This window comes from Setaria viridis, chromosome 8 (assembly GCF_005286985.2).
Source record: "Setaria viridis chromosome 8, Setaria_viridis_v4.0, whole genome shotgun sequence".
NCBI classification, from domain to species: domain Eukaryota; kingdom Viridiplantae; phylum Streptophyta; class Magnoliopsida; order Poales; family Poaceae; genus Setaria; species Setaria viridis.
In genome coordinates this window covers 6,106,903-6,249,549 of record NC_048270.2, presented here as the reverse complement: position 1 = coordinate 6,249,549, position 142,647 = coordinate 6,106,903, and the positions used below count along the sequence as shown (strand labels likewise).

The window sequence follows — 142,647 nt, the reverse complement described above, 5'->3', positions numbered from 1 at the left end:
CATATCAGACTACAGGAAAACACAATATTTTATTGGCACATCCATCTAATGTGGATAAATTGGAGAACAAGAAGATTTTTTTTTTTCAAAACCATTGTTGGACGCTTCAAATCAAAGAAACACCGTAAATCAATGACAATGTCGACGTAAACCTTTGAAACTCCAAAAACAAAACTTCTCACACGCTAGTCGTCCTTACTATTGATCTTTTCCTAAAGATATGTTATCCTCTATTCGAACAAATCTAGCAGCATCGCACATGTTCAGATCGATGAGATTCGTTCGATTCGATCAGCTCCGTTTCGGTAGGATAGATCGGGGGTAGGGACGTACTCGGAAAATACACTTCATGGCCTTCGAGGCCGCCTTTCCAATCTTCACGTGCTGGGCATCAGCTCTGGTGGCCTCCGTCATGGCGTCCGCCGTCACTGTTGGCGCCACGGCCATGTGGTCCTGGCCACGACTCTTTTCGAGGTCAAGCCACGGCACCTCCAGCTCCTCCCTGACCTCACCGCCTGCGCTGCCGCCGCAAGCGCAGCCGCACGCGCCGCGCTGCATGGCTGGTTCGATCGGGACTCGGGAGCGACGGCGACGGCGATGAAGAAGATTGTTCGGTGGTTTGGAAGCAGTCCGTGGGACGCGCCTCCCTTTTCTTTTCTTTTCGAGTGGGCTGTGGGCTGTGGGCTGAGTGCTCTTGGCCCATTACAATTTTTCGCCTCTAACTGAAAACATATTTTTGTTCCCTCAAACGAACTTGCCGTTCCAGCTGCATGCATCAGCGATGAACCTTGCGCCGACCATGATGAATCGCGAAACAATCTGGATGGCTAGTGTTTGTGTGGATTACTTAATTTGGATGGCCTTTTAGAACATGATCAGCCTGGGTGTTGATGCCCATCTTCTTTGGCATTGCTGTGGCGTCTGTGGCGTGCGCATGTTTGAGCATGAGGGGCAGGAGGTCGACGTGGTTGATCGTGAACTGACGATATCTGCTCACCACCGGTCGCTGGACCACTTTGCAAGGCTTGCTGTCATGTGATGGTCATGCGTGCTCTTACGTGATGATATAATGGCCGATTATCCACTGTATTCAGTAATACCATATCCGGGCTGAAAAGTTGAGACAGAGAAAAGGTGAATTTTTTGTTGGTTCTCATCGTATGCGATCGAGGCCCACCCACATGTTGGACCGAACCAAAAATTTAGAAATAAGAAGACGGCCCACGGCCCACGGCCCACTCAAAGTTCCGCTAACATAGTTTCCTTGTCGATGCGCGCCGCAGACAGACAGACCAGCGGATCGGATCGACTCATTAGAGGATACAGGAAGAAGAAGGATCGCCGGCGTCGTCCCTCCACATCGGATCATCGATGCCGTGCGGAGCGTGCCGGTGCTGTTGCAGCGCTGGCGGCGAGGCCGCCAGGGAGCCTCTGCTAGGCGCGTCGGCTGACCTCGAGAACGGACGGCGTACGGAGACGACGATGACGATGACGACGACGACGACAGCGGAGAGCAACGACCCTGTGAAGGAGATCGCGTTTATGACCGACAATCGGATCACCAAGTTCATCATCCGGGTACGTGCGACACACTTAAGATCCATCATCCCTTCCAACCCTCTCGCGCCATCCATCTGAATGGTTTGTTAAATCGAATGTCCGAATCACGCAATCGCAATGAATTGAATTTGGGCAGGATCGATCTTGCTGCCGGGTTTAGGGTCCGGCCAGGGAGGTTAAGTTTTGGGGTTCAGGTCGTCATGCAAATTTACAAATTTATATATACATACATACAAATATCATGCAATAAATTGGAGGGGCAATGTACTAGATTGTGTATGATGGAAGTTACTTTGATCCAAATAAAATGAGTTCCATTGTTGCATAGATAGATCCAAAAGTCGACACTGGACTTGAATAGCAGTTCGACAATACATAACACGATCGGAAGAAACCTAAGATCAGCTCTCTGCATAAATAAAATGTACAATCAGTTAACCAAATTATTTGATTCCTTTTCATTTGACACATAATGTTGATCTTAGGCACTTATTCACATAGCTGATCAGTAAACAAATCAAAGGAAACCCATGAAGACTCAGATAACGAAACCATGCATTTTTTTTTCCTCTCTAGTCTTGTACAGTCGTTCTTAGAGCGCAGATTTTTTTCCAACTTCAGGAACATAGAAAAGTATTTGACAGAAGAAGAAAAAATTAACTGCAGCCTACGATGGTGATATCATACTGATTCTGGGAGCAACTGAGACAGCACAGCATCGAAGCAATAATAATCAATTGTAATGCTAGACACAACATAACAAAAACTGGTCCTTTATTTTCAAATAAGGAGATCCCAGGTCTAAAACTGGCCACAACAAAGAAGTTTTCTTGTCCTCAGTCCCAAAAAAGAGCACTACCAGCTTCCAATTCTTAATGTCCAGTAAACAGTTGAAGAATAATCTAATAAGCTCACACAGCTCCATTACGTATCAACAAAATCCTCAATTTCTTCAATGTGCACACTATATATTTAACACATCAGATTGGGTAAATCACTCATGAAGCACCTGCAAAATGGCCAAACTGACAAAGGCTGCATAGAGGTGGTTGTCCTGGAACAAATGAACAGGTCCTTTGGGGGAAGAAGGAAGAGGATGAGGCATCAGTGACGTAGGGGAGTCAAAGCGTGGGAGATGAACACATAGACCATGGGGCCTTCGTCAATGATTGGAAGGAGGAAGTGATTTGAAGGGTCAGGAGGGTGGAGGCGTAGGCGGAAATAAACTGATGTCATGTGGTTAGGCAAACAGAAATGGGGCAGGGAGCAGCAAAAGTGTACAGGAGGCAGCAGCCAGCAGTTGTGAGCTATGAATTGGGAGACTATGGCAGAGGGCCAGGATTGAGATGGACCGAAAACTGGGATTCGATTGAATAGAAATTTTCATGGGATTTAATTTAGGCGCTGTCATTCAATTTATTGGCTTGGCTGATGACAACCTGGACTGATTTAGACAAATTGGTTCCTATACAAATTCTATTCTTTTCCTTAGATACTAAAAGATGGTAGATGCAATATAGTAGTGAAAACCAAACGATTTCATGCCAAATTTGAAACATGAAAAACATATGAATTAGACATTCGCAAAAAAACATATGAAATTAGACAAGCCTTTGTTCTTTATTCGATATTGATATAATTTTGCCTTTTAAATTTTTACTTGTTGCTTTATTGGTGTTTTGGAGGGCCCGATGGTTTCAGCTGGGGGTTAATTTTTTGTTTGCACGTGTAGCAATTGTCTTCATTTACTGTTAATCTCACTATCACTATATATATCCACCAATAATTACTGCAACTACCTACTTATACAGAAACTATCCCTTTGACTTGCTCCTGCTTTGGACACAGCACGCAAGCATGGCATGCACATGAACCTGGACATGGTGACACAAACTTCTGCATGATGAAGAAAATCAAGGAAGAGTGAAACTATAACCTAAAAGAGAGCATAAGATTATTCATAACTCGAAACAATAATTTTAAACCATTCTGGCACATTCTATGCTTCTTAACTTATATTTTACTTTGTGTCCACAGTATTCATTCCTCTGTTCCTTTTGTTATCATGTTCTTTTATCGGGGTCGGTCATGTGCACTAACTGAAAGTTTGTGTGGTTCAGGGATTGTTGATCTTACTATGGGTGTATTTGTACAATTCCATGAGAAGATATGCAATCAGCTACATTGGCGAAGATACATGGTTTAGTACGTTTGTTGTGATTCTTATTTCCGTACCTGTAGTTGAATTCTTATGCGTTTTTCACCACGTCGCGACTATCTCACCACCAAGTTCTTTTGAGTTGTAGCCCAGGCTGTTCCCACGGTGAAAATAATTTCATGTTGAACTAGGAACATGGTCAAGCTAAGTATTTGTACCTATCAAACTTGTCGTGTTTGAAGCTTTAATTTTGAGCATGATCCCTACTGCCAATTACTGCTTGTGCACAAATTTCAGTAGTTGCTTCTAGAAATTTGAATGAGAAAGAAAGAAGTTTGATCTATATTGGATAGGGGTTTATTTGCTGATTCCATTGTGTTACTAATGATACGTGAGACTGGAAGCGGGGCAGCAGACAAGCACGGAGAGTATTATGCACGCCATACTCTGGCAAGCAAGCAGGCGGGCCTGAATTACGACGTTCTGCTCATTACAACCGTTGGGAATGGACAGAGTCCATGAGCACCTCCTACCACCACTGTTTTTGCCTTTCTCTTCCATATTTTCTTTAGTTAGAATTGTCATGTGTAATGAAAAACCACAGTGAATGTCTAAGATAAAACTTGTGTAGGATTGTATATATAGATTTGGGCATAAGATTTTAAGAAACCTAATTCAACCCTTGTTAGTTCGCCACTAATTTAAAGGCAGAGGTTGCTTTGTTTTGCTACTCTGTTTTCTTCAAAAACAGAGCAAGTTTCTGTGTCCTTTGTTTGCTAGATGCAGAGCAGGTTTTGACGCGCAAAAGTTAAAAGGGTCATCCGCTAGGGTGGCGCCAATTCTTATATGGGCCGACACCCTGCCACGGCCCACGATGGTGTACTTAAATTCAGTAAATGTTCCATTAACACTTTCAGGAATTTAAACTTTAGAAATACAACCAATCATGGGGAAAACATCCAGTTCTAAATTTGTAGGGTACCATCACAATTAAAAGTTATTGGGATCAAACTCGGCTTGGCATCCACAACATCCAAATTGGTGACTGACTAATGTATATCATAGGAAACGGACAAACAAAATGCAACTAACAAAGTCTTCTAGAAGAGTTGACGAACCAAGAATTCATAAGCAAACGAAAAATGCACCAGATCATGTCATCAGGTCATCGTGCAATGATGAACTATAACATCCACAAAAAGTCAAAAAACAATGTTTGCAAGCCAGCTTCAAGAACAAAGCCATACAGTTCCAGCTTCAAACAATCATCACATCGCATATTTCAGGAGCAAACATGGCTTGAAATATATTGACATCAATCAAAACTCAAATGAACTAGCACCATATATCTCTTTCTACTTTCTAATTCATACAGGGTTGTCAGATCCACCACCACATCTCCGGCAATAGGGAACATAGGTATTCCTAGTTGTGCATGTTGCCCGGTTCCGGTAATCACCTTTGATTGGAACTGTAAGGTAGAGCATAAAGCACATTAGCATTTGCTTTATCTTACTATCATATTCTTGCTCTGTACACAGAATTCTAATAACAGTCCAAACCTCAACTGTCAACTCACCTATGATTTCACATAATGAAATGACTGTTGTGTTCACGCCAAACCATCTCCTCTGAGTTGCCATTTCCAGAAATAAGAACATCTGGAATGATGTAGTCTCCAACTTATTTCTTTACGCTTGAACGAAGGCATCGAGTGCGTTATATTGAAATTATATATGGTACCTGTAAGTGGAAAATCACCAGCAGGGTTTTGCTGGAATGAAGTTCTCCTCCCAAACAAATTCATCACCATTGCAGCAAGGTACCTGATGATCATTCAAATACAAGATATATACTCAATACATGACTACCTAATTCTATCAATGAGCATGGTCATGAAAAAGACAGGATGCAAGTTTGGTAGTACTGTATTTGGTATCAGATATCGACTGGAAAAGCCATATGATATAATGCATACCTTCCAATGGCCATGAAACAGCAGCATACCATATGGAGGATCTTCAGCAGGAACTTTGCCACCATAAGAATAATCTGCAAGCCAGAGTTAGTTTTGGTCGCGACTCTTAACAGTGAAGTAGAAGTAAAGCCAACACAGAAGCCACTAACCTCCAAGTCTCGTGCGCAGAAATACCAGTACACTATGAATGTCGCTGAGAACAGCACAAAGGAAATAACTAGCAGTGCGATTGGTATGAACTCTAGCATTTCCAAATGGCAAGTCATTATGACAAATAGTACAGACCAAAGCGCTCCATGACCAGCAATGGCCATTGGAAAGGGCGCTGACCTTGAAAATGTTGCTGCAGCCAGTCCTGGCACTATTGCAAACATTGCCGTAAAGAAAAACATACAAGCCATTGCAGAAAATACAGAGTTCACTCCATCCAGCTTCTTGGTAAGGGAGGTGTCTTTTCATAGCATGCTGGTGCCACCACATACACACATCGCCTTGTATTCACCAAGTCTCTTGTTCATTTCGTCCTTCACCTGCAAACATTCAACTCACAAGATTAGTCCTAGCTTATCAATTCCCAAAATGAAATGAACCAAGCAAGTCAGTACTACCTACTCTGCAAACATGCTCTTTACAGTTGCTTCATAATCCCTCTTATTTTTCACAAGGGCAGTGAAAATTTTCTGGACATTGTCCTTAGCTAACTCGAGCGCTATCTGAAAGTGAAAGCAATTAAGATTATCAGTGACCTGTCAAACCCCAGCTCATTGCCCAATCCCCCTATTGTTCAATGCATATCTGCTTCCATGACACCGTTTGCTTACTCTCTTGCTCAATACCCACCTAATTCAGGCAACCAAGCTTTACACAAGATATAGCTGAACCTGACTCCTCCCAGCCCCAAGACCGCAACCATGGCCAAGCTGCAGTGATCAGTGGTCATGGGCCACCGCATGGCCACCCGCAGTGGCCCATATGGGCACCAAGCACCGTTATGCAGACTGCACTCTGCTGCACCTCTACTCCACACCCTGATCGCCTGATGAGCGCAGCAAAAATCTGATGCCAATCGTGTCCCGTTCCCGTACCTAGCGCTTCAGGTTCAGGGTTCTGGCTCCCAGTGAGTGGTGCAAAGTGCCTACCACAACAGCAAAACTATCCTTCTCTCCAGCCGCGCCCCCAGCACACTGCTCAGCGTGGCACTGGTGGCGACCACCACCAGCCACCGGAAGCCACTCCCACTGCTTATCATCTCAACCTCGCCATGCGCTGAAGCGCGACTACGACACGACCACGTCTTAACTGCAGATTCCCTACCTATGGCACCTCGATGCTCGCACGCGCAGCACCCTCCTACACGCGCGTTGTGGTGCGACGCGAGCACGTTGACGGTCATCCGCAGCGCGCGTCCGGCCAAGTCAGGGACGTTGACGAGTGGCGCTCGATGGTCCCCCTTAACTCACCCCAACTCGCCAACACACCTAACGGATGACCTCCGTGCTCTTTCCCAGTCGCCCCCCGCCCTTGCCGAACTTGAATGGCAACGCACGGCCGCCGCCGTGCCATGCTGCGCCTCCACGCATACCGGTCACACGTGTGCTAACACCTGGGCGCGCGCCGCCGTCGCGACCATCCTCCATAGTCGCGCCGCCCCGGGATCTCTACTGAACCAGAACTCAAACACGTGCCAGTCATCTCTTCAACCCACCTCCGACACCGACCACCACTAGCAACAAAAGCCATCCCGCCGCCCCACCCCGCGCATCCAACCGTAGCGTCGTTCCGCTCTGGCTCGCCGGACCACCTTGCAGCTCCGCCACCGTCCCTGCGACTCAACTAGTAGCAATCGCCACAGCTTCCCCGAGCCGTGTTCCAAAACCCCACGCCCAAAACCTCAAGGAGGTGAGGAGGTGCGCTCGAGTCGATGACCTGGACCCACGTGAAGGAGGACTCAGCGAGGTTGTCAGAGCGGTGCACCCAGAGAGATCGTCCGGGAGGCGGCGCGCCCGGTGAGGTCGGTCGAGGCGGAGGGGTGCAGCCTCCGCGCCAAGACGAAGTGGAGAGGAGGAGACCAGCATGAGAAGAGAGGCGAGGCCAGAACGCGAGACCAGAAATTGGGGACGGTTCAGTTTGTGTGCGTGGGCCTCCTTCGCTGACGTCAGGTGGACCGCTGGGCCAGCCAGGAACGGGCCTGCTTCAATTCAAGAGTATTCAACTGAATACCCATTATTTTTATCAAAACATTTACATACATAGCTCTATACAATATACACGTATTCAAAAGATATAAAAAATGACACCTCTTCTTCAGGCCTTGAAGTATTCGGTCCAAATCTGCTTATAGCGCGCACCTCTCCCTTGCCCTACTCCTAACCCAACGGCCCAACATCTCCACCAGCCCAATTCTCTCTATCCCTTTGCGTGAGTAATCACAGAGATACGAGAATTTGCCGAGGAACGAGGAGGATTTCCTCTTCCAGAGTTTACTTTCTAATAGATTGAATTCATGTCTTCCTTCACTACAAACGCTGACTTATAAGCCATACACGCCACCCTTGGCCTCAGGCCCACATGACAGGTTAATTGAATCAACATTACAGACACAACGAAAACGTAAAGTATCTCCTTCTGAATACGTCTTCATGTCTTGATAGCAGTCATGACATAGTGACAAACAAAACAAACAGCTCGTATGCTCTATTGTTACGTTGAGATGGTATGGCACTGGCCGGACTTCAATTGGGGATGAAAACAATCCAGAAAAGAACAAGAAGAAAAGAAATATGTAGCACGTTGAAAATGAGGAATCCAATCAGAATCATTAAGAACAGATAATTTGACACTGAGAAGACCAAACAACATAACCTTGACTTCAAACATTCGACTCAAGGTGACATGCAATCATGTAAACCATGATACCTTGAAAATCCATAAGACTGCATGGCGTAAATAAGTTTAACGACTCAAAAACCTAAAGACTGTTGGGCATGAGTGGCGCACTCCATGTGTGCCATAGGAAGCACCGCTCATATTTCCAGTACTAAATCAAACTTTTTTAAATTTTAACTATGAATATCTAATTATTTTTATGGATTTGACCAAAGTCAACGGGGGAAGCCCAACCTATTTTTTATGTAATTTTTTTATTTACTTAATTCGGTCACACAGGGAGTCGAACTTAGGTCTGCTGGATGCTACTCATGTGCTCTAACCACTAGGCTAGAGGCTCTTTCACACTTTTTTTATAATATATTGTTGGCACTACTAGATTTATTATGAAAAATATTTTCATAAAAATGTATAACTCTTTCTTTCTATTTAAGATGACATATTTTTATAGATATCACCAATCAAAATGCCACCTTACAATTAAACTCATGCTGAGATTTGAGATAAGTTAAAACCTTCTTTCATGTAGAGTGGCATAGGGAGGAAAGAGGAAGAAAATAGACCAAAAATAGAGGGAGGTGGCATGATTAGGATTCAAACGCGACACATTGGATTCAGAAGCGAGGAAATAGACCACCAGGCTGCAATTATATTTGTGCTCAAGGTTAATAACTTGTTATATTTGAAACGGCAGCTCAAACTATGAGTATTGATTTTCTTATGCATATTGTGGACTTATGTTGGCTTATGCCCATGCAATAATGTAGGTTAATCTAGATTTAATATATCAATAAATGCTATTGTTGATTTGGATGCGCTATCTCTTCTATATGATGGGATATGGGATTGTACGTGATAATAGACATGCTAAAGTCTCCTGTAGTGTCCTGCTGCACCTAGGATAGCAAGCTTTCACATTCACAGATGTGCAGAGGCTAGAATATCAATTTGGATTCTGGTTCTTTCAGCGGCGGCTAGAATCTCAATTTGGATTCTGGTTCTTTCAGCCCGCCGCTGAGGCTAGTGCCACCACACTTCGTGGCACGGGGACTGGCCAACTGGAGCCAGTGCTTAGTGTCCCCGTTAGCTTGGGGTCGAGGATGACACGCACGGGCACGGCAGCCTTTCCTCCGCCCCCCTGGGAGAGACAAATGTGGTAAGGACTTCATAAGGTGAAACACCTCTTTAAATGGGGGGGTATGCATAATGTGCAAAAAATGTTCACAGGATCCTGATCTGGAAAGATGCTTGGGTAAATGATATTCCATTTAAGATACAAATCCCTTCACTTGAGAAGGGGTTTATTAAATCTCCATCTGAAGTTTTGATTCTTGGGAGATTTCATTCCTACAGAAATGGCGACGGCTCCTCAAGCAAAATGACCAAAAGAATGTGGATGGAGTTGTCAAGAAAATTTCAGACTGGCTGGGTAAATCTTCCAACAAGTGCCAACATGACCTCGGACATTGTTGAAATTTAGATGCTTGTATTTTCTTATGTTCTGTTCTAGTACCCTTTTGATGACTCCTGTAATGTTTAGCCGGTATCCCCAGCAGTTAAACTATGTACCTGTGTTATGTGCGTTCAATAAAAACAGAGACTTTCTCCTTTTTTTAAAAAAAAGAATGTGCGAACGGGAGGAGAAATAATCCATTGCGTCGTTGGTCGCACCGGGCATCATCGTCCCTGGTGGCGCCGCCGCCGCCGCCTCGAGGTCCGGCAGCGACTCCCACACCAGCATGGTCTCCTCTTCCCGCGGCGGCGCCGGCGCCGGCGCCCATCCGACGTCGAGGGCGTGGCGAAGCCAACACCAGGCGCAGTACGTCGGCGGCATCGTCAGGGTTATTACTCACACAAGGGGACAGCTACCCGACAACAATGCCTGTCAGGATTGGTGTGGTGATCGACCGGGTATGTGGCTACACGCACGATCCCGCCATGATCGTGGGTTTATAGGCACATGCTCGATTATTATCCGCGACGGAGCCGGAAAATAAACGAAACGAATAACGGAGGACTTTCTGTTCGTTATCGGAACGGCAAGAAAGAGACGATCGAGTATAAAACTTGCCAAAAAAGCTCCCGTGTTCCGTCCGAAACAAAACGACCCGCTGGACGAGCGAGCCGTCGAGTATTTTTATCCGCGGAGTGGGCTGGGCCTTGGGCTTCCGCGGGCCAAACTTTTTCGAAACACTGGGCCCAAATAATCTTCCCTGATCGATCGCCTCGTATCTTTGCTTACGAGTCTACGAGAAGAAAAAAAAATTCAAGGCAAAGTGCGCATATTCTGAGAGTGACAAGTTGAGTCGTTGAGAGCAATTCACGTGTAGGCTTGTTCAGTCAGTGCAATTCATTTGTTGCGTGTAGGTTTGTACGGAGGAGTCAAGGTTAACCTTGGACAGTTGGGTCCTTGGGTGCATTGCATGCACGAAACAAGGTCAAATTAAACAAGATTCAAATTAAGAGTGCACCTCACAAAATGGTGGAGTAGCTAGACCTAACCATGGATGGAACAGTTGCCACATCAACAGGAAACAACAACATTTCATGGGGCGCACAATGAGTTTGGACATGGTCGCGTAGAAGAGGATAGAATAGCCTGGAAAAATGATAAAGAGTAAATTGTATCAACATGTATACTTGTATCATTTTAGTCAAACAAGTAGCAAAACATGCAAATTGATGCGCGAATTTGTCAAATGTGTGCATATACAGTCACATGTACACCATATTGGACAAAATCGTGCTTTTTTTTATCATAGATGTATATGCACATATTTGACAAGTTCGCGCATCAATTTGCATGTTTTGCTACTTGTTGGACTAAAATGATACAAGCATACAAGTTATTGTATGGTGGGTGTAATTTCCTCAATGATAAATTATTGGTCAGATTAGGTAGGGAAAAAGCCCCCACTCCCTCTTGCAATTCGTATGTCAATACTTTTAATATATATATATATATATATATATATAATTAATCAATTTTGTGTAAAAAAATCTGTCATCTAGGCATTGAGCCAACAAAAGAAGCCTTCACATTCGTTCTGAGGCCTTGTAAGCCGCTGGTGAAACGACCCCAAATTCCATTTCTGAGATTTCAAGCCTCAGCACCTTAGTGAAAGTTCCAGGAAGTGGCTATCACGTGCATACCCTGTCTCAATCGATTCAAATCCATACAAGACAGAAATAAATGTAGCAACATTATAATTATTACATAAATATCTGGTACATCATCTTGGCACGTGCTGGTACAAGTCCAACATGATTGAATCAAGCAAAGGAAAACATCCTATGAAGTGAAACATGCGGAAGTAGTGAGACTCCAAGTTCTCAAGCCAACTCGAGCAAAAGGCAAGTGCCTAGTCTTCAAAGTCGTGGTTGAGCAAGTCATAGTCCGGTTCCTCCCCTGAAAAGCCACCATCTATCCAAGAAGCGGGTAGGTCATGTCAACTCCCAATAGCAGCAAGACAAGGAAACGAGGGAATAATTTTACATACATGGATAAACCTACATCTGGGTGTGGAAGTTTATGCAGTGCAATAGTATTTCAAGGAATAGAAAGCAGTAACCATCTAGGGGTCATCACCCCCCAACCAAGTAACCATCTCTAGGAGTCAACACTCCCATCAAGGAAGTCATCTCAAAAATACTAGATCATCAACCAAGATCTAGTCCCACTCTCGTCTGTCGATGTGAGGACTCCTTCCCCACATCTCAACGGCCTCAGCCGGGCTCACTCATAAAAAGGGGAGAGAAGCAGTACAAGATAAGTCTAGTCAGAAGTAGCGGTAGTATGCAGTACTGTCCATAACCAGTGGACACAGACTATAGCTATAGCTTTATAACTCTGCAGAGGTTGTACATCTGTACCCATCCTGGTGAAGCCAGTCATGAACTAACTCCACCTACAGTCGGAGCCTTAGTGTGTGGCTAAAGCTTTCCTGCTTCTCCGAGTCAGGGAATGTCTTCAACTAGCACGCTGTCACCGGTCTTCAGACCTCGAAGCTGTGAGGACCACCCTCGGCCAAATGCGATACAGGCCTATCCGGAGCGAGCAAAGCAACAACCTCTATACAAGATCACTATCTGCCTGCACGCTAAGCTAGATCCACACACTAGTCTTGGACCATACCCGTACCCACTTAGGTGCATGGTATGTACTCAAATAGATACTGCAACTGGTGGTAAATCTAACTCGGTCCTAAATTGCAGAGAGCAGGCACTCTCCCTCAAACAAATGGTGCCAAGCACCGCGCCGAAGCACCTGCAACATACCCATTATAGGTATGGCACCAACTCCTCAAAACAAAGTCTCAAACATGTGCCCACCATAGGCAACAGTGCGGGGTGGTCCCTCGAGCCACACCCTCGGTAAGGTACGTGAACAGTACCATCTGGCCCACTCCCGCAAAAATCCATCAACTTACCCAAAACTCACACCAAGAGTTATAAAGGATTCCATCACCAAACCATGGCATCAACAAGCCCAATCATAACACAAAGAGTGGTTTATAATAATGCAAAGTGAACTAGCTTTGAGTGGCTAGCTAGTTCACAAATAAGTAACAAGGAAACACATGGTATATAATTATCAAGGCAAAGCTAATAAACAGGGCTAAGCATATCAACCATTCAGCAAGCATCACATGAGAGCGCTAGCATCTAACCATGCATAGGATCTACATGACGGGTTCCTGTACCAGAGGTACCCTGCGAGAGGAACAAATGTCTCCAATAAATAATGAGGCGTAAGGCCCATCAGCTTGACGCACCCCAAAGCAGCCCACGTATTACCACGGCCCATCTCCCAACCTCCCAAGGTCGGTCACGATGGACCACGACTTGCCAAGCCATCCAACCTGGGGGGTGGGACCCACACGGAGCTTGGGGCACTCCACCTAGCTACCTTCTGACCAAAGGTGACCAGCATCACGCCCCCGCGCATTAAATGCGAGTCACGGCACCCCTGACCACACCACACCCGCCTGCGTATGGGGATGTGACCACACCTCTAACCGGGAGGGGGGTCCAAGGGTGAGGCCACACCCTTCGGACTGTACCAGTACGATCTGAAGGAAGAGACCCCACGGCCTGTACGCGCACAAGACGGGGCACCCAGACATCATCATTACCGTCCATAGCGTAATGACCCATTAGGGTCAGGGCAAGGCGGTCACGGCAGACCTGGTACGGGCCTGACAAGCAAGGTGGGACCCAGGACTTGACCTCACGGTGTTGAGAGGCCATGAGGGTGCCCAGCGAGTTGGGAAAAGCCGGGACGAGCGGCACGCCTCATCTAGACAGTTGAGCTGGAGTTTACCCACTCACTCCAGGTACAATCATCAGCAACAGTGCCCGTCCCGTTCTCTGCCACGGGGTTGGTAGACGAGACGGAAGCACACCTTGGAGCGGGCCATATCGCACGTAGGTGCTCCATGCCGCATAGGGGCCACCACGTGGGTTGTACGGGCTAAGAACTGGCAAAGAAGAACAAGACAAGAAGGCCCCGACGATGGGAAGGGCCCCACGCTGCCTACCCGGGCCAAACTCCTCCGACGATCTCATGGCTGCTAACCTCGGAGGTTGGGAGACCCATCCTTTCTTCAAAATTGTCGCCCAGTCCCTAGCCTATATAAAAGGAACTGGGCCTTCTTTCTTCCTCTCTGAACTTTCGACTCACACACTCATACACCACTCAAACGCTTGCTTGCAAGCACCCTGTTGTAAGCCCCCAGGACGCTTGGATTCAAGGAACAACGACTCCTGCCAAAACTGGATGTAGGGATCTTTCCAAACCAGTATAAAACTCCTTTTTCTTTTGTGCAAGCCATCGGGAGTGAGGAAAGTGCGGTGTATAATCACTAGTCAGTGGTACAAAACACCAACAATTAGTGCGTCCGGTAGGGGCAGTCGCGCATTCCTTGCCAGCTTTCGATGGCTTCCTCCAGTCTCAACGCCAGTGGCGGTGTTGTCCCGGGTGACACCATTCGCTTCGGGAGCCTCGAGTTCGCCGTCGTCACTTGGGAGAGCTGCAGCTCATCCCCAGCTTCTTCTCGGCCTAGACCTTCCGATTCGGGAGTCTGAACTTCATCGCTGACCAGCTTGGTCGCCTGCGCCTCCACGAGGAGGGGCACCCCACTCAGCCTGAGATGACGGAGGCGCCACCTGGCGGTGACCCCGCCATACTACCCATTTACTATGGCGACGGGACCCATACGTTAGCAGTGGGCCCTACTGCTGACGTGGCACACCACATGGGTTGATGTAGATGATGTGGCTCTGCCACGTAGGTTGCTAACGCCTACATGGCTGTCCGCGTGGCGCTGGCATAGCATCCACGCGGTGCGTCCCTACTAGCTGGGATCCAGTGTGCCATGTCGGATCCCGTGCGGCCAGGTGTTATGTGGGTGCTATGTGTGCATGTGCGCTACGTGTGGGAGGCGCGACGCGGTGCGGACCGCCAAAGCACGAATGATGGCGGCGGCGATGGCGCGCGCGGGCACGGGTTTGGCCCCACCCATGACGAGACGACGGCGAGGCTTAGCAAGGTGAGCGCGGGATCGAGGTCTAGCCCCGGCCGCGGTTAGGGCAAAGGCAAGGCAGGGGTAGGCGCGGCGGGCTCTGGCGAGCACGCGCGGGCACTCGGTATCCCGAGGCCGCAGCGAGGCTTGGCGTGGCAAGAGCACGCGAGCGCAGGGCAATCCCTGGCCGTGGCAATGCTGTAAGACGACGCACGGCGAGCAGCACCTGCATGACAACTGCCCGGCTCGAAGGCCGGGCCACAGAGAGGACGGCGGCGAACATGGCTCAGTGCGACGATCGGCTCACAGGCGACTGCTTGGCTCACAGCAGCACAGAGATGTAGCACGTGGCTGGCTTGGTGAAGACGCGCGGTACGACGAGCTCCTCCGGGTCAGTGCGGTGGTCGTTGGTGAAGAGCTGCGGCGCTCTGGCGTGACGACGCTCCTCCTCCGGACACGGCTACACCTCCTGCTCCCTCCCTTCTTCTTTCCCACCTCCTCCTCCTCCTCCTCAAGCGGCGAAACTAGCGAAGGGCCTCGAGCCCGGGCAGAATTGGGACGGGAGAAGCAACGACCATGGCGTGGCTTTTATAGCCGTGCCAGCCCCTCCGCGAAATCCACGTGCAGAAGTTCATCGAGGGCTGCGAGCGAGCGGAAGGATAGGCGCGGACGTGTGGCAAGAATCGGACGATGCGGGCGAGGCGGTTGGATGTGGGACCGCGGCTCAGCGTGCACGCCAGCGCGGACGCCGAGGGGCATGGCGGGAAATGGACCCGCGGCGGGGCTTCTAGAAGGGTCTAGATTAGGGTTTGGGGGCTTGACCGCCAAGGCAAGGGTGAGGCGTGCCTTGTCGCGGCGCGAGGTGGCCGGTGAGGTGTAAACGGAGGCGGGCGAGGCAGAGCTAGCGGCCGTGGTGGCGCCCGGCTGGAAATGGGAAAAGCAGGGAGAGGGAGAGGAAAGGGATGGCAGGCGGGACCCGCCCGTCGGTGCGAGAAAGAGTGAAGGGCACGGGCGAGGTGGGCCGCATCGTGCTGGGTTGGCTAGTGGGCCGAGCGAGCTGGGCCGCGCGTGCGGGGAGAGAGGTGAAAGGTGTGCTGGGCCAGCCGGGTTTAGGTTGGGTTTAGGTTTTGGTTTTAGCTTTATTTGTTTTAGGTTTTAGGGTTTAGATTTATTCTTTGGTTTGAATTTTGAAAGGGGTTTTAGGTTTTAGGTAAAGATATTGACATTTGAACCACATTTGACTTACATGGAAAGCTAATAGCTAAATGTACAAAAAAAATGTCTTGAAAAAAATGTACTCAATCTTGGTACGGCACATCATCATGTCCTGTATTGGTACTACAGCCGTCTAAGCATAAGAGCACCATGCTAAAGAATGGACTGGCGCATACGACCAAAAAAAAACCACAGACATGATGAGAAGCCCGTATCATCGCATAGATCATGTACGCGTACAGTACCACCACCAGTCCCAGCAAGACAAGCACGAAAGGTCAGTTAGATACGAACCAAAAACTCTCTACGTCCGGAGAGAGTTTCCATCTAAAGAAATACCGTAGATAAATTCAGGATCGGCTCACCGACCACCATCACACCTATCTCAGCCTTTTCTCGTTTTTCTGATTTCCTCTCCCCGTATCAGATGATCTCTCCCTGATATGGCTTGGTGGTGATGGGACTCTCGGCGAAACAAAAGGAGGGGCCGCAACTGTTTCTAAAGATGTGGAAGAGAATCTCGTCGCTACAGGGGTTGAAGAAGACGAGTTAGTTGATCTATGCCCTTTAGGTTGGTTGTCTTGGATAGAACATTTTTTTTTCTACTGGTTTAGAATATCGTTTTTCCTTTTGGTGGAACACTTTTTTTCTACTGGCTAGAATATTCTGTCTCCTAGTTAGAACATCTTTTCCCCATGGCTGGAATGTCTTTTCTCTTATCAAGTGTTGAGACTTGCAAACATCTAGTGGGCATCGGTAGATTGTTTGTGTGACTTTGGGCCGACCTGGGCACCGTGCGCTGTCAGCTGGGCTGGGCCTTGCGCCCTTGCTCTGAAAAAAAAAAAGAGTGACCTGGGCATTCACCTTTCGCAAGAGCCTGGCCCTCGTATTTTGATGTGGCCGAGTCACATTAAACTCTGGAAAAAAAAGAGAGAGAGAGAGAACGGTGAGTCAAATCATTTCTTCTCTGATCAATCTTTGCCGCTACATATCTTCCTCCGCTTCTAATTTTTCACTTGCCAATCTGTCATTAGCGTCTCGAACTCTCGCTGCCTTGTATTATGTCGTAGTATGAAATTTCAGGGATCAAGGTCAGACAACACAAAAGCTAGCGAAATGGATTTGACTATCCTCTTCCGATCCTGCTGGTGCCTGGTGGCTTAGCTTATTGGCGCCTCTGGAAAGAGCGCAACTCCCAAGCATTCAGTCCAGGAACGACGTCGGCAGCCACGATGGCTCAGGAGACCGTACGCGAGGGCACTCGCTGGATGCAAGCCGTCCGGCCTCAAAGGAGTTGGCGCCAGGGTTAGCGCCCCGTCCCTACTCCCTAGTATGCGTTGGAGCGTCATGACGTGTGCGTCTTCTATATGCTCTTGTGTGTTCTACGGATCGCAACTTATATTGCTAAGGATGTGCTAGTGCTTCAACATACGCCCTGCATTGTTGCAAACTCATCACTTACTCTTAGAGATGCAACATCTGCCTCTTTTGCAACATTGAGGAATCGACTCGAAATTTGGTGAAAATGAACTACTGCAATAGCGATGCCATGTAATTAATTTAGTGAGAAAAGTGAAATAAAATGGTAGGTCAATGTAAATTAATCTGCAGGCCAGAAAACAACACTTGCATCCCTACTCTCCAAATGCAATGATAGGCAGCTCTCCTGAGTTTCATAAAAAAAAGAAGACCCTGGTTAGAGAATGAGCGGTTTACGTACTTATGACTTAGTTACTGGTCACTATGACGTGGCAGTACGTGGTACACATATGACATGAAGAACTGAGCAAATGTCTTGTTTGATCAGTACGATTCATTGCATGTAGCCTTATACGGCAGAAGCAAGGTTAAACCGGGGCATTTCACATTTCTTGAGTGCATGGAACTTCAACAGTCTACTGTTTTTTTTTACACAGATATATAGACGAAATGGTCTGCAGCATTTTTTTTTTCCTAAGTAAATTGAAACTGTCAACTGCTTATGTAAGGTCGTTCAGATTTGACAATAGATGGAGGCACGTCATACTGATAATAAGGGAATGGTGCATGCATGCATTCTTCAGCAGCTGATGACTCGGAGGCATGGTCCAGGACTATAAAAACGCACAATTATCTTGTCCGATTGCATGGTGATCCCCCTTGACATTTCTGCGAATGATGTCAACCTGAACTGTACCTGAATTTTAATCCCTTCGCCCATGTCAACCCGGCATCGTCAGACAGCTGATTAGCACCAGCTGTCAGCTCTTCCGGGCAGACCAAATCATCCGCTCCAGTTTTCAATTCTGGAGTCAACCGCACCAACCATGCCAATTCGTGCCGCAACGAAATTGGAAAGGCTGAAGAGTTCCTGCTCCTTATCTTCTGAATCTCAAGCTGTGGATTGTGTTCGCCTGCGTGAAGCATGGGCAATTTTTTAAACTGAACCCGGTCGTTTTCATCCTTGGTGCTTGCATTGTTTTTGTAATCTGCAAGTCAGAAGGCAGGGAGGTTCAGACTTTTGTTCATAGCTGGATGTTTCTTTCACAGCATATACTATTTAAGCATATCAGAGAGTCAGAGCATGCATGCACCGCCGTTGCTACCTTGGTATTTGGTGTAGGCGACATTCATATGGTTATAATGTGGGTTTGTTTATGGAGTTCTTCCAACGAAAGCGGTCGAAAGGAATACAAAATTTGAACAAAGATGATTGCTGAGTACATAATATTTGGAGTGAGACAGTTAGTTTGCCTACCGTCAAGCTTGTCAAGTCATGTAAGGAAAGTTGAGAACATTTTAGAATTCTACTACTAGTATAATGTTCAGGTCTTCAGGGTTCTGGTAGGTTTAGGCACCCAAGTCAAAACCTATGAAAACAACACTATGGTTACGACTACAGAAAATTGAGCAACATTCCCCATGCTTCAAAAGCACTGCCCCCCACTCCTAACTGCATGAAATACATGTAATTGTGTTGTGTAAATATAGATCAAAGCTTCCCCTTAATGTTCATACTGGACAAACAGCATGATCTTCTGAAAGATAAAGGAATTGTTCGAACAAAAACAAGCAAACTAAACAAGCCGCGCTCTAGAAATCTTGAGGATCTGCCACCCTGTTCATTGCTGTTTGAAATATATATTCTTCACTCAGTTTCTCACTGAAAAATATACTAGCCTTGCCAAGATGTTTGGAGGCAGCAACCGGTAGCTGCAACTGGCACATCAGAGCCAAGACTGCAAGTCTCAATGGATGCTTAAAAGTTTTTTTTCTTGAATCAAGTCACCAAACTACTTTCATAACTGGTATGGATGCTTAGATTTTTTTTTCTGAGATTAACTACTTCACCTCACACGGTGCGAATTGATCGATTAACTACCTGGTTCTTGAGACCTGGACCACAAAACTAATGTGGAGTAATAATGCAAACGACACGGCATGGATCATGGAGAAGTACATTAGCAGTATTGCGCAACTTGCTTGCCGACCCTTGGCATGCTCTAGGAGATAGATGTCTTTGTCTCTGAGTTACCGAGTAGCTGAAAGGCACGGCTAGGAAAGGATAAACAACAATGGATATGATGCGGATCCAGGATTCAGGTTAGTAAGGTTCTGCAGCTTTGTTGACAAGGAACATGCATGCTTGCCTTCATCCCAAGCTAGTACTAATTTGGAACGGTGTTGTGAACAGAGAAATTTAATAGTACAGTGCCCAGCGGTGGAGGATCAGATGGGTACTGTAGCACATACGGCACATGAAGCTTGGTGGGAATATAGTTTACTTGATGACCTGGTAACTATAACTGTTACCTTGGTCGTAATGGCTTTCTTGCTTAATATGCTGCTAAGCATTCAGAGAGGTTGTCATTACAAATAACTAAAATATTAGGATTTGTCACAGCAAAATGAGAATATATTCACAGTCACAAAGGTTATGCTTAGAAAAACTAGTCAAGTTTCTGTTTAGGAGACATGCATACTTATAATTTGAGCGTATTACAAAAAGGAAAAAAACAGAGGTGGAAATCAGTTAATACCATTAGGAATGAGAAATTGATTTGGACACATAGTGGAAAATATTACTATTAAACTTCTTCAATTTACGAGCCCAAATTAATTTCGTTTAATGACATCTGTTCTAGACTATACGAAAAAACAAAGAAAGAACTCGAATGAGCAGCCAAATGGAGGATTAGTGAAGAGCGCTGGTAGAACCCACGTTACCATCAGAGGCATGACGTGCTCACAAGTTACGTGATTGGGTAGTGTGCATGTAGCTAGTGAAAGTACCATTCATTATGAAATGATGAAGAAAAATATCGAAGTCAACATGAAAATAGTACTAACTAAGTACTGCCACCCGGACCCCGGACAAAAACCATTAGACGTGGGCATGTGGCCAGATGGCTCTAACCCCGTACTTTGAGTGGGTTAGATTAGATAAATTCATATGAAATCAGATTGTTCAAACCCTGAAACTTTCTTTCTTGACAAGCACGATCACAAAAACACTGAACTCTTTTTTCTTCTGTACGTAGAAGGAAATAGAAAGGCATAGTTTTCATATCCTAGGCCAGACGCTGGAGACTGTTTGTAATGCAGGAATTTATTAGAAAGTCAGCATTAGTTTTATACAAAACTTTTCAATTCCCATGGGAATTAGAAAACAATTCGTCAATTCAAGTGGAAACTAATTTCAATTCCCATGCCTTTTCAATTTCTCAATTCAACATGATTTGCAAACGTAACATATTACTTCAAGACACACGCAATTCATCATTACCACACCCCAAATTTCTAGCCGATGGCTCTAATTCTTTTTCTCTCTCTAACAAAACCTGGGCTAAATGCATGCCCTGTCACGAGATACGCGGCTATGATTATGGGATCTTATTCCTTGTAACACACTTTCACTCTCTCAAGTCACAGATGAACTAAGTCGTTAACCATATATGTGTTAAATAAAAACGAAGTGGAAAAGGTCATGCTGTAAACAATTTCTTTGACAAATTGCCAGGATCGACAGGAGTTCCATTTGTACCAAATGGCAGGGGCAAGGAAGTAAACAATTTAGCAAGTCAACTGGATCTCCGAAGTCGGCAATGCATGCATGGTTGAAGACTTCAAGCATTATTGATCACTACCACTCATTTGCACATTTGTTAGTTGTGATGACAGATTTTATTGACATACAGATATAGTAGGTCCTTATTATTTTGCTAGATGTACCGGGTTGGACCCGGTTTCCTTGCTCAACGTACTGTTTTGACCAAATCACACATATGAGTTTCATTTGACTCAATCAGCAGGCATGTTCATCGAATGCATAATGCAAAGTAAGATTTAAATTTCCTTTTTTAAAAAAAGAGAAAATATTAGCATGAAAAGCCAAATTAATTAATTTATTACAAATTATTTGATTAGGGAGATTTCTGCAATCGACATATGCGATAAATCAACTGTAATATAAGCTGGACCATTAATGTAATATGCATTGATCACCCAAAACTCGACCAAAAAAAAATCAGCATTACCAAGAAACGCATCTCTTTCGGATGCTTGTGCTGTGACGTGGCGACCTGGAGTCTCAAATGCGTTCTGCCTCAGTTCCAGATGCATGTGTTGTGATGTGGCGACCTGAAGTCTCAAATGCGATCAGCCTCGGTTCCGGTCTGCAGAAAAAATAAAATTAAAACAAGTATATGGAAAATTCAGAAAAATAACTCTGAGCAACAACAAAAAAAATAAGGCCCATCATCTGACTCTACTTGGCGTGGTTGAGGTGATTTTACAATGAACAGTTGCAGGTGTCAATGCGTCAGCTGCAAAATCGCCTGGATAACGGGAAAGTAAGCGTAAGAACACGGACTGATCACAGGACAAGGTGCGTGGCCAGGCCTGGATGCGTGCAGTTACCAAAAGACAGTGATCCCAACACGGCCAAGGAATGAACTGAAACGGGAGGCGCCGTGTCTGCTGCTACGCGTAGGAGGACTTGGAAGCCAAATGAAACCTGTCTGGAGTCTGCTGGATCATCGATAGGCTAGCTGCAAGGTCAACTCCCATGATCCAGGCCGTGGCGGCAGCGATAAGAGATCAGGGCTAGATTATTATTATCCTGCGGTGGTTGCGATCGCAGCTGCCGTCACATGGGGCAATGCAAAGACGTGCCGCCCCCTGAAACCGAGCAGCGAGCACCACCCTCTTGTTTGGGTGCCAGGTCGCAAACCCCAGCCCGGTTTCTATATGCAACTACACCTAACAATGCATCTTTCCCGAAGAGTATAAAACAATTGTAACTTAATAATAAGCCGCCGCTCGGAAGTTGATCCTACGTCATTCCTTCGTTCCGAACAAGCCCTAAATTTTGTAACGCGGATCTTCTTCTTGACACAAGTACATGAGATCACATGCTTTTCGACGACGAGTCGGTTGGTGCGTATCAAGGTTATGAAAATCTAATGTGTGCTACAAGCTGGGAAAATGGACTAATTAGCAACAAATGATGAACTAAGTTGGTTAGCACGAGCTAACCGTCCTAACACCTCGAGCTACGCACCCCCTCTCCTCCTATATCGTTGAAGCTACCGTAGACGTGCAGTTGCACGCGCTGAGCGTTCTCATTACATTGACTCTATGAACGTTCTTTATTCCCATTAACCTGAAATCGCCATCGGTAGCAGATAATCGAACTTAAAAAAAAAATCGCATCACGAGAACCAAAGTAAACACCGGCCAGAATTATGCTTTTTGTTGCCTTGTAAACCAATTCAAACTCCCGAATCACCCCGGCCCCTGATTGATTGGTGGAGCTTTCCGCAATAAACAAACATTTGACACCTAACCTGTTCAGCTATAAAAGGGTCAGGGCTACACAGAACCCCAACACCATCCAACTTCCACCCCACCTCTTCTCCTTCTAGTTCTTCTTCTTCTTCGCCTTCCGCACTCTCTAAGCTCTTGCCATTGATCGATCAATAGCCAATTCTCCTAAGGACCAAGCACTCCAAGTGTCATTTGTAGCGAGATGGCGATCCCGGTGATTGACTTCTCCAAGCTGAATGGTCCTGAGAGGGCTGAGACCATGGCGGCCATTGCCACCGGGTTCGAGGACGTGGGGTTCTTCCAGCTGGTGAACACTGGCATCCCTGACGAGCTGCTGGAGAGGGTCAAGAAGGTGTGCAGCGACTGCTACAAGCTGCGGGAACAGGGCTTCAAGGAGTCCAACCCTGCGGTGAAGGCCCTCGCCGAGCTTGTGGAGAAGGAAGGCGAGGGACTCGCACCAAAGAAGATCGAGAACATGGATTGGGAGGACGTCTTCACCCTCCATGACGACCTGCCATGGCCTTCCAACCCTCCTGCCTTCAAGTGAGTGACATGACCCTTTTGTGCAATTGCTCGGGTGTGTCGAAGTATATTGTCCTCCTTTTCTCATCAGCTTAAGCTATTCCCGTTGACGCAGGGAGACGATGATGGAGTACCGCAAGGAGCTGAAGAAGCTGGCGGAGAAGATGCTGGGGGTGATGGAGGAGCTGCTGGGGCTGGAGGAGGGGCACATCAAGAAGGCCTTCTCCAACGACGGCGACTTCGAGCCCTTCTACGGCACCAAGGTCAGCCACTACCCGCCGTGCCAACGGCCAGACCTCGTCGACGGCCTGCGCGCGCACACCGACGCCGGCGGCCTCATCCTGCTGTTCCAGGACGACCGCTTCAGCGGCCTGCAGGTGAAGCTCGCCGACGGCCGCTGGGTCGACGTCCAGCCCCTCGAGAACGCCATCGTCATCAACACCGGCGACCAGATCGAGGTGAGAGAGGATATATTCTTCCAGTATTATATTGCCGTTGAATGGGACGGTGGACTTGTTGTGGAGCTCGCGTTGATTAGATCGCACTTGATTAGTGGCGAGCAGTTGAATTATGGCCTCTAAGTGCTTGCTTAATGACGGCTAATGCTTAGCGCCCACGAGAGCCTGCTGATCCTTAAAAATATCAGTCAAATTAAAGGAATCATCCCAAGATTTGGTGCTCTTCTGAGCTTGACAGGATCCTTCAATTCCTTATCAAAATCAGCATGTGAAACTGTTAATTTTGTTTGATTTTTGAATTTTGACAGCTTATTACAAGCTCTACAAGACTAACCAAGGAATCATTTTGCTGTGATGACAACCAACAGGTCCTGAGCAACGGGCGGTATAAGAGCGCGTGGCACCGCATCCTGGCGACCCGCGACGGCAACCGCCGCTCCATCGCCTCCTTCTACAACCCGGCGCGCCTGGCGAACATCGCTCCGGCGACCCCAGACGCCGTCGAGGGCGCCGCCGACTACCCGAGCTTCGTGTTCGGCGACTACATGGAGGTGTACATCAAGCAGAAGTTCGGGCCCAAGGAGCCAAGGTTCGCGGCCATGGCGACTGCGACAAAGTGACCAGCTGCTGCTGGGAGCTTCCAGCCAGCTGCGCAGCGTCAGTGATATGATCTGGACCTGCGAGCTTAATTACTCTGGATTATAAGTTATTAATTGTGGGATTATGGTACGGGCTTGTACGATAAGTAGGTCGTTAAGTGTGTGTGTGTGTGTGTGTGTAGAAGGGACGTGTCAGAGATACGTGTTAGTGTGCCATGCAGCGAGCAGTCACAAGAATATATTTCTATTGTGACAGATAAGTTTGCAGTGAGCTGTGGTCAGCGGGTGCCAGAGTGAATTGTAGCTTAAAATAGCATCTGCGAGGTTTCTTTTTCCTCCTTTTAATTTTTCTACACTTTTATTTTCAATTTGAGTGGTTTGTAATTGTACATTACTGGGAAACCATCCATATTAAATACAGTTTCAGTTTGGCTTATGCAATGCACATTTTCATGAACCGTAGAACATCATATTGCTATCATTTTAGCTAATTCAGAACATGCTAGATTTTCTATGAATAACCCTTATTTTCCCCAGAGCACTGTTTTTTATCATTTTATTATACCTCTAACTTACTACACCATCCGTCCTAAAACATAAAGGATTATGTGTTTGTCTTAAATTAGACTAATCTAAATTTGAACATGCTCATATAAAAATAAATTTAGGATATCAAATAATATAATTAGATCTATTGTGAAATATCCTTTTATACTTTACTTCATGCATATGATATATGTCGATACTCTTCTTTATTAACTTGATCAAACTTAGAAAAGTTTATCTTAGGATAAACTCAAGATCCTTTATTTTCAATTTGAGTCCTCTCAGATTGGTTATGTGGTCAAGTGGTTTGTAATTGTAAATTTCTGAGAAACTATATATATAATATGCAGTTTCAGATTAGCATATATATATATATATATATATATATATATATATATATATATATATATATATATATATATATATATATATATATATATATGCACTACACACATTACTGAGAAACTACATATTAAACACATAACTTAGAACATTGTATTGCTAGCATATACTCCCTCAGTTCTAAATTATAATTCACTTTTAGATTTGTCCAAAGTCAAATTTATCCAACTTCGACCCAGCTTGACTTAGGACAAAAGGAAAGGAAAGTATAATTTAGAACAGAGGGAGTAGCTCAGTCAAAATTGCTGAAATTTCTATAAAGAACCCGTATTCTTTGAAGCTTTACTTTTGTTGTTTAATACCTCTAACCTACTAGTTACTATAATCGGGTCACTTTGTTCCTCTATCCATATTTCTCCATGAAATATCACCTTTTAAGTTGAAAATTTGCAGAATGATATATAACTACCCTATCTTAAAAAAATCATCAATATTTGCGCTCAAAATGCTCAAATCCCCATTTACCCTACTAGTGCCACAATATTTCTCTCTATTGTGCCCAATATCTCGTTGCAAATGTTGCTGAAAAATCTATTAAGAAGTTTCACCATGCTGGTTATGATATCACCTACCATCCTACAAAATTTTAAATAAAGATATACTTTTATGAGAAATGGATGCTATAAATGTTTATGGGATGCGCTTGTGCATATGAAGACAAGGGGTTGGGCCATGGGAAAGAGAATAGGAAAGATAAGAAAGTTGAGCCCGCTAGGGAGTTTAGGCCAGAAGGGAGGGAGGGAGGGAGTATGGCGTGGGCTGGGCTAAGACAGGCTTTGGGCCCATAAAGAGGGAAGGAGCAAAAGGTGGTTTTTGGTTCTGATGAAAATAGTTTTGAATTCAATTGATTTTTTAGTGTGAATTTTTTGGATGCTATGCTAGTATATCCGCACCGACTCGCCGTCTTGCCCATCACCATCACTGGGCGGATCGATCTCAGCAACTTCGTACCCTAAACCCTTCCCCTAACACAGATCCTTTTTTTTTTAGATTTTTGTGGCCTACAGGGATTCTGCAGGAAGTTCTAAGTGAGCCCTACATATAGCAAATATCTTTGTTAAGAACCTCTCACCCCTGTCAACTGTCATCCACAACATATTGTAGAACAAGCACGGGAAGCCACTAGCTTTTACAGAAAGCTCTTTGCATCTGTTGATCATAGTACTGGTTCGTACATGTTCTATTCTTCCCGTATATCAGCTTGTACATCAGTTCGTTTCCTCCAGATAAAGGAACCTTTCTACACTGCCTAAAACACAAGGAAAAGCCCAGAGGCAGCACCACCGGCGAAGATTTCATATCCTTTCAAATCCGAACCTGCAACCAACTATGCTACAATTCAATCTGTCACTCCATCTCCATGGCCGTGTTGCATCCATACCTGCAAAGCCAATGGATCACCCAATGCAAATTCCTTTGGTCTTTGGGCCTCCTGAAGCTGCAAGGGTCAATGAGAATTCAGTTTGCTCTCGCCGGTTAGCTAGTGGAAGAGGTTGCCGAGGGGCAGGCCGAAGTTCTGGTACACCCTGATCTCCCCGCCACGGCTCGCCGTCACGACCACCATCCCCCACGCGTTGCCGCCCTCCGCGCCGCCGTGCCACCGCGCCGACGACTGCCGGCGCGACAGCTCCGGCTGCAGCTGCTGCCCCCCGGGGTACCCCATCGGCCCGGACTTGTGCCGCCGCGGCTGCACGTCGCTGACGCCGCCGGCGTCGTCGTCGTCGCCGGCGCCTTGCGCAGAGCTCTGCTTCTTGGGCGTGCCGCCGCTCCGGGAGGACGGCGGCTCCTGCGCGTCGCACCGGAACGACGGCGACCCTGGCCACGGCACGGCCACGGACACGTCCCTGCAGAAGAAGTACTCGTAGGACCGGCTGGTGAGCCACGTCTTGGCCCTGACGCCGATGCCGCCCCCCGCGCCGCCGCCGCCTCCTCCTCCGCCGCCGCCGCCGCTGCCGACGGGGACGCGGCGCCACACGTAGACGTTGGAGTCCTCGCTGGCGCACACCACGTAGCGGCCGTCGGCGGTGTAGGACGCCGAGATCTGGCTGCTGGTGTTCTTGAACCCTGCGAGGAAGAAACACGGGTTCCCTTTGGGTTGTGGAGCTTGTGCATGACGTTCTTGGTGCTGTGGAAGGGAAGGGCGAGGCGTGCGCTTGCCGCCGTTGGCGCGTACCTTTGAACTTCTGGAGCACGGTGATGCCGTTGAACACCCGGATCTGCGAGTCCGCCGAAGTCACCAGTATCTCCGACGGGTTCCCCGGCGCGAACTATATATACAACCAATGCAAGTACACGATCAGCTCTTCAACTCAAGTCACTCAATTGGTTTGCACAGAAGACTTTGGTATAATTGTCGCCATGGACAAGTAGTACCTGGAATCCAGTGATCTTTTTGGCCTGCGACCGGCGCTTCTTCGATATGCTCATGTCGATTTGTGCCTCCTGGTTAAGCTTGCAATCTGACATGGAAATGATAATCAGCACAGGACTGAATCAATAGCTAAGGGGGTGTTTGGTTTGATGGACTAAAGTTTAGTCCCTGTCACATCGAATGTTTAGATACTAATTAGAAGTATTAAACATAGACTAATTACAAAACCAATTGCACAGATGGAGATCAATTCGTGAGACGAATATATTAAGCCTAATTAATCCATAATTAGCACACTAACATCATACTGTCAAATCATTGACTAATTAGATTTAATAGATTCGTCTCGCGAATTAGCCTCCATCTGTGCAATTGATTTTATAATTAACATATATTTAATACTCCTAATTAGTATCTAAACAAACTTTGGACTAAAAAATTGCTTTACCTGTTGTCTTGTAGAATCGGCAGCACCCCTTGTGCGACCCGATAATCGCAGCCTTGAAAAGCCGGTAACGATATATCAGGTATCAGTGACTAGGCCACTAAATCTGACATGATCTTTTTGAAACTTGCTTGGTAGTCTGGTGCAAGAGTGAGTCTACATATGCATCGGCAACGCACCTGACCGTCCGGGGTGTAGCACGCCGCGGTGACCATGTCGCTGACGTCGCTCCAGTCGACGACCTGCCGGTCCGGCACGCTCCAGATGCGCACCTTGCAGTCCAGCGAGCCGCTGATGAAATAGCCGTCGTCCACCGGGTTGAACTGGACGCACGTAACTGCGTTCACGGCGCGCACAGGTCATGATGTGACTAGTGTGCAGGCTAGAGCAACTGCACGAGACGTGGCAAGAGTTTTAGATGCCATTGGACAAGGATCTTAACTCACCGTAGTCGTTGTGCGGGAACATCTTGAGGCACGTCTTGGTGTCCATGTCCCAGAGCCGCACCGTCTTGTCCATGGACGACGACAGCAGCTGCTGCAACCAACAATGGCGGCGCGCACGGTAGCATTACGCGCGTTCCCCGCCACCGCGGCAAGAATGGCAAGGAAGGCATGGTGGTATGTATGCAAACCTGGGACTTGGACCACGAGAGGTCGAGTACGTCGTCTTGGTGACCCTCGAAGGCGCACGCCGGCCGCTCGGCGAGCGCGAACGCGGACTCCGGCACGACGACGTGCTCCAGGAGCACGTCCTTGCCGCTCCTCCCCCTCCGCATCCTCCTCGACAGCTGCGCCGCCAGCCCCGGCGCCGCCGCTGGCCTGCCGCCGGCGTCCGTGGAGGCCTGCGGCGGCGGGTGCAGGGGCAGGGACGCTGCCGAGAGCTCCCGCGCCGACGTGGGGTCCGTGGAGGCGTCAGCGTGCACGTCCACGACCTCCCAGACGCGCACGACGTGGTCCTCGCCGCCGCTGGCGAGGAACCGGCCGTCGGGGCTGAACTTGATGCTCCAAATCGAGCCCTCGTGCGCGCGCACCTCCTGCCGCATGTACAGCCCGGTGAGCTCCTTGCTGGACTTGCCGTAGTGGTGCACCTTGAGCCGCTCGGGCCCCGTGGTCGCCGGCGACATCGACACGGCGGCGTGGACCGACGCCGACTTGGACATGGCCGCCGCCGCCGGTGGCATCGTCCTCGCCGACCTGCCACCGCCCTGGTCACCGTCCTTGTCCTTCTCGTTCCTGCTGAGCCCGGCGGCTGAGGCGACGAGCTTGATGTTCTTGAGCCAGCGCGTTCTCTTCTTCTCGGCCACCGGCTTCTCGCCGCCCTTGTTGGCCGCCCCGGCCGGCACAGGCTGGCTCCGGCTCCGGCGGATGAACTGCTTCACGAACGGCGTGGAGCCGACGAACCGCTCGAACTCGTCCATGCTCAGCGGAACACTGCGCTGGGCGGCGCCGTTGAGCTTGCCGTTTGCCGTGAACTCCTTGCCGCTGTCCTGGCCCTTGGTCGGGACGCCGCCGCTCTTGTCACCGGCATCGCCGATCCCTTCGTCCTTCGACGACGCCGCTAATGGCAATGGACGCCGGGCGGCGGCACGGAGAGCCCTGCTCACAGACGGGGAGTGCAGGGAGTGCGGCAGCGAGCACACGCGGCGGAGCGATGGCGGCGGCTTCCTCGCGCCGCCGCCACGGACGGCGAGGCGGCTGTCGGACCGGGACCGGGAAAGGGCAGAGCCGCTGGGTTGGCGTGGAGGGCCCACCGCCGTCGGCGCAGGGCTCGCCGTGCTCGGCGCGTCGTCCGCGGCTGCGGAAGGTGGCAGGTGCGGCCGCCGCGGCGCGGAGCGGGGGATGTCCGGCGGGAGCCGCGCCGCCCTCGCGTTGCGGCTGCGGAGGAGGTCCCTGCTGCTGGTGAGCCCCATCCCCTGGAGCAGCCGGCGGCGGCGCTCCTGGATGGACATGGGCTCGGCCGCCATCCACGTGCCGTAGTCATACCTGGACGTGTCCTCCTCTTCCTCCCCGTCCAGGTCCAGCTCAGACTGCTCCTCGAGGAGGCGGTCACCGTCGCCAACGGCGGTGGCGAAGGAGAAGCGGGCGTCGTCACCGTCGCCGCCGCCGTCCTCGTCGTCGGAGGGAAACTCGACCCTTGCGTCGTCCATGCCGGAGGGCTGCTCCTGGCCGTCGAGGCACTGGAAGAAAGACTCCTGGCCACCACCACGCTCTTCATCTTCCTCCGTGTCGGAATCGGCCCTGCTTCTGATCGTTCCATTGTCGTGTTCGTGATCACCATGGCTGTTGACGACGACGCCGGCAGCTTCCCCGTCGTTGTCTTGGCTCATGGTTCGTGACGGCTCTTGCATGGTGGTGGCGAAAGCGAAACGAGTGGCCAACCGGTGAGCCCCTCCACCCTTGCTCTCATGTTTACTAAACTTAGGTGGAGGCTTTGTAAGGCTGCGGTGTTCCTTTGCCACGGTAGCCTCGAGTAGCAGTAGTGATTTTTGGAGAGGAAACTGAAGCTTGCTTCAAGATTGGCATTGTTAAAGAAAACCGTGGTGTTTTCACCACAAAATAGAGGCAAGGTTGGTTCTCTTATTTTTTTTCGATGCTCACTGCAACTGAATCTCATATGGATGGCCAGTGCCAAACTTTTTTTTTGATCGATCTAATTTCCTCACACACTTCACTCAATCAGATATTATAATGTTAAACTTAAGCAAATGACTAGATCTTCAGGGCAAAAAAACATTCTTCTCTGCAGGCTTTGACGGCATCAATTCCCAGAAGTGTCTTTTCCAAATTGTAACACGATTAATGAAATGTCCTCTGATTGTGAATGGATATATAATGTTTTTCTGTAATCTTCTTTAAAAAAGGACACATGTTTGCAACTTACTGTTATGAAACATTTTACAGCCAGGCACAAAGTTAAGGATCATTCTGCAAACAGAGGATCAAGTCTGTAGACTTTTTGCAAGAGGATCAACTTGGAAAGCAGGCATCCATAATAGTGAGATAGTATTAGTTAAACGCAAAATATCTTTGGAGAAAAACAAAGTCAATGTGAACGCTCGTTCAAAAGAGAAAACAAAGTTAATGCGAACTCTCTTCCATTAGCTTGCCATTAAACGATATTTTGATATTACTGTACAATTAACACACCCAGCAGTCGAAACAGTGCAGAAGTAAATATACACTCGAATCACCTAAAGAGGTCACGTATGACCAGGAATATTCCACTAACTTCATTTGATATTTACATAACCAATCCTTAACCAACTAATGAAGAAATCGAAGCCAATAATATACAAAAATCATGCATGACTTGAACATCCACCGAATGGATGGATGCATCACTAGTTGGTATGCATCACTAGCATCTCTAACTCTAAGAAACCAAACCAAAGAAACCTATGTAGTGTCCTACAATTAAATTGAGGGGATGTCACAAGCCTGTTGATGTGTATCTACATGCATCCATGAACTCTTTGGCGACACCGGCACCGCATCGGGCATGGCTTTCAGGGTCTCTTTCGCCTTCTGCTCCCTGAGCTTTACAACCTTCCTGTGGCGATTGGAGTGCTGGTCGCTTCGGAAGCTAGGAGCAGTTGATGGCCGATACTCCGGTAGCAATTTGTTCGCCGCGTAGCGGATGCCACATGCGTTGCAGAGCGTGCCTGGCCCGTCCGGGCCTGCGCGCCATTGCGGCGTGTCCGGGGAGTGGCAATGGCTGCACACCCTCTGCGCCTGCCTGTTCCTCTGACGTGGCACTGGGCGGCGGCGGCGGATACCACCGCCACCAGCATTGTCGAAGCTGTTCCTGGCATCACCATTCCCATTGCTGTCGCCGGGATTGTCCGGAGGAGCCACCGGCACGGCGTGCAGCGGGAAATCCAGCGACCATGGCCGCTTGCGGCACTTGACCGGTGGGCGCCGCCGCTTCTTCGGCACAGGCCAAGCCAGGGGTCGCCAGACAGGCGCCGGTGACGAGGTCTCCGATGTCGTCGGTGTCAGGGAGCCCGAAGACGTGCGGGACGCTGGCAATGACCGGGCCGACGGCGGGGCGTGCGCGCGCAACGGCGGGGCGTCGTCAGAGACAACGTGGACCAAAGCACGACACGCGTGGAGAGCACCCGCGGGCATGGGCGGCGCGTCGTTGGACACGGCGCCGCGCTGCGCGCCGCACGCGTGAAGGCCATCACCGGCTGGCATGGGCGCCGGCAACGGCGGCGCGCCGTTGGAGACGACGCCGTCGAACGCGCGACACGCGTACGGGTGAAGAGCGCCCGCGGACATGGGCGCCAGCAGCGGCGGCGCGTAGTTGGAGACAACGCCGCCCAACGCACCGCACGCGCGAACGCCACTAGCTGGCATGCCCCTCGTGTCGCGGGACGCGTTGCACACGGTGACCTCGCCGCCGCCGCCGCCGCCGCCGTCGTCCGGTGCGTGGTCCACCAAGTACTTGTCGACGTCTAATGGCTCCATGTGCTCCGGGACACGGCCGGACAAGCCACAAGAGTCCCGCTCCCATACGCCGCCGCCGCCAGGGGCGCTCCCCGCGCCAAGAACCGTGACGTCACCAAAGCCATTCTCTTGGGCCCACCCGAAGGGGGGCGGCTGGTCCTGGCGGCGCGGCGAGCCGCCTATCCCGAGCGCCGTCAGGGACACCTCGTGCGGGGCGGGGGCGGCGGCGGGGAACAACTGCAGGACGAGGTCGAGCGGGTCGTCGGGGCAGCACAGCCCGCCGCCGGGACGGAAGCACCCGCCGTCGCAGTCCGGGAGGTCATCGGGGACATCGAGGAGGGAGAGGTGGGATTGCGTGCGCATGCGTGGCGGCGGCCGGCCGGCGCGGCAGCGGAGCAAGCCAAGAAGCAGCTACCGAACCTCCGCTCCGCAAACCGAGTCCCGTATGTCTAGGGTTCGCATCGGCGGCCAAGATATCCGGAGGAGAGAGAGGGAGCCGGGGGAAGAGAGAGAGAGGAGGAGGAGGAGGGGAACGGGATGTTGGAGGGAGGAATTAGGGATTCTTGGAAGCTTCTGGAGATATCTTTAGAGTAGTATTCGCATAAATCTCTATTTTCTTTTCACGTTGTATGGTTCGTAAAAAATATTAACCATCACATGTAAAATCGAAAAGTTTTCTTAAATTTCTAGGTCTCCTGTAACGGAATTTGTAAGCATAAATTAAATTTTAAAGAAATTTTGAATCAAATTTTTAATTGATTGAATTTTGAGTTGAACTATTTATTTTGACTTGTAGAAACCTGAGAAATAAATTTCCTAGCTATTGTAGCAATTCTCAATGATCACATTGACATGGTTGATTCCTGATTCACAAAAATTCTCGATGACCACATAGAGAGATGGGAACACAATGTTTAGTTCGAGGGGAGAGAGAGAGAGGAATTAGGGATTTGTGGGGGAAGATTTTAGAGATATCCTTAGGTAGTGTTCATATAAATCTTTGTTTCTGTTTCGCATTGACATGGTTGATTTCGGGTTCAGAAAAATTCTTGCCGGTCACATGTAAAACTAAAAACGTTTGGATTTCTCGATTCTCCCACAATGAAATTTTTAAACATAAATTAAATTTAGAGAAATTTTGAATCAAAATTTTAAATTCAATTTGAATTTGAATTGAACAGTTCATTTTGATTTAGATTCAAACAAATTTCCTAGCAACTGCAGGAGTTGAACTTTTTTCCTAGTACTTAGCTCATCCTATCCACCGTGTCCGGGCTTTTGGATGGCTACAATCCCAGTAACATTTGTCTAGGTGGGAGCTTTTGCGTGGAGAATTAATTCTCCAAACACATTTTATATCCCAGTGGAATTGGTGATGACGGTAGCTGATGGCGTCACTGTCATTTTGTTCTCCGGCCAAGCAGTAGAGGTTTGGGGTGGCGCCAAACATAGGCATGTGAGCAGATAGCAAGAGATGCCTCCACGGGAACAAAGGTCAAAACATGGTCAAGGGTTAAAACAAAAGCTTTTCTTTGATTTCTCAGTTTTTGGTAACGAAGTTTCATACAAAACTGAATATTAGAGAAATTTGGAGCAAAAGCTTTATTATGATTGAAAATTGAATTTAATAGTTTATTTTGACATGTAAGGTAAACCTGACAAATTAGATTTTATAGCGGCTAGGAACTTTATTACCTCCTACTGATAAGCTAGCCCATCCTATCCACTGCACCTTGACTTTTGGACACCTAGGATCCTTACTAGTTCCTTTTCCAGTTGGTTCCTTTGCCTAGGGAGTTAATTCTCCACAAACACATTTGATACCCATGAAATTCGAGATGAGTTTATCATTTTAACTGATGGTGCGTCATTGTCCTTTTCTTCCCCGGGCAAGTAGTAGAGGTTCAGGATTTTGAAGCACGTCAAATGTATTCTAAGGATTAAGAGCAGCATGTGGTTCATCAAATTAGATTTATTTGTTAAAACAATATTATAACTAGATAAACAAACACAATAACTCAATAATCTGCAAAAAATCGTTGGTATTATGACATAATTTACTAGAAAAGACCTTTTATTTTCTTGGTATGTACAAAGAAATAGCACTAAATTATAACTAGAGATATGCCTCTAATAATTTAGCCGTACCTCTACGAGGATCGTTAAACACAGCCTTGCTAGAATGTTCCAATATATATGAAAAAAATGGTTAGAGACTTGCTAGGATCAATATACACAGTTAAATAAAAAGACACATAGAAGACAGATTTGCATCCACCGGTTGGCAACCGCAAATGATGTGAAGTAATATTCAAATCGGTTATTCAAATCGGTAAGTCATTGCACTAGGCGCAAAACAATAAGGAAGCAAGCCATCTAACTCTCTAGTAACGACGGACTTCATGATACCCCCTTGGGTATGGACGAGAAGAATGGGCATTATTGTGATGATTGTGTAAAAACACAACATCCTCCACCCCATGTTCTGATCTTTTCATTATATGTACCGATTTTTTGGGTAAAATCTCCCAACTATGTTGAAAAATGAATTGGTTATCCATAAATGAAAATAAAGAAAGCTTTATTTTTGTTCCACTTCTTGCTCTAAGCAGAAAGACTTGTCAGAAATCGCTGGTTGGGTTGGTCCGACCAAGAAAGGCATGGGAGTGAAGAGGTGGAAGTGAAAGACTGGCTACCAATAAAGATCCCTCACTGCATCAGCATGTCTATGTATTTGCTCCCGAAAACGATACACAAAATAATGGATAGAACTAGGAAAAGTTTTTTTTTTTGGCAAGGTGGGAGCACAAAGAAAAAAAAATACTTTTTTGGTAAAGTGGAGTAAAATCAGTAGACCAAAGAAAAAAATGGGGATTGGGAATACATGATCTAAGGAAAATGAATCTCAGTCTTCTTTGCAAGTGGTGGTACTTGAAAAAGGAGTTGGTTTATGGCAAAAAATTGTTAAGAAAAGTATGTTAAAGAGATGTGTTTGACTCAGTTAAAGATCAAACCAACGAATTCACCAGTGTGGAATCATTTGATCAAAGTAAAAGATATATACTTAAATGGAAGAGTTATGATTGTTGGAAATAGCAAAAATACTGACTTTTGGTGTGATTCCTGGTGTGGGAATATATCTCTAAAGGATAAATTCCCGGAGTTATTTGAGATATGCAATGAACAATCTTGTACTGTTGCTTATATATATGGCGCATAAAAACTGGAGGCTTGTGTTTAGGAGATGGTTAGATGAAAATAAACAAAACGAGCTGAGAAGGCTAAGTGATATGCTGCCACCTTTTGCCCTATCTGATGACAATGATAAACCAAAATGGATATTGGGAGGGAAAGAATCCTTTTCTGTTAAGTCTATGTATTCTTACATGGTTAGCAATTTTTTGTTTTTGAAACGAGCTGGCAGGAGAGCTGCCGCTATATTAATAAAGGGGAATGCCCGAAGGCGAAACAGATTAGAAAAATTTACATGCCACGCACTGCGAGCTTAGCTCACTGGCAAAAAGGTAAACTGAAAAGATGCCCTTATATACACTCAACTGCGCCTTGCGGCGTCCAGAAACCGGTCCAGGTGCACAGCACCTGCCGACACCCACGTGGTTGCCTCGTCCCTTATGCGAGTCACTAAACGGGGGATGGATTGCTCCTGTCGATGGAAAACTCACGCGTTACGCTCTTTCCAAACTTCCCACAAAACTAAGATGATGAGAGATCTGAAGCCTCTTTTGTCAGCGACCTGCGTGCCTGCTAAAGCCGTCCACCAGTCATGCAGAGTGTCATGTGGAGCCCAGCGTTCTAGTTCAATGGCCGGGCACCTCGTCCACACGCTTAGTTGAGCCCATACATTCCTTGTGTAATTGCATGCGGTGAACATGTGGAGCCCCGTCTCCTGAGTTGCTTCGCAGAGAGCACAATTTGGGTTGCACGGCCAACTCCGTCTTTGCAACCGGTCCGCTGTCCAGATTCTATCCTGGATCGCCAGCCAGCTAAAAAACTTACACTTTGGAGGTGCCCACGGTTTCCAGATGATGGCTTCGAAGTTGGTGTTTGTGGACCCGAAAAACTGTGCTCGGTATGCTGAGCTCGTGCTATAATGACCGTCGGCCGTCAATTTCCATCGAATGGTGTCCAGGACCCCTAGTCGAAGTTGCAGCCGGCTCGCCGCATTCCAGATTCTCTGCAGCTCAATGAAGTGTGTGACCGAAAAGCTCTGGTGCTGGAGGTCAATATCTGTGACCCAAGCATTGTTTGTGATGGCTTCGCGCAGCGATCTATTCTTCCGTTTTGAAATGCGGTGAAGGTTGGGTGCCATGTCCCTGGGCCTTTGGCCGTCGATCCAGCCACTATCCCAAAATGAAATTTTGTTGCCATCACCGATTGTTATAGTGGTGGCTGCCGCGAATAACTTACGGTCAGCCTGCGTGCAGGGGATATCACAATCATCCCATAAGGCGTTCTCATGCATCCATTGTTGCCACAGCCACCGCAGACGTAACGCTCTGGAGAATTTACCCAGGTGTAGAATCCCAAGACCACCCCCTTTCTTGTGTCTGGCAGCCCGCGTCCAATTCACCTTACATTTCCCGCCAGTGACATTCTCATTTTCGGCCCAAATAAACTATTTTCTTTTGGTATCGATGGTCTTCATGATTTGCTTTGGTGCTTGTAAAGCTGTGAGTAAATAAACCGGTTGGGCTGTCAGCACCGATTTGACAAGTGTCAAACGCCCAGCTGCAGTCATGTTTCGTGCATTCCAGCTGTTAAGTTTCCTTAATGCCTTGTCGACCAGAGGCTGGAAGTCTACCGTTTTAAGTCGTGATGTAGATAGCGGAAGGCCAAGATATTTGGTTGGGAAAGTTCCGATCTTGGCTGGCATGTTCTGTAGAATATCTGTTAACGCTATCCCTTGACAACGAATAGGTAGAGCTGTTGACTTTTGAAAATTTGCTTTAAGCCCAGTCGCCTCGCCGAACATATTCAGTATGTTCACTAGCGCATCTATCTCCACTTTTCTTGGCGTAATGAATAGAGCCGCATCATCCGCATACAGTGAAATCCGACATGAAGGCCCGCGGCCTCGTAGTTTAGAAAATATACCCATTTCCGTTGCTATGTGTAGTAGCCTTTGTAACGGGTCAATTGCTATGACGAAGAGGAGCGGTGAGAGGGGGTCACCCTGACGTAACCCCCTCCTGTGTTTTAGAGGTGGATTTGGGACCCCATTCAGTAGGACCCTAGAAGAAGATGTGGACAATATCGCCGCTATCCACTCCCTCCAACGTGTCGGGAAACCAAGACGTTGCATTAGTGTAAGCAGAAAATCCCACCGAACGGAGTCAAATGCCTTTGCAATGTCCAGTTTGAGGAAGATGGCCTGCACGCCGTTGCGATGGAGACGTCTCACTGTATTGCGTACCGACATAAAGTTGTCATGGATACTCCTCTTCTTGATAAAGGCGCTCTGGCATGTAGAAACAATGGCGTTCATGTGTGGTTGGAGCCTTAGCGCCAGCGTTTTGGTGATTATTTTAATGAAGGAGTGCATCAAACTAATTGGTCTGAAATCCTGGACGGAGTCAGCCTCCTCTCTTTTTGGTAGTAGTATGATATTTGCCGAGTTAATGAGGGCAAGGCTGTTACATCGCAGTGAGTAAAAGGCGTTGACGGCCGCCATTACATCCTGTTTGATAATATCCCAGCATGATTTGAGGAAGAGTCCCGTGAAGCCATCTGGTCCGGGAGCTTTGTCTGCCGGCAATGCGTCAACAGCCCTCTTAATTTCATCCTCGGAGAATGTTGCATCAAGTGAGGAGAGGTCGTGATTGTTGATCCCGAGGGTGTCCCAATTTAAATCTGCCCTTCGTGGTTGTGGCTGTTGCATGGTTCGTGTAAAGAAGTTTTGTATCTCTACTGCTTTTTCTGCATGGGTACATGCCCAGCCGATGTCCTTCTTTAACTTGTGGATGAAGTTCCTGCGACGCCTAGCATTTACCCGGCGATGGAAAAAACGCGTGTTTGCGTCGCCCAGCTTCATATTTTTTGTTCTATTGGCCTGATTTCTACGTGCTCATTCAATGACCGCTAGGCCCATGGCACGAGATTTTAGTCGGCTGCGTAGCAGACGTTCACCATCGGATAGGGTGCGATGTTCCTGAGCTATATCCAATCTCAAAATGATCTCAAGGGCCATGTACAACTGCATTTTCACGTCAGGTATCAGATTGTTAGACCATTCCCGTAGAGCGACAGCCGTGTGATGAAGCTTATAATATAGGCGGTGAAAAGGCTCGACGTGTGCTGTCGGAGCGGCCCAAGCTCGTGTGACCGTGTCCGTAAAACCTGGCAACTTCGTCCAGTAATTCTCAAATCTGAACGATTTTGGTCGTCTAGGACCACCGTGATTGGAAAGTAGTAGCGGACAATGGTCAGAAAGTGAAGTTGACAGCGCTTGAAGTGCATGGTTACTGAAGGCCTCTTCCCATTGTACATTTGCGAAAACTCTGTCAAGCCGAACCAGAGTGGGATTTCTCCTCTCATTACTCCACGTAAATTTTCTATTGTTAAGGCGGATCTCACGGAGGTCACATGCATCCAAAGCATCTCTAAACATGTTCATATGTCGCCGATTTATTCTAGTATTGTTTTTGTCGCTCGCTTTGTAAATGAGATTGAAGTCGCCAAGGACAAGCCATTGAGAGTTATCTTGCGGTTTTGTAGATTGCAACTCGGCGAGAAATTCAGCTTTCCTGCTAGCACTGGTCGGACCATACACTACCGTCAAGACAAAGGTGTTTAGAGATTCTAACATAGTGACTGTCGCCGTAATGTGGTGTTGCCCTATGAGCACGTTTGAAAGATTGACGAAATTAGCATTCCATAAAAGGAGAAGGCCGCCTCGCGTGCCTGAAATGCCCCCCGCCGGCTTGTAACAATAGTTGTCGAGCCTATGGCCTCCCAAGAAAGCTGCTGTGAATTGATCGATGTCCGCAAGCTTGGTTTCTTGAAGACATGCAATATGGCATAAGGTACCCGTAATCGTTTCGCAGACTATGTCCCTTCGTGCTCTACTGTTTAGTCCCCTCACATTCCAACATAGAATCTCCATATTCATTTGCACCATATTGGAACAACCGTAAGGACGCGCTCGGTTAAGGATATGGCGTACGTGCGTTGGCTCCGTGGTGAGCGCCGGCCAATCAAATTGAGGGGTGAGCGTTGCCTCATCCCCGTTAGCTCGCACAAAAGAGGCCGAAAGGGCCACTGTATCACCTCAGCCGCTAGGGAGTAGGGTGCTGCCCTTGACTGAAGTGGCAGACTCGCATGCGCATGAAGTAGCATAGAAGCTAAATGAATCAACAACAGGTCAGGAGCTGGAGCCCAACCGTGACGCAGCTGTGGCTTTAAGGTTACAAACCGGGCGGAGACATAGTCTGTGGAGTGAGCAAAAGGAGTGCAGCAGCAACACACACTGCCCATACGAATTAAACTTGCAACTGACATAAGGAAATAGACGGCACTAAATGATACGAGGCGGGGCTGTTAAGCAGCCACCTGAGGACCTTCGACTTGCAGAGCCTCGACAGCTTCTTGGATATCCTGTATTGCTTCTCCGGCCACCATTGCCATGGCTGCATCAAGCGCTTCAGCCTGTTCATCTTCCAGGTTAAACGCCGCCGTAAGTGCCGCAATAACTTCTGGTGGGAGAGGGCCCTGGAACATGACGAGGTACTCCTGTAGCGCGGCCTCCACAGGCTGCAGATCGTCGTTCAGAAGACCAAGCTTGCGGCATAAGTTGTGCTGTGCACGTTGCATAACTGGCATCGGACGTCTAGTAGAGAGGCGTGCGCTGCGACGTACTGTTGACATATCGAAGACGCGGCGAGGACGGCGACGCTTTGTTGACTCCGGTTGTGCTAGCGGGGCTGGTTCTTGCCGCGGCGTCGGCGCGCTGTGGAGGGGCGGTTCTGGCCTGGTGAAAAGAACCCCGAAGGAGGATGCAACTTGATGTTCTGGTACAGGGAGGACAGGTTGCTCGTCGATGATGTGGTCGTTGTCATGAGACCCTGGTGACCGCTGAACAGCTTCACCTCCCACCGCCGGTGCCTGAGCAGCACGGCCAGGTTCCACCCCAGACAAGGCGCCGACTGCCTGTCCAGGAGTGCCTTGGCTGGCCACCTCCAGACGCACAGACATCCTGCGGAGTTCCTCATCTACCTCCTGGATGGATGGAATATAGGGGGGAGGCAGTGCAGAAGTAATTCTGTGGAAGACTTTCTGAAGAGGCACGACAGACTGGACGTTATGCACTGGTACCTTTGAATGGTTGTTGATGTTGTCGCTGTAGTTGAACCAGGCTTCTTCCCTGGTGGCGTCGACGATGCTTGACGTCTTGCGGAAGATGTCCATGAGCGGCCGTGGCGTCGCTGCCGGAGAGTGGCGTCGCTGGAGGTTGAACATCTTCTGCGCCGCCTCCACCATGGACCCCACTTGGAGGTCATACAGCAGCTTGAAGTCTGCCTCCTTGCGGGTGTCCGCGGCCAGTGGTGCGTCGCCATCCAGATTCCTCCGCCTGCCACCTTGGTTGCCGTGGCCGGCGTGTCGACGTCGCGGCGAACGGGAGCGCACTCGGCGCTGCCCGCCATGCGCCGCCCCTCTGGAAGGCCTGGGGTCAGCGTGTCCACGCCTTTCGCCGTGCCAGTCGTCGTAGTCCTCGTCGTCGTCGTCCCGCCAACCGTGCCAGTCGTGGAAGTCGGGGTGGTCATCAGGCCGCTCCCGCCGGCCATCACCCCGGCGGTCGTGACCCCTGCACTCGTCGCGTCGTGGAGGAGGGGGGTGCTGGAAGGGGGGGGAAGGCCGGCGTCGGTTCCTGGTCACCGTCGCGGACCCCCCAGTACCAGGGCAGGCGCCACTTCTCCGGCTCTCCCACCGCCACGTCGGGATCGTGCGGGTCGGTGGTGACGGCGGAGTAGTCGTGGATTTCCCACAGATGCACCAGGACTTGATGCTTGATCCCTCGTTGCCAACGTTCAGGAGGAACCTCATTGATCTGCACTGATGAGGACGAGCCATCCATAGAACGTGTGGTGAAGACGAGCCACATTACCTTTGCAATCCTGCTCGGGTCAGACGTCCATGCCCAGAGCTCGATGCCGCGCGTGTCAGACGGATGAAGCAAGTTGGTGTCGATGCATTGGAGCGCGCAGTGCCGGCCGACGAGACGCTCGACGATGTCCGGCAGCCAGGCGTGCCTCGGTACCCCGTCGAGGCAGATGCGGACGCGGTAGAAGAGCGCCGCGCCAAGAGCACCAGTGAGGCTCCGCCATGGCCTGACACAAACTTCATTGCCACAGAAGTTGATGTTACCTTTGGCGTTGACTTCTTCACAGTGTCGGCGGTGCTGGAAGCGCAGCAGAAATGCCTCCGGGCGATGCCTAGTGACCGAGACCTCGCCAGGGTGCAGCCGGAACTCCTCCAGGATGGCGTCTTCAATGTTTCTTGCAGTGGTGCTTGGGGGAACACGCATGGCCCAGGTGACCAGCGCGTTCCCCTCCCAGTCCCGCAGCTCGTGGTCGATCTCGAAGGAGGTGGGGATGTGCAGCGTGTCGTCGCTCGGCCTCAGGGCCGGGTCGCCAACCCGTGCAGCCACCATCTTGAGGGAGGTCGATGGTGGGCGCGGCTCCGGACGGCGTGGGTGGCGTCGTGACGGGGAAGCAGCCTGTGGGCGCGGGACCGGACGGCAGGAACGTTGCTTGTGTCCCGAGCGGAAGCAGCGCAGACACCGGATGGGGTCTCTGCACGCGGAAGCCTTGTGGTCGCGGCCCAGACACCTGAAGCAGCGCCCTTTCGTCTTCTGAAGGAAAGCAGAGTTCGCAGCAGTGGAGGATTGGTGGTTGGCAATGGGGGAGGAGAGCTTTGAATGTCTGGCAGCACGGCCACGGCTGGGGGGGCGCAGGGAGAAAATGCTGGTCGCGCTCCCTCCGCTTGCGCCGGCTGACGCGGGTCCATCCAGGCTCAGAGCCAGAGTGGATGTCGCGTCGGGGGTGCTGGTGCTCGGGGCTCGAGGACGGGGGCCGGCGGAGGGGGAGGCCATTACTCCTCTGGTTGGCTGACCGGCGAGGTGTGATGCCAGAAGGAGATCTCTGGCGGATCCTGTAGGAGAGAGTCCGCAGCTCGGGTCGTGTAGCGGCATGGTGACGCAGGCGGCCATAACTGCTCGGGTTTACGCCCGGAGGACGACGGGGTTGGCGAGGGAAGTAACTGCTCCTTGGCGGGATGATGATGGTGGATCTGAGCTGGCGCGGCGCTGATGGTTGTGGGGCAGGCGGCGAGGTGAAGGTGGTCGCCCCCCGCCGTACCACTTCCGCGTAGGTTGGGGCCGGATCTGGCGTGGGCGGGACGACGAGATCCTCCCAAGATCCGGCCCGGCACGTGCGCGGCGGCGGGGGGGGGGGGGAGGGGTTTCCCTCCAGTAGAGTGGCGAGCGGGGTAGGGGCGGATGGGATCGGCCGTCAGGAGCAGCAGGAGGAAGATCCAGATCTGGATCGGGAGAGCGCGATTGGGAGAGGGGGGGGGGCTGGACGCGAGGGGCAGCGGGGGTGGAGTGGCGCTTGGGGTCTGTCCGAGGACGCGTACTGGCTGGCGGCGGAGGAGCTTGGGCGGCGCCGCCGGGGCTAGCGACGCCGGCGAGGGGTGGCGGAGTGGCGGGGGGCGGGGGCGGGGGCGGGTCATCCTATGGTTCAATAGTCCATAGCCACATGGTTAGCAATGAACCCACTATAACACACAACAAATTATGGGAAGCAAAGATGCCACTGAAAGTTAAATTTTTTTATGTGGTTGGTACAGCATAATGCAATACTTTCAAAAAATAATTTGGTGTGACGAAATTGGCAAGGAGATGAATCCTGTGCTTTCTGCTCAGAAAGAGAGACAGGGGAACATATGTTTTTTGGGTGTGCTATGGCTAAATACATCTGGAGTTTGATTGCTTGGTATTGGGAGCAAATTGCTAATCTGGAGCAGTTTTGGCTCTGGCTAATTCCTTTCTTGAATCTGGTAGGAAGTTTCACATGGTTGGGCTTTGTGCCATTTGTTGGGCCATTTGGAAAGCAAGAAATAGTATTTGTTTTGATAGAAAAATTATTCGATCTCCTACTGAGATCATTTGCTCTGCCTCATCGTTTCTTATGTTCTGGGCAGAATTACAAAAGGATGAAGACAAGGTGAAGCTAAGAAGGGGCAGAAGCACTCAAGGAGACGGCTATACATTTTCACCCTCAGGGGCTCCAACAAGTGACTCAGGGGCAGTACTGCTATACTTCAGTAAACAATGGGTTTTTGACAAAGAAGGTGAGAAGAAGGTGCAAATTTGGTGGAGAGTACAAGTTCTGGAATTTGGAAACGCAAGCTGGTGTTTAGGTGTAGTCTTTGTTAGCCGTTGGTTTCATGTCGGTGCTTGAAAAAAGCTCAACTTTGTTCTATTCTGTGTCATTTTGCGGTGTTAGTTTAAACTGTGAATGTGGGTTGAGAACTAAATTGCAGACTTTGTAATTTTGTTGCATGGATAAGTAATTGCATGGATAAGTAATGAAATTCGAGCATAGCCCATGGTGAAAAAAAATCCTCCGCCATCAGCATGATTTTGCATATCAATACAAAGCACCAGAAAAAGAGAAGCCCTTGTGAGCTCGAAATTAGCGAACCACATGTTCGTTTGATTATCTCAATGAGCGCTTCGTCGTTGTGAGCTCAAATATATGATAGGGCTTCATCTTGCTTGTAGTCCATGCGCCTATATGTTTCTCCCTTAGAGTTGTTTAGGATTGTCGAGATGAGCCCTTACTTATGTGGCTCTGTCCCTCCTTTGTGGGCCAAGTGTCATATCTTGTCTTGCTTATGAATCATCTTATATTTGTGCACCAATTTTTATATATTCCTAACAAAATATGTTGGCGAGACAGTACTCATGGAACTTTGTTAGCATTAAATGAAATAAAATATAGAACATGACGTTTACACTTTTATTGGCTGAGAGTCTGAGACGGCCAATAATGAGGTATTTTAAAATCGTTACAATTATTGTATTTGTAGATAGCTTTCTCAAAAATCAGTTCTATTACCTTTTTTCATTTTTTGTTTTTAACTAAGTTGAGTTTGATAATGAAATTTTATAGAGGGTTATATTATGTCCATTGCCATCTCTATTAAAAAAATGTTTTGTAAACGTTTTTAGTGAAAGTTCAATCTTCACCATTATGCATTTTTACCTATACTTAGCCGAGGAAGATGTCACACAATGGTATGTATTACATTTTCACTAGTTCTAAAAGGTTTACAAATCTTTTATAAATTTTATACTTGAGATAGAGATTGACATGTTTACACCTCAACTGGTTCTCGTTGCTAAACTCACTTAATTGAAACGATTCAAAAGGACAAACTAATGTACATATTACAAGTCACCTATCATGGCGATGTATGGCACTTTTAATCAGTGCCAAGTTCTTTAAGGTAAGAACAAATTAAAAACATTTTTGGGTGGCTACAGCTCCTGGTTTACACAAAGCCCAGCCCGCCCGCCCGGCCGGGTTGACGAGAGAGAGTCTGGTGGTGGACGTACAAGTCTCTCGGCCCATTAGACGAAAAAAAGGCTTTCAGTCATGTCGACCAGTCCAGGCCCATATGCCGGTACTATTTGTCCATAAGCATGCCATGTGGGGCCCTCAACTAGAGGTGTCGCACAACAAGAAAAGTTCCCTTCCAGACGAAGACCTCGCTGTCACCGCCGAATCATGACGGGACATTTAACTATTTGCCATCCTTACGGATGGCACTCCTTCAGTTGTCATTCTTACGGTTGCTCTTACATTTTTACCACCCCTCTATAAATGAAGCAATGCATTTGCCATTTTTGCACACATGGCGCGCCAACTCAGCCTGCCACCGTGGAATTGGGATGCGAAAGGACCAAACTGCCCATGCCTTATCCCTTCTGCCCAGTCATCCCACCGAGCGGGTTCCCCATTCCCGTGCGCAAAGGGGATCCCTCTGTGCGCCGTCGGGAACCTGCGCTGCCGCCAGTCCATTCCCTCCGACGCCACCGCCTAGGGAGCACGCGACGGATCAGGCGCTCCGCTTCCAGGTTCACCCCCACCTTGGCCCCCTCCTTCTCCACCATTTTTTTGCAGCGCAGGGCAGCTGCACGGGCCCCTAGTTCTAGCTCTCTCTCACTCTCTGCACGCACAACGCTGCCATACCAGACTGCTCTCTGTCTCTTTCTCCCTTAAGAAAGAGACTAAAGAAAAGAGAGAGGGGAGAGCTCTGTGTGTGTCTCTCACTCATGGCCTTCTTGCATGACCAATTACCGGAAAGCTACAGGATTTAGCAAAAAAAAGCATTGTGTAGTGCTGCAAGATTTAGCATTCTCTGGTGTTTTTTGATACTGGTATGCATTGGATATAGACAATTTTGATAGGATGCTTGGACTTTTCTAGATATAGATAATTTGATAGGACAGAAAAGAAGAAAAAAAGGTAAGAAGAATTTTCAAGGATCTGATATGGTCATTTTGACTATTATACTCTCTGTTGCTTTCGCAGTATGTGAACAACAATCTGTTGGCTAGAAGAAATTTCCTCTACTATTGTTTGGTACGTGCATACAGAATGTAATTGTTTAATTGGTTTGTGCGTGCGTGTAGTGTGCATTGCAGTGGTGGAGGAGACGGTGTCCTGAAGATGACGCCCAGTGAGTGCCCTCCTTGGTAAGTGAATTATCTTCCTCTCCATTAATGTAGAGTTCTACGGTAGACATAGTATTGGGGTTGGATTTCTCTAACTCCAACATTGTTGTATGTTCATGATTCTATCAGGATTGATCCTGGCAATGCGTTTAAATTAGTTGTTAAATGTGCGGGATATAAGGCAATTCATGACTATGGAATCATAGAAATGACAGAGCAATGGCATGATCTGTGGGTGGATACATGTTCTGGGTACAATTTGGATAACTTTGTGAATGATATGGCAAGCAAGAATATCTGGGATCTAGTCAAGAAATTGTGGTGTGGGTATTAGATTCTGACAGTGCCGCTAAGTGGAAGCTTAGTAAAAATGAGTACTTTGAGAAGATGATTGCATCTAGAAAAAATGAGAAAATGGCAAATATTGTTGTTGAAGTAGTTGATAAGGCTGGATATCAACCACTACACAGTTCAAGTTGGTTCAAAGGCAGTTCTGGTGTCACTAGTCATGCTGATCCAGTATGTCCTTCATCTCATGCTGAAGGTGCAGGTGACACATTTACCTCATGCTGAACTTGTTGATTGGAGTCAATTGACTATTATCCCTGATCTTGATCAAGATGGAGAACCTTATGTGTTAGCTGATGAGGATATTGTATTTGAAGCAATGGGATTTAAAGCAGCTAATGAGAGTGCAACACAAGCAGCTAAGGAAGAAGCTGCTATTCCAGCCATTCCAGAAGACCTTGTAGATGATATGAATGAGACAAGTATTGATGTACTTGACAATGAGGATTCAGAGCCAGTGTTGGATTGGGACAGGGACAACCCAGAAATGGCAGTGGGTACTGTTTATCCTTGCATGGTTGATTTTAGGTTGGCAGTCAAGCAACATGCTATAGTGCAAGAGTTTGAGCTTAGGATAGAGAAATTTGACAAAAGCAAATTTAGGGGATATTGCAAGGCCAATGGATGCCCTTGGGTAATTAGAGCTAGAACACAAGCAGATGGGTGTGTTAGGGTATAATTACTAACCAAATTTTTTAAGATAATTTTATTTATAAGCTAGATATCTATTTTATGTGTGTTTTATGATCATGAACTAAAGTTTGTTGCAATGTGCAAGTGCAAACAAACAACCTGGAACACAAGTGTGCTTCAAGAAGCAGAGTGTGTGGCACAATGGCTAGCCAAGCGTGGGTTGCTGAAAGGGCAATTCCCCTTTTGAAGAGGAAGTCAAATATGGGTGCTAAAGAAGTGAAGGATGCTTTGGAGGAAAAGTACAGAATCCAGATTAACTATCAGACAATGTGGTATGGGAGACAAAGAGCAGCAGAGAAACTTTTTGGTAATTGGGATGATTTATTTGATTGGTTGTATAGGTTCAAGGCAGAGGTGGAATTGAGGGCACCTGGTAGTGTGGTTGAGATTGACAGTGTTGAAATTGGCAAAAAGAGGCACTTCACTAGATTCTTTTGTGCTTCTAAGGGCATCATAGATGGATTTTTATATGGATGCAGACCTTATATTAGCATAGATTCCATTGCCCTAAATCGACAGTGGAATGGTCACATGCCTGCAAACTTAGCTTTAAATGGTCATAATTGGATGTTTCCATTAGCATTTGGGTTCTTCCTATCAGAGACCAAGGATGACTGAATTTGGTTCATGGAGCAACTGAGAAGGGCTATTGGAAAACTTCCAAAGTTAGTTGTATGCACTGATGCTTGCAAGGGGTTAGAAGCTGCAGTCAAGCATGTCTTGCCATGGGTAGAACAGAGAGAATGTTTCAGGCGTCTCATGGAGAACATGAAGAAACACTTTATAGGAGAAGTGTATGCAGCAAACATGTGGACTACAGCTAGGGCTTATGCACCTGGGAAGCATAAGTATTTCATGGACAAAGTAATTGAAGCTAGTCCTGATGTAGAAAAATGGCTTCGAGAGCACCACAATCTCCTATGGGCTAGATCAAAATTTTCAACTGACATCAAGTGTGATTACATCTTAAACAACCTAGCTGAGTCATGGAATGCATGAATCAAAGAATTCAAAGATCTGCCACTTCACTATATGGTAGATGCTATAAGGGAGAAGGGTGTGATCATGATGGCAAAGAGGAGAAGGATCTCTAGAGCTCTTCATGGAGTCATTCTGCCAGTTGTCATCCACCAACTAAATGCTGGCTCAAAGGGATTAGGCCACCTCAAAGTCACCAAGGGCCTTCCTGATCAAGCTGAGGTGACAGAGATCTACAAGGATGAAGAGGTAAGAAGTCATGTTGTGTACCTCAAAGACCACATGTGTACCTGCAGGGAATGGCAAGTGACAGGAAAGTCTTGCCACATGCCTTGGCTGTGATCACAACTGATAGGCAACCAAACTATGATAAATTTATGGATATGGCTTATTCTGTACAGAGGTTCAAGCAAGTATATAATCTTGGATGGTCTAATATCACTGACAGGAACCAATGGCCTGAAGTTGAGAAACAATTTAAGCTATATCCACCTGTGGCACAGAAGAGAGGTGTACGTAGACAAAGAAAAAATAGAATACCATCGTGCCTAGAGAGAACCGGTAAAATTAAAAGGCAAGTGAAGTGTGACAATTGTGATGAAAAGGGGCATAGAAAGGGAAGTTGGAGGTGTGAGCTAACTGGGACAAAGAAGAGGTGTGTTATTTTAAACTTAAGTCATTTTAATTCTCGTTATTCACATACTCAACAGATTGTTTTGCAGGAAAAGAACCAAGAAGACCATTGTCAAGGCTGGAAGGAAAAATGCCAAGGAAGACTTTGCTTCAGAGGTGGTGTTAACAACTCCCAGGAAAAGAGCAACAGCAGCTAGGGAGGCAACAATAGCAGCAACCAAGAAAGCCGAAGCAGAACCTAATGAAGCAGAAGCATCAACATCAATGCAATACACTAAGAGGTGATTTATGTCACACATGTCACGCATGTCACATATGTTGAAATACCACTAAAGACTTTTATTCTTGCACCAGTTAACCTATAAGGTGGATAGTAGGTTACCTATAGCTGATCACTGGTTGTTTCCCTTTCTGTGTCATTTCCATACATGGATTGAACATGATATTCCATCTCTTTTGCTGTTTGTCCAGGAGGCTAGATTTGGAGGCACCACTGGCTTTGGAGATCCACTAGCTTTGAAGGCACCACTGGAGAAGGCAACAAATGTGGCCAAGAAGATGACACCAAGGAAGAAACAGCTGGCCAGCAAGGTGAAAAAGAAGTCACAAGCAAAGAAGTAGAAGTTACATGGCCATGAACTGTTCAAGTCTGGAAACTTTGTTCTAGGACGTGCTGCTGCTGAAAAATGCATTAGAACCATAGTGGTTACTATTTTTCTTATTTCATAACCTTTTATCCTGATATGTCTGTAAGTGAAGGCTTGTTTATGTGTGCTTGATCAGTACTTGTTTATCCAGGATGTGTTCTCTCATGTTCCCAATGATATATTATGTTTGATCAGTATTATTCCCCCCTCATATTGTGCTTGATCAGTATTGTTCCCCCCCTCATATTGTGGCACTCTGTCAAATGAAAGATAACACGGCTCAGGGGCAGCTGTTGCCTGCTCTCTGTTTTAGAGATGAATTATAAGGTCCCTGACCATTGGCTTACAATAACAAACCTGCTATCATATAGTTTCATGAATTGTCTGTCCTATTTTTCCTTTATTTTTTAAAAAATTGGATGTAAGATGCATTAACTACATCCACGGAGGCAGTGTCAGGCGCCCAGGCGGTACAGGCGTGGTACGCCCAGGCGTGTGCGGTACAGGCACCATGCGTGCGCGGTATAGGCCTGAGTAGCGCCTGAGAAGGGATTAGGATAAGGCATGGGCAGTTTGGTCATTTCGTGTACCAATTCCATGGTGGCAGGCTGAGGTGGCGCGCCATGTGTGCAAAAATGGCAAATGCGTTGCTTCGTTTATAGAGGGGTGGTAAAATTGTAACGACAACCGTAAGAATGGCAACTGAAGGAGTGCCATCCATAAGGATGGCAAATAGTTAAATGTCCTAATCGCGACACCCTCGAGTTCCCGTGGTGGCATTTGAGCATTTCTAGGTCGCAGCATATGGTGAGGTGGTGATCCGTTGGTTATCTCCTAATTAGCAATGTTGAGAGGTTCTCGGAAGGGGTTCGGTCGGCGATCAAGTGAGGAGGATATGCCTGTTCGGATCCACCGTGGAATGTTCCCCATTCGGATTCGCCATTGGAAGTTTGCCCCCCATGGCTCCTCGCTGACCGGAGCTGAGCCGCAAGAAGATGCCAGGCAGGAGGATTTGCAGTTGCAGGGTCTCCCCTCCCTGGCATTCCTCCTTCTATCAGATTCAGACAACGACTGCACTGTGGATGAAATCATATACTCTCACGCAGGTCCATCATTCCTTCAATGCCACCAATGCCTTCTGAAGTATGAGTTAGAGCGTGATTGCTCTGTGTGGGAGATATATTTTCGCTCTTGCATGGCTGATATCCATGGGAACGTTCCAGACGATACAGCTCGTAGGCTTATAACAAAGAGCGTCAGAATTGCTGTAAAACAACCGGACATAGTATAGAAGGAAAGGAGGACTGAAAGTCCCAGTCTTTGTCTAGTTGCTTGTGGGCTTTTACCAAAATTCTAGATTTAGTTTGGAGTGTCTCTCTCTCTCTCTCTCTCTCTCTCTCTCTCTCTATATATATATATATATATATATATATATATATATATATATATATATATATATATCGGAGGAGCACCCATTGTTGCAATACATCGATATGAGGAATAAAGAGAAGCTCCATCTATATTGTGCCTTGTCTACTTGTCTACTTTGTTTTTGTGCTTGCTGTGAGAGACGTGAGAGGAAGAAGATCCAACCGTTGACGACATGTTTTACAACAAGAACAATGTTTATGCTGCCAAAGTGGCATGAACAGTATGCCAAAAAGAAGCTAAAGATCGCATAACTCATTGGGTTGATTCCCAAGGCTTGAAGTAGTAGTCCCTCTGATATGTGGTAACTACATACTCTCTCCGTCCTAAATTATAGGTCATTTTGACTTTTCTAGGTGCATATACTAAATATAGTGTATGTCTAGATGCATACAAACATCTATGAATCTAGAAAAGTCAAAACGACCTATAATAGGTCGCTAGACCTTGGTGGTTATGACCATCAAGCAAAGTAATGTCGTCCCCATATAATATGTAACCATAGCATGCTTTTGGAGTAGATGGTATGAAATTCAAAGACAAGTTACATTCTGCACAGGTTGATATCACGGTCAATCTTAGGGTGTGTTTAGCAGAGCTCGCGGAGCTGATTTTCTGCTGAATCCAGCAGGAGCTCTGCCAAACAGTTTTTATCTACTGATTCTGTGAAATAAACTAAGAGGCTGGGAGTTGAAAAAGGTAGCTTCTCCTAATTCTGTGAAGTGATTCTCCATCCTAATTTTAAGTGTTTATGCTAGAGAATCAAAGAAAACCACTTTCAACCATAGAATCACTTCTCTTAGAGAATCAGTCCCAGTAGAGAATCTTAGTGTTCGCATGTAAGGAGCTACATTCGTCCACTTTGTGCCTTTGTGGCTCTATGCATGGTTACTCACTACAAGAACCGCAGCTTTTGTGGAGGGTCTCTTTGAGGTGGACGATGGGATTATGATCCATACTATTTTGCTTAATTAGCTACTAGTCGAGTGGGTTATAGTAATAATATGTGCAGTCGGCAGCATTCATCGATGAGAATATTGTACAGTATTGAGATACAATTACACCACACCTTCGTCCAATTGCAGCTTACAGAAGTAAGTCTGCAGTTAAAAGAAGGTTATTCAACCTTACTGGGACAAATCTATCCAATCGCAGCTTGTAAAAGCAAGTTTGCAGCTAGTCAAGGAGTTATTCAACGCCTAATGACAACTTATTGGACACCTCTGTCCAAAGTGGCCTGCAAAGATGAGTCAGCACTTCTTCACGGATTACCTAATCACCTGACAAATTACTCATCAGCCTATTTAGTCTAAGTCGCGGCTTGTAAAAACAAGTTTGCAGAATTTTAGGAATCTTCGAGTGAACATCAAAGCGAGCCCATTGAGGTCGTGGATATAGGCTATGTACATAAGACCCTAAAGGGACCTTTATTAAAAAAGTCTACAGCCCAGGCAACTCGAGTACTTGTGCACCGCAACAAAGGAGCACATAACAAGATTACTCACAACTGACGTCTAATGAGGCTCATCAAAGAAGCCTTGTGCGCAGACACTTACATCTACCATACGAGAAAATATCAGGGAAGATTGTAAGATGCACTAAAATAACAAGTCGAAAGTAGGAGAGATTGTGACAAGACTTAGAAATATTTATATTACAAAGCATTCATATTATGTTTTCAATACAAAACTAATATGTGCTTTAATGCATAACTACTCAAGGACCAGGACCAGATGATTGGCTACTTCTTCTGCACTGGGATCCATCTCTTGCAAGTACTCCTGGAAGAGTTCGTTAGATTAGTCCTCCACTATACCCTTCGCAACAGGAGTCAGATCAGCTTGAGGATAGAAAGACTTGACGAAGCTCAGTAGTTGCTTGGAGACAGACTTCGCCATCTTCTGAATATAGCCGGCGAATTTCCCTGGCATGTCCTTGAGTACTTCAGTTAGCGGACAGGGCTCTACGCCCTCAACTGGAGGCTCCACGATATTTGCTATCGGCTGAGCCGCTTCAAATATCTCCTTCAGAGTGAGTTTGGAAGTTTCCAGCTCAACTTCGCGCTCTTGGATGGTCTTCATGGCATTGACCAGATCAACCTCGCCATCCTTGCGCATCCGCGTCTCCTTCTCCATATCATGCTCCAACTTCTTAACGTGACGCACCAGCTTGTCATGTTGATCTTTCAACCGGTAGAAAGCATTCTTCCAATCGATGATTGACGCTTGAAGCTCTGGTTCCAATTTCTTATATTCTTTGCAACATTAGCACGGGGTCAGCAAGATAGTCGGACAATCAGTAGTCGAAAGACATCAAAGCAGAGGAGACTACCTTCAATTTTCTGATTGAGAGACTTATTGCGAGCAACAAGACGATCCTTTTCATCCTCCAGGTCTTGAATCCGGCTCCGGAAGGCCACCGTTGTGCTATCGTGCTTCATCATCAAGCAGGAAGTGTACAATTTTTCCTTAGCAAGCTCCTTCTCCAGTGCTCCAGCATGGAGTATGGTATCACCATACCCCTCGAGCATCTCTGACTAGCGACGAGAGCGATTGATCAAGTCCTGAAATTCAAAAATCGGTACTCGTGTTAAACACATGGGTGCCGATCATCATGCCAACAAAGCAAGACAAATTCAACTCACCTCCGCATAAGTGCCAAGATGACGGTGCATCTCCATGATAGTAGCTATCATCTTTGGGTTCAGCAGTGAATCATCGATCAGCTGGGTGTCCTCCAGAGTCATCTTCCTATCAGTGCTAGTCCTAGCTTCCGCGCTCGGATGAGGGACCATCTCAAGACTTGTCGACGTCTCCACCTGGGAAGATGCATTGACGGCCATGGCATCAAGAGCTGTCGCCGCCTTGATTTCTATCTCTAGCTTGAGGGCTACATCTGCAGCCACGGCGACAGAGGTAGTCATCGCTTCACTAGTGATCAGTTGCTCAAGGGCCGTAGAAGTAGTCACCACGTCCACAACAGCTGGCACCTCCTCGGGTAATTGATGATCGGAGGTCAAGATCTCAACATTGGTCGCCGCACCCGAAGCAGCCATCGCCTTTTCAGGTACTTATTTCTCGGGGGCTGGTACTACAACGTCAGTCAACGATGATATAATATCTCTCATCAACACTGCTACAAACGATACTGTTGGGGGAAATATTAACGACCTCCTAATGCCCCTTAAGACAACAATCATGAAGGCCTAGGCCCACTTGCGGTAATGACGATTGCTGCCGACCCGACATAGGCAGGGAGCATCCCACTCCGTCTCGCCCGACCTAGGGCCCCGGGGTCTGACACTCCCGACCCCTTGATGGCAGGACTCCGCCTCGCCCGACCCGCGGTCCCAGGGTCGGGAGCGCCCGACCCCTCGCCGCAAGACTCCGCCTCCCTCCGAGCGAGCGAACCCGGAGCATCAGCGGCGCCACCCTCCGAGCATGGTACGCCTCAATAACTCTAGCCCCAGTCAGCCCCTTTTCTTTCACGTGCTCGATGGCCTGAAGCAAACCGGCGATCCGCTTCTTCTCCTTCTCCACCGGGCCGTACGACCACAGGTCCGGCGGCGCTTCGATGACGCGGCCGGTGAACTCCGGCAAGGGGGAGTTAGAGTAGTTCTTCACAAAGAATCACTGCTGATGCCACCCCTTGTGGGACGCCGCGGTCTTCATCGCTATGTATTCCTTGGCGCAGGTATGGCGGCGGTGGATACCGGCACACCCTATCGGCACCGGGGTCGCCCGCTGTTGGCTCCCCTTCTTCTCGGCCTTCTGGTACAGGCTGACCACGAAGAAGTACTTCCAGAGCAAGAAGTTGGGCTCGATGCCCAGGAACCCCTCGCACAGCGCGACGAACGCCGCGATGTGTTGGATCCTGTTGGGATTAAGGTGCTGGAGCTCGAGCCCATGGTAGTGCAGCAGCCCGTGGAAGAAGAGGCTCGACGGGGTCGCGAACCCTCTCTCGTGGAAGTGGGCGAACGACACGACGTAGCTGGCGGGCGGACTCGACACCTCCTCCATCTCGGGGAACTGTCATTCGCCCCTCTCGATCCTCTCACAGAGGAGGCCCTTCCTCATGAGGCCGTCAGTGCGCGAGGTACCAAAGTTTGAGCACGCCCAGGACCCCGTCGTGAAGGGGAGAAAGGTTCGACGGTGGAGAGCAAGGAAAGCTGCTGCGCTGGGCATAGGAAGGCGAACGGTGCGCAAGAAGGCAAAGGACGAGCGAGAAGGTGAAAAGACTTGGGAGCAGTTGCGGGTGGAACTGGCGAGGTGGACTCCCTGTCTTATGGGGAGGCGCGTGGGAAGTGGAACAGGCGGCCCCATCGCAGTAAATGCAGCGCCAGGTACAACCCGTCACGCCCGTCTTTTTTGGAAGTCGTGTGCACGACCTGCTGCAGGAAAACATCCCCGTCTCCCTCGTTTCGCGGGCTGGCACCTTCCGTCACTTTGCCTCCCGGAGAACGCACGCACACAACCTCCTCCACGTCCGGCCCAAGGCCCACCAAAAGGTAAAAAAGGGATACGGGGCTGAAAACGCCCTTACGGCCCATTACGGTCCAGGGGTTCGAAGGTTGGCCCACTACGGGTTCAACAGCCACCCCAGGACACCCCCGAGCGAGGGGTGAGAAGGGACGGGTCCGCTAGCGGCCATCATCTGGGCAAGCGACAGCCTAGGGCGTCCCAACCTCACATTCGAGTCCGGGCCGGCACCAAAGTTCATGGTTTTGCCCCTAAGAAAGGCAATGAGGCCCCGGATCCGATCGAACGGACTCGGGAATTATATGAACTGGCCGGCCGGAATCTATGGTACGCCACCAGCTTGGCCCAAGCCGGACCCCCCCGAACTGGGACCGGGACCCTACTCGAATCGACCCGTCTGCAGCTCAACAAGCACCACGGTTCATCCGGCGAGGATAGTGTGGCACGGCTCACCCCCTCCATCTCAGCGAACGGATGCTTGAGGGGTAACGTTCAAAAGTTGATCTAAGCCTCCCGAGCGGTCTCCTGCAACGCGTGGGGGCTCGGGGGCTAGCTTCGCAACCAATGACCACGCGAATGGTCACGACTTGAGGTCTCCAGACGAAAGGTGCCCTATGGAACAACAAGAAATCCTCCCGTGCCAAGTCGCCCACAGGACACCTCGCCTGATCAATCTTCCCGGCCAAGCCGAGCAAACAACACTCCCTATCCCTGATTAACTGCAGCTTGCATGACGAGCAGAGATCCCTGACGAACGACGATAGTAGCCTCTGGAGGAGCATCCACGCTCCACCACAGGCTCGAGGGCTACTGTTGGGGGGAAATATTAACGACCTCCTAATGCCCCTTAAGACAACAATCATGAAGGCCCAGGCCCACCTACGCTAATGACGATCGCTGCCAACCCGACATAGGCAGGGAGCATCCCACTCCGTCTCGCCCGACCTAGGGTCCCAGGGTCGAACACTCCCGACCCCTTGATGGCAGGACTCCGCCTCGCCCGACCCGCGGTCCCAGGTTGGGAGCGCCCGACCCCTCGTCGCACGACTCTGCCTCGCCCGACCCCGGGCGTAGGGGGTAGGACTCATCCGGGCCCACAAGATAAGTATCCGCCTCGGGCGCAGGTCGGCGGACGAGGGCGCGGATCTCGTGGGCCCCCTACTGATCTCGCCATAAATGCACCGCGGCTCTGGCGCGCAGAAAGGCGCCCGCGCCCCTCGAGGTGACCTGCCACAAGTACCTGAGCAGAACACTGTAGCCACGACCGCGCAGGCTACAATGGCCGCGGCTCCCCCTGATTCGTCGTAAGGCACTCATGGCATGCGCCGCCCGACACAGGAGGGAGCTCCGCCCGTTCTCGTGCCCCGCGTATCCGGCGACAGGGACGCGACGTCCGTGTCCCACGGGACATAAGCAGGACAACAGGGTCAGCTGTCTCCCCCCAACTTGCACAGTTGCCACGACCGAACACCGTCATCATGCTTGGCGGCAGCGGTCGCTAGGAAGATCGTCGACAAGATCAAAGACAGCCGCCCTCTTCCGGTGGACGCGCTGACAGGAGGCGGCGACCCGGGGACTTGGTCCTTCTCCTTGTATTTTACTTTACTTAGCTTATCTCGTTTACTTCTCCTCACACATGGCTCATCTGTAACCCTGAGCTCTCCTTGCGCTATAAAAGGAGAACCGGGGGTCCTGAGACAGGAGGACTCGGAAGCCAACAGAACTCACACACACTCTCCTCTAGAGCATCAGTGCACACCCAAGAGACTTGGGATCGACTCCCTCTCTCGCTCGCCTGTAACCCCTACTACAGACCCTGCGTGGGCAACACGAGCAGCTCCTCATACTGGACGTAGGGCTTTCCTTGCCCGAACCAGTCTAACCCCGTGTCCTCCCACGCCACCATCCGAAGCCTTACGCGCATAAAAGAAATTTACTAGCCGTAGTCTTGATCCGCAAATCTTGACAACGACAGATACGACACCTGGACTACTTGTTGTCGCAGGGTGTTCCTTTGGCTGCAGATTTGCTTGGGTCGCGGCAGCATCCTGGGCTGAAGGGCTATTGCCATCGGTCACGGGCCTCAAGCTAGGCCCTCCAAGGTCCATATCAGAGGATTTTCTGCATAAGACAAAGCTTTAGCGACACAACAAGTCGATTTGAGTTGCAATTTATACTCAAAAAGAGCATAAAAGATTACTTTGATGATCTCATCAGCTTTAGTGTGGGTTCTCCAAATAACTGTAGTGGCTTGACAGCTGGAGATGGTGCTTTCGGCATGGCCTGCACATCCACAATAGGATCTTGGCCAGCTTTGAGCTCCGCCTCTTCTTCTCGAGTTGTATCTGTGCTAGTGAGGTTCATCACCTAAGGATTACCCTGAGTGACATCTTAAGGCTCTGGATCATCTTCAATTTCGATTGGTGACTTGTTTTGAGCAGCCACATCAGCTGCCTTTTCCGCCTCAGTTGCCTCTTCGAGTACCTGCAAATCACCAATGTCATCCTGAGTAGACATGGTGGTGATATTGGAATCACCTATTGGAAGTACATGATCCTCAAGATCTTGTCCTTCCTCATAAGTAATTACCATGGGAGGCACATATTTTGTAATAACGGATCGCTTCTTCTTCGGCGGTGACTTCAAGCTCATCAGCAGTCGAGCGTTTCCTTGTTCCACAGGAAGACCCATACTTAGTAGACGGCTAAGCCTTGACTTCATCTATGGCATCGGAGCTAGTGCCGCTAGAGTACTCAAGTACTTCCTCCTCTTGGTCATCATCACTCTTAGCGCTCTCCGCCGTATGCACATGAGGAGTAGCTTCACAAGTATCTTCCGATCCGGGAGGAAGAGGAGCAGAGAAGTACAAGTTGACATCTTCATGCAAAGAAAGACAAGTTAGCAAACTCAACAACTTCAAATAAGTACTCGGGGGCTATGCCCACAGGTACTTACAAGTTTTGGCGGGTTGGCGGTACTGAATTCTCGCACAATAGTAGGGATATCGCCCACATTTTTGAACTCCTCTTCAGTCTCACCATAATTTCATCTGTGTTGAGCTCATCAGGAGAAAGTCTGGATGGATCATTGACACCAGTATACTCATAACCCTAGTGGCATCGCTGCTGCAAGGGCTGGATTCGTCACTTCATAAAACTGAAGGGTACTCCAATTCCAGTGAGTCCTTCTTGCTTCAGCTTGGCTATTCTATCAATGAGATTGGGTAGTTGGAGGCAATCCCTATGTGTTGGCTCATCAAGCCATCGGTTGTTCCAGGAGGGGCGATGTCTTGTCAGCTCGGGTAGTTTCGGATCATGATTGCCAATGTAGCACCATTTTTCCTTCCACCCAGCATTGGAGTCTATCAACTCATAATCTAGATACAAGCTGCTGAGTTTCTCCCGCATCTGGATACCGGCGCCTTCGACTACTTGAGTGTGGTCCCTCATCGGTTGCGTCTTTACACGGAAAAGTTTTCGGAATAACTGGAAGCGGGGCCTATTCCCAGAAAAGCTTCGCAGAAATGAAAAAATATGGTAGTATGGAGAATTTCGCTGGGATTCAGATGAACCAGCTCCAACATATAATAATCCAAAAGATCCCGAAAAAGTCAGAAGTTGGCAGTGCAAGACCGCGCTCGATGAAGTGAGCGAAAATTACTGTTTCATTGGAGTGTTCCTCCAATAGCCACGAATTGTCGTAGGCGAATCTCCAATTGATGATGTCTTGATTTTGAAGCCGCTTGGCGGCCACAAGCACCTTGATCTCCTTCTCTTTCAAGGATGACCGTTTCTAAGCACAAGCGGGAGTTGGCGGCGTGGTCTGATTGGTTTTTCCGTACTTGGGCACCGGCAACTGAAAATCTTTTTCCTTGCCAAATCCTTTCTTCTTCTTTTCCCCCTCGGCAGCTTGACAGCGGAAGCCTTCCTCCCCATCCTTATTGTTACGAGCTTCATCCTTATTGTTACGAGCTTCTTCTGTCGCTTACGCTCAGGGGCTGAGTGGGGGGTGGGGAGGCTCTAGTGCTCGAAGATTGGGCAGCGGCGACGCTAGGGCTACAGTGTAGAGATTGGAAAGGCGACTGGCAAAGGTAAAATGGAAGGGATAATTTTCTTCGTTATTTATCACCGCGACATAGTAACAACGGCGCAAATAAAGGGATTTCAGGTTTAATGGATCCACATATTTCGAGCACCCGATTGGTAGTTACCTTTATTTTTCGAAAGAGATAAGATTTCCTAGAGATGGTCACGTTGACCAAAGGTTGATCTTTTACCCACCAAACTAGTCAGCTAAAGGCTCGGGGGTTGTGTGCCACGCGTCCATCGATAAAAAGTTTTTTCTCTAGGTTTTAAAGGTAAAGTGATGCATATTATAGATTGATCCTCAGTCTGATTCTTCGATTCAACCTAAGACTCGGGGGTTACTCGATATGGAGTGCAACTTTTGTCGCACTTCCATATAGAAATTCAAGATTAAAGGACATGAGACTGAGTTAAATGAGACTTAAGTACATTCTAGCTGCATGACAGTCTTTGGGTATCTTTGAAGATTTAACCAGACGAAGTACTCGAAGAACACCAAAACTAATCGGTAAAGTTTACAAAAGTACTCGGAATTGCTGCATTTGATTAAAAAGTAATCGGGGGCTACATACATCTACGAGCCCATCAGAAGGTTTGGACAGTCCTAAATATGAGGCTGGACACTGAGACGTATCTGACATGGAGACTATGACACAAGATGGCGTAGTCTACATGGAAATATAGAAACTAGTCGGGGATTAGAACAAACTCATAGTAATAATAGTAATAAGAGAGAACTCGTCAAGTCCTTCGAGCAAATCTGAACTAATTTATATGCAAATAAAACTGAAACAAGGTAAAATGCATGAAATTTAGCGACAATGATACTTCGCTAACGGGGAATACATGGTGTAGTCCCGTAACGAGGTTTATGTTTTTTTATTTAGTGAAGTAGGAAAATTAATGAAGCTCGTAAATTCATCTTGAATACGCACAATTTCACGTTGGTGACTTTACGTAAACCTTGCAGCGGCGGCGTATTCCTCTCTCCCCTCCCCTCCTGTACAAAACCCTACACCCCCATCAATGGCGGGAACCGCAATTTCAGTCCCCGCACTTCCCGCCTCCCCCTCCCACTCCCTCCCCAACCTCTTCGACGATGAGCTCAGGCGGGCGCGGCGGCAAGAGGCGGGCCCCCCCGCCCCCCGCGCCCTCAGGGGCGGCGGCGAAGAGGGCCCACCCCAACCCGGGCACCCCGCAGCCGCCTCCACCGGCGGCGGCGGCGGCGCCCGGGGCGGAGGAGGAGGACATGATGGACGAGGACGTGTTCCTGGACGAGTCCATCCTGGCGGAGGACGAGGCGGCGCTGCTGATGATCCAGCGGGACGAGGCTCTCGCGTCCCGCCTCGCGCGGTGGAAACGCCCCGCGCTCCCCGCAGACCTCGCCACCGGCTGCTCCCGCACCGTCGGTACGACCCCGTGGGTTCCCATTTTCTCTCCGGCGCGCTCTTCCGTGATCCGTGAGTAGATGGCTTCGGGGTTCCGAGTTAGGCTGGTTAGGGGCGAGACCACGAAGGGAGACGGATTGGGGTCAGCATTCCTCTGGCGGATTAGGAGCGCTTTGCTCTTAAGTAACTGTCAATTGGATAGGGCGCTCGTGTTTTTGACAATGCGGTGTTATTTAAGTTGCTTGGGTGCGGTCTGGGGCTCTGCAATTTCCGTATCCGATGCAATTGTGTGCAGATATGTTTTCCGAAATGTTGTGTTCAGGAACTGTGGACCATGGAAGTTCGGTGTAATTTTGGGCAAAACGAGGAATTCTTCTTTGGATTTATATGCGCATGGCTTCAGTTAGATCGGCGAAGTTTACAATTCTTTTTCTATTTTTGGGTCCCTGGGCAGCTTGGGAGTGTGAACTTTAAGCTGTACCTTGTTTTTACAACCAGAGTAAATTATAACTACAAATGTGCAATCGATGTATCATTGAACACAATGTTCAATTGGAGGGTTTGGGGGGTTAGAAAGAAATTAGTACAATTTCTGTATTCCAAGGTGGATCTTGTGTTCCCTTGATTTTGTCCTGTAGAATTCCATAGTCCTGGCTCAAGTTCTGCTTGTATCACCTGTCAAGATGAAATGGATATTAGAATCATGATAAAATTGTACTTAATTATGACAGGCAAGATTGAAAATTACTGAGGGGTTTTTCCAGAGTTTGTTGTTTCTGAATTGATTTGTGAAGTGAACCTATTATCTATCAGACGGACGTCTGTATATTTCTACACACTTTTGATTCACTTATGAGCTATGAGCCTTAAAACTTGGGACTTGTTTAATGGTCCTTTTGTACACTCTTCTATTCAAATTCAATGTTTCTATGCTAATTACGTAGTCTTGTTTCAGTTTTAACTTGTATGAACACATATTTTGGATATCTGGCTTCATCTTACTCTAGATACTCTCTATTGTGTTGGACATTCTAGCTTTTCAGCAATTGGAAATAGATTATGTTATTGGTGAGAGTCACAAAGAACTGCTGCCCAACTCATCTGGTCCTGCAGCCATACTCAGGATTTTTGGTGTCACCAGAGAAGGTAAGTAATATCTTGAGTTCTCTAATATCTTTGAGTAAATAATTATTATTTGTCTTATGGCTTTTGCTGACCTGATGCTATCATTGTACCTTTTGAAGGTCACAGCATATGCTGTCAGGTGCATGGATTTGAGCCATATTTCTATATCGGTTGTCCTTCTGGGATGGGTCCTGATGATATATCACGCTTTCACCAAACACTTGAGGTTTGTACTTACAAGCATAAACTGAGCTTTCTACACAGAGTACTTTGGCAATACGTGTTTTCCTTATATGTTGTCTACAAACTGAGCTTTCTACAGGGGAGGATGAAGGAGTCAAATAGAAGTAGCAATGTGCCAAGGTTCGTGAAGAGAGTTGAGCTTGTGCAGAAGCAGACAATTATGCATTACCAAACACAACAATCTCAGCCTTTCCTCAAGATAGTAGTCGCTTTGCCTACAATGGTTGCTAGCTGTCGCGGTTAGTGATACTCTAAGGCACAGTTTCATTATTATTGTTCATTCTTGTAGATTGGCCTCACTATTATTTTTATTTAACAAATAACCTATGGAAACTTTTGTTCCATGTCAATATATTTCTTATCTTCCAAATTACTAGTCACTTCCTTTCTCTTTACTGACTTAAATGGCATATGCTTGATTATAGGCATCCTGGAAAGGGGCATAACGATTGAAGGCCTTGGTTCAAAGAGTTTCCTGACATATGAGAGCAATATTCTTTTTGCCCTTCGTTTCATGATTGATTGCAATATTGTTGGTGGCAACTGGATTGGAGTTCCTGCTGGGAAGTACAGGAAAGCAGCCCGTGTCATGTCCTATTGTCAGCTAGAGTTGGATTGCCTGTATCCTTCTCTGTTACCTGAATGCTTCAACCCTTTTTACTAAACTGTGATGTTGTTGAGTTAGTCTATTCTTAACACAACTAATAGATACTCAGATTTGGTAAGCCATGCTGCCGAAGGAGAATATTCTAAGATGGCTCCATTTCGCATATTAAGTTTCGATATTGAGTGTGCTGGTCGCAAAGGTCATTTCCCAGAACCAACTCATGATCCTGTTATTCAGGTTGAGTTCATTATCCTCATGTATCTCATACATGATATCATTTAGTTCCAAATACAAATATATTTATGCTTACAATTTCTTGACTTCTTTGAAATTACATAGATAGCCAACTTAGTCACACATCAAGGAGAAGGCCAACCTTTTGTACGGAATGTCATGACTCTTAAATCATGTTCTCCCATTGTTGGAGTCGATGTAATGTCATTTGATACAGAGAGAGATATACTACTTGCTTGGAGGGTAAGTGATGCTGTCTTTGGAGTTCTCAAATTCAGTTGAACTAATGTGATGTATGATTGCATATAGCCTTTATCCATGGTTGTCACTTTGCCTTTTGTATCTACAGATTGTATTTGTTTTTCCTTTTTGCTTGTTATATGCTCCCTCCATTCTTGAATATATGATGTTTATGATAAGCTAATTAGTTCAAAAATGAACTAGCTAGCTTGTCCTAAAAATAAACTTTTTCTTCAGAAGGGAAAAATGTTAAATACAGTCATTCATTAAAAAAATTTAACTACAGTTTCTGATTGCAGACAAAGGACTTGGCTGAAAATAATCTGATGGCTATTTTGAAATAATTTGCAGGATTTAATACGTGAAGTGGATCCTGATATCATAATTGGATACAACATTTGCAAATTTGACTTGCCTTATCTTATTGAGGTACAATTACCTCTGCAAATTATTACTTTTTGTCCAGCTTGGTAACCAGTGATATTTAAGTACAACATGATTGCGCACATTTGCAGAGGGCTGAGGTTCTTAAGATAACGGAGTTTCCTTTACTTGGCCGAATCAGAAACGGTCGTGTTCGTGTCCGTGATACGACCTTTTCCTCGAGGTTCCTATAGTTCTATCTTCAATGCATTTAATATTTGTTATAGTCTCCATTAGTTTGCTTTTATCAACCAATTATTTAGCCAACAATTTTTTTGTTATGTACTGTGTGGTCCATTCAATGTCCAGTTTTTTTCTTTGTTTTTTTTTGGGGGTGGGGGGGTGGGGGTGGGGGGGGGGGTGTAACATGCCATTGAGGCATTATTTTTCTTTTTATTGTATGCTTGCATGTGCATCTTATGTTTTCATTTTGCGCTTTATTTGATTCTAGCAATGCATGCAATACTCTGGGAATATGATTTTGCTGACATGCAAATCTTGCTCATTTGTTCTGAAGAAGAAAAGATTATTCATTGTTTCAATGTTAAAGTAGCCTATAAGGAGCTCTAGGATGTCCATATCTCATACATTTCATTCATAGCTTTAATGGTTAGGCATATTTTCTGTGTCATCATGATATCCACTGTATTTCTGTCTTTTAGCTCCAATCAGGTTAAAATTTGTAATCCACAAAGAGCTCTTTAGATGATGCTGAATCTATATCATGTCTAGGATTTCCACAATCCGTTACATGGCATTCTTCTCCCATGGAGAGTGAGGGAAACATCGATTTCACAATCTTCTCCATTTTTTTCACTGATTTAAAACATAGAAATACTTGAAGCTGTCACGACTCACAAGATGGAAATAGGAGTGCTTGTGTAAAACATGGAAATGAAAATGAAAGAACTTTCAAGTCCTTTTTTCACATAAAAGAAAATAATAAGATGAGGTCGTTACACTTATGCAGGCAATATGGTGTGCGCGAAAGTAAGGATGTTACTATTGAGGGGAGAGTGCAATTTGATCTCCTGCAGGTAACCTTTACATGACAATGACATTGGTATTTATTATTTTCATGAGATTATTTCATCCATTTCTTTATCTTCATTACCTGTGTATGATCCAGGCTATGCAACGAGATTACAAGCTGAGTTCCTATTCATTGAACTCTGTATCAGCACACTTCCTTGGGGAGCAAGTAAGTCCAAACATTTCAAGTGCCCTTAGTTGCTGTAAGCCATTGTACTTGCAGTCATTCTGACGCCTTTCTGTTTGAACTTCCTTTTGTATTTGAAGAATCTCTGTGGATGGGAAATTCTGTTTTATTTACTGACTCTCGTCTCCTACTATAAATATTTCTGATTGCATCACATATGTCTTCAGGCTTCTAAAAATGATATTCTGTTGCAAAGTTATATGGTGGATGGCTTTACATGAATCCAAATCATTTTTTCTGATATGTCGCTAACAATGTTGGATTTAAATGTTCTTTCCTTCTTTTGGGAACACTTACCTTTTCTTTTCTGATAATTGATTTTGAGCAGAAAGAGGATGTTCATCATTCAATTATATCTGATCTTCAAAATGGAAACTCAGAGACACGAAGGAGGCTGGCAGTTTATTGCTTGAAGGTCAACTAAATATTCCTTTTGTGTTATTTGCTATTGAACTGGTCATGTTTTCCAGAGTATGTTGGTTAGTTGCGCTCACTTTATTCTCCATTGCTGATGGAGCTTTTAGGTGGCGGACCCCTTTTTAAGTGTTGTCCTTCCTGTAGTTTCTCAGAAGCGTTTGGCCAATTTGTCCAAATAAACAGTTTATATATTGCTGTACACATCATTTTTAACATAAAACACGTATGTCGATGTTCAAGCACCATTTTTGCATTTTGGAAATTTCTCAGGAAGACTGCTATTTTTGTAATAAGTAAGCAACACTAAGGCTTTGAAGTATATTTTGTGTTTTCGTTGCCCAGTAGGTCTGCCAGTAGGTAGTTACTGTTAAGGGTATAATAGTCAAGGGTAGTATTGTAATATCCTAGTGTCTAGGGTTTGGGGGGGTCTCATGTATATATACCCCTTTGGGGCTATTCAATACATCAATTCAGTTCAGTGTTCATCTTTTCCTGCATTTGTAACAGTTACATGCTAGCATGAATGAGTGCTACTATTGATTTTGATGTGTAATCTGTTTGCTAGCATTTTTACCTTTTTCTTTTATAAAAACAGGATGCTTATCTTCCTCAAAGACTGTTAGATAAATTGATGTATATCTACAACTATGTGGAAATGGCGAGGGTCACTGGTGTTCCCATTTCATTTCTTCTTTCAAGGGGACAGAGCATTAAGGTGAGAACAAAGCAAACCCTGCTATTGGCAATATAGCACTTTAGTACAGTAACAATAATTTCATTTGTTCCGCAGGTCCTCTCACAGCTACTCAGGAAAGCTAAACAGAAAAACCTTGTTATACCAAACATAAAGGGTCAAGGGTCTGGACAAGATACCTTTGAGGGTGCAACTGTAAGTTGAAGGATGTCATCTGCACTTTTGTAGCCCATTTGTTATTTCCTGTCTACAGCTATTTTGACTTACTAGGATATTTGTATTTATCATGCCGCGAACTTTATAGCTTGTACTGTACACTGAAAACTATCTTTACACTGCTTGCCTTGAACTGAGCGTATAAATATTTGCCATACCAAGCTAAAGAAAATTTTGATGGCTGATCAAGTTATCCGCACTTCATGCAAATCCTGTTCTTGATCCATCCTTGTGGCAAGAAAGCATTAATCAGTTTTTCCACTATTTTCTGCATTGGTCATGCAATGAACCATTTAGTTTTTATTTCCTTTGTACTATACATGAATTCTTATTTTACTACAATATGTGTCTCCCTTCAATTTTAGGTTTTGGAGGCAAGGGCTGGATTTTATGAGAAGCCCATTGCAACTTTGGATTTTGCTTCTTTGTATCCATCAATCATGATGGCGTATAATCTGTGCTACTGTACTTTGGTAACTATTCTGCAGATTGCTCATGCTCATATCTACTACATGCTCTCTGCAATGAATGACATTTGCTAGTTTTTATTTAATTTTGAAGGTGCCCCCAGAGGATGCCCGGAAACTCAACTTACCTCCAGAAAGCCTCAATAAAACTCCATCTGGTGAAATATTTGTGAAACCAGAGCTACAGAAGGTTAGTTGTGTCCTGTCTTGATAAAAGGTGTTCCGGACAGAAGAACTGTTTTCTAACCAATATGATGAACAAAATATCAGGGTATACTTCCTGAGATCCTTGAAGAATTGTTAGCTGCTCGGAAAAGGGCAAAAGCAGATTTAAAGGTATTTTATCAATGCTGTCTGTAAGAAATTGTATTAAAGATCTTCCAAACTTGCAACAGCAGATATTCGTACAATACTGAGTTTTGTCCTTCATTGAGTTCACCACCTATTTGTTCAGGAAGCAAAGGACCCACTCGAAAGGGCTGTTCTTGATGGTCGTCAGCTTGCATTGAAAGTACTTTTATCTTTCCTCTTCTTTCCGGCAAAACACTTATACATCAAATTCAAACTCCTTGCGTAATGATATTTCTAAATGGCTTATGTTTCAGATAAGTGCAAACTCAGTTTATGGTTTCACTGGTGCAACTGTTGGTCAATTACCTTGTTTGGAGATTTCTTCAAGTGTGACCAGCTATGGTAATCTTTAGTTTAGCATAATCAAGGAATTCAACTTATAGTTTGCTACCAATTTGGAAATTGAAATTTCTTGCTCTGAAGCATTTTTGGTCACACAGGTCGACAGATGATTGAACATACAAAAAAGCTTGTCGAAGATAAATTCACAACAGTAGGAGGCTATGAGCATAATGCAGAGGTAAAGCAGTGGTTGCCTTGTTCCTGTATTTATACAAATTTTATAGATCCCCTGTTATTTTTTAACCAGTTGAAGCAGTCATCTTTTACTATTGTTCTATGTGATACCTTGGATGCTCAGGATTGATATATAGACAGATATATATAATAAATGGTTTAACCCTTGTAAACCACTATCTAAGAATTGTCATTATATATTAGGTACATGTAAATTGCATTCATTAGTTTTAGCTAGATATCAACAAGTGATGTCGAGAGTCAGAGCTTCTGGGACTGTATACTTATGAACCACAAGCACTGCTCAGGACCTTGTTGAGATGGTGCCCTTTGTTACGCTTAAGTTCAGTTTCTTGGAAGTCTAGGTATTTGCACTGTAATCAATTTTTTTGGGTCTGCATGCATGCTTTCTTACTTGTGCTCTATTTTTTTGGGATCAGAGATGTGCCTTTTCTGCTCACTTTCTGATCAAATTTGGTGACTTCACAGGTAATTTACGGGGATACAGATTCAGTGATGGTACAGTTTGGTGCTTCTACTATTGAAGATGCAATGAAGTTAGGAAGAGAAGCTGCAGATTATATTAGTGGAACATTTACTAAGGTAACCAGAGAAACACTTACAAACATGGTGCTTTGGGCTGTGAGCTATACAAACATTTAAGTGGAAAATTGGCACGTGGGTCCTGAGTGTAGAACTGTTGTAATTGATGCTCACCCATGATCTTCTTTTTTGCGACTAAGCTCAAACCATGGCTCACCAAGACCTGTTTGGAACAGTGAAAACAGTTATTAGCATGCTTCCCTTTTTTTAAAAGAAAAAACCTGATCCCTTAAACATTTAACGGCAAGGTTACTGCCTCTGGGCTCTGGTACTAATTTCTTGCTGTATAATCCTTAACCTTGTCAGCTGTATATTGAATTTCGATCTATTAGCCTGTCCTTTACTTCCCATCTGGCCAAATATAGGAAAACTGTAATATTCTTTTTGCATCTTTTCCATTTGTATTGTGAAATAACGTGCTCAAAAATAGTGTGAAGAATCTGTCCACATGATTTATATAAGAACAAAAAACTATCCAGAACCTTGACTGTTCTTATGAATGGGCACTCAAAGTGATCTAATCTTTATGCTATATTCCTGTAGTGCATATTTTTGGAACATAAAAAATCCCCAACTGACCTAAATGAGAAATGTTGTGAATTTGTCAGTAACTTACCCAGCTGAGTTTTAATCATTTACTTTTCATCTAAGCTACCAACTCAGATGTTGCTTTTGACATCTGCCTTGCAGCCCATCAAGCTGGAGTTTGAGAAGGTCTACTTTCCTTACCTGCTGATCAGCAAGAAGAGATATGCTGGTTTGTACTGGACGAATCCTGAGAAATTTGACAAAATGGATGCAAAAGGTATTTTATTTTTGTGCTAGTTGTCTATGATATAATCTCTTTATTTTTTTTAGCACAGATGTTATTTCTTTGTTGCCTTCACAATGCTTGTACCTCTGCATACAGGTATTGAAACTGTAAGAAGAGATAACTGTTTATTAGTAAAGAACCTGGTAACTGAGTGCCTTCATAAAATACTAGTGGACCGAGATATTCCTGGTGCAGTTCAATATGTCAAGAACACCATATCTGATCTATTAATGAATCGTGTGGACTTGTCTCTTCTTGTTATAACAAAGGTGAATCAGTGCACAGCTGACCTAGGATACCTATAACGATGGGCTCTGTGTTGCAACTTTTTTAACTGTTCAATACATGCAGGGTTTGACTAAAACAGGAGAAGATTATGCGGTAAAAGCTGCTCATGTAGAGCTTGCTGAGAGAATGCGAAAGGTATGAACTCTTGACTTTGTTAAGTTGTTTCCATGTAAATGACCTTCAACCGTAACTTAATGATCCATGTGATCATGCCTTGGCACTGCTGAAAAATCATGTTTTTCTTGACCAGAGGGATCCTGCTACTGCACCTACTGTTGGTGATCGTGTTCCTTATGTTATAATTAAAGCAGCAAAAGGGGCAAAGGTAAAATTCTTCTGAACTATGTATGTGCTGCTGTATTGTTTCTGTGATAGTGTGTTTGATGCATTTGTGTTTCTGCGTGCAGGCATATGAGAAGTCAGAAGATCCAATCTATGTTTTGGACAATAACATACCCATAGATCCTCAATACTACCTTGAGAACCAAATTAGCAAGGTTTTTGCTCAAAGCTTCACTTGATATTTGAAGCTTCTCCCCCCTACCCTGTCAGTAAAAATTTCTGACTGATCATGTTCTGCTGATCATCAGCCACTTTTGCGGATCTTCGAGCCAATCCTGAAGAATGCCAGCAAAGAATTGCTTCATGGAAGCCACACCAGATCTGTTTCGATCTCTACTCCTTCAAATAGCGGTATAATGAAGTTTGCAAAGAAACAGTTGACTTGCCTTGGATGCAAAGCTGTTATCAGGTGATTCTTGTACTACATCGCAGATGCAAAAACATAGCTCTCAATGCTACAGAGACCTAATCATTTACTGCATTTTCACCTTGCAGTGGTGCCAGTCAGACACTTTGCTCACATTGCAAGGGAAGGGAAGCAGAGTTATACTGCAAAACAGTAGCAAATGGTATAGATTTCAAAGTCTAAAATGCTTCTCAGTTTCGGAAGCAGTATATCTCGACGCTCATTTCTGAGATTGAATTTTGACACCTGCAGTTTCTGACCTGGAGGTGCTCTTTGGGAGGCTATGGACGCAATGCCAGGAGTGCCAGGGGTCTCTGCACCAGGACGTCCTCTGCACAAGGTTTGCTACTTTTCCCTCCATTCAACGGTTGCTAGTCACTACGTTCCAGCTACATGTTCTGAACGTTTCCGCCCACAAGCTCAAAACCCTCTTCCTATGCAACCATTGCAGTCGGGATTGCCCAATTTTCTACCGGCGACGGAAGGCTCAAAAGGATATGGCCGAAGCTAGGCTGCAGCTGGATCGATGGGACTTCTGAGCCTTGTAAGATCTCATGCGAACTACCCAGCATTTTCGCACATAATGCGAAAATACTGCAGCATGGTTTGCGATCATACGGCCACATCGTGAGCTTCGGCAAGGAGTCAGCCGTGCGCCCTCCGAGTTGAGTCACGTAGGATTATTTTCTGTAGGATTTATCCGTATGTTGTTTAGGTGGGTGTTCTTAGTTCGCAGGAGATTTGTGTCTCCTGCCATTAACTAGATGACAAGATGGATGGTGGCTCTCTTGGTCTGATGATGTACCAATGTAAAAGAGTTGGTAGGAGTACGGAACAAGTCATGTTGTAACTTGTTTGGTGAGACGATCCAAAAAGGCAGAGAAGCATCCATTCCACGTCTATGTGAACTTTTTATGGTGTTATGCCCATGGGCTCCCTTCCTATTTGTTCACCTGCCTCTGCCTGTCCGTTCCTCTATGCAATGTGCGTTCGCACTAATTCCTGTGCTTCCGCAGCACCAGCCGGTCTGACGCGTGCACAAAAGTTGACCGGCGCCCGTGAGAACCACCGGATCCCGCCTGATCTCCCCACCGTCTCTTTCTACTACGAAGCCGTAGCGAACTCCCCATCTCACTCTCTGTCCGGTCGTTGACTTCACTCGCTGTTCATCATTCTCTCTCTTGTTCCAGCATCGTTGCTCGTCGATGCTGACCACGACTCCAGCAAGGCCGGATCTGCAAGGCTGCGACGCATGCTTGTCGCCTTCCCTTAATCCGGTAACATTCTGTCACGTTTCATCAGTCTATGGTGAGCTGAAAGCAATGGAGATTGGGTTGGTTTGTCAAATTCAGGGTGCAGGGTGCCAGAGCTTTGTGTTCTAGTTTTCTGGGTGGATGATGAAAGGGATGAGCAAGAAATGATTAGGGAACGTTGAGCGATTACTTTGCTCAACAGATCTGGTTGAAAGCAAGCTCAAGTGCTCAACCAACCACCATCATGGCGGAAGCTGTTGTGGGAGTCCTGATCGGCAAGCTCAGTGCAGCCTTGGCGAACCAGGCGGCAACCTATGGCGCATCCTCTGCTTGGCAAGGAAGTTTCTGCCCTCAAGGGTCTCTTTGGGGAGATCCGCAAAGCCGAAGCAGAGCTGGAGATCATGAGGGCCTACCTGCGTGACTCTGAGAAGTTCAAGGATGCCAATGAGACCACAAGCATCTTCGTCAGGAGGGTTCGAGATGTAGCTTTCCGGATCGAGGATGTTGTTGATGAGTTCACATACACACTAGAGGACTGCAAGCATGGGGGATTGGCAACCAGGATTAAGAAGAGGATCAAGCATGCCATGAATTGGCGTCGTCTAGCTCTGAAGCTCCGTAATGTCAATGCTGAGCTTGAAGATGCTGTGAAAAAGAGGGAGCGTTATGCGATGCCAAGAGTGTTGGAGAGATACGCTGGAGGCAGCGTCCATCATGCCGGATCTGCCAATCAAACTTTGAGTTTTGCTAGGGAAGAGGATCTGGTTGGTATTGAAGATAATGTAGCTAAGCTGACGCAATGGCTTGTAGGTGATTTGGAAGGAAGGAGCAGGAAAATCGCCACAGTTTGGGGGATGGGTGGAACAGGGAAAACTACCTTGGTTGATCATGTGATTGTCAAGGTAGATTTTGATACTGCTGCTTGGGTAACAGTGTCAAAGAGTTACAAAGTCCAAGACTTGCTGACCAAGATTGCTAGAGAGTTCGGTGTCTCGATTGATGCTAGGAACATGGAAATGAGAAGCCTAGTTGAGGTCATACGTTTCTATCTTGAAGGTAAAAGGTATTTCTTGATTCTAGATGATGTTTGGGAAAAGGATGTGTGGATCAATATCATGGATGTCTTTCCGAGTAACGGTACCAGTCGAATTGTTCTCACATCAAGAAAACATGAGGTTGCATCATTGGCAACTAGTGATTGTGCAATTAAGTTGGAGCCGCTAGGAGAAGATCACTCTTGGAACCTGTTTTGCAAGCTAGCTTTTCGGAATAATGATGACAAGAGGATCCCCTTAGAGTTGGAATATTTGGCTGTAAAATTCTTACAGAAATGTGAAGGCTTACCTATTGCTATTGCGTGCATAGGCCGCCTACTATCCTGCAAACCCACAACTTACTCAGCATGGAAAAATGTGTATGAGGATTTAGAGTTGCAGTCAAGTAAAAATGTGATTCCTGGTGTTGATGTGATTCTAAAAGTCAGCTTGGAAGACCTTCCATTTGAACTGAAGAATTGCTTCTTACATTGTGCAATATTCCCAGAGGACTATGAAATGAAGAGGAGGAGAGTAATAAGGCACTGGATTACTGCTGGATTTATCGATGAAAAAGAGAATCAAACAATGGAGGAAATGGCAGGGAAATGCTTGAATGAGCTTGTAAATAGAAGCCTACTACAAGTCGTGAAGAAGAATGGGTTTGGACGAGTGAAATGTTGCCGGATGCATGATGCCGTCCGTCAGCTTGCCCTTGACAGAGCAGAAAAAGAATGCTTTGGTAAAGTATACGAGGGCTCTCAGACATTTTCAGTAGACGGCACACGTCGGTTGTTAATACAGAATTCCAATATTGGACCTCTGAGTCAATCTGGTGCAACAAAATTTCGTGCAATCCATGTTTTTACGAATTATATCGATATTAATTTGCTGAGGCCTATCCTTGCCTCTTCAAATTTGCTGTCAACATTGGATCTGCAAGGTACTCAACTCAAGATGCTGCCTGATGAGGTCTTCAGCTTGTTTAATCTGCGTTTTTGGGTCTTAGAAATACTGGAATTGAAATTCTACCTGAGGCAGTAGGAAGATTACAAAACCTAGTAGTACTTGATGCATTGGGCACTTGTCTACTATATTTACCAAAGAATGTAGCAAAACTAAAGAAGCTTAGGTTCGTGTACGCATGTGCACTGCTCATAGAAAGAAATCTTCGCCGTTACGATGGAGTTAAGGTGCCTAGAGGCATAGGGAATTTGACCAGACTTCGGGCTCTGCAGAATGTTAAAGCAAGCTTAGAGACTTTATGTGATGTTGCAGTCTTGACAGAGTTAAGAACATTTGCAGTTTGTGATGTGAAGAGTGAGCACTCCTTAAACTTGTGCAGTGCTATCTTGAACATGAGCCATCTCGTCCATCTGTCAATTAGTACTGCATCAAGCGAAAATGAAGTGTTACCAATGGAAGCACTCTGTTTGCCACAGACTCTTTCTATCCTTGAACTGGAAGGGCAGCTGGAAAAGAAAAGGATGCCCCACATTCTCTCATCCTGGTCGCACCTTCACAACCTCACTCGTCTGTCTCTGATATCCTCCGAACTTGATGAAGACTCCTTTTCTTGTTTCACGGTGCTTCGTAATTTATGCTTTCTTGACCTTTCTAAGGCTTATGATGGAAAGAAACTGAATTTCTGTGCATTGTCATTTCCTAGACTCCGACAACTAAGAGTATGCGATGCTCCACAGCTCAACCAAGTGAAAATAGAAGAAGGTGCACTGGAAAACCTTGTTGAGCTAGTGTTTTCAGACTGCCCGGAATTGAACAGCCTCCCTGATGGCATTGAGCACCTTACAACCCTTGAGGAGTTATGTTTGTTAGACACTGCAGACGAACTCATAGAGAAGCTTAGGCAGGAATGTGGAGCAAATCAATGCAGTGAAGAACTTATGAAGATTAGCCATATTAGGAAGGTTGTCGTCAGATTAACTGAGAAAAACATATGGGAAAGAATTTGATGACCGGAGGCAAGGGGGTTGCTATTTGCTGAGGCAAGTCCTTTTTGGTTGATATCATTTCTAGACATGTAGTACTTCAATTTCTATGTTCATAACGATACATACTAATACCAGAGCATATGAGAAAGAAGCCACACCAGATCAGTTTTGATCTCTACTCCTTCGAATAGCGGGATAATGAAATTTGCAAAGAGATAGTTAGCCTGCCTTGGATGCAAAGCTGCTTATCAGGTGGCTCTTGTACTATGGTGCAGATTCCAAAACCTATGATTGCCCTCTATTTGGACGAAGACTTGACCATTGTACTGCATTTTTGACACTGCAGTGTGGTGCCAGTCAGACACTGCTCACACTGCAAGGGAAGAGAAGCAGAGTAGTACTACAAAACAGTAGCAAATGGTATGGACTACTCAGCCTGAAATCTTCAGAGTTTGACAGCACTATGTCACAAAGCTCAGCGCTGGCAGATCAAATTTTGACGTCTGCAGTTTCTGACATGGATACGCTCTTCGGGAGGCTATGGACGCAACGCCAATATTGCCAAGGATCTCTACACCAGGGGGACGTTGGGACTTGGGACTTCTGAGCCTTGTAAATTCCCACACCAGAAGCCCATATTTGCACACATACTTCTGAAATGTTGCTGTTGGGGCAGGAAGTTACCGTCTACCAGATCATGCGGTGGAGTCAAGGTGCAGGCCGTAAAGATGGGCCTGGACCTTGGTGAACATCCCCTGTGTCATCATTTAGGCTGGCTGGCTCGCTGCTGTACCAGCATGTATTGGCATGTAATTTGTTGTTCATTAGTTTGGAAAAAGTCCATTTTACTCATTCCATCTATCCACTTTGTCCGTTTAACTTCCGAACAAAATTTTCCTGAACTATTTCATTTCGTCCAATTTACCTCTAATTAGGTTTCTCTTTTTTTTCTCCATGCATGGGAGAAACTCTTTTGTTGTGTTCTTCTCAAGTTCATTTTTGAGGGAAATGTGTTCTTCTCAAGTTGGGTCAAGTTTTAGGAAGGAATGAATCTCAGCGCACGTTTTTTTTTTTGGAAAAAAACAGGATCACGCTTAGTTTGACAAAACTTAGGTGCACCAAATAGCCACTTGTGCCTTCCATTCTAACTTCCTCCGTTTCAAATTGTAATAAATATTATTATGCAGATCTAGATAGTAGAAAAATCAAAATGACTATAATTTGGAACGAAGGGAGTAGTATTCTAGTTGGGCAAATTTTGGTCAAGCACGGGCAAGGCCAGCGCCGGTGCGAAACATACTGAACTCTATATTCTAGAATTAGGATTTGTGTCGTCATTGCTCTGAGTACACTCCACACTGGTTCACATAATTTACATGACCCCAGAGTGGAATAATCTTAGTTCATAAGATAAGACTGAATGAGCAACGGGTCCAAAATGTCAGCGTCTTTTGATCTGTTATATATACTGCAGCCCTCTCTGTTGCTAATCGTACTCGTATTACTATACGTAGTAGGACTATAAGTTGACGGCCATCGCCACCTGCCGACGCGCTTGACGGCCATCGTATTTACATGTCCGAGGGCGCGTTTTGGTCCTTGCGGTGGGCCCCGTGGGGCGGTACCGCGCGGTGACCGCGACCCGTTCGGCAGGATTATACACGCCCCGACGGCGACCAGTCCCTACACAACAAGTCACCTCCCAAAATATCCCCCCCCCCCCCCCCCCCCCCCCCCCCCCAGATCTTGTGCTCGTCGAACACGAAGGCCGATCTGCGACGACTGCTGGTCGTCTTCCCCTGTCCCGGTAACCCTCCACCAAATTTCAGCAGTTCGATGATCCCGGTTTCTGAATTTCGCAGTTTTTGAGATTTGTAAGATTTTTTTAGTCGAAAGGTTGAGTGAGTTATAACTCGATTTTTTGCTGCAGGATAGTGGTGTAGAAAGAGTCATGAAAGGGAATTAGAATTGGCAATTGAAATACTGGAAAGGCGATGCATATGCATACCCGTTAACTCCCTCCCTTTTCCCGCGGCCGGCATCTGGAAATCAGCGGAGGAGAGTCGTGCTGCTGTTATTCTGGGTGCTCGATACAAGTTACGGCCTGTTCGCTTCAGCTTATTCAGCCGGCTTATCAGCCACCAAACAGTGTTTTCCTCTCACAACAAATCAGCCGTTTCAGCTTTTCAGTCGGCTTATAAGCTGAAGCGAACACGTCCTTAGATGGCTGCTACCCCGAGTAACGTGGCATGGGATCGAGGTTCAAGCTCCCGCTGGCCAGCTGCCCCGCACTCCATCAGAGCTAACCACCCGAGCTGACACCCGCTCCCTATTGTAGGTGCTCGATCGTCCCGTTGCAACGAGAAATCCCAACGGAGATCCATGGCGAGGAATTGGAGGATGAATTGGAAGGTGACCATGGAGAGCAAAGCAAACATGGGGAGGTGCTCCAGGACCTTGTTTGTTTCTTTACCATGCATCTTGAGCACTCCTTGATGTTGATGATGCTGGTAATTTTTTTTGCAGAAGGTAATGGTAACGCCGATTCCTCGATAAAAAAAAAGGACGAGCGAGTCTAGGTGGAGGGATTTTTTTAACATAATTGAAGCATAGAAGCTTGTCCAGGAGTCTATCCCGTGTTGTTTAAGTTTGTTGCTAAGTTTCTGTTCTGGCTGAACCTGAGAGTATTTTTTTTCTTTTGCCCGCCGGTTTCCAGGGCTTTTGCGTCGGGAGCCTCTTGGGCCTGTTATGGGCCGAAAGCACAGAGGAGATCGTCCATAAACTCACGCCACACCACGCCACGCCACGTGCAAAGTTCTGCAAATTCTCCCCGGTCAGGTACGAGCTCACCTTCTCTTCCTCCCCTCCACCAGTCCACAGGGCCCTGTTCACTTAGGGCCTGTTTGATACCACCTCATAAACTTTAGAATAGTCATAAAGTTTAGGAGCTAGAAATTGCTAGTCCTAAAATTTAGGAGTGGGATGTTTGGATGGACTCATAATTTGTAGAATGTTAGAGGGAAAATGACCGTTGTACCCCTAATTAAAGGAGCAACTGCCGGTCACCATCCCCTCTATTTTTTGGCGCGAGCGAGCGCTTCTTCTTCTGGCGAGGCGCGAGCAGAGCGCTGCCTGGCGTGCTGCCTCTGGCGCAGAGCTGGTTTTTGCCGGGTTTTTTTTGCGCCAATTTTGCCGGCCCTTTGCTGCCGCCTTTGTTAAAAAAACGTAGTGGAATGTCCAAAAACAGTAAGCACAGTCCATCGTCATTCTCATTACAACTCAAAAATACAAAACCTCTACAATCTATTGAACAAACCATTAGCTATACTATCACGAAATTCGTTCATAGTTTGATCTCCATCTGACTCTTCGATATTTCCCTCATGTCCTTCAATGCTTGATTCTTCGGTCAAAGGAACAAAATTTTCATCACGATCACACATATGAAAGGCCCTATCCGCATTATCGTTCTCCCTAATGAAATTGTGAAGTGCCATGCATGCTACTATTATTTTGCTTTGCTTTTCAATTGGAAAACTTGGTATTCCCAATAAAATCCTCCATTTCATCTTCAAAACTCCGAACGACCTCTCAATAACATTTCTAAGTGATGAATGCGCGTAATTAAAAGTCTCCTTCATACCTCTCTGATTTGGGCCACTCCGGAACTCAGGAAGGTGGTACTTCGTACCTTTGTATGGTGCAAGATACCCCGTACGGTTAGGATATCCAGAGTCTACTAGATAAAACTTCCCTACAAATACAAAAGAGAATATGGTTAGCAATATTGGCATATAATTTATTTTCAAAATATTATTGAGCAAAATTGTACCTGGAGGAGGGTGTGGATACTTGTCAGCATATTTATTTAAGGCATCACTGAATACTCTCATATCATGAACTGATCCAGGCCATCCACTAACAACAAATGTGAATCTCATGTCGAAGTCACAAATGGCAAGCACGTTCTGTGTAGGGTATCCATGTCTGCCCGTATGCTGCACCACCTTATTACTTGGCACCACAACTGGTACATGAGTCCCATCTATAGCTCCTATGCAATTGTTGAAATATGGAGCATACCTAGGGTTTCTCAACCTCTGGTGAATTGTTGTAAACTGAGGGTCCTTTGGCCTAATTATATCTACTGCTAGCCTAATAACACATGACAAAACCAAATCAAATGTGCGGCTTATTGTTTCCAATGACCTTACAAACCGATCCGCAACTTGTCTTAGTGACTGGGGTGCACCATTTATCCATAAGAACATAGCTAAAGCCTCCATCGTTGACATTCTTCTAGTTCCCCTCAAACCATAAGACTCAACCAACAGGTCATGAAGTTGGTGAAATAAAGTGCAAGACATCCTAAACATGTTGTAGCATGAGGTTGGATTTGATAGTGTCTCTTGCACCCATTTATGCCCGGTATAGTAGGTACTCTAGGTGGCCCTTTGTGATAGTAAGTGTCATAGTACATACCAAGCATTATTGAGGACTCCATAATCTCTCGATTCCTCTTTCGACGTATGATTTCCAGCTCCATGAACTTGCATGCCATATTAATGAATTCATCGTCAGAATCTCCTTCACCATCATCCTAATTCACCATTAAAAAAAACAGGCATACATTAGTCAAACAAATCCATTACAGTCACATTAGTACTGCAGCCGAGCCATGTTCACAAACTGAAATCAAACATGTTCAACAAAATCAAATACTCCAGTACTCAAACAGCCACATATTGAAACAACCACATATAGAAACAACCACAAATTTAAACATGTCACATGATCACAACTTCAAACAGGCACATATTCAAGTTCTAGCAGCCGAAATAACATGTTCAGAAACCAACAATTCAAGGTTCAAACAACCACAAATCTATACTACTAAATTCTAATCTAAGTTCTCCTTCTTGCACCATCTTTTCAAAAAAGCCATTCTAGCCTCTGCATCATCAAGGTTGCAGAAGAATTCTCTGTTGAATTTATCCTTGCATATGTCCCAACAAGCAAACATTTCAGCACTATCCTTCCTTGCACCACATTCTACTGCTAATTATTGGCATCTCCTAACTTCATCTGCCACTGAATTGGTGTTCATCTTCTGCCTCTTATCTTCTGTGAATTTGACAATTGATGCACCAACATTCCTGAAAATACTATGGGTCACATCATCCTTCTCTGATTGCCTGTTGAAGTAATTTGTCACAGCAGTGATCATTGGGCTTCTAGATTTTTTTGGAGGGCTAGTAGTAGTTGATTTGATGCTTGCATTGGACCTCTTCCTGGTGTTTGAGCTCTTAGGGCTATCATAGAAAGAGGCAGGTTCACCATCACAGTCCTCTCCACCAACTAAAGGGTCTCCAATGTCATCATCTTCACCATATTCTTCTTCTTCCTCCTCCACTTCTGGAATGTATGCTGTGCTTCCATCAACTGCAGTTTCATGAAACATTTTTTCCAACTGATCTAAGTACTCTGGAGCACCATGCTGCAACTTCCTCAAATCAGGACGTTTCTGCAAGTGACATGTCATTCTAAGTCAGGACCACTACATCCTGGAAATTAAAGGGTTAGTACAAAATTTATGTCTCACCTATGTGTGTAAATCCCACCACCAATTTGGAGCTAGCACTGTCCCATCAGCATTTCTACCTAGACCTGATTCCTTCTGTAGGCTTTTCCAAAAGGTATACAACCTTTTCAATTGATCTCTTTTATTCCTAAACTGCCCAAGATCATGCTTCAAACCAGTAGCCATGTAGTACTTTTCCTGAATTATCTTCAACCCTCTAGTGGACATGTTGCCTTTGGGACAATTTCCTTCTCTAATTTGCTCAACTGACAAATCACAGAATATTCCAGTATTCCTTTCTGTCCACTGTGCTTTGTCATTTTTAATCTATTGGATAAAGAACAGTGAATTTCCAGGCAACACACAAAAAGCAATCAACAAATACATGTCACTAATTCAGGAATATGTAATGAATTTATCTAGACATAATACATGAAGGCACTAATGCATGAAGCAGCATTTTCAGGAACTCACAAATTCAACAACTAACAATTTCAGCATGTCACAATGGGAATAAGTCACAGATTCATGAAGCCACTAATTCATCTAGCCACTAATGCATGAAGCTCTGTCATGCATCTAGTCACAATTCAATCCATTCCTGAAAATTTCAGAACAACTTCCATAGCTAATTCATACTATCAACTTCCACAGCTAATTTCAGAACAATTTCAGAACAACTAATTCTAAATGGACCCTAAATTCTTACTATAAAGTCACAGATTTTACCTGTGAGGCAGGAAACACAACTTCGACAGCTGCATCATCAACAACATTGTGTTCATATGCATCAAAAGCATCTTCTGGAGGGCCTGAACTTCCTCCACCACGAGCACCACCTCGACGGCCTCCTCCACAACTTGCACTGCCAGAACCACCACCGCGAAACAAAGATTTTGCACGGCCTACTCCACCTCTGCTACCAGGCCCCCTGCTGCCGCCCGCCATCCTGCTGCCGCCTGCACCTTGACTGGAGCCGGTCGCCTTGCTGCCGCTAGGTCCTGTGGTGCCGCCGGCACCTTTGCTGCCGCCGGCCCCTCTGCTCGTGCCGGCCGCTCTGCTCCCACCGACCCCTCTGCTCCCGCCGGTCCCTTTGCTGCTCCCATCACCACTGCGAGCCGCGCGTAAGCCAAGAGTACGGCTACCGCGGCCCCAGGGAACCTCATCTCCCCGAAGGTACTCTGAGTATATGCTCAGATCTGCGTACTCCTCAGCATGGGAGTTGAGGTCCAAGTTCTCCAAGCCGTGACGGGGGGCACTGAAAGACTCGGACTGAGAGAAAAAATCGATTTGGCAGGGGGGAATTTGTGGATCGGGCTGGGGGAACAAATCCTCCAATCCGTCGTCGCCGTTGTCCGCCATTAGTAAACGACGGAACTCAAGAACGGCGGAGGACTGGAGGGGTTGAGGAAACCCGGGATCTTGTGGGGATGGCGGCGGGGAAATGGGGAGGACGCGGCGGGGAACTGGGGAGGAGGCGTCGGGCAAATGGGGACGAGGCGTCGAGGGAAGGAGGCGGCGACGAAATGGGGAGGAGGTGGGGAAATGGAGATGAGGCGGCGGGCAAATGGGGAGGACGCGGCGGCCAAATGGGAAGGAGGCGGCGAGGAAAGGAGGCGGCGGCGACCGGAGGAGGCGACGGCCGGATGAGATGGCGGCGGGGAAAGGTGGACGAGGCGGCGAGAGTAGGAGGCGGCGGCCAAGGGAGGAGAGGGCGGCAGCGTAGATCCGACCCCGGAAGGGGATGGCGGCGGTGGAAGGAGTACGGGGAGGGTGGAGGGAGGAGGAGGCAGCGGCGGAGGGAGGAGGAGGCGGCGGCGGAGGAAGGAGGAGGCGGCAGAGGGAGGAGGAGGCGGCGCAGATGCGCTGTGCGGGAGGAGGAGGCGGCGCAGATGGGCTGTGCGGGAGAAGAGCGGGGGAGGATAGGGTGCGACCGTGCGTCCGTGGAGAGAGAAGGGGAGGGGTAGGAGGGGTAAAAGATGGGTTGGGGACCACTTTTATGAGAAAAATGAAAGTTTATGATGGTTTGATCCTCCTAATGAAAACAACACCCCTAAATATTATGAATACACTTTTATGACACCAGTTTGGATGCAAAAGTCCTAAAAGTGACCTAAAAGTGAAGTCCTAAAGTTTATGATGTGGTATCCAAACAGGCCCTTATAATCGCTTCTCTTTCCCTGCTCTCCATAAACTCACGCCACCACGCCACGTGCAACCAAGTTATGCAACGCCCTCCCCGCTCTCCACCCCAACATATAGGGGACATTTGGCTTGTTTGCTAGCTGGCCTCGCCCAGCAAGGAGAGCCTTGCCAGCAGCGGAGAGGTGATACAGCTCGCCCGAGCAAGTAAGGGGCTGTTTGGATACGAGGTGCTAAACTTTAACAGTGTCACATCGGATGTTCGGATGCTAATTAGGAGGACTAAACATAAGCTAATTATAAAACTAATTGCAGAACCTTGTGCTAATTCGTGAGACGAATCTATTAAGCCTAATTAATCCATCATTAGCAAATGGTTACTGTAGCACCACATTGTCAAATCATGGACTAATTAGGCTTAATAGATTCGTCTCGCGAATTATACTCCATCTGTGCAATTAGTTTTATAATTAGCTTATGTTTAGTCCTCCTAATTAGCATCCAAACATCCGATGTGACAGGTGTTAAACTTTAATAGGGTGTTCCCAAACACCCTTAAGGGAAAATTTTACTTTCACAAACATCGATGCAGCAGGCAACCCTTCCAAACACAGAACACAGCTCCCTCTCCTTGACCCGGCCAGGTGGCCTCGTCAAGAAATTCAAACTGGCCCTATATAACCTCCCCCCCGCGGCGACCATTCCTCCCTCCCATCTCCAACTTTCCCCTCTCCCGACGCTCAAGAGCCTGCAGAATCGCGATTGGCCGGCGGCGCAATTCAGCGGCTTCCGAAAAATGCATCCGCTTGATCCGGTGCCTGCAGCGCGTGGCCTCCATCATCATCAGGTACGAGCTCTTTAGCCAGTTCCCAGGCTTCACCCAGTGGTGCCGCGGATGCCGTCCGCGGTTCCCGTTGTTGTTCGTCCGCCATCCTCGGGACGAACCTCATATAGCTGTTCGTGGGGCTCGGACATGGTGTTGTACTGTTGTTGTAGGACGGTCCTCATATAGTTGTCGTAGCCATGGCCTTGGCGACTGCCGCTGGCGGGTTCTGGGCGTTTTTCTGGGTCCAGCTCACTTTTTTTTTTGAGAAACTGTGGACCCAGCTCACATGATCACCCACACGGACACAGATCGGGTGCAGTGGCCACTGTCGCTGCAACACTACGGGAAAGCTAAAAATTGCCGAGTGTTTTTTTTCGAGCACTCGGCAAGTTACAACACGGAGATCGTGTGCAGTGGTCACTGCCGCTGCAAATTAAGCAGTACCAGCATTTCAGAGCCACCCAACTGATGAGCAATGGCTAGGATCAGACTTTCATATTTCCTCCTTTTCTCCTCTCCTCTAGATGCCAGCCACCACATTGTTAGGCATACGGAGCACAGACTATATGAAAAATGCCTTTTGAGATGAGTCACTAGCTCATTCAACTGTAATTAAAATTTTACATGTGTAGTATTCTTCTAAACTGAGATGTGCTTAGCACAAAAGCTGTCACAAAAAAGCTTGACACAAGAACATTTGCCTTCAAAGTTTATCATATACGTACAAAAGCTTGTACCAGCTAGATTATCATGCCTTCAGTACATTTCCTGGAAACAAAAAAAAGATGATTTCTTGATTAAATCCAACAGGTATAATTCACCTAGACTTACATTTATGCCCAGCTAAAAATACCAGCATCCATACATAACATGGATGGAACAGAAATTCTAATAAGATACTTGACTCTTTTTCATTCTCAAACTCTCGTTCATTCTCGACTCCTTTTCACTCTGAGAACACTAGTGCTTCAATTTATTCTGTGATATATGCCAGTACATATAGACCATGCCATGCAGTAGTGAAGACCTCGGACATAGCCTTTCCCGTTGCAATATCTTGATCCGTAAATATTGTTTGAGGTTGCTTGTGGTTATGTGTTGATAAAAGTGCATTGAATAACCACTTCAATTGACTCAAATGTCTCACCATACACCAAAGCTTCTCCAAATACCACGGTCTCTCTAAAGTGGTTGAAACCCACAAACACACCAAATGGTCTATATTTTTATTGGTTCCAATGGTAGTGTCAAATGTGATGATCTCGCCAAAGTGAGCATAGTCAACAATCATCTTTGTATCAGCCCAAAATATATTTAATATATGTTCGTCACAATCCATTTGTATTTTCAGCTCGAGAACCTTGATTTGAACAAACAAACCTACTTGTTGTTACCAATCCATCAAGACTACTCTTGTTTGCATAGCTCTTTCTAACATTAAAACCCATCCTACGACCATATGTGACCCAAAAGTCCCAAGCTTCATCGATACCACAAAATCTCATGCTCATTTGAGGAATCCAAAAGGGAATCCAAAAGGGAGTTGCAGCCATTCCACAGTTGTGAATAATGTGTCAATTCTGTGAGTCAACTATAATAATCAAAACTGTGTGGTTTCCAAACAATCCTATGAAATGTTCCGGAGATGTGGCACAAACCTTTAGGCAATTCATCGAGCAGATGTTGGGCGTTGTCCATGGAGCCATTGCCTGTAGTTGCTGGGGTCTTGCCACTGTGCTTGGCACCACGGGAGGTCGCACTGGAGCGCAGGAGACTTGCGTGGAGCTAGCCTTCCCTCCTCGATGTGCACACCTTGCTTCTCGCCGGTTTGGACGTCATCGCATCTTCCAGAACAGTGGGATGAGGGCCTTGGATTACGGCCGCTCCAGATGGAGGAGGTATAATTGGAGGTTCCATGGGCACACCAGCTCACCAGCCTCCCTCACGGGCGCGATTAGATGTCACCGAAGGCGACGATTCCGCTCCTATCACCTGAAGCGTGGCAGGCCAAAAGCTAGCGATCTCGCGGCCCACGAACATCATCTTCCTCCTCACGACAAACGCGTCGACGATGCTGTTTCCTGCGCTGCTTTCTCTCGATGTTCTCCCCCGCGCCACCCTCATCCGTCGTCTCCAGCGACTCCCATCGCCGACCCGCTTCCACTGCTCCCTGCCACCCTAATCCGGTGGGCTCGTGCGCGTCAGTCGTGCTCGCCCCCGCACCGCCCTCTTCTACTATCTCCGGCGGCCGGAGCCGCGAATCCGCCCCACGTTGTTTTGCACTCTGTGAAGAGGAAGCTAATGGAAGAAGAGTGCGTGATGGTTGGGTATCCAAACAGCGGCCTTAATATTCGAGACCTTGCCCGCCCGGCCTGCTCGAGAACTCATGGAGTAGTCAGGTAGAAGAAGAGAAGAACCCATATCTCCCTATAAAACCGTGGTTTTTCCAAAGGCTTGCTTTGTGAGGAGCTAAATCTCTAAGCATGTTTTGGAACATACATGTGTCGATGTGTACTGAACCTATCATGGCGAGAAGATGGTGCCATACAATGAGCGGTCAGCTGAATATGTGCTAATATATGCTATTTTCCCATAACCAGGACAATCTGCAGCGTCCATTATCCTTGCGTGATGACTCTTCCAGCAGTATGAGTATGGTATGCTCCCATTCTCCTTTATCCCATTTAGCTTAGTCTGTTACTGTTTGGGGATTATACTGTTTCAAGTTTTCATATCTTGTGATAGCTTTTGTGAATGTCTATTAAATGCTGCTGTATGCCTTTTCTTCAGCCTTGGACCAGCTGGGTTCATTTTTAATTCTTTTTATTTTATTTCTTACTGATTGTTAAACTATCTAAAGCTAGTCTTGTTTATTGCATGTATAGTTGTTTTATGCATGAAGAAACTGTGCATATATATAAGAATGGATTATGGGTCAGTAGTTCATATTGCAGCCTCTCCCTAATTCCGTCATTTCGTAGTTAATTGTTTAACTATATATACTGGATTCTGGAGCTATATGTCAGTACATAAACATCATATTAATTTCCCAAGGCTTATGAAGAACCAATTCTTTTACCATGTTTAGAAAATGTTGATGGGTTACTCTTATCCTAACATGTGCTATTTTGTTTCATCAGGACGATAATATGCAGTTCTCATCATTTACCTCTACTACCAGTATGGTATGATATGATTTTCCTTTATCCTAATTAATATGAACACGATGGCATCGTGGTTTATTTCCTTTTTTGGTGTTCGGCAGGGGCTTGTCAGTGGTATGAGAAATGAGGACAGCCATTTCAACGGCAACTATGAAGCTAGTGATTTACAGAATAGGTTTCCTCAGGTTGCACCTGTGGTGAGAACTGAGAAACTTAAGTAGTTTTTTCCCTTCCTCCTCTCCTCCGGTTTTCCTATTTAAGTTTCTGATGATGTTTTGTATTGGCAATGCTTGACAGGGGCGGGCCAACGTTCAAGTAAATAATAATGTTGTGAACTGGAAGAAGGTAATTTAGACCTTCACTTTTTACCAGAATACCCCTTTGGCTACCATTCAAATGGATTGAGTTCATCAAAATGTGTTCATACCTTGGTCATCAAATTGTATTCATGCTTTTTTTTTTGACTCAGGGTTTACTTAGTTCCTTCCACACTATTGCGGAGAAGCTGTTTGTGTTCTGTGGCAGTCTCTTCATTTTGTCATTGTCATACCCCCTTGCTGCAAATGCAAAAGAGACCTTTGAGGACCATGGGATGCAAGGCATTATCATAGGAAGCGTCATTTCATTCTTCGTCAGCTGGCTTGTAACAGCTCTTGCCTCATACTTGAAGGACAGCGAGACAATTGAGGGCGTTGGATTCCACGTCTTCAAATATCTGGTGCTTCTTGTCTTCCTATTCCATTGCGCAGGATTATGTGTGATACTGCGGTTTTGCGCACATACCCCCAAAGCAGTTCTGTGGTCCCTTGGCACTGTAGGATACATCGTAATTTTGTCCATTTGGGTTTGGGTGTTCTACGTACAGGTGCCACAGGTACTGTGACCTTGTTCATAATCTTTGATGAATTTACATGAAAACAAATGCATCGATGACATTATGTGTTTTCCTCACTCTTCAGATTCAGGAAGAAATGAAGAAAGTTTATGAGACAGAAAATAGGATGCCATTTGAGGGGTCTGACTCTGTGCCTGCATCAGCTGCTCCAGGCCATCGACCACCGATTTAGACAAAGGTAAGCATATATACGATTTCACTTTCCCTCTATTTTCACAATGTGTAATGCGGCTGGTTTATGATGGATATATGTGTTAAGAGCGTGGTTGGTCGTCTTCTCTTGGTGCAGAACAATTCATATGCTGTGGGAATGTTTCATCTTTAAAGGACGTCTGTACATTGGAAGTGAGATACACAGGCCGATCTACCTGGTGGAGGGTGCCGGATTTGTATTAATTAGAAGAGAAGAGAGTGACAAGACCTAGGTCCAAGTATAAAAGAAAAGCTATAGCTGTACAAATATGAAAGAAATGAGATCACTCCTCAATTTGGACGATAGCGCCGCTCCCGCAAGATCAAGCAACACGCTTCCTCTTTGATTTTGCAGAGCACTTGGTTTAGGCTTTTGAACTTGCGTTGGAATACTCTTGCGTTGCATTCCTTTCATATTTCCCAGCACACGAGGATGATTAGAGATCGCAACCCTTCTAGGGGAGCTCCATTCGTAGATTCTAACGCTGACAACCATTCACTGACGGATGAGAAGGTAGTCCAGTCTCCTCTAAATGGAACGTGCGCAACGTGCGCGTCCACCCAAAGATTTTGTCCCAGACTCGAATGGTATAGCGGCATTGCGTTAGCAGGTGAAGAAGGTTCTCATTATGTGAATGAATGACATAACATGCAGACCTTAGAACTAAGACCATTTTTGACTGGGATCGAGGACCAATTTACTGTAGTCAAACGACTCATGATGGCTACGCCGTGTATGTATTGTGCAGTGAGCTATGACCAAAGAGAAAAATGTCAATAGGGATGTAAGATAGGTGAGGTATCGTATGCCAACAAGTGATACTGGATCTCCCAGTATCACTCGAAACTTGCTGAACGATGTGACATGACCATGATCGGGACCTGGTTACATGACCTCTGTTTTTGCTCCCTACCAGGTAAGTGAAACCCCGCTGAAAGTTTTGCGGCTCGATCCTGGTTCCTGGGCTACAGCAACAACTGCTTGCAGCAGGCTCCGATCCATTGTCACTTGGCTTGGGCCACGCGCAGCTTAGTGAGATAGCCCTCAAAATGAATGTTGGAACTTCCAAATCCAACATAAAGGCCCATTTGGAGTGCAGGAAATGTTTGCGGTTCCTGAAACACATGTAAAAGTAATGTAGAATTTCTGCATTCCAAAGTGGTCATATGAAGCGGCAAATGATTGCTCGTGTTTTATAGCTGAATGGAAAAAATAAATTTCCAGATGAAAATTCACCAAAACTCACTCGAATTTCGATTAATTTGTCACGAACATGATTTTCAAATTTCAATACAATTCAAAAAATTTAGGAAACAAATGAAGGTAAAGTTCCTTTCCTCGGCACTTGGCAGTGAACCCACTTCGCTCGCAGTTCTTTCCTCCCTCCGTCAAGCTCTGCCCCCGGACGAATTTCACCTTGCGTCCCCCAATCTCGCGCTGAGCCCTAGCTGATCTGCGATCCTCTCTCCGGCGATTGCCAGGGGAGGGGACTCGATGGATCCGCTTCCGCCGCCGCCGCCGCTGCCCGACGACGCGCTCGCGGGCGTCCTCCGCCGCCTCGCGCCGCGGGACCTCGCGGCGTCCCGCTGCGTCTGCAGGGCGTGGCGCCGCGTCTGGACGACCGGCGCCTGCTGCGCGCCGACCTCCTCCCGCGCTCGCTGGGCGGCATCTTCCTCAACCTGCACGACCTGTGGTTCACGCAGTTACGTTACCTGGCATGGTAGGGAAGGGGAGGCTGCAGGAACGTTACCTGGCATGGTAGGGTCAGTAAGATTTTTCTATCATCAGGGTTGCTACTGGCGAGGATCACTCTATATATGCTTCTCCGACTGTTTTGTTATAAGGTAGGTAACCGTAACAACTCCGTAAGCATCACAGTTGTGCTTGTGATTTTGAGCTTTACGAAGTACGAACTACCTGTATCTGTTTCTTTATTGCAGAATATCACTGTCAGACAACAAGTATCGAGTAATTAGATTGCCCACAGAGGATAGAGAATTCTATCTAGGAAAATCAATCAACAATGTGATGGGCCATGGATCTTACAATAATTTTACTATTGGCGACATGAACAAGATTCTGATGAAGATTCTGATGTGGGGGATAACGAAGCAATTGTGGAAGAGAAAATGGGAGAGAAATTTGAGTGGGACTCTGACAATGATAATGTTCTCGAACATGGAGGTAGGAGCAAGGATTCTTACATTGTCTTTCATGGATTTCAATCCTTACAAAGAGGTTGTCTTTTTGAGTGACAAATTCGACAGAGTGCTAGCCTATAATTGGAGTAGCTCAAAGCTCCAAGATTTGGGCCAGCTTTTCCCGAAATTTTATATTGAACGCGACCTTCTATTCCAACATCGGTTAGCAAGTGCATCTTTCCCATACACTCCCTGCTGGTTGGGGGAGCTTCCTGAAAAACAAAATTAAGAAGCTCATCAGCTAGGATTTTAGAATGCATATTTTACAAGCTATTATGAAGAATGTAAGGCTACTCTTGTCCGTTGTTCTTTTGATATTTGTGTACACATATTATTCCCTGTAAAACTAATTAAGTATTGTTATCTCTACAAGGCCTTCATGTCGGGCGTGGATCGCCAGTTGGCTCTCACAACGACCAGACCCCACATCGAGAAACGTCCTGTGCTGGGCGCGCAGAAGAGTAGGCCAGATAGTTGGGTCAACGTGACCCTCATCGGCCAGGGCCATGCGGAACACTACGGGACACAGGCAAATTGTCGAGTGCCAGGGGCACTCGGCGAAGGGCAGAATACCCTCGGCGAACCGTTTGCCGAGTGTAACACTCGGCAAACGGCACACGGCAAATATCGAGTCGGCAAACACTAGTTCGCCGAGTGTTTTGTGTCGGGCACTCGGCAAAGACTTTGCCGAGTGCCCAGAAAACACTCGGCGAACAATTATTGAAAAAAAAAATCATGCACCGCCGCCGCCGCCACCATCCTCTCCTCTTCTCTTCAGGCCCCGGCGCCGGCGGATCCGGTGGAGGGGACGGGCGGGCGGCGGATCCGGGGGCCGGGGGCCGGGCGCCGGGGGGGGGGGGGGGGGGGGCGGGCGGCGGATCCGGGGGCCGGGGGCCAGGCGCCGGGCGGGCGGCGGAGGTTCGGGCGGGCGGCGGCGGATCCGGGCGGGCGGCGGCGGATCCGGGGGTCGGGCGCCGGGCGGGCGGCGGAGGTTCCGGGCGGGCGGCGGCGGATCCGGGGGCCGGGCGCCGGGCGGGCGGCGGCGGATCCGGGGGCCGGGGGCCGGGCGCCAGGCGGGCGGCGAAGGTTCCGGGCGGGCGGCGGTGGATCCGGGGGCCGGGGGCTGGGCGCCGGGCAGGCGGCGGCGGATCCGGGGGCGCCGTGCGCCGGGCGGCGGGCGGCGGCTGATCCGGGGGCCGGGGGCCGGGCGGGCGGCGGCGGATCCGGGGGCGCCGGGCGCCGGGCGGGTGGCGGCGGCGGATCCGGGCGCCGGGGGCCGGGCGCCGGGCGGGCGGCGGCGGATCCGGGAGCGCGGGGCGGCGGGCGGCGGGGCCGGGGCCGCCGGGCGGCGGCGGGGGGCGCCGGGCGGCATGTCGGGCGGCGGGGGGCGGCGGGGGGCGTCGGGCGGCGCGCCGGGCGGCGGGCGGCGGCGGGGGGCGCCGGGCGGCGCGCGGCGGCGGGGGCCTTCGGGCGGCGGCGGGAGGGAGAGAGGAGGGAGAGAGGAGGGAGTGAGGGGAGTGAGAGGGGGGCCGGGAGGTACTTATTGAGGGGCCGGGCTTCTGGTTTGCCGAGTGTCCTACGTGGACACTCGGTAAAGAGTTTCTTTGCCGAGTGTCCAACGTAGGACACTCGGCAAACGTTTTTTGAAAAAAATTTAAAAAATATCCAACAGTTTCAAAAAAATACCAAATTTTCACACGAACCAATATAGGTTTTCTACTGACTATACAAAAAGTTTTGTAGTCAAACCGAACTCGACCGTCACTTCGACTCTAAATTTTATCGAATCCTTCTTAAAGTTACTATTCTTCTTCTGAGATGCTTCGGTTTGTAATCATCGTACATGATGAAATGTGCAAAACCTTCTCAATTTTTTTCCACAGCCTCCACGTATTATATCATCACATCATGACAAATCTTAAGATTTTCAGACTTTGATTGTTTTTTTTACAATTTAAAAATACTACTGCGACACGTTCATGGTCGTGTTTCCTGAATAAGATGTTCGAAATTTCTTTTCATTTCATGGGTCAGGTCTCAAATTGGTCCAAATAACATGAATATCATTTTTCTACTCATTTTATTCCATAATTTGAATCACTTGCAGTTCAAATTTGACTTATACCAAAAATTCCCTTGAAATGCAATTAATTATTTAAATATAGAAAATAAATTCAAAAATATACCAAATTTTAACATGGAGTACCACATGTTTTATGTGGGGAGTAGAAAAAATTTCATGGTGAAAAGAGAAAAAAAAATTATTTTTTTGCCGAGTGTCAAAAAAAAACACTAGGCAAACCCACCTCTTTGCCGAGTGTTTTTTTTGACACTCGGCAAACCCCCTCTTTGCCGAGTGTTTTTTTTGACACTCGGCAAAGAGGGGGCTTTGCCGAGTGTTTTTTATTTGACACTCGGCAAAGCCACGATTTGCCGAGTGTTTTTTTTTGCCGAGTGTTTTTGGCTTGGCACTCGGCGAAGAGCTTGTTTGCCGAGTGTCCGAAAAAAAATATTCGGCAAAAAGAAAACACTCGGCAAATTTAAAGTTTCCCGTAGTGGAATGCACACTAGCCATTAGGGCAGACACTCTGTATCTTGTAGGGTTCAAGCCCAAGGGAGGATCTTGGTATGCATTTAAAAATAGGAACCACCTGATCCAAGGATCAACAGCACTCACGTTCAGCGACGACTTCAACTCATTGACGGGTGGAGGGACCTACAAGGATCTGGTGAAGGTTGCCGTAGGTAAGAATCCAGCCCAAGAATCATTGAATATCCTGCCAAACTATAGACATGGAACCACAAGTGAGCATGACACCAAGAAGGCGTTGGTCAGGTTTGTCCTCATGTTCTGTGGGGCGGCTCGCTTCCAGCTTATCCGTGCAGATGTCACTGCAGCATGGGGTCAGGCGGAGGGAGGCAAACTTCGCCAAGTTGGTGTTGGTCTCACAGTCAAATGGCGAGAAATCTCCTGCACTCTGCTTGGTTCGACCAAGAAGAAGTGGGGACTCCATCTACGTGGCCAAGATGATTATAGACTACGGGGAGCCAAAGATGAAAAGCGCAAAGGCAGCCGCGGCGAACGTCTACTGCATCCTTCAGGTGAAAGATTGCAAAGGCTAGGTACCCGAAAGCAGCTAGGCCCTGGTGTGCTAGCTTTGTCATCAGCTGATGTACGTGCCTGCTAGTTAATAAATAAAATAAAAGATCAATCTTATTGTACTTGGCATGAATGAGCCTTGAGGTATTCCAATGAGTTGACGTGTGTACGCGTTTACTATCATTTATCTCCTGCAGTTCTTTGATCTCCTGCTGCTCTGTTGAAATTTTCTTGATAGGTTGCCTTATTAGTATCTATGTGTGGTTCGTGTGAGTGACGATTGTGGCTGCTGATTTTCTCATTGGCCGGATTGGCATGTGTCTTCCTTCCTGACTCCCTCCTCCATCCCCCTCGTTCAACTCCACCTAGTACTGCAGCTTCAAATAAAGACCAGAACAGGGAAGAGAAACACCTCGCCGAAATGCATCAGTTTCATGTCAAAAGTAGCTTACTGGAAACAAAGTAAGAAACTTGTTTTTCCTTTTCTACTCTTGGGATAAAGAAAAGCTTTCAGCAACAGAAACTGCATGTAGCCACATTTGTTCAATAAACTGGCAGCAACAGAAACTATAGTACCTCTTGATGTTATAGGTTGTTTCAGGCTGTGGACAGGAACAGGAACAGAGCACAGGCTCCTTCACACAGAAACCTTCCACTCACAGAGCACTTCATTCAGAACAAGATGGCTGTGGAATCAACAGCAATTTGAGATGACAGAAGTTGTTCTTGTTAGCTTCCACGGCCGCCTTTAAGTCGGGCAATAGGAAAAGATTAAGCATCTTATTAGAATTGCTTTAACTGTGAAAATAGAGCTTCTGATCTCTCCAGGAAGCAGAAAATAAAGAGAGAGAAAAGGAGAATAGAATAGTCGGACTCTCTGATTATGCTCATGGGGAAAGCTTTGAACATTCCTTACTTTTCTAATATAATAAAAGGCTTTAATACACCAGAGACGAGTCATTCGAACTTCTGTATGTGGCGCAAACTGTAAGGCTACAGCTGTTACATATTGGGCCTTCAAAGTTTATAGATATATAAGGTATTCCATAGCAAACAAATACAGCAGGAATATAACTTAAAAACAGAAAATAAAAAATAATGAACAGGATAGATAGCTACTGGATATAGAACAAGGTCCTGCTTAATGATAACTATTAATAATTTGCTACAAATTAATTATCTCTTCAGTAAGTATGGGCAAAATAAATTAGACGAGTGGAACGCTATATAAAAGGAACCATGAAATAACAGCAAACCGTTAATTGTTTATGCAGCCTCTCAATACTTCAAGAAGTATCTCTTATTCTTTACAACAAAAAAGATTAAAAAGATCCATAAGAGACACAAAACTAATAGTGCAGGACTGACACCAATCCTGTTACAGAAAGCTAGCAGTTACTTTACTTGTGCTTCTAATAATCTTATTCATCCTGATATCTACAATATGCAAATTTCAATCAGTATACAAACAACTGAAAGAAAACAAACAGACAAGGGATAAATAATGTCTTTGAGTGTATGTGCTTACAGCTGATCCGGTGATTCATACTGGCTACAATTAACATGCATTATTATATTGCATTTTTCATATGCATTCTCTTTAAAGGAATACGCTAATCATCGAGCCAAAACTTGTTCTACTATATGTTCAGAACTATACTATGCTTGTTCCAGTAAACAAGACTTACATATGCTCCCACTGATACAGATAATTAAGAACTTGATGCTCGTCAGAGCGGCAGATGTAATCTGAACAGGAAAAACCCAGGAAAACAGAAGCACTTCACCGCAAGGAAATTAGCTGATAAAATAATATCAGACAAGAATTCTAGATTTGAATATCTAGTCATTCCATTTTTATAAATTCTTGCCCATAACCCGTATGTGCAAGAATTATTTTACTCACAGACAACTCATAGAAGCAATACTATCACTTACTGCTGTACTGTCGTCGCTGACCACACAAGCACCTTTGCATAAAAAAAGGATGTCAGTGTATTCAAGAGTTTGTGGTTCAGTAATAATTGATAAATGAGTTGGTTATGTGATCTGTACTCTGAGCAGAATCACAATTTTTTTTCTAATTTATTCTGATTCCTTGAGATTACATAACTATACTTTTACATTGATGATACGCCTGATCTTTTTCTATGTAAACTTTACTGAAAAAAATTTGATTTGCTGATCAGTTGGCAAGAAGAGGACTTCCCCATCCGGAGTCCCATCCCTTTTGTGATCAAGCCGAGGAGACAATACATCATTTGTTCGGGTTGTGTCTTCGCTCGCCAAGTTTGGACCCTGATTTTCCAGCGGTTAGGCCTGATGAATTTGGCACCAGATCCATCAGTGACTCGCTTCTAAGGCTTGTGGAGGAAAACAATCTATTCTGTCCCAAAGTGCGAGGTCCTGTCACTCATGTCAATGTAAGGATGGCTGGCGTCCTCTCCGCTCCCCTCCCTCCTGGTGTACCCCCTCCTACTAGACCCACGCCGGCACCTACTCCGGGGTCGGCGGCAACCTCCGCGGCCACGGTGGCGCCCCGCCTAATCCGCTTCCCTTCCTCAACACTGGGCTCCTCTTCTTCCTCTCCGCGGTCCCCGCGGGGGCCTGCTCGCGCGACGGCCGGTCGCTCCAAGGCCGAAAGGTGGAGCGATGATTCTCCGTCCTCGGCCGGCTCTGCCAGCGATTTATCACCCGCTACTCAGTTATCCTTCAAGGAGGTTCTTATTGGGGATCCCCGGCATCGGCAGCATTTCCTCCTTGTGTGTCGGGTCCATCGTCTTCGTCGGTGTCTCCACCAGTGGATAGTCCTGCATCCAAGGGATCGGGTGGTCGTGGGAGCAGGTAGATGCCCTGACGCGGATGGTTGGTGGGTTGCTGAGAGTCAAAGCAACATACGGGCACGCCCTCCACGGCGGCCGGTGCTGACGGACTTGCTGGGGAGGTGTTTCAATTGTTTCTCCAGGCAACATCGTGCAGGGAGCTGCTGGTTGCCGCCCTGCTGTTTCCACTGCTGGGCATCGGGGCACCGGGCTTACGGCTATTCGGATCGCCGGCGTGCTTCCCCGACGTCCTTCCCCCACCTCATCGCGTTGTTTGGAGTCGGGTTACCGTGTCATCGCCGCCGCTTGAGTCTGCCCCTCCGCCTCTCACTAGTAGAAAACTAATATTTAGTTCCGGTTGGAAGGGTGCAAATCTCTCGAAAAACTATCCAGGATAAAGTAATCGAGATAAAAGGGGATTTCTTTTATCCCGGGTCCCTCAACCGGGACTAAAGACACCAGGTGCGGTACAGGACCCTTTTATCTCGGTTAGTAATACCAACCGGGATAAATGGTTTTGCAAAAAAATTTAAAAAATAAATAAATTCCTGAGGGGTCCCAGGGAGGCCTCCCCACACGCGCAAGTCACAAGTCACATGATTTTCACGTGAAATATACGCGTGCGTGGTTCGTGGGATTCGAACCCACGACCTCAAGCCTCGCGCATACCTTCCTTACCATCCTATCTACACACCACATCTAACTATATAGGGGATCCAATCCTTTTATACTAACTCGTGGGGGACCCTTTTATCCCAATTGGAAACACCAACCGGGATAAAAGACCCCCTTTTATCCCGGTTGGTATTACAAACCGGGATAAAAGGGTTTGAAGGATTTAGTTCTGCACCGGCCACACGTGGGGGATCCTTTTATCCCGGTTGGTATTAAAAACCGGGATAAAAGGGTCCGAGGGCTTTAGTTCTTTTTCAGCCACCCGTGAGGGACCCTTTTATTTGGATTGGAGTTTCCAACCGGGATAAAAGACCCCATTTTATCGTGGTTGGTGTCGTGAGCTTTAGTCCCGAGTGGTAACACCAACTGGGATTAAAAGGGTGACCTTTAGTCCCGGTTATTCTTACCACCCGAGATAAAAGGGTCCCCCACGGGTAGCTGATTTTTTCACCCGGGACTAAAGGGTCCCCCACGTGTGGCTGATTTTTGAACCGAGACAAAATGTGACTTTTAATTCTAGTTGCAAATACCAACCGGGAGTAAAGCTCCGTGCACCCCCTTCTGTACCGGGCCTACTTGAAACCGGGATTAAAAGAGGGCGCATCGAAAGTCAGTTCTCTACTAGTATCTGATCCTTAACCCTCCGCCAGTGGCATGCACGATGAAGCCCGGCGTCGAGGTCGCAGGACATGGGCATTGTAGGAGGTGTAGGACTCACGGGCGGTGCTTGACCGGGGGCGCTTACGTGACGACCCACCCTTCCTCATCGTCGGATGAGGACGGAGTTGGTGCCCCGGCGGATCCCCTCCCGATGTCTTCGAGCAGCGATGAGTGTAAGCCCCCTCCACTAAGCCAAGGCAAGCCTTTGATTGATCGGCCACCATTGCTCAGAGGGAGGATGCGCTTGGCCATTCTCTGGTCGTTTCCATGATTGGTGATTGCCAAGTTGGTGTGGAGACATCCATTCGTGACCTGGTTGGCCGCCGATTTGAGGTTGATACGGAGGTGATCTCCCTTCTTCGTTCAGGGCCGAAGAGCTTCATCTTGTCTTTGCCAGATGATGACACGACAACGAGAGTCTACAATGGGGGAAGACCGATCGTTGGCCAGAATCTCCGCCTCCATGTCATGCGCTGGACTCGCTTCATCCACTCTACAATTTCGAGTTTGCCCTCAACTGTCGACATCGAGTTACACGGGATCCCAGCTCATGCATGGGAACTGGCTACGTGGGAATAGTTGCTCAATGAATTCTGTTGGATTGGTGGTGTTCATCCTCACAATGCTGATCGGCGAGATGTCTTCAGGGTGACTGCATGCTGTTTTAACCCCTTGCTGATCCCCTCGGACATGGACCTTGACATCATTGAGCTGCCATTGGCCAATGAAAGCTCTGGTCCTGCGAAGCGCTTGTTGACGTATCCCATCTGGATTTCAGTGGCTCCCTTCGTCCGGCCGTCGATGGCGGGACACTCTCCTCCTTTGCCTCCAGCTAATGATGGATGGGGCCGCCGTCAGAGGAGACGACAGTGACGCTCCCCACTGGCTATTGCGCCGGCTCCGGCGGCGACCGGCGGATCGGTGTCATCGTCGATAATCCCACGGGCCTCAGTCCATGCAAGCTAGGCTGGGTCCACAACCTTCGGAGGAGTGCCATGTGGCGGAGGTGGTCCGCTCAACTTTGCATGATGCCTCGCCTTCCGCTCCGTGCGTTGATCACCTGGTGCTGGATGTATAGATGGCCAAACGGGCGGTCCAGCCCGGCCTGTCACGAGCACGATTTAGCCCAGCATGGTTAGGCCCGCATAATAATCATGTCGGGCTGTACCGGCCCACGTGCCTAAGGAGCAGCCCAGGCACGGCACCCTTCCTTCTTAGGCGTGCCGTGCCGGTATGCTGGCCCGGCGGGCCTTAACGGTCTCGCCGTGCTTGTGCCGGCCCCGGCATGGCATCAAAATTAACTTCCCCAGAATCAGATTCACCACATTAATTTTCAAATTTCACAAATTCACAAGTAATACAATCAAAGGAGTTCACAACTTCAAAATGAAGTTCACAAGTTCATAGCTTCAAAATTTTGAGCTTCAAGTTCACAGTTTCAAAATGTCACAAGTTCATAGCTTCAAAATGAAGTTCACAAGTTCAAGCTTCAATGAAGTTCCCAAGTTCACAGGTTCACAATCAAGTTCACAATAACACAAAAATTATTTTGTGCTGTTTGTGTTGCTGCCTCATTAAAAACCTTTGTAGGTAAAAACTCACACCTCGTGAGAAAATCCTACAAAGGAAAAAAGAGTACAACCAGCTCATCAAAGTTCAATATTCAAGTTCAACATTACATCAGACATCACAACAGTAGAATAGTAGAACACCAACAGAACAGTAGGCTTCTGGCTTTCTTAGTTCCTCTTCTGATGACTCTAGCTTGCTCCTGATGACTCTAGCTCCAACAGAACACCAACAGACTGATGACTCTAGCTTACTTTTGATCACAATAGAACACCAACAGAACACCAACAAAGTGTTAATTCATCTGTTTTGCAATAGAAGAAATGACAGGCAATGGAAGAACACTTACTTTTTACATTTAATCATCAAGATACAAGTTCTCAGATGGTTCTTCAAGTTCTAGATCGTCGACGGTATGCTGTAGTGTTGAATTTCCTTGCTCCCAATCCTTGATCAAAGCCAGGATCTCCACCATCTCAGGGGCCAGATGATGTTGCTGCTCCTCAATGATCCGGCCAGTGGTACTAAATGCAGATTCTGAAGATATTAAAATAACTTAATCATACAGTCCGAATCCTTGACCATGTTAATGCTACTTAAATACAATCTACTATTTCTGTCAACATTTTTTTAGATAGAGGAATATATCACCTATATATATGGGAGGCACTAAAAATCAGAAAGCAGCGTTTTGTGCTGGTAACCAGGCATTCAAATCTAGTCATAAAATTTTGTGTGTATATCAGTTTCCTGTGCCTATGCCCATAACCGAACATAGGGAAAGACATCATATGACTAGCAGATGACTGTGACTAAACATAATGATTAATACCATTTGAGTGAGTCGACCATTGCAGACTAGCGAATTCAGGTTATTAAAGCTCCCTAAAGTTATTACAAGGAAGCTTTACAAACCATACAATAAGATGAATTTGAGGACTATGTTATTCACATAAATTGCCACGAGCATTCCAAATTATCTTGAACCAAGAAGTTCTGGCAAGGAATGATCAAAAACATATATACGGAAAAAAAAACATGATAAACCAATGATACCTGCTCTGCCTCCCATTCAGACATTCAGTGTGTGATTTGCATTGTGGAACACACTCAAATGCAACTTCCGCAAAAAGAAATGGTGAGAACGAGAAGGACGTTTAAAATTTTAGCACGTTGTAATAATAGTATAACATTTTGTAATGAACAGAATGCAACTCTGCCCACTAATTCGACCTAGTTGAGATTCAACTCAGCATACACGAAAAGTATATTCTGCACGAACAAGCAGCCACATCCCCTACTTCCAAGCAGCAGATCAGCGTACATGCCAAAAGAATGCATTCCCCAATAGCCCTCCAGGTTAATAAGCATCTGAATCATTGCAAGTGATAGGAAAGCAATCATATCTATTATACATGGTTGATGCGGCAACTCAACCCAGGATCGATTGTGCTCAACAGCAGGTAAAATTAGTAAACTTAAACTGGAGATATTTTTTAAATTAGTGTTACAGGGAACAATCTGTGTACACAAATATCAAAAGAACAATGACAAGGGTAGCCTTCCATTCTCCAAATAGCTTGCAAAATATGCATTCTAATTTTCTAGCTGATGAGCTTCCAAATTTCGTTTTTCAGGAAGCTCCCCCAACCAGCAAGGAGTGTATGGGAAAGACGCACTTACCAATCGATGGAAAAATTGATGGTCGCGTTCAATATAAAATTTTGGGTAAAGCTTGCCCAAATCTTGAAGCTTTGAGATACTCCAATTATAGGCTAGCACTCTGTTGAATTTGTCACTCAAGAAGACAACCTCTTTGTAAGGATGGAATCCAAGGAAAACAATGTAAGAATCCTTGCTCCTACTTCCAGGCTCAAGAACGTTATCATTGTCAGAGTCCCACTCAAATTTCTCTTCCATTTTCTCTTCCACAATTGCTTCGTTGTCCTCCGGATCAGAATCTTCATCAGAATGTTGTTCATGTCGCCAATAGTAAAATTCTTGTTAAGATCCATGGGCCATCACATTGTTTGTCATAGTTCAGATTTGGCAGGATGGGGAAAATGTCTCTGTCATGCTTCAACACCCACTCTGCCTTATCTGAAGTTGGGACTCCTGGAATAATGATGCACAGTATATCCCATTGATTGATTTTCCTAGATAAAATTCTCCATCTTCTAATGACTTGATACATACTGTCGGATAGTGATATTCTGCAATAAAAACAGATAGAAACATTCTTATCATCATAAAGCTCATAATCCCAAGTACAATGGTGATGCTTAAGAAGTTGTTGCCTACCTCATAACAAAACAGTCCGAACAGCATACATATAGTGCTCCTCTCCAGTAGCAACCCTGATGATCCAAAAATGATCTTACTGACCCTACCATGCCAGGTAACGTTCCTGCAGCCTCCCCTTCCCGACAAAATGCCCTCTCCTCCCATGAACAAGTCTTCGATGAAAACACAGACAGGATCAGTGTGGACGGTGGCCATTCAGATTCCTCACATTCGTCGCTCTCTCTCACCTTGTATGGAACACTTGGCAGTATGAACGACTCGAAGTCCGGCGACAGGGTCAAACACAAGGTACTCGTCTGTGGAAACTAGCATGCCTGTAGGTGGGGGGGCTGGGGCAGGTCGTCCGGTCGCGGGGTCAAGAGCGCCCACTGCCGCGTGGCGGGGTTAACCACGCAGTGATCGAGCAGGAGGAGGCCGTTGCAGTGGTCGCGGACGTAGATGATGGGCAGGCGTCGGGCTCGCCGGGTACCGTGTAGTCGAGCCGGCCGGAGGCGGCGGCGCCCGTAGTGGGGCGGGCGAGGAACTGCGTGAACCACAGGTCGTGCAGGTTGAGGAAGATGCCGCCCAGCGAGCGCGGGAGGATGTCGGCGCGCAGCAGGCGGCGGTCGTCGACGACGCGGCGCCACGCCCTGCAGACGCAGCGGGACGTCGCGAGGTCCCGCGGAGCGAGGCGACGGAGGACGCCCGCGACCACGTCGTCGGGAAGCGGCGGTGGGTCCATGGCCTCCGCTCCCCTGGCAATCGCCGGCGATGCAACCGCAGATCGGCTAGGGTTCAGCACGAGATTGGGGATGCCAGCTGGGGAATTGGCATTTTGGGGCAGAGCTTGCCGGAGAGGAATGGAAACTGTTTCCGCTTATCTGGAGCTGGCTTATCTGAGAAATAGGAATGTCTGGTAAGCTAGACACCACAAGAATCTACTGTCTGAATAAGCTGGATGTTTGGCACTTCTAATTTTTTTCCCATCAATTCTCTACCCTGAGTGGTGAAATGCCTGAGATACCCCTAAGGATGATGATCACTCGTTTTTTCTTTTCCGTTTTCTTTTTCTCTTTTTTCCTCCCTTCTTTTTCTTTACTTCTATTTCCGCTACCGTCCGTTCGCCATTTCTTGTTTCCTCCATTTCTCGGTCTTCATTCCCTTCCTTACCCGTTTCTCCTCTCTTCTGTTGCTCCACGCCATGCCAACACCCATCCAGACTCCTTTGCCCCACGCGGGCCTTGCTCCCTGGTCATACACTGCTGCTGCGGTGCTGCCCTACCTCCACTGCTAGCCAAGCTGCTACTGTTGCTCCGTCGGCCTCGGCACCGAAGGTTTCCACCCGTCGGACCCGCTGCTGCGAGCTTGCGCGGGGCAAGCGGCATGCCCCGGCCGTCCGTGCTCCCCGTCAGATGTAGCGACAACTCGCTCTCGGAGGCGGATGTGGATGGCTGGGAGGCGGATGCTGGAAGGAAGGGAAGCCGTCGCCGGAGGGCGGGGAGGTGGCGAGTGCTGTCGACCTAGGAGGCGGCGGGCGCGGAGGGCAGCAGGCGTCGGTAGTGGAGGCCTGGAGGGGTATCGAGGGAGAATTGACTCGCTTAATGGGTAAGCGAGGCTGAGACCGCGTACTGAAAAATTGGGTTGCCCAGTGTTTTGTGGATTGTGTGCTAAGAGCGGCTTCCCTAGTAATCGAGAAATAATTGAGATGTTTGTGTGGCATTTTCGCTTATTTCGGCTGGTAATCGAGGAATAAGTGAATACAAACGGGGCGTTTGTATTTCTTCCTCCCGCATCTGGTGGTCCAGGGCCCAGTGGTGAGGCTCACTGCCAAGTGGGTCCACGACGCAGAACAGTGGTGGGTGGGGCTCAGGTTAATGGGCCGGCCCATTCGCCCTTTTTTTAACGATTTTCCAAGTATACATTACAGGATTTCGACAAATCTGAATTTCCGCGTATGAACAGCTTCAGTTGTGATTTATTATTGTACTAAGTTACTCAACCTGTCTCAGAAAGTTCAAGTTGGATTTTTTTCAATTATTTTCAATGTTTTCCGAAATTTTCGAATTCCATCAAATTTCGGATTAGATTTTCCAATTCTGTCCTTGGAGATCAACCAAAATTCGTGAATTTCACTGGAACAATTCCTGCACTCCAAAATGAGCCTACTTTGAGGATTTGCCAGTTTTAAATAAAATATGTTAATGATCTATTTCTCACTTACCCTTGCTCCATCGGCTGCGTGCTGTGCAACTAGTGAATAGTGATCGGAGCCAGCAAAGCACTTCGTGGACGTTGCTAGCTGTAGGCAGCAGATTGAGCCGCAAACGGAGAGGGAGCAAAAACCCAAAGGACACTTAATAAGTAATCAGGTACTGATCATGATCACGTCGTCCTTAAAATCGTTTAGCAAGTCTCAAGTATCCCTCGCTTGCATCCCACCTGTGTTACATACTTACATCTCTACTGACATTTTCTCTGTGGTCTTTGGTCGTATGGTAAGAACTGTACAACACATTTACGGCATAGCTACCATAAGTTAGTTAACTAAAGTAATTAGGGTGTCGATCCCAATCAAACAATCATCTTGCCTTTAAACTCCTATCCTCGAGCAGTCATGCCGCTAGTCAGATCGGTCTGTCCTTGTCTTACTTCCAATGTACATACGTGCTATACAGATGAAACATTCTCACAGCATACGTATTGTTCTGCAGCAACAGAGGATAGACAACCATGAATGTTTCGCAGTGTTAAAGTATATTTGGTAGTTGTAGGTGTATGTATCGTAGATTATCATATGTATCCGGGGGAGCCTTGCCCCCCAAGTCGATCTTGTACTCAACATACACCGATCGAGAGGCTCAGTGCAATATAATCCATCCATTATATGCAATCTATTCCTCCGACGTGGTGTCACGAGTTTAGGTTTTGGTCCTTGACCTAAGCCTAATCTTCTGCTGCTCGTCACGCCCTTGTCTCCCGCACGCTGCCGGTCGTCCCCCATGGCGTGCATCCAGCGTGCCCCTCTGACGGCACCCTAGCGCACCCTCGGGGAGATCGCTCACGTTGATATCCGCCGGGGGCTGCACCCTTCTTATCTGATGGCTGATCGATTTGATCTGCCGCTATTGTTGTCAAGCAGGATCAAGATCATGAAGAAACTCACCCTAGTGTCGTCCTCCACGGGATAGCCACGTCCTCCCTCCTCAGCTCCACACCGCCGAGCCTTGGCCTGCTGGTGGCTGTGGCGGCGGCTGGCCCCGCCCACTGTAATCCCCTGGTGTAATAACACTCATTAAACATTGAACATAGGCATTAACATTAATTATGCATGCATGATTGCATTTAAAAATTTTGCTAACATTTTTATACATGTGGTGTTAGTTTATCTTTTTAAAATGCAAATTATGGAGGTTCATGTTCTTTTTGGCAACTAAATGTTAATAAGACGCCTAAATATGAAATTATGCTCAAATATAGTTCTATATGTCAAATAAACCATATCTGACTCATGTTCAAGTTTAAATACTTAAATTCCTACACTTCTACATATGTGTTTGAAAATTTTTAAGCCTTGAGCGATATCTTTTTAGCAATGTTTAGTGACCATTTAAAATCCTTTTGACTAAACACTGATTTTGGCCCTACATAAAAGTTGTAGTGGAGCAAATCAACTTTCCCATGAGCATGATAAGCATAAGATGTTCACCGCAGGTCCATATCCCTTCACGTCAACGCCAAGCGATGACATGTCACGCTAACTAGGCATCTCCTCTCTCTCTCTTTGTAACATCCCAATTTTCCATGCATTTAAAATATGGACCTCAAAATTTTTTTTCTTAGAATTTATATAGCAACTTAAACCCTAGAGCCATGCATTTAAATTTAATGCACCAAAATATAATTTTCATGATTTCATATGCATATGTGTGAGCTAACTGTAGGATTCTACTCCCAAAGCACTCCATCTAAAAGTCCCGTCCACACCTTTGTCTCAAAACCTTCTCAAATTTGAAAACCATTTTAAATTTGAAACCAAAACCTTATCTCAAATAATTAGAAACCTCCTGAAATTCCTCTGGGGCCAACAACCTTACTTCCAGCCCATCCAACCTTTCAGCCCGGCCCGCCTTCCCTTCCTCTCACAAACACAGCAGCCAACCTAGCCCACCAACCCACACCGTGATGACATCACCGTGACGTCATCATCTTTCTCCGCGGTTCCTCCCCGTTCCCTCCTCTCTATCGGTGCCGCCGCCACCTACCACCATGTCACCCCTCCCGGCCATGCCTCTGCCTTCTCTCATGCACGCCGTCACCGCCTGCACCACCTCTGTCCACTGCAGCAGCCAGACCATCCCCTCCTGCATAGAAACTGGCCCGCTCCTATTCCCGTGCCTACGAACTAGAGCACGGCCGCCGGTGAGACTGCCCTGGTCTCCACCCTCCCAGCCTGATTCCTCACACCGGCAAGCATGCTACACGTGCCGGCACTAGGCGCATGCATGACCACACTTCCTGCCTGCTAGCACACCCCTTCTGGCACTATTCCGCTCCCGCTCCCAAGTGCACACGCCGTTGCGCCACTATTGCCGCCCCGGTCGGATAAGCTTGGGAGACCTTACCCGAGCCCCTCCACGAGCACCGCCAGGCTATAAATAGCCCCGGGCACTCCTCACTTCCCTTCGCACCACCCCCCTCACTCCACACAGCCCCGCCAAGCTTTGTAGGAGCTCGAGCCTACCGTCTCCACTCGCCACCACATCATATACCCTAGGACCGGGCCGAGTCGAAGTCGAGGTTGTCGTGAGGCTTGTAGACACCCTACCCTTGCGTGGCTTTGGCTCCCGAGTAGCCAAACCTCACTATCCCTTTCCGTCGCCGAACCGTACTACCACCGCTCGGCGCCGGCCAACCCCGGCAGTCACGCTGCCCGCATAAACCCTCGCCACCCTCCGGATATAGTCGTCATGCTACCCGCGCCGCCACCTCCCCCTCCTCACCTACTCTAGCTCCCCTCCCCTTGTACCCACTCCCGTACTCAAAACCCAGCTCCAGATCCCCTCTAGCGCCAGCTCCCTCACGGTTGCGCCGCTGCGACTGCTCCGGCGAGCCTTAGCTCAACCGCCGGTCACCTTCCAGCAACCACACCCCACCTTGGTCCACGACCTTCTAGTCCACGGTGCACAGCACAACACACCCACATGGCCCCGACTCCCAAGCCCGCCTGTGTCTCTCTCCGTTTCCATCTCTTTATGCTAAAGCCACCCCCAAAAGTGTACACCAAATTTGATTGCGTACGTATAACTACGATAATATAGAAACGATGACACTGGAAACATGTTTACGATCTGGACTATGAAGAAGAAGTTTTGAACGACCCAGACTTCGAGGAAGGCAAGTCCCACAAATCATCATCATATTTTGATCCCAAGCTTTATTAATAAAATAAACCAAGATAACAACTTGTTTATAAGCTTTGCATATTTTCCTTTATTCCCTTGCTTAGCTCGTCCTAATAATTTTGGGCCCTCCATGACTCACAAATTGTAAGGAAGAGTGAGAGTACTTTTAAAATGGCATAAAAATAACCCAAGTGAGTCTACCAACCAATTAAGGTTGGACCCATGAGTAAGAGGGTACCCTCGATAGAGGATCCTATCCTAACAAGCTTACTCTAATCATATAAGGACTGGCTCATGGGAAAGTCTTTCTAGTGAACAGTATAGCCGCATGTGCCAAAAAAGTACAGCCTTTCCGAGTGCCTAAACATGTGAGGCCCTAATTCACACCCCACTATAGAATCTAGTAAACCATCCCAAGGGACTACGGTGGGCAACGGATAGACTAGAGCAGGACCTTCGCAGAGTCCCAGATCCGGCCGGCATAGGCCATTGGTTGAGGTCCGTAGGGCCTGGTGGCATTGTATGCCACGTTATGATGCATCTATTTTCCCGGGGTAGTGCCCCTGAGTGGACGTGGAATGGTTACTTCTTAGGCCACAGGATTATCCGTGGATGGAGCTAGAGGATGTTGTCCAGAGATGGACGCCAGGGGTACAGGTCTCGTGTATGGGCTGATCGAACGTGCGTGTAAAGTGTACACCTTTGCGCAGTGTTATAAAACTATTCGAATAGCCGAGGCTCATGGTTAAGAGCTCACATAGTTAACGCTTCCATTGATTAGTACTAACCTACTTTATGAAAAAGAGTGAGATTCAGGCTTGTCCTGAGATGTGTCTAGAAATAAGGCAAAATCCGGCTCAGGTCGTCCCTAACAGTTCGTGATGCTCCTAAAACTTGGGGGCTAGTAGGGAGGTAGATTCCCCTCCAGGACCAACAACTTATAAATATCTGCATTCTGTTCTGTTCAATTTATAACCATATACATTGTGCATACAACTAGCTTTCAGGCAAACTAGCAGCTATTCCTTGAAATCCTGCATGAAATAATACAACATCTGTGGGATTTGATGAGTACCCATTATATAGTACTCACTCTTGCTCCCCTTTCTTTTCTTTCTTGAGAGGAAAAAGTTGCTGGTGAGGAAGATGAGGATCTGCCCTAGGAGCCAAGCCACCTATAGGCTTGGCACTACTACATAGGACTCCACTATATAATTCAGGTTGAGGCTACAACCCCTTTTGTATCATTTTGTATCATTAGTAGTATGCTTTCTCATTTTCAACCTCACGTAAATTCTCAATAAAAATTGTACGAAGTATGGATGTGATACTTCTTGTGTGAAATGCCCGTATCATCTACTGATCCAGGGAATGATACGAATGACATTCGGGATCCCTTTTTAGGGGCAGCCCCCACACTCTTCATATTCATCTCTTCACATGGTGTTTGGTTGGAGCATTTCGTCAAGCTGGTTGTGGGCATGAAGAGCTGCAGCGGAAGCTTTTTACCACTGTGCCTACGCCGCATGTCCCTCTACAGCCCTGCCGCCCGCGAACCATAGGGACGTGACTGTCGGTGTTTTATACTCAGCAACCTACCGAGGGGTATCCTGTGGTAGTAGATTGGTTGGAGGGGAATCATCGGACTTGGAACTCGAAGGTAAAAGAGAGGACACAACACACAGATTTATACAGGTTCGGGTCACCAGAGTAGCGTAACACCTTACGTCATGTTTGGGGTATTGTATATCATGCCCTGCACTTGGGTGTTGAGGTATGAGTTGAGCCTATGTTAGTCTAGGCTTGTGGTGGTTCTCTATCTGCCCATCTAGGTACCCCTGCTCTCCTTTATATACTCCAGGGGGTGGGATTAATAGTCGGTTTCAAGGTAGGAGTCCTAGAAGGATTACAGGGGAATTCTAGTAGGATTCCGGCTTCTTCCTTCCTTGCGGGTACTAGGGATCTATCCCTAACAAGCCTCCGAGCGCTTCATCATCGAATGCAGCAGTCTTCAAGTACTTCTCAGATCCTCACTGAGTAGTTTGGGTACTCTTTGAGTACTTTATCTAGATGAATCTTTAAAGTTTCTCAAAGTTGCCATGAGGCTATGGTGTGCTCAAGCCCTTGATCATCTTGATTTTATAATCTTCATCTTTGGAATGTGATATGGAGGGAGGCGAAAGTCGCACTCCATATGGAGTAGCCCCCGAACCTTAGGTTGAATTGAAGAATCAGGTTGAGGGTTAATAAAATCCTGAATCTTATTCTTTCACCTTGAAAAAAATCAACTTTTGGGTGTAGCTTATCAGCCCCCAAGACTTGGAATGATTAAATAATCAATCTGAGGGTCTTTAGCCTTCAGGCCAATCATCTTTCAAGTAGTCATTTGGCGTCGAGTCCCCGAGCTTATGCGCCAGGTGAGACATAGGAGCCACGTCGAGTAGTTATCTGGCGCTTAGCCCCCGAGCTTGGAAGCTAGCTGAGCCATTGGAGATATCCGAGTAGTAATTGGCACTTAGCCCCCGAGCCTAGGAGCTAGCGTAGTCATTGGAGGTACCCTGAGCATCTTGGAAAGTAGTCGCGGAAGCTTGACCTGCAAAAAGAGATGTATACATTATGTAGCATATTTGTAGAATTTTGAAGATACTACTGAAATTTATTCAGTGATGAATATAAATGTTGTGTGTCATGCTCTTGTTTCAGCCATATTTTTTCTGAGTAGTTAGCCTGTTACGTTTAGGCTCTCAGTCCTTGTTTAGCCATTGCTACTGCGTGTGAGATCTAGTGTTCAGGCATGATAGAAAATCCGAGCCTATCACAAATTAAGGTGTGTTCTACTTGAGGAGATTAGTGACCGCTAAGAGAAGACATTTAAAATAAGTAGTCGGCATTGCGACAAAAAGATTGTGCGATTGCGCGTAAAGTAGTCTTTGAGACTTCTCTGCATTTTGGTGAGGAGAGCGCGTGTTTGCCACACATAGGATTTGTGCCTTACTAGGGTAGCCGTTGTGAGCCTCCAGCACTCAGTGCACAAACCCGTGGCCGTAGCCTCCGAAATTCAATGTACCAAGCCAGTTGGCGGAGCTTCCGAAACTCAGTGCACCAAACCAGTGGCGATAGCCTCCGTAATTCGGTGTACCAAGCCCATGGCTGTAAGTAAACATGCCTCAGGAATAATTGGCAAAGTGTAGCTCTGGAGGGTAATTTCCGTCGAGTGGCGTACACCAAAAAGTACTCGGCGGATTGCCCTGCATGCGGAAAACAACCCGGAAAAATTATGTAAAATAATTAAAATAGTGACTTAGCTTGATTCGTGGACGATTGTCAACGAAGCCATGGTGGTCGTCACGAACCCATGACGGTTGTTGATGAAGCCGACTAGCCGGAGTCGATTCCGACTAGTTGTCGACGGTGTGAAGTCTGCCCCGACTAATTTTCTAGTCATGATGAGTAGTCGAAGTAGTTGTCGATGAGTCAGAGTTGCTAATTGTTGGTGTTGCCGCAAAGCACTTGAAATCTTCTTGTGGCCTCTCCTGTGTGCGCGTAGCATAATTCCACGGATTTGTACTCAGAGCTCTGATGGGATCAGACTCCATCTTGGACTTGACGCTGCCTATGATGCAAAATCCATCGGTTTTAGGCAGATCAACTCGTCGATCTTGCTTGCTAGTCAGCATAGGACAACGAACGTGCCGCTTTGACTAGATTGATCTTGATGATGAGGTCCTTCAAGCTCGCCTGATGATCTTGATGATCACCCCTACCTGGCACACCAGATGTCGGTGTTTTATACCCAGCAACCTACCAAGGGGTATCCCGAGGTAGTAGATTGGTTGGTAGGGAATCATCGGACCTGGAACTTGATGGTAAAAGTGAGGACATAAGACATAGATTAATACAGGTTCGGGCCGCCAGAGTAGCGTAATACCCTACTCCTATTTGTGGTGTTGTATATCGCACCCTGCGCTTGGGTGTTGAGGTATGAGTCGAGCCTATGTTTGGTCTAGGCTTGAGGTTCTTCTCTTTGTGCAGATCTATGTACCCCTGCCCTCCTTTTTATACTCCAGCAAGCGGGATTACTATTTGGTTACAAGGTAGGAATCCTAGTAGGATTACAGGGGAATTCTAGTAGGATTCTGCCTTCTTCCTTCCTTGCGGGTACTGGGAATCCATCCCGAACAGCGACCTCACCTTCAGTAGGGCCTGCACAGCTATGGGAGAAGAAGTAGGTGTCAACATGCGGGTGTGATGAGGTAAGAGGTGTGGGTGGCGGGCATGGCGCACGAGCAAGTGCGGGCAACTGTTTGCCAGTGCCATGGCAGAATCCGTGTGCCACACTGCTGCCGGTGCCCGACCACCGTCCCTCACTGCTAATCAGCATCCAAATCGATGTGCCATGGCCGGAGTGCCCCCGGACGCACCCCCATCAAAATGCACGTGCCATTGCCAAGCATCATTGCCAGTGAAATCCTCCATCCTCCAGCAACAGCCCTCAAATCACTGTAGCCCACTGCTCACACACACCCCAAGCTATGTACACAAGCACACTAGGGGTGCGTTTGGTTGGGCTGTGGCTTTTGGAAAAGCTACTGTGAGCTGTGGGCTGTGGAAAAGCAGCTGTGAGAAAGCAGCTGTGGGAAAAGCAGAAGACCGTTTGGTTAGAGGAGCTGTGAAACTGTAGGCTGTGTAAGAAATACCTATAATGCTCCTAAAGGTCTGTGAGTGTGTTTATATGCAAATTGCTCGTAACAAAATAATGCGTTCACTAGTTCAAATGTAAACCACTATTTTAGGAAGAAAAAAAATAAATTTTATATGTTTTTCATCCATTAAAGTAATTGGTCCACATAAATAGAACTATCCATCAAAAGTTCTATACAAGGATGCCATCCCTCAACATTACTCTCCTCCTCTCGCACTAACCAAAGCATCAGCTATCCTAGTACGAATGGTATTCATGGTATCCTCATTCTCCACATCGTCACTATCATCTCCTTGTGTTTGTCTCATACCACATGTATGTTGTACCAAGTAATCCTCATCATCATCGCATCTCTTGAACTCCTTATCACACAAATTGCTGTCACGAATAAAATTATGCAATGCAAGACAAGCCATAATGATATGTTTCTGAGTACAAGGTGAGAAACTTGGCATGTCCTTCAAAATACGCCACTTCTGCTTTAAGACTCCAAAAGACCTTTCAATGACATTACGAAGAGATGAATGTAAGAAATTGAACATCTCGTACTTTCCTTGGGGAGGCCCTGAACGATGCTGAAATTCTGGTATATGATACGTGCTTCCTTTGAAAGGCGCAAGATACCCAATTCGGTTTGGGTAACCTGAGTCCACAAGATAATACTTTCCTACAAAACCAAGTTACTAAGGTACATAATAATACAAGTATTGCTAATTTGATGAAGGAACCATGTATACCTTTAGGACGCACGGGGAATGAAGGAAAATTTGCCAATGCATGATTGAGGATACGTGTGTCATGTGCAGAACCCGGCCACCCGGCAACCGCAAAGGTGAACCTCATGTCAAAATCACAAATAGCTAGCACATTCTAAGATGTATATCCATGACGACACGTGTGGTTAACCACTTCGTCCACTGGCACTACCACTTTAACATGTGAACCATCTATTGCTCCAATTGCATCTTTAAAGTATGGCCAAAAACGGTCCTCTCTCACCCTTTCATGCTCCGTAGAAAAAGTAGGATCCCTCGGGTTAATATTGTCCTTAGCTAACTTGCGCAAACATTTCAACACTTCGTGAAACTTCATGTGAACTGTCCAAAGTGACCGTGTGAAACGATTTTCAGCTTGTGAAAAAGATTGTGGTCCTCCGACGATCCACAAGAACATTGCCAATGACTCAATAGACGAAACATTGTTGGTTGAGGTCAATCTGTAAGTAGAGACTAGCAAATTATGAAGTTTATCGAAAATCTCGGTGCTCATCCGAAACATCTTATAAAAATATCTCGAACGTGACATACACCTCCTCACCCATTGAATTCCAGTTTCTGACGTTTCCCTGTATTCAGCTTTGTGCAAATACCGCTCAGTATACAAGTTGCCCATTTCTCCAATAGCACCAGCATGCTGTGCAAGTTTAGCTAGCAGTAGTAGTCCTTTTTGCCCTCCTTTAGCCACATCTCCCAATCTATCATCCATCTACATGAGACATTAGTACATTAATAATTAAATACAACAAATATCTTGACAATACTAAATGGAAAAGCTCAACATAACACACTAATAGATAAATAATGTTTCAATATACGGTAACAAATTATTGTTCAACATAGGGAAATTGTTGTCACATATGACAATAAATAATTTGACAAACATGCAAACAAATCAGTGACGCTTCATCATCTCCTTTTCTAGCTCCCTCTCAATCAAATCCAGTCTGCCTTTAGCTGTTTCTAGAGAGCTAAAGAGCTCCCTAAATTCAGGTTTAACAATTAGGGAAGCGGCTGTGTGTATTAGAGCAGTTCCTTCTTGCACCCCACATTCTTTCACCATCTTCATAGTCTCTCTAATGGTAGGAACTAGGTTAGTTGGAGGAGCTGATGATGCTTCAACACTTGTGGAGATCCTCTCTGCAGCATTTTCTATCTTCAAACAAGTGGACTTGTACAAATGAAAGAATGGGCTCTTCTCATCCTTCTCTTCAACACCAATAGAGGTACCCTTGTGTTTCCTTTTTCCTAGGTTCACTGTCATATCCTTCTGCGTAGGTTTCACTACCTAATCCACATTATCATCACTTGCCTCATCGGATGATATATCTCCAGGACAGGATGCAGAAGACCCAGTTACATGTGCCTTGCCAAACAAGATATGCAGGTCATCGAGAAACTTGGGTCCTTGTTTTCGAAACTTAATATGGTGGCATTTGATTCCTTTCTCACGATTGTTGCATCTCTACAATTAGAAAAAAAATTTAGCAAGGCACACCATAACAAAGAATGAGAAGAATATAATTATCAAGAAACATAGTTCTTACAGCAAGGTGTTCGTCCCACCATTCGTCTGAGCAGTCAACAGTTTGTTTTGCCTCATCCCATCCAAGACTAGTTGCACAATTCTTGAACTCCATAAACGTGACATACTCCTTTTTCAGAAGATCTAACTTGTTCTTTAATTGTTTTTTTGTTCTCGTATCACCAGATTTTTCTGCAAACTTGGAAACAACGTTCTTCCAACCAGTAGTAGTGAAAATTCCCATCGGCCTTTCCCTGCTTCAATCTCTTCTTTGCAAGCATCAATCAAATGCCTTAAAAAAGTATCACCCCAATCCGCCTTATCACCCATTCTTCAACCAATCAAAGAAAACTCATAAGAACTAAGCTAAGACATAACTATGAAGCCAACTATGCAACTATTGAACTAATGGGAAATAAATAAGCATAAATGTCAAAGTACAAACGTTCATCCATTATATAGTTTTGAATTATCATTTTGCATTTAACCATACTGATAGTAGAGAAGTGCTTTATCTCATAAGCAGGCTATAGTGGATGTTGATAGGTAAGTCAAATACCAGTACAATTGATTGTTCATACCTCAAGAAATTCTTTTTCGCAGGTAGCTTCCTATTTGATTTTGTGTTGTAATTGTACCTGACAACATAAAACAATTGAATTAGTGTAAATAATTTACCCTAAACAAGTGTTATAAATTATATAAAAAATTGATACATACCACTATATGCTCCTGGTCAGTCACCAGGAGCAGGGGCAGGAGCCGGCGATGGGGGGCGCCGGCGATGGGGCGCCCTCCTTTTCAAGGGGGCGACGGGCGCTCAGGGCCTGGCGGCGGGCGCACAGGGGGCGACGCGGGCTCGGCGGCTGGCGGCGGCCGACGGGGAGGGGGGGGGGGGCGGCGATGGAGCCCCGGCGGCTAGGGGAGGCGGCGGGCGTCGGGGGCCGACGCCGGGCGTCGGGGGGTGGCGATGGGGGCCCGACGGCGGGCGTCAGGAGGGGGAGGCGGCTGTCAGGGGGATGGCGGCGAGCCTCAGGGGGGCAGCGACGAGAGCCCGGCGGCGGGCATTAGGGGGCCGCGGCGAGCGTCGGGGGGGGGCGGTGATTAGGAGGCGGCGGCGGCCGTCAGATGGCTCGGCGACGGCGGCCCGGCGATGGGGGACGGCGGCGGGCGTCACTGGGGCGGCGGCAGGGGCCCAACGATGGGGGCGGCGTCGAGCGTCGGGGGGGGGGGTGATGGGCCCGGCGGCGGCAGTTAGGGGGCGGCGGCGGCCGTCAGATGGCCCGACGACGGCGGCCCGGCGATGGGGGATGGCGGCGGGCGTCACGGGGCCGGCGGCAGGGGCCCAACGATGGGGGCGGCGGACGGCCGTCAAGGGGCGGCAGCGCGAGGCCCGGCAGCCAGGGGCGGCGATGGTGCCCGGCCGGCGGCCCGGGGAGGCGGACGGCTGGCCGGCGGCCAGGGGAGGAAGGCCGGCGGGCGACGGGTGGGGAGATGGTGCTGTGCGGGTGAACGGAGGAGAGGAGAGGTCTGTGCGTGCGGGAGAAAAAATAAATCTGAAAGGGTACATCATAACGAGTGGCAGGTGGGTAATTTTTTACCCCAAAAGCACTTGAAAGTAGGGGGGAAGGTGCTTTTGATTTTGTACTAGAGCAAAAGTAGCGTTTGGGCAAAAGCACGTAGAGCTTTTAGGCCCTTTGGTTGGCTTTTGGCTTTTGCAAAAGCAAAAGCAGGTTGGAAAGACCAACCAAAGGGAGCCTAGAGCTCCCGCCAAGCACTACACCACCAGCACTCCGCCGTTTTCCAGCTGCTCAAGCTCGCCTAGCGTCGCCAGTTTCTCAACCCGAGACAACCAATCCCGTCAGCCAAATTCTCTAGCCCTGCTTCACAAAATAAAATCACTACTACCTAAGGTTCGTCCACCTCCTTCGTTATTCCACCGACCCCTCCTCTCCAAGCTTCATCCGCCTCCCCACCGGGAATAGTAGTTTATCCACCCGCTGAAGAAGCGGCGCGGGACCATGGGCTGTGCCGAGGCTGAGCCGTGCTGCCGCTGATCGTGGGGCCGCGCCATGCATGCCTCCTGCCACTCGCCGGGGTCGGGCACCCATGCGCGTCTCCGCTGCTACTCCCCGCGACCAAGCCACCCCTCCATTGCTTGCTGGGCTCCTGCTGCTCAGACACATGTGGTGGTGCAGCATGACCGGTAGGCGTGGAGCACACGGTTGAGGGCACGGCGAGCACGATTGACCACTTCATCTCCCTCTGCTTGTCGGCCAACACACTACCGTCGTAGCCGTAGGACGGCAAGAAGTCGACGAGGCGAACGAACTGTGCATGCGTCGAACCTCACCTCACCCACAACTTGCTTGAGGAAATGTCCCCATCCAAAGTCCATGGGAGAGACGAAGATGGACAGAGATGAGAGAGGAAATATCCAGTCATCACGCCATGCCAGCTCTGACGTCCAGGTGGAATGGTATGGACCTACATTGAATGACTTGAAAGTTTATGGACCCAAAAATGCACTTTCGGAGTTGATGGACCAATATGACACCTCCTCACCTCCGGTGCATTTTATTCTTTTAATAACATGAAGAAGGTGGAGCCCACTAGTAAGTGAGGTAAAAAAAGGTGCCGAGCACAGGAATCAATCATTGGACCTCTTTGAGAGAGGAAATTAATCCGACCACCGTGCGACACCTCAACGTGTGCTCAAAATAGCTTAAGAAGCATAAATAAAGACAATTTAATTCAATTTTTTCGTAGTTCTTTAGCTAAAATCAACTTGTTTATAAGCTTTGATCCCAAGCTTTATTAATAAAATAAACTAAGATAACAACTTGTTTATAAGCTTTGCATATTTTCCTTTATTCCCTTGCTTAGCTCGTCCTAATAATTTTGGGCCCTCCATGACTCACAAATTGTAAGGAAGAGTGAGAGTACTTTTAAAATGGCATAAAAATAACCCAAGTGAGTCTAGCAACCAATTAAGGTTGGACCCATGAGTAAGAGGGTACCCTCGATAGAGGATCCTATCCTAACAAGCTTACTCTAATCATATAAGGACTGGCTCATGGGAAAGTCTTTCTAGTGAACAGTATTGCCGCATGTGCCAAAAAAGTACAGCCTTTGCGAGTGCCTAAACATGTGAGGCCCTAATTCACACCCCACTATAGAATCTAGTAAACCATCCCAAGGGACCACGGTGGGCAACGGATAGACTAGAGCAGGACCTTCGCAGAGTCCCAGATCCGGCCGGCATGGGCCATTGGTTGAGGTCCGTAGGGCCTGGTGGCATTGTATACCACGTTATGATGCATCTATTTTCCCGGGGTAGTGCCCCTGAGTGGACGTGGAATGGTCCCTGCTTAGGCCACAGGATTATCCGTGGATGGAGCTAGAGGATGTTGTCCAGAGATGGACGCCGGGGGTACGGGTCTCGTGTATGGGCTGATCGAACGTGCATGTAAAGTGTACACCTTTGCGCAGTGTTATGAAACTATTCGAATAGCTGAGGCTCACAGTTAAGAGCTCACATAGTTAACGCTTCCATTGATTAGTACTAACCTACTTTACGAAAAAGAGTGAGATTCAGGCTTGTCCTAAGATGTGTCTAGAAATAAGGCAGAAGCCGGCTCAGGTCGTCCCTGACAGATCGTGATGCTCCTAAAACTTGGGGACTAGTAGGGAGGTAGATTACCCTCCAGGACCAACAACTTATAAATATCTGCATTCTGTTCTCTTCAATTTATAACCATATACACTGTGCATACAACTAGCTTTCAGGCAAACTAGCAGCTATTCCTTGAAATCCTGCATGAAATAATACAACATCTGTGGGATTTGCTGAGTACCTGTTATAAAGTACTCACTCTTGCTTCCCTTTCTTTTCATTCTTCAGAGGAAAAAGTTGCTGGTGAGGAAGATGAGGATCTTGAGGATCTACCCTAGGAGTCAAGCCACCTATAGGCTTGGCACTACTACATAGGACTCCACTATATAATTAAGGTTGAGGCTACAACCCCTTTTGTATCATTTTGTATCATTAGTAGTATGCTTTCTCTTTTTCAACCTCACGTAAATTCTCAATAAAAGTTGTCCGAAGTCAGCGTTGCTTATTGTTGGTGTTGCCGGAAAGCACTTGAAATCTTCTGGTGGCCTCTTCTGTGTGCACGTAGCATAATTCCACGGATTTGTACTCAGAGCTCTGATGGGATCAGACTCCATCTTGGACTTGACGCTGCCCACGATGCAAAATCCATCGGTTTTAGGCAAATCAACTCGTCGATCTTGCTTGCTAGTCAGCATAGGACAACGAACGTGCCACTTTGACTGCATTGATCTTTATGATGAGCTCCTTCAAGCTCGCCCGATGATCTTGATGATCACCCCTACCTGGCACACCAGATGTCGGTGTTTTATACCCAGCAACCTACCAAGGGGTATCCCAAGGTAGTAGATTGGTTGGTAGGGAATCATCGGACCTGGAACTTGATGGTAAAAGTGAGGACATAAGACATAGATTAATACAAGTTCGGGCCGCCAGAGTAGCGTAATACCCTACGTCCTATTTGTGGTGTTGTATATCGCGCCCTGCGCTTGGGTGTTGAGGTATGAGTCGAGCCTATGTGTGGTCTAGGCCTGAGATTCTTCTCCATGTGCCGATCTATGTACCTCTGCCCTCCTTTATATACTCCAGCAAGCGGGATTACTATTTGGTTACAAGGAAGGAATCCTAGTAGGATTACAGGGGAATTCTAGTAGGATTCTGCCTTCTTCCTTCCTTGCGGGTACTGGGAATCCATCCCGAACAGCGACCTCACCTTCAGCAGGGCCTGCACAGCTATGGGAGAAGAAGTAGGTGTCAACATGTGGGTGTGATGAGGTAAGAGGTGTGGGTGGCGGGCATGGCGCACGAGCAAGTGCGTGCAACTGTTCGCCAGTGCCATGGCAGAATCCGTGTGCCACACTGCTGCCGGTGCCCGACCACCGTCCCTCACCGCTAATCAGCATCCAAATCGATGTGCCATGGCTGTAGTGCCCCTGGACGCACCCCCATCAAAATGCACGTGCCATTGCCAAGCATCATTGCCGGTCAAAGCCTCCATCCTCCAGCCACAGCCCTCAAATCACTGTAGCCCACTGCTCACACACACCCCAAGCTATGTACACAAACACACCAGAGCTCCCTCCAAGCACTACACCACCAGCATTCCCCCGTTTTCCGGCCGCTCAAGCTCGCCTAGCCTCGCCAGTTTCTCAACCCGAGACAACCAATCCCGTCGGCCAAATTCTCTAGCCGTGCTTCACAGAATAAAATCACTGCTACCAAAGGTTCGTCCACCTCCTTCGTTATTCCACCGACCCCTCCTCTCCAAGCTTCATCCGCCTCCCCACCGGGAATAGTAGTTTTTCCACCCGCTGGAGAAGCGGCGCGGGGCCATGGGTTGTGCCGAGGCTGAGCCGTGCCGCCGCTGATCCTGGGGCCGCACCATGCACGCCTCCTGCCACTCGCCGGGGTCGGGCACCCATGTGCGTCTCCGCTGCTACTCCCCGCGACCAAGCAGCCCCTCCATTGCTTGCTGGGCTCCTGCCGCTCAGACACATGTGGTGGTGCAGCATGACCGGTAGGCGTGGAGCACGCGGTCGGACCGGTGAGCACGATTGACCACTTCATCTCCCTCTGCTCATCGGCCAACACACTACTGTCGTAGCCGTAGGACGGCAAGAAGTCGACGAGGCAAACGAACTGTGCATGCGTCGAACCTGACCTCACCCACAACTTGCTTGAGGAAATGCCCCCATTCAAAGTCCATGGGAAAGAGGAAGATGGACAGAGATGAGAGAGGAAATATCCAGTCATCACGCCATCGCTCCTCGCCCCGCTGCTGCTCCTCACCATGGCTGCCCTGCCAATGAGCCGCGGAGGGGGCGAGAAGATGAGAGATCCATGGGAGAGAAACCAGAGGATAAGGGCGGGTGGGAGGAAGATAGATTCATAGTTATTAAAAATTTCTGGTCCGGACTCCACTATCTGATGGGAAGACCCGGCGTTGATAGCTTCTCTTTCGGTTGAACCATAAAACTGGCATCATCATTCTTTTATTTGATATAACTATTGCTTACATATCTAGACTAGTATATATCTAGGTGCATCTCAAAAGTATGTACTTAGAAAAGCCAAAACGAATAGTAAATTGGAATGGAGGGAGTAACAATGTAAAAGAATCTTACTGGAGGTTGTTGATATCTGGAAGGACAAAGAAAAAAGAATAATGTCATCATATGAGATTCAAGAAATATCAAAGTTGTATTCTCTAAAAACAGAAACATGAATCCAGGAAAGGAGTGAAAATTAATTTGATCAGTTCATTAGTCTAGAACGCCACAATGTGGGAGGATTCAAGGCAGCTTAGTGATCAGTTCATTAATCTACAGTGCACTGCATCGTTGACGAAAATATTTTAGGCATTCGGCGGCTTAGATATGCCTATGGCGGCTTACTGCTTCGACATGGTCAACTCCACACAGCACGATGCACATGGAAGGAACGGAACAGGATGCTACTCGAGTGCAATTTCCCTTATTTTTTTATGCATGTTAGGATCTCTACTATCTTTACTGCACGAGGCTTCTATATAAGCCCCCATCCTGCTCATGGACTCAGACCAACAATACACACTCTCCAGTCTCCAGCTCCCTGCTAGCATCATTCTCGCTCACACACATCATCTACATACAGCAGCAACAGCCATGGCGCCCTACATTGCCAACAAGAAGCCTCTCGTTACGATGGCAGTTATTCTGCTCGCTGTCCTAACCATTGCAAACTGCATCTGCTGCACGGTCGCTGCACGGGATCTTCCCGGCAGCGGCTCTGTCGTAGAGGCTGCTATGATGGTGAGGTTTGAGAGGTGGGCGACGGAGCACGGCCGCACCTACAAGGACGCGGCCGAGAAAGCACGAAGGTTCCAGGTTTTCATGGCGAATGCCATTTTTGTTGACAGTTCCAATGCCGCAGGTGGCAAAAAGTATCACCTGGCTATCAATGGGTTTGCCGACATGACTCATGATGAGTTCATGGCGAGGTACACCGGGTACAAGGCCACGCCGGCTACGGGCATGAAGATGCCCGGTTTCCAGTACGGGAACGTTACACAGTCAGAGCCCCAGCAGGCGGAGGTTGACTGGAGGCAGAAAGGTGCAGTTACAGGTGTCAAGAATCAAGAGGATTGCGGTGAGCGATCGTAATGAATTTCTATTTTGATCACATGTGGAACATCACACTGCATTACTCAAGAATGATTTAATTTGCAGGTTGTTGCTGGGCGTTCTCCGCGGTGGCGGCCATCGAGGGCATCCACCACATCAAGACAGGTGAGCTGGTTTCGCTGTCGGAGCAGCAACTACTGGACTGCTCCACCAACGGGAACTACGGTTGCGACGGCGGCAATATGGACAACGCCTTCGAGTACATCATCAGCAACGGCGGAATCACCACCGAGGACGCCTACCAGTACACTGCCATCCAGGACATGTGCCAGTCCGTCCAACCGGCAGTCACTATCAGAAGCTACCAGGACGTGCCCCGCTACGATGAGGACGCGCTCGCAGCGGCTGTTGCCAACCAGCCCGTGTCCGTGGGCGTCGACGCGAACAACTTCCAGTTCTACGACGGCGGCGTGATGACCACGGACAGCTGTGGCACGGACTTGAACCATGCGGTGACGATAGTAGGGTACGGCACAGCTGAGGATGGCAGCCAGTACTGGCTGATCAAGAACAGTTGGGGGGAGACCTGGGGAGAGGGAGGGTACCTGAGGCTTGAGAGGGGTGTCAACGCATGTGGCGTTGCCATCCAAGCCTCCTATCCAGTGGCGTGAACTCGGAAAACAACCCGCGCAATCTATATCATCCATGAAGGCATGCACAAATAAGAATATGTAATAATCCATGCACATAAATTGGTTTCTTAGCGTAAGGTAAACTTTAAATTTAATAATTTATGTGCCATTTTTAAAAACTTCACGTAATCGTCTATATATACATGTAACATTTTTGTTGTTTGTATTTTCTTGAATCAAAGTGCCTTATGAGACCACGATGCAATTCTCATGTTAATCATTTGATATGGATCCAGTTTATCGCTGCATGGGTTTACAGCTACTCGATTGAGCATTCTCTTATATATTATAATAATTAGCATCGAAACATGAACAGAACAATTAAGGCACACGATCGAGCTGTACCTAGAATTGGACTAAGCATCCTAATGCCTGAAGGATGCAGAGCATGTTCGTGGCTACTGTCTCTACTATCGTCACCTTTGGATCTCTGGTTTCCTCGATGGAGGCACATATCTTCTTGCCTGGGCCAAGCAGGCTGCAGGAGGTGTCTCGCCCCATCACAGTAAGATGAACACCATCTCTACAAGCTTTGTCTCCACCACGTCCCATTCTACAATGGCATCTGCGAAGATAAATTGGAAACAGACGGGCTCATTGAGCATCAGGAGTAACATGGTCAATGCCTTCCTGATTTCTTGATCGGGGGTGGAGTCTTGCTTGTAGCTTCCTACTTCCTAGGCCGATTTGTTGCTTTCAACAACCTTGTCCAGATACATACCCGCCACTAGTGAGAGATTTGTAATCTTCTTCAAACTTTACAGCATTCGAGCCTTCTACTAGATGATCATGTTCCTGGATGCGTACCACAATCTTCCATGTCAGAGAACCCTACAAGGTACGTATTATAACAACTTTGATGAGGCGGGGTGGGGTTGGGGGGGCTCTTCTCAGTCTCCATCGGAATCATCGAATTTCACAAAAAATCCGCATTTTTTCAGTCAAATATTTGCTTAATTTTTGAAAATTTAAATACTTAGTCATTATTACAAATGACAGAGACTTTATATCGAACCCTACCCTCATAGCTCAATGGTTTGCTCGTCATTTCGCATGGGAGAGCTCCCCATTTTGAAACTCAGGTGTGCCACTCTTTTTTTCATAAGAGTAAAACGCACCTGAGGTCCATCAACTTGTGAAGGTGTGTCACTTAGGTCCATCAACTATGAAAGTGCATTTCCAGGTCCATCAACTTTTTAAGTTGTTCACCGCAGGTCCATATCCCTCCACGTCAACGCCAAGCGATGACATGTCACGCTGACCAGGCATCTCCTCTCTCTCTCTTTGTAACATCCCAATTTTCCATGCATTTAAAATGTGGACCTCAAAAATTTTTTTCTTAGAATTTATATAGCAACTTAAACCCTAGAGCCATGCATTTAAATTTAATGCACCAAAATATAAATTTCATGATTTCATATGCATATGTGTGAGCTAACTATAGGATTCTACTCCCAAAGCACTCCATCTAAAAGTCCCATCCACACCTTTGTCTCAAAACCTTCTCAAATTTGATAACCATTTTAAATTTGAAACCAAAACCTTATCTCAAATAATTAGAAACCTCCTGAAATTCCTCTGGGGCCAACAACCTTACCTCCAGCCCATCCAACCTTTCAGCCCGGCCCGCCTTCCCTTCCTCTCACAAACACAGCAGCCAACCTAGCCCACCAACCCACACCGTGATGACATCACCGTGACGTCATCATCTTTCTCCGCGGTTCCTCCCCCTTCCCTCCTCTCTATCCATGCCGCCGCCGCCACCTACCACCATGTCACCCCTCCCGGCCATGCCTCTACCCTATCTCATGCACGCTGTCACCGCCCGCACCACCGCTGTCCACTGCAGCAGCCAGACCATCCCCTCCTGCATAGAAACTGGCCCGCTCCTATTCCCGTGCCTACGAACTAGAGCACGACCGCCGGCGAGATTGCCCTGATCTCCACCCTCCCAGCCTGATTCCTCACACCGGCAAGCGTGCTACACGTGCCGGCACTAGGCGCATGCACGACCACACTTCCTGCCTGCTAGCACACCCCTTCTGGCACTATTCCGCTCCCGCTCCCCAGTGCACGTGCCGCTGCACCACTATTGCTGCCCCGGTCAGATAAGCTTGGAAGACCTTACCCGAGCCCCTCCACGAGCACCGCTAGGCTATAATTAGCCCCGGGCACTCCTCACTTCCCTTCGCACCACCCCCCTCACTCCACACAGCCCCGCCAAGCTTTGTAGGAGCTCGAGCCTACCGTCTCCACCCGCCACCACATCATTGTTACGATACGAGGTAGGCTACACTAGCGCAAATCAAAATTTCTACCGCGTAAAACCAGGAAGAACTGACGTATAAGGATCACGGGATTACCACTCGACGCACTACTGGTGCGGAAGATGTAGATATGCGTCGATGCAGTGAAGACGATCACGTAGTCATACGTAGTCGATCAACATAGTCGTACATAGTCGATCACGTCAACGTCCAGCAGCTCCTCAGCAGCTCGTCCACGTGTAGCAAGATCGCCTCCCATGCCGCGGCTCGTCATCGGCTCGTCGTGGCTCGTCGGCGGCTCGTCCAAGTGCTGCAGGCGCAACACCTCCAAGGTATCCAAACGTGCAGGGAGGAAGCGTCGCAAGCCGGACTACTAGATCCGTGAGTTGCAACAGGCGAGGGCGTGGGAGGCGCGGCAGGTGTGTTTCACCAAAAAGGTGTGTAACCCTAGGGCGCCCCCACCCCTCTATTTATAGAGGTTCCCAACAGGCCTCTGGGTCCGAGGCCCATTAGTACTTCTAAACCTAATCCAACTCAGATCAGATCTGAATTGGGCTTCCAGCCCCTTAAGTGTGTGACCCTATGGGTTCGGATACGTATAGACATGGCCCGAGTACTCCTACTCGGCCCAATAGTCGGTAGCGGCCTCTAGCAAGACGTGCCAACTCCTATACGCACACGAAGATCATATCAGACGAACCATCACAACATAATATACATGCTATTCCTTTTGCCTCACGATATTTGGTCTAGCTTCAAGCCGACCGCTCTTTCTCGATCCTGTGATTCGGAATCCCTTTGTAGGTTAACTCTTAACCGTACGTAGCATGGCCATGCATTTTTGGATCCGATCGCTCGAGGGGCCCAGAGATATCACTCTCAATCAGAGAGGGGCAAATCCCATATTTATTGACCATGTCTCATAGCATGCTTCTTGACAAACCCGAAAGCTACCTTTATAACTACCCTGTTACAGCGTAGCGTTTGATAGCCCCTAAGTAGGTCGATCCACATCTAGAATACATGCGACAATCTCAGGTCTAAGGACAAAGCGTATATGTTGTTTAAAGAGAGAACTACTTCTCGTGTTGGGTCAGTCCTAGCACATGTCTCCACATGTGTCCACACTATTAGTTCAACATCTCCATGTCCATGACTTGTGAAACATAGTCATCAACTAATACATGTGCTAGTCTAATATTCATGTGTGTCCTCACATGAACTCCGACTAGGGACAACTTTAGAATAACCATACAAGTAAAGAGTTTCACATACAATTCACATAATTGCAAATCAATTCAAGTAGCCTTTAATGGATATTCAATGAACACAATATACAAATCATGGATACAAATGGAATATCATCATCTCTATGATTGCCTCTAGGGCATACCTCCAACAGTCTCCCACTTGCACTAGAGTCAATCTAGAAGGTACCTAATACCCATAGCTCTTACACGCGCATCATGCTTAGCCTGCGGGAGTGGTTTTATCAACGGATCAGAAATGTTCAGATTCGTGTGTATTTTGCATATCTTGATCTCACCCCGGTTAACGAAGTCTCGAATGAGATGAAATCGCCGCATTACGTGTTTGTTCTTCTGGTGGTTCCTTGGCTCCTTTGCTTGCGCAATTGCCCCATTATTATCATAGTAGAGATTCAATGGGCTGGACGCATTCGGGAACACACCAAGCTCAATGAGGAAATTCCTTATCCAAACACCTTCCTTCGCGGCTTCCGAAGCCGCGATGTACTCGGCTTCTGTCGTAGAATCGGCCACCGTCTCCTGCTTGGAACTCTTCCAACTAACAGCACCACCATTTAGCGTGAACACAAATCCTGATTGTGACTTTGAATCATCTCTGTCGGTTTGGAAACTAGCATCGGTGTAACCTGTTACAACGAGCTCCTCCTCACCTCCATAGACGAGGAACATATCTTTAGTCCTTCTCAAGTACTTAAGAATGTTTTTCACCGCTGTCCAGTGACTCTCACCTAGATCAGATTGGTGTCTGCTTGTCATACTTAGCGCATATAAAACATCTGGGCGAGTACTTATCATTGCATACATGATAGATCTAATAGCCGAGGCATATGGCACTCTACTCATGCGATCCCGCTCATCAGCAGTCGAAGGACACTGAGTCTTGCTGAGATGTATGCCATGTGACATAGGCAAGAACCCTTTCTTTGCCTCTTCCATGCTGAACCGCTTCAACACTTTGTCAATGTAAGTATCTTGGCTTAAACCTATAAGCCTTCTCGATCTATCTCTATAGATCTTAATGCCCAGAATATATGCCGCTTCCCCTAAGTCCTTCATCAAAAAACTATTTTTCAGTGAAGTCTTTACGGACTCAAGCATAGGAATGTTATTTCCAATCAGTAATATGTCATCCACATATAAGATTAGAAATACTACAGAGCTCCCACTAACCTTCTTGTAAACACAAGACTCTTCTTCGTTCTTGGTGAAGTTAAACCCTTTGACCACTTCATCAAAACGAATGTTCCAACTCCTGGATGCTTGCTTCAATCCATAAATGGATCTCTGAAGCTTGCATACCTTTCCAGCATTTTTCGGATCGACAAAACCCTCGGGCTGTATCATATACACGTCCTCAGCTAGGTTTCCATTCAGGAAAGCTATCTTGACATCCATCTGCCATATCTCGTAATTGAAATATGCAGCTATAGCTAGAATAATCCGAATGGACTTAAGCATCACTACGGGTGAGAAGGTCTCGTCATAGTCAACTCCTTGAACTTGTTGAAAACCTTTTGCGACAAGTCGTGCTTTATAGATGTGAACATTTCCATCCATGTCCTTTTTCTTCTTATAGATCCACTTGCACTCTATGGCTTTAATACCATCAGGCAGGTCAACCAAGTTCCAAACTTGATTGTCTCCCATGGACTCTATTTCGGATTGCATGGCACTCTGCCATTTTTCGGAGTCTGGGTCCATCATTGCTTCTGCATATGTCGCAGGCTCATCATTGTCCAACAATAATATTTCCCGCATTTCGTGGAGCCTAGCTGACCTTCGTGGTTGTGGCGGTGCTTCTCTTGCCATAGGTATCTCAACTTGTTCTGCTACGTTAGCATCACTCATTGATTCTTGCCCGATCGGCTCATCTTGAACTTCTTCAAGATTCACTGTCTTTCCACTCTTTTCTCCTTTGAGAAACTCTTTCTCCAAGAAAACTCCGTTCCGAGCGACAAACACTTTGCCTTCTGATCGGTTGTAGAAATAATATCCCAAAGTTTCCTTTGGATATCCCACGAAAATGCACTTATCCGACTTGGGTGTGATCTTGTTCGACTGAAGTCGCTTGACAAAGACTTCACATCCCCAAATCTTTAGAAAAGACAAACTAGGAACCTTTCCAGTCCATATCTCATATGGTGTCTTAACTACGGATTTAGATGGTACCCTATTAAGTGTGAAAGCTGCTATTTCTAGAGCGTATCCCCAAAATGACAACGGTTGGTCCGACTGGTTCATCATTGATCGAACCATGTCTAACAAAGTTCGATTACGTCGCTCAGATACACCGTTTCTCTGAGGTGTTCCAGGCAGCGTAAGTTGTGGAACAATTCCGCAACTCTTTAGATGATTGCTAAACTCGTGGCTCAAATACTCGCCTCCACGATCAGATCGTAAGGCCTTAATTTTCTTGCCAGGCTGATTTTCAACTTCATTCTGAAATTCCTTGAACTTTTCAAAGGTTTCAGACTTGTGCCTCATCAAATAGACATAGCCATATCTACTAAAATCATCAGTGAAAGTTATGAAGTATTGGAATCCTCCTCTAGCCGTCGTGCTCATTGGTCTGCATACATCACTATGTACGAGTTCCAACAAGTCTACTGCTCTCTCAAGAAATCCTGTGAAAGGAGTCTTGGTCATCTTGCCTAGCAAGCAGGCCTCACATGTCTCGTATGATTCAAAATCAAACGAAGTTAGAAGTCCATCAGAATGGAGCTTCTTCATGCTCTTTTCACTTATATGACCCAAACGATAATGCCACAAGTAGGTAGGACTCAAATCATTAGGCCGAGGCCTTTTAGCACTTACGTTACAGACAGGTGAACCAACAAGATTTAAAACAAATAATCCATTCACAATGGGTGCAAAAGCCATAAACATATCATTCTTAGAGATCACACAACCATTGTTTTCACTCGCAAATGAATAACCATCCTTCATCAAGCATGAAGGAGACAAAATGTTTCGACTTAAACTAGGAACGAAATAACAATTATTCAACTCCATAATAAATCCTGATGGGAGGTGGAGTTGCATCGTCCCGACGGTCAACGCAGCAACTCTTGCATTATTTCCCACGCGGAAAGCAACTTCTCCTCTTTCCACGCTTCTACTTCTTATCATTCCCTGCATCGAATTGCAAATATGAGCAATCGATCCGGTATCAAATACCCAAGAATTAATAATTGTATCAGCGAGAAAAATGTTGTCTATAACATTAACAACAAGCGTACATGAGGTAGAAGTACTCTTACTTCCGCTATTCTTCAACGAAGCTAGGTACTGCTTGCAGTTTCTCTTCCAGTGGCCAAGTTCATGATAGAAAAAACACTCTTTGTCTGCAGCAGGTCCAGGTCCAGCTTTAACCTTGGGCGCTGGGTTTGGCTTGGACGTTCCAGCCTTGCCCTTCTTCTTCCAAGAATTGCCCTTCTTCTTAAAGATAGGCTTAAACTGTATAGCCATCACATGGCTGGTACTAGCGCTTTTCTTGATGTCAGCCTCTGCTGTTTTAAGCATGCCACACAGCTCATTCAGACCCTTCTCCGTCCCATGCATATGGTAGTTCGAGATGAAGTTCCCATAGCTAGGCGGAAGAGACGAAAGAATGAAATCAGTGGCCAACTCTTGGCCCAGTGGGAAGCCCAGCTTCTCCAACCGTTGAGTGTAACCAACCATCTTGATTACGTGTGGTCCTACTGCTACGCCTTCTGCTAGCTTGCTCTCAACAAAGGCCTTAGACACATTGAACCTTTTAGTCCTGGCCTGTGTTTGGAACATGTCTCTAAGTGCCACGATCATATCGTGCGCCTCATGGTTTGTTTCGAACTGCATCTGCAGCTCGGATTCCATGCAAGCAAGCATAAGGCAGCTTACTTCGAGGTTAGCATCACATGCTTTCTTGTAAGCATTCTTAGCAGCAGCGGGTGCATCATCAGCAGGTTCTTCTGGTAGTGGGTTGTCTAGAACATCTTCCTTTTTCTCAGCCCTGAGAACAATTCTCAGGTTACGGATCCAATCCGAGTAATTTGTTCCATTCAACTTGTCCTTCTCAAGGACCGAACGCAAAGCAAACGGTGTAGTGCTGCTAGGTCTCATTTAATCTACAACAAAGTAATGCAAAATACACTAAGACAAACGTATCCATGATAGAGCAAATCACATTAAACTATTTTAACAGAATCTACTCCCACTAAAATCAATATCCCTCTATTGAAACTTAGTGATTTAGGATCCATAACTAACAAGTCCACTAGTGAGCTTTAGCATCACCGCTAGCAAACAAGGTAGATCGGTAAGCAACTTTTGCTAATCATATCACATATGACTCCTGTTGTTGGGTGACATCTCTATGTCTTGGTGCCCAACCTTTATGCCCCAAGATCCTTAACCGTTAAGATGACCTTGTTAAGCAAACCAACCCTTATGCGTGTAAGTGTCCGACACAAACCCGTCTAGTCAAGGAAAACTAGTGGTACCCTAATTTCATAGACCCACCACTAATTGTACAAGACATGGGACGGTGCAAGTTTTAGTTGGGAGGGCATACTAACTTAAACTTTGTGAGGGATCGTTCTACTTCTAACATCACAGCATGCAGAAAGTAAAACATAAACAGAATATCATTCACACAGTTGTGACACAGTATGGCCCGTTTTCATATGGTGATCTCCATCTCCATAGAACCTTTTCACCATGGTGATCTCCATCTCCATGTTCCATGTGTGCCATCCTCCTAGTGATGAGTCCTCCAAGAACTAGAACATGCTATTACGCCTAATAGCTAGTAAAGAAAACCTAGTAATGAAGATTACATAGTTGCTTGGATCATCACAGATTTGGTACGCAGACCATTAAATACAATAAAGTGACAACACATATGGCTCCTGCCGTGTTGCCGTACGCGCGACACGCAAGTCACGAATGAGTTACACACATGCATCACATACACAAGGGGGCCATACTGATCACAAGATACATACATACATCCTGCAAAACAGAGTTAGGCGCCCTAACGTTCCAAACTTCAGATGCCCGAAACTCCATCTTCCAAGCCAAAATTGGAAAATCTAATTTCACCGAAAACGGCCAAGCCATTGAATTTCATGTGTAACTTTTTCTGTAGATCAATTTTCATATAAAATTCGCCCCGATCCAAGATCGTACCGAAAAGTTACGGCTGATTTACCGAAGCATACGCATACGGCAAAAATCCCGACCTCGGCAGTAGATCTCATCTACTATTGCACATCTAATGCGCCTGGCGTATGACCCTGGATTTCGATTCGATCAATCATATTGATCTTCGCTCACTGCAACTGGATTTACGTGTATCACTTAACTCCGATGGCGGAAACCGACCGGTAGGAGTATGTCGTTACACTACCATTGCAGCAAGGGCACGAAACCAGGACATAGATCAAATGGAAAACTCGCATATCTCCATATGCACACATCCCGAATCCAAAACTAAGCAGCTACGGCTCTGATACCACTGTTACGATACGAGGTAGGCTACACTAGCGCAAATCAAAATTTCTACCGCGTAAAACCAGGAAGAACTGCCGTATAAGGATCACGGGATTACCACTCGACGCACTAGTGGTGCGGAAGATGTAGATATGCGTCAATGCAGTGAAGACGATCACGTAGTCATACGAAGTCGATCAACGTAGTCGTACGTAGTCGATCACGTCAACGTCCAGCAGCTCCTCAGCAGCTCGTCCACGTGCAGCAAGATCGCCTCCCGTGCCGCGGCTCGTCGTCGGCTCGTCGTGGCTCGTCGGCGGCTCGTCGACGGCTCGTCCAAGTGCTGCAGGCGCAACACCTCCAAGGTATCCACACGTGCAGAGAGGAAGCGTCGCAAGCCGGACTGCTAGATCCGCAAGCTGCAACAGGCGAGGGCGTGGGAGGCGCGGCAGGTGTGTTTCGCCAAAAAGGTGTGTAACCCTAGGGCGCCCCCACCCCTCTATCTATAGAGGTTCCCAATGGGCCTCTAGGTCCGAGGCCCATTAGTACTTCTAAACCTAATCCAACTCGGATCAGATCCGAATTGGGCTTCCAGCCCCTTAAGTGTGTGACCCTATGGGTTCGGATACGTATAGACATGGCCCGAGTACTCCTACTCAGCCCAATAGTCGGTAGCGGCCTCTAGCAAGACGTGCCAACTCCTATACGCACACGAAGATCATATCAGACGAACCATCACAACATAATATACATGCTATTCCCTTTGCCTCACGATATTTGGTCTAGCTTCAAGCCGACCGCTCTTTCTCGATCCTGTGATTCGGAATCCCTTTGTAGGTTAACTCTTAACCGTACGTAGCATGGCCATGCATTTTTGGATCTGATCACTCGAGGGACCCAGAGATATCACTCTCAATCAGAGAGGGGCAAATCCCATATTGATTGACCATGTCTCATAGCATGCTTCTTGACAAACCCGAAAGCTACCTTTATAACTACCCTGTTACGGCGTAGCGTTTGATAGCCCCTAAGTAGGTCGATCCACATCTAGAATATATGCGACAATCTCAAGTCTAAGGACAAAGCGTATATGTTGTTTAAAGAGAGAACTACTTCTCGTGTTGGGTCAGTCCTAGCACATGTCTCCACATGTGTCCACACTATTAGTTCAACATCTCCATGTCCATGACTTGTGAAACATAGTCATCAACTAATATATGTGCTAGTCTAATATTCATGTGTGTCCTCACATGAACTCCGACTAGGGACAACTTTAGAATAACCATACAAGTAAAGAGTTTCACATACAATTCACATAATTGCAAATCAATTCAAGTAGCCTTTAATGGATATTCAATGAACACAATATACAAATCATGGATACAAATGGAATATCATCATCTCTATGATTGCCTCTAGGGCATACCTCCAACAATCATATACCCTAGGACCAGGCCGAGTCAAAGTCGAGGTCGTCGTGAGGCTTGTAGACACCCTACCCTTGCATGGCTTTGGCTCCCGAGTAGCCAAACCTCACTATCCCTTTCCGCCGCCCAACCGTACTACCACCACTCGGCGCCGGCCAACCCTGGCAGTCACGCTGCCTGCATAAACCCTCGCCGCCCTCCGGATACAGTCGTCATGCTACCCGCGCCGCCACCTCCCCCTCCTCACCTACTCTAGCTCCCCTCCCCTTGTACCCACTCCCGCACTCAAAACCCGGCTCGAGATCCCCTCTAGCGCCAGCTCCCTCACGGTTGCGCCGCTGCGACTGCTCCGGCGAGCCTTAGCTCCGCCGCTGGTCACCTTCCAGCCACCACACCCCACCTTGGTCCACGACCTTGTAGTCCACGGTGCACAGCACAGCACACCCACATGGCCCCGACTCCCGAGCCCGCCTGTGTCTCTCTCCGTTTCCATCTCTTTATGCTAAAGCCACCCCCAAAAGTGTACACCAAATTTGATTGCGTACGTATAACTACGATAATATAGAAACGATGACACTGGAAACATGTTTACGATCTGGACTATGAAGAAGAAGTTTTGAACGACCCAGACTTTGAGGAAGGCAAGTCCCACAAATCATCATCATATTTTGATCCCAAGCTTTATTAATAAAATAAACCAAGATAACAACTTGTTTATAAGCTTTGCATATTTTCCTTTATTCCCATGCTTAGCTCGTCCTAATAATTTTAGGCCCTCCATGACTCACAAATTGTAAGGAAGAGTGAGAGTACTTTTAAAATGGCATAAAAATAACCCAAGTGAGTCTAGCAACCAATTAAGGTTGGACCCACGAGTAAGAGGGTACCCTCGATAGAGGATCCTATCCTAAAAAGCTTACTCTAATCATATAAGGGCTGGCTCATGGGAAAGTCTTTCTAGTGAACAGTATAGCCGCATGTGCTAAAAAAGTACAGCCTTTGCGAGTGCCTAAACATGTGAGGCCCTAATTCACACCCCACTATAGAATCTAGTAAACCATCCCAAGGGACCACGGTGGGCAATGGATAGACTAGAGCAGGACCTTCGCAGAGTCCCAGATCCGACCGGCATGGGCCATTGGTTGAGGTCCGTAGGGCCTGGTGGCATTGTATGCCACATTATGATTCATCTATTTTCCCGGGGTAGTGCCCCTGAGTGGACGTGGAATGGTCCCTGCTTAGGCCACAGGATTATCCGTGGATGGAGCTAGAGGATGTTGTCCAGAGATGGACGCCGGGGGTACGGGTCTCGTGTATGGGCTGATCGAACGTGCGTGTAAAGTATACACCTTTGCGCAGTGTTATGAAACTATTCGAATAGCCGAGGCTCACGGTTAAGAGCTCACATAGTTAACGCTTCCATTGATGTGTACTAACCTACTTTACGAAAAAGAGTGAGATTCAGGCTTGTCCTGAGATGTGTCTAGAAATAAGGCAAAAGCCGGCTCAGGTCGTCCCTGACAGATCATGATGCTCCTAAAACTTGGGGACTAGTAGGGAGGTAGATTCCCCTCCAAGACCAACAACTTATAAATATCTGCATTCCGTTCTCTTCAATTTATAACCATATACACTATGCATACAACTAGCTTTCAGGCAAACTAGCAGCTATTCCTTGAAATCCTTCATGAAATAATACAACATCTGTGGGATTTGCTGTGTACCCATTATACAGTACTCACTCTTGCTTCCCCTTGTTTTCTTTCTTCAGAGGAAAAAGTTGCTGGTGAGGAAGATGAGGATCTTGAGGATGTGCCCTAGGAGCCACGCCACCTATAGGCTTGGCACTACTACATAGGACTCCGCTATATAATGAAGGTTGAGGCTACAACCCCTTTTGTATCATTTTGTATCATTAGTAGTATGCTTTCTCTTTTTCAACCTCACGTAAATTCTCAATAAAAGGTTTACGAAGTATGGATGTGATACTTCTTGTGTGAAATGCCCGTATCATCTACTGATCCAGGGAATGATACGAATGACATTCGGGATCCCTTTTTAGGGGCAGCCCCCACACTCTTCATATTCATCTCTTCACATGGTGTTTGGTTGGAGCATTTCGTCAAGCAGGTTGTGGGCATGAAGAGCTGCAGCGGAAGCTTTTTACCACCGTGCCCGCGCCGCATGTCCCTCTACAGCCCTGCCGCCCGCGCACCATAGGGACGCGACTGTCGGTGTTTTATACTCGGCAACCTACCGAGGGGTATCCTGTGGTAGTAGATTGGTTGGAGGGGAATCATCGGACCTGAAACTCAAAGGTAAAAGAGAGGACACAAGACACAGATTTATACAGGTTCGGGTCGCCAGATTAGCGTAATACCTTACGTCATGTTTGGGGTGTTGTATATCGCTCCCTGCACTTGGGTGTTGAGGTATGAGTTGAGCCTATGTTAGTCTAGGCTTGTGGTGCTTCTCTATCTGCCTATCTAGGTACCCCTGCTCTCCTTTATATACTCCAGGGGGTGGGATTAATAGTGGGTTTCAAGGTAGGAGTCCTAGAAGGATTACAGGGGAATTCTAGTAGGATTCTGGCTTCTTCCTTCCTTGCGGGTACAAGGGATCTATCCCCGACAAGCCTCCGAGCTCTTCATCGTCGAATGCAGCAGTCTTCAAGTACTTCTCAGATCCTCACTGAGTAGTTTTGGTGCTCTTTGAGTACTTTATCTAGCTGAATCTTTAAAGTTTCTCAAAGCTGCCATGAGGCTATGGTGTGCTCAAGCCCTTGATCATCTTGATTTTATAATCTTCATCTTTGGAATGTGATATGGAGGGAGGGGAAAGTCACACTCCATATGGAGTATCCCCCGAACCTTAGGTTGAATTGAAGAATCAGGTTGAGGGTTAATAAAATCCTGAATCTTATTCTTTCACCTTGAAAAAAATCAACTTTTGGGTGTAGCTTATCAGCCCCCGAGACTTGGAATGATTAAATAATCAATCTGAGGGTCTTTAGCCTTCACGCCAGTCATCTTTCCAGTAGTCATTTGGCGTCGAGTCCCCGAGCTTATGCGCCAGGTGAGCCATAGGAGCCACGTCGAGTAGTTATCTGGCGCTTAGCCCCTGAGCTTGGAAGCTAGCTGAGCCATTGGAGATATTCCGAGTAGTAATTGGCACTTAGCCCCCGAGCCTAGGAGCTAGCGTAGTCATTGGAGGTACGCTGAGCATCTTGGAAAGTAGTCGCGGAAGCTTGACCTGCAAAAAGAGATGCATACATTATGTAGCATATTTGTAGAATTTTGAAGATACTACTGAAATTTATTCAGTGATGAATATAAATGTTGTGTGTCATGCTCTTGTTTCGGCCATATTTTTTCCGAGTAGTTAGCCTGTTACGTTTAGGCTCTCAGTCCTTGTTTAGCCATTGCTACTGCGTGTGAGATCTTTGTCTCGTGTACGCGTACTGGCACTGCTGCTACAGAGATCTTTGTCTCGCATCCTAGTGTTCAGGAATGACAGAAGATCCGAGCCTATCACAAATTAAGGTGTGTTCTACTTGAGAAGATTAGTGACCGCTAAGAGAAGACATTTAAAATAAGTAGTCGGCATTGCGACAAAAAGATTGTGCGATTGCACGTAAAGTAGTCTTTGAGACTTCTCTGCCTTTTGGCGAGGAGAGCGCGTGTTTGCCACACATAGGATTTGTGCCTCACTAGGGTAGCCGTTGTGAGCCTCCAGCACTCAGTGCACAAACCCGTGGCCGTAGCCTCCGAAATTCGATGTACCAAGCCAGTTGGCGGAGCTTCTGAAACTCAGTGCACCAAACCAGTGGCGATAGCCTCCATAATTCGGTGTACCAAGCCCATGGCTGTAAGTAAACATGCCTCAGGAATAATTGGCAAAGTGTAGCTCTGGAGGGTAATTTCCGTCGAGTGGCGTACACAAAAAAGTACTCGGCGCATTGCCCTGCATGCGGAAAACAACCCGAAAAAATTATGTAAAATAATTACAATAGTGACTTAGCTTGATTCGTGGATGATTGTCAACGAAGCCATGGCGGTCGTCATGAACCCATGACGGTTGTTGATGAAGCCGACTAGCCGGAGTCGATTCCGACTAGTTGTCGACGGTGTGAAGTCTGCCCCGACTAATTTTCTAGTCGAGATGAGTAGTCGAAGTAGTTGTCGACGAGTCAGCGTTGCTAATTGTTGGTGTTGCCGCAAAGCACTTGAAATCTTCTGGTGGCCTCTCCTGTGTGCGCGTAGCATAATTCCACGGATTTGTACTCAGAGCTCTGATGGGATCAGACTCCATCTTGGACTTGACGCTGCCCACGATGCAAAATCCATCGGTTTTAGGCAGATCAACTCGTCGATCTTGCTTGCTAGTCAGCATAGGACAACGAACGTGCCGCTTTGACTAGATTGATTACTATTTGGTTACAAGGTAGGAATCCTAGTAGGATTACAGGGGAATTCTAGTAGGATTCTGCCTTCTTCCTTCCTTGCGGGTACTGGGAATCCATCCCGAACAGCGACCTCACCTTCAGCAGAGCCTGCACAGCTATGGGAGAAGAAGTAGGTGTCAACATGCGGGTGTGATGAGGTAAGAGGTGTGGGTGGCGGGCATGGCACATGAGCAAGTGCGGGCAACTGTTCGCCAGTGCCATGGCAGAATCCGTGTGCCACACTGCTGCCGGTGCCCGACCACCATCCCTCACCGCTAATCAGCATCCAAATCGATGTGCCATGGCCGGAGTGCCCCTGGACGCACCCCCATCAAAATGCACGTGCCATTGCCAAGCATCATTGCCGGTCAAATCCTCCATCCTCCAGCCACAGCCCTCAAATCACTGCAGCCCACTGCTCACACACACCCCAAGCTATGTACACAAACACACCAGAGCTCCCTCCAAGCACTACACCACCGGCATTCCCCCGTTTTCCGGCCGCTCAAGCTCGCCTAGCCTCGCCAGTTTCTCAACCCGAGACAACCAATCCCATCGGCCAAATTCTCTAGCCGTGCTTCACAGAATAAAATCACTGCTACCAAAGGTTCGTCCACCTCCTTCGTTATTCCACCGACCCCTCCTCTCCAAGCTTCATCCGCCTCCCCACCGGGAATAGTAGTTTTTCCACCCGCTGAAGAAGCAGCGCAGGGCCATGGGCTGTGCCGAGGCTGAGCCGTGCCGCCGCTGATCCTGGGGTCGCGCCATGCACGCCTCCGGCCACTCGCCGGGGTCGGGCACCCATGTGCGTCTCCGCTGCTACTCCCCGCGACCAAGCTGCCCCTCCATTGCTTGCTGGGCTCCTGCCGCTCAGACACATGTGGTGGTGCAGCATGACCGGTCGGCGTGGAGCATGCGGTCGAGGGCACAGTGAGCACGATTGACCACTTCATCTCCATCTGCTCATCGGCCAACACACTACCATCGTAGCCGCAGGACGGCAAGAAGTCGACGCGGCGAACGAACTGTGCATGCGTCGAACCTGACCTCACCCACAACTTGGTTGAGGAAATGCCCCCATTCAAAGTCCATGGGACAGAGGAAGATGGATAGAGATGAGAGAGGAAATATCCAGTCATCACGCCATGTCAGCTCTAACGTCCAGGTGGAATGGTATGGACCTACGGTGAACGACTTGAAAGTTTATGAACCCAAAAATGCACTTTCGGAGTTGATGGACCAATATGACACCTCCTCACAAGTTGATGGACCTCCGGTGCATTTTACTCTTTTAATAACATGAAGAAGGTGGACCCCACCAGTAAGTGAGGTAAAAAAAAGGTGCCGAGCACAGGAATCAATCATAGGACCTCTTTGAGAGAGGAAAGCAATCCGACCACCGTGCGACACCTCAAGTGTGCTCAAAATAGCTTAATTTTGCAAAATTTGATGAAATTTCAGCAAAATTTTGAACCCTACTCCCCCCCGGAGATGCCCTTGTATTGAGTATCGCTAAATGTGATTCCTAGGGATATTGATGGGGTTTGGTCATTGTCGGGGCCAACCGTGAATCCTTGGATCTAATCGGCTTTTACTTATTGTCCTGTTGGCGATATTCAAGGGGAGCGACAAAATTGTCTGCTAGTTCACCTTGCACTTGCTGCTTAAATAAGATCCATTTAGGGGAACAATGTCTACTTCGAACCCCTATCACCACCAGCCCTAAACCCAACATAACCACCGGTATGGCCTTCCCTAATGATAGGGGTCACCATCGCCGTGGGACCATGAATCGGCCATGATGCCTATTTCTAGAAGAAAAAGAAAATGATTACTTGCCTCTTGCCGCCGGCTGCGCCTGCCATCACCATTGTCGTCGCGACACGCAGCCCGCACCCACCGTCACTAACACAGCATCATGCACCCACGGTCACCGTCATGGCCTGCCGCCTGTGTCCGTTGTAGCCGTCGCCCAGACAAGGAGAGGGATGAGACGGTGGCTCACGGGAAGGATTTAGGGCCTCCTTGTTGGGGAAGGAGGGGAGGGGTAGGAACACGCTTCTCTCTCCCACCGAATCCAGACTTCCCGCGCCGGAGAGGCCCATGCTACTGGCGCGCGCTGGCTAACGCCACCGCAGCATGTTGCCATCGCTCCTCGCCTCGCTGCTACTCCTCACCATGGCTGCCCTGCCAATGAGTGAGGGGCAAGCAGAGGAGGAGGGGACGGTTGGTAGAGGTAGCCAAGCGGGGTAGCTGCAGGTGGCAGTGGCAGAGGCGGGAAGGAGGGGGGAAGAGATGACGGAGCCGCGGAGGGGGCGAGAAGATGAGAGATCCATGGGAGAGAAACCAGAGGATAAGGGCGGGTGGGAGGAAGATAGATTCATAGTTATTAAAAATTTCTGGTCCGGACTCCACTATCTGATGGGAAGACCCGGCGTTGATAGCTTCTCTTTCGGTTGAACCATAAAACTGGCATCATCATTCTTTTATTTGATATAACTATTGCTTACATATCTAGACTAGTATATATCTAGGTGCATCTCAAAAGTATGTACTTAGAAAAGCCAAAACGAATAGTAAATTGGAATGGAGGGAGTAACAATGTAAAAGAATCTTACTGGAGGTTGTTGATATCTGGAAGGACAAAGAAAAAAGAATAATGTCATCATATGAGATTCAAGAAATATCAAAGTTGTATTCTCTAAAAACAGAAACATGAATCCAGGAAAGGAGTGAAAATTAATTTGATCAGTTCATTAGTCTAGAACGCCACAATGTGGGAGGATTCAAGGCAGCTTAGTGATCAGTTCATTAATCTACAGTGCACTGCATCGTTGACGAAAATATTTTAGGCATTCGGCGGCTTAGATATGCCTATGGCGGCTTACTGCTTCGACATGGTCAACTCCACACAGCACGATGCACATGGAAGGAACGGAACAGGATGCTACTCGAGTGCAATTTCCCTTATTTTTTTATGCATGTTAGGATCTCTACTATCTTTACTGCACGAGGCTTCTATATAAGCCCCCATCCTGCTCATGGACTCAGACCAACAATACACACTCTCCAGTCTCCAGCTCCCTGCTAGCATCATTCTCGCTCACACACATCATCTACATACAGCAGCAACAGCCATGGCGCCCTACATTGCCAACAAGAAGCCTCTCGTTACGATGGCAGTTATTCTGCTCGCTGTCCTAACCATTGCAAACTGCATCTGCTGCACGGTCGCTGCACGGGATCTTCCCGGCAGCGGCTCTGTCGCAGAGGCTGCTATGATGGTGAGGTTTGAGAGGTGGGTGACGGAGCACGGCCGCACCTACAAGGACGCGGCCGAGAAAGCACGAAGGTTCCAGGTTTTCATGGCGAATGCCATTTTTGTTGACAGTTCCAATGCCGCAGGTGGCAAAAAGTATCACCTGGCTATCAATGGGTTTGCCGACATGACTCATGATGAGTTCATGGCGAGGTACACCGGGTACAAGGCCACGCCGGCTACGGGCATGAAGATGCCCGGTTTCCAGTACGGGAACGTTACACAGTCAGAGCCCCAGCAGGCGGAGGTTGACTGGAGGCAGAAAGGTGCAGTTACAGGTGTCAAGAATCAAGAGGATTGCGGTGAGCGATCGTAATGAATTTCTATTTTGATCACATGTGGAACATCACACTGCATTACTCAAGAATGATTTAATTTGCAGGTTGTTGCTGGGCGTTCTCCGCGGTGGCGGCCATCGAGGGCATCCACCACATCAAGACAGGTGAGCTGGTTTCGCTGTCGGAGCAGCAACTACTGGACTGCTCCACCAACGGGAACTACGGTTGCGACGGCGGCAATATGGACAACGCCTTCGAGTACATCATCAGCAACGGCGGAATCACCACCGAGGACGCCTACCAGTACACTGCCATCCAGGACATGTGCCAGTCCGTCCAACCGGCAGTCACTATCAGAAGCTACCAGGACGTGCCCCGCTACGATGAGGACGCGCTCGCAGCGGCTGTTGCCAACCAGCCCGTGTCCGTGGGCGTCGACGCGAACAACTTCCAGTTCTACGACGGCGGCGTGATGACCACGGACAGCTGTGGCACGGACTTGAACCATGCGGTGACGATAGTAGGGTACGGCACAGCTGAGGATGGCAGCCAGTACTGGCTGATCAAGAACAGTTGGGGGGAGACCTGGGGAGAGGGAGGGTACCTGAGGCTTGAGAGGGGTGTCAACGCATGTGGCGTTGCCATCCAAGCCTCCTATCCAGTGGCGTGAACTCGGAAAACAACCCGCGCAATCTATATCATCCATGAAGGCATGCACAAATAAGAATATGTAATAATCCATGCACATAAATTGGTTTCTTAGCGTAAGGTAAACTTTAAATTTAATAATTTATGTGCCATTTTTAAAAACTTCACGTAATCGTCTATATATACATGTAACATTTTTGTTGTTTGTATTTTCTTGAATCAAAGTGCCTTATGAGACCACGATGCAATTCTCATGTTAATCATTTGATATGGATCCAGTTTATCGCTGCATGGGTTTACAGCTACTCGATTGAGCATTCTCTTATATATTATAATAATTAGCATCGAAACATGAACAGAACAATTAAGGCACACGATCGAGCTGTACCTAGAATTGGACTAAGCATCCTAATGCCTGAAGGATGCAGAGCATGTTCGTGGCTACTGTCTCTACTATCGTCACCTTTGGATCTCTGGTTTCCTCGATGGAGGCACATATCTTCTTGCCTGGGCCAAGCAGGCTGCAGGAGGTGTCTCGCCCCATCACAGTAAGATGAACACCATCTCTACAAGCTTTGTCTCCACCACGTCCCATTCTACAATGGCATCTGCGAAGATAAATTGGAAACAGACGGGCTCATTGAGCATCAGGAGTAACATGGTCAATGCCTTCCTGATTTCTTGATCGGGGGTGGAGTCTTGCTTGTAGCTTCCTACTTCCTAGGCCGATTTGTTGCTTTCAACAACCTTGTCCAGATACATACCCGCCACTAGTGAGAGATTTGTAATCTTCTTCAAACTTTACAGCATTCGAGCCTTCTACTAGATGATCATGTTCCTGGATGCGTACCACAATCTTCCATGTCAGAGAACCCTACAAGGTACGTATTATAACAACTTTGATGAGGCGGGGTGGGGTTGGGGGGGCTCTTCTCAGTCTCCATCGGAATCATCGAATTTCACAAAAAATCCGCATTTTTTCAGTCAAATATTTGCTTAATTTTTGAAAATTTAAATACTTAGTCATTATTACAAATGACAGAGACTTTATATCGAACCCTACCCTCATAGCTCAATGGTTTGCTCGTCATTTCGCATGGGAGAGCTCCCCATTTTGAAACTCAGGTGTGCCACTCTTTTTTTCATAAGAGTAAAACGCACCTGAGGTCCATCAACTTGTGAAGGTGTGTCACTTAGGTCCATCAACTATGAAAGTGCATTTCCAGGTCCATCAACTTTTTAAGTTGTTCACCGCAGGTCCATATCCCTCCACGTCAACGCCAAGCGATGACATGTCACGCTGACCAGGCATCTCCTCTCTCTCTCTTTGTAACATCCCAATTTTCCATGCATTTAAAATGTGGACCTCAAAAATTTTTTTCTTAGAATTTATATAGCAACTTAAACCCTAGAGCCATGCATTTAAATTTAATGCACCAAAATATAAATTTCATGATTTCATATGCATATGTGTGAGCTAACTATAGGATTCTACTCCCAAAGCACTCCATCTAAAAGTCCCATCCACACCTTTGTCTCAAAACCTTCTCAAATTTGATAACCATTTTAAATTTGAAACCAAAACCTTATCTCAAATAATTAGAAACCTCCTGAAATTCCTCTGGGGCCAACAACCTTACCTCCAGCCCATCCAACCTTTCAGCCCGGCCCGCCTTCCCTTCCTCTCACAAACACAGCAGCCAACCTAGCCCACCAACCCACACCGTGATGACATCACCGTGACGTCATCATCTTTCTCCGCGGTTCCTCCCCCTTCCCTCCTCTCTATCCGTGCCGCCGCCGCCACCTACCACCATGTCACCCCTCCCGGCCATGCCTCTACCCAATCTCATGCACGCCGTCACCGCCTGCACCACCACTGTACACTGCAGCAGCCAGACCATCCCCTCCTGCATAGAAACTGGCCCGCTCCTATTCCCGTGCCTACGAACTAGAGCACGACCGCCGGTGAGACTGCCCTGATCTCCACCCTCCCAGCCTAATTCCTCACACCGGCAAGCGTGCTACACGTGCCGGCACTAGGCGCATGCACGACCACACTTCCTGCCTGCTAGCACACCCCTTCTGGCACTATTCCGCTCCCGCTCCCCAGTGCACGCGCCGCTGCACCACTATTGCTGCCCCGGTCGGATAAGCTTGGAAGACCTTACCCGAGCCCCTCCACGAGCACCGCCATGCTATAAATAGCCCCGGGCACTCCTCACTTCCCTTCGCACCACCCCCCCCCTCACTCCACACAGCCCCGCCAAGCTTTGTAGGAGCTCGAGCCTACCGTCT

General features: G+C 47.3%; 6 protein-coding genes, 1 long non-coding RNA gene, 1 other non-coding gene and 4 pseudogenes across 13 annotated transcripts; 9 read left to right on the top strand and 3 right to left on the bottom strand.

Moving 5' to 3' along the window:
- Positions 1-23,175: 23,175 nt before the first annotated feature.
- LOC117866893 (1-aminocyclopropane-1-carboxylate oxidase) lies at positions 23,176-25,143 on the top strand. The gene is made up of 3 exons (XM_034751186.2): positions 23,176-23,671; positions 23,766-24,108; positions 24,477-25,143. The coding sequence occupies exons 1-3, from the start codon at positions 23,331-23,333 to the stop codon at positions 24,726-24,728; spliced, it is 936 nt and encodes a 311-aa protein (XP_034607077.1). The 5' UTR covers positions 23,176-23,330; the 3' UTR covers positions 24,729-25,143.
- A 1,780-nt stretch (positions 25,144-26,923) lies between these two features.
- On the bottom strand, positions 26,924-30,743 carry LOC117834237 (uncharacterized). The gene is made up of 7 exons (XM_072295679.1): positions 29,106-30,743; positions 28,918-29,008; positions 28,651-28,808; positions 28,475-28,526; positions 28,029-28,114; positions 27,829-27,922; positions 26,924-27,719 (listed from the first exon to the last, which is right to left on the bottom strand). The coding sequence occupies exons 1-7, from the start codon at positions 30,618-30,620 to the stop codon at positions 27,136-27,138; spliced, it is 2,580 nt and encodes an 859-aa protein (XP_072151780.1). The 5' UTR covers positions 30,621-30,743; the 3' UTR covers positions 26,924-27,135.
- A 15,179-nt stretch (positions 30,744-45,922) lies between these two features.
- On the top strand, positions 45,923-47,188 carry LOC140220067 (uncharacterized). The gene is made up of 3 exons (XR_011898931.1): positions 45,923-46,081; positions 46,640-46,702; positions 46,811-47,188. It is a non-coding gene; the product is annotated as an uncharacterized lncRNA (long non-coding RNA).
- Positions 47,189-47,708: 520 nt separating this feature from the next.
- On the top strand, positions 47,709-50,191 carry LOC117833468 (uncharacterized). The gene is made up of 3 exons (XR_011898930.1): positions 47,709-49,355; positions 49,423-49,614; positions 49,805-50,191. It is a non-coding gene; the product is annotated as an uncharacterized protein (transcript).
- A 10,835-nt stretch (positions 50,192-61,026) lies between these two features.
- On the top strand, positions 61,027-71,472 carry LOC117833023 (DNA polymerase delta catalytic subunit). Its single transcript, XM_034712364.2, has 30 exons — positions 61,027-61,380; positions 62,395-62,505; positions 62,604-62,710; positions 62,807-62,966; positions 63,153-63,348; positions 63,436-63,571; positions 63,674-63,811; positions 64,160-64,237; positions 64,324-64,415; positions 65,202-65,268; positions 65,361-65,432; positions 65,779-65,865; positions 66,463-66,582; positions 66,658-66,756; positions 67,143-67,250; positions 67,339-67,434; positions 67,515-67,580; positions 67,699-67,755; positions 67,850-67,937; positions 68,036-68,115; positions 68,601-68,714; positions 69,405-69,519; positions 69,625-69,797; positions 69,880-69,951; positions 70,067-70,141; positions 70,224-70,313; positions 70,407-70,567; positions 70,654-70,727; positions 70,817-70,904; positions 71,016-71,472. The coding sequence occupies exons 1-30, from the start codon at positions 61,071-61,073 to the stop codon at positions 71,101-71,103; spliced, it is 3,318 nt and encodes a 1,105-aa protein (XP_034568255.1). The 5' UTR covers positions 61,027-61,070; the 3' UTR covers positions 71,104-71,472.
- A 120-nt stretch (positions 71,473-71,592) lies between these two features.
- Positions 71,593-75,746, top strand: LOC117833024 (disease resistance protein RPM1-like; annotated as a pseudogene).
- Positions 75,747-76,528: 782 nt separating this feature from the next.
- On the top strand, positions 76,529-87,962 carry LOC117834133 (uncharacterized). Of its 6 annotated transcripts, XM_034713759.2 has the most exons (12): positions 76,534-76,610; positions 76,734-77,063; positions 77,142-77,247; positions 77,330-77,382; positions 77,520-77,641; positions 85,953-86,009; positions 86,493-86,537; positions 86,618-86,713; positions 86,814-86,861; positions 86,986-87,390; positions 87,476-87,589; positions 87,701-87,962. In XM_034713759.2, exons 6-11 carry the CDS (start codon positions 86,001-86,003, stop codon positions 87,581-87,583), a joined length of 711 nt encoding a protein of 236 aa, XP_034569650.1. In that variant the 5' UTR covers positions 76,534-76,610; positions 76,734-77,063; positions 77,142-77,247; positions 77,330-77,382; positions 77,520-77,641; positions 85,953-86,000; the 3' UTR covers positions 87,584-87,589; positions 87,701-87,962. The 6 variants fall into 6 exon arrangements, with proteins under 6 accessions (XP_034569653.1, XP_034569650.1, XP_034569647.1 ...); XM_034713762.2 differs by having other exon boundaries at positions 76,529-76,610; positions 76,739-77,063; positions 77,330-77,641; XM_034713756.2 differs by having other exon boundaries at positions 77,330-77,641.
- A 1,083-nt stretch (positions 87,963-89,045) lies between these two features.
- LOC140220188 (uncharacterized) lies at positions 89,046-90,066 on the top strand (annotated as a pseudogene).
- An 8,484-nt stretch (positions 90,067-98,550) lies between these two features.
- LOC117833924 (uncharacterized) lies at positions 98,551-101,758 on the bottom strand (annotated as a pseudogene).
- Positions 101,759-112,689: 10,931 nt separating this feature from the next.
- On the bottom strand, positions 112,690-113,649 carry LOC140220187 (uncharacterized; annotated as a pseudogene).
- Positions 113,650-119,367: 5,718 nt separating this feature from the next.
- Positions 119,368-121,438, top strand: LOC117833900 (senescence-specific cysteine protease SAG39). The gene is made up of 2 exons (XM_034713494.2): positions 119,368-120,559; positions 120,640-121,438. The coding sequence occupies exons 1-2, from the start codon at positions 119,980-119,982 to the stop codon at positions 121,203-121,205; spliced, it is 1,146 nt and encodes a 381-aa protein (XP_034569385.1). The 5' UTR covers positions 119,368-119,979; the 3' UTR covers positions 121,206-121,438.
- A 16,674-nt stretch (positions 121,439-138,112) lies between these two features.
- On the top strand, positions 138,113-140,604 carry LOC117833889 (senescence-specific cysteine protease SAG39). The gene is made up of 2 exons (XM_034713485.2): positions 138,113-139,725; positions 139,806-140,604. Exons 1-2 carry the CDS (start codon positions 139,146-139,148, stop codon positions 140,369-140,371), a joined length of 1,146 nt encoding a protein of 381 aa, XP_034569376.1. The 5' UTR covers positions 138,113-139,145; the 3' UTR covers positions 140,372-140,604.
- Positions 140,605-142,647: the final 2,043 nt, after the last annotated feature.

What these genes read in the sequence shown, in the direction of transcription:
- LOC117834237 (XM_072295679.1), bottom strand. Translation starts at nt 30,620, where the DNA reads ATGGACGACGCAAGGGTCGAGTTTCCCTCCGACGACGAGGACGGCGGC. An exon ending in TCTCGTGGTCCAAGTCCCAG is followed by an intron (nt 29,009 to 29,105) that starts GTTTGCATACAT and finishes TGTTGGTTGCAG; the next exon opens with CAGCTGCTGTCGTCGTCCAT. An exon ending in GCTACACCCCGGACGGTCAG is followed by an intron (nt 28,527 to 28,650) that starts GTGCGTTGCCGA and finishes CGGCTTTTCAAG; the next exon opens with GCTGCGATTATCGGGTCGCA.
- LOC117866893 (XM_034751186.2), top strand. Translation starts at nt 23,331, where the DNA reads ATGGCGATCCCGGTGATTGACTTCTCCAAGCTGAATGGTCCTGAGAGG. An exon ending in TCCAACCCTCCTGCCTTCAA is followed by an intron (nt 23,672 to 23,765) that starts GTGAGTGACATG and finishes CCGTTGACGCAG; the next exon opens with GGAGACGATGATGGAGTACC. An exon ending in ACACCGGCGACCAGATCGAG is followed by an intron (nt 24,109 to 24,476) that starts GTGAGAGAGGAT and finishes GACAACCAACAG; the next exon opens with GTCCTGAGCAACGGGCGGTA.
- LOC117833889 (XM_034713485.2), top strand. Translation starts at nt 139,146, where the DNA reads ATGGACTCAGACCAACAATACACACTCTCCAGTCTCCAGCTCCCTGCT. An exon ending in CAAGAATCAAGAGGATTGCG is followed by an intron (nt 139,726 to 139,805) that starts GTGAGCGATCGT and finishes TTTAATTTGCAG; the next exon opens with GTTGTTGCTGGGCGTTCTCC.
- LOC117834133 (XM_034713762.2), top strand. An exon ending in TTACCTCTACTACCAGTATG is followed by an intron (nt 86,538 to 86,617) that starts GTATGATATGAT and finishes GGTGTTCGGCAG; the next exon opens with GGGCTTGTCAGTGGTATGAG. An exon ending in TTCCTCAGGTTGCACCTGTG is followed by an intron (nt 86,714 to 86,813) that starts GTGAGAACTGAG and finishes AATGCTTGACAG; the next exon opens with GGGCGGGCCAACGTTCAAGT.
- LOC117833900 (XM_034713494.2), top strand. Translation starts at nt 119,980, where the DNA reads ATGGACTCAGACCAACAATACACACTCTCCAGTCTCCAGCTCCCTGCT. An exon ending in CAAGAATCAAGAGGATTGCG is followed by an intron (nt 120,560 to 120,639) that starts GTGAGCGATCGT and finishes TTTAATTTGCAG; the next exon opens with GTTGTTGCTGGGCGTTCTCC.
- LOC117833023 (XM_034712364.2), top strand. Translation starts at nt 61,071, where the DNA reads ATGAGCTCAGGCGGGCGCGGCGGCAAGAGGCGGGCCCCCCCGCCCCCC. An exon ending in TGAAACCAGAGCTACAGAAG is followed by an intron (nt 67,435 to 67,514) that starts GTTAGTTGTGTC and finishes ACAAAATATCAG; the next exon opens with GGTATACTTCCTGAGATCCT. An exon ending in CTGCAAAACAGTAGCAAATG is followed by an intron (nt 70,728 to 70,816) that starts GTATAGATTTCA and finishes TGACACCTGCAG; the next exon opens with TTTCTGACCTGGAGGTGCTC.